The sequence below is a fragment of the Leucopleurus acutus genome (assembly GCF_964270905.1).
Source record: "Leucopleurus acutus genome assembly, chromosome: X".
NCBI lineage: Eukaryota > Metazoa > Chordata > Mammalia > Artiodactyla > Delphinidae > Leucopleurus > Leucopleurus acutus.
This window is the reverse complement of record NC_139148.1, coordinates 34,662,741-34,806,328: the sequence shown is the minus strand read 5'-3', so window position 1 is coordinate 34,806,328 and position 143,588 is coordinate 34,662,741.

Genomic DNA, 143,588 nt, shown 5'->3' with positions numbered 1-143,588 from the left:
GAAAAAGATGGGTGATGTCACAAGGCGAGGGTGCGGAGAAAGCGGGACCCTCGTAGGTTGCTGGTGGGAGCGTAGAATGGCGCAGCCGCTCTGGGAAACAGCTTCTGATGAAGTTCAACACACACCTACCTGTGACAAGCAATTCCACTCCTGGGCATTACCCTGGAGAAAGGACAGCCTCTATCCACACAAAGTTCCCTACATTAATGTTCACAGCACTTTGTACATAATAGCCCCAAAGTGGGAACAGCCTAGATGCTTATGAACAGACAAATGGATAAACAAAGTGTGATACCGCCGTGCAATGGAATACTACTCAGCCATACAAAGGAATGTCTTACCGATACTTGAAACGACCTGGACGAGTCTCCCAGACATTATGTTGAGTAAAAGAATCAGCATGCAGCCTTCTGCCAAGTGAGAGAAGACTGCCACTGGAAGGGGCCCTCACCCCACCAGGCTGGCACCCTGATCTCTGACTTCCAGCCTCCAGAACTGTGAACAACAAATTTCTGCTGCTTATTAAAAAAAAAAAAAAGCTGCACAGTGTACTTAGAATATGATTACATTTACTTGAAGTTTAAGAACAGGCAAAACTAATTTAGGACATGGTTTGTCGACCAGGAGTCGATCTCCACCCTACCAACCCCCCACCCCCCAATGGGGGACATCTGGCTATGTCTGGAGACGTTTTTGGTTGTCACGACTGGGGATGAGCGCTACTGGCACCTCGTGGGTCAAGGTCAGGGATCTGCTAAACATTCTACAGGGCACAGCTCGGCCCCAAATGTCCATCCGAAGTGGAGCAGCCCTGGTCTTGGGCGACGCAAGTCAGAAAAGTGGTTACCTCTTGGGGAGTGCTGACTGGAAAAAGCGCAAGGGAACTTCCTGGGCTGATGGGAATGTTCTCTATCTGTGCTGATATAGTAGCCGCTAGCCACATGTGGCTACGGACATTAAAATGAAATACAATTACAAATCTGTGTCCTTAGTCACACCAGCCATATTTCAAGCACTCAATGGCCGCATGTAACAGATACAGAACATTTTCAACTTTGCACAACACTGTACTGGACAGCGCTGCTCTATTTCTTGAACTGGGCCGTGTAGAGAGTCACTGAGGTGTCGGGACACAAAATTTGCACATTTCATTGCATGTAAATTATACCTCAATACTTATAACGGGGTGGGTTGAAAGAAAAGTCTTTCCTGCAGGTGAGGAGTGGGGATGCTGGGGAAGTCACAGCCCCCAAGAGTCTGGCTTCTGTCCTCCAGCCTCCCCCCTCCCCCCATCCGGGGCCAGGCAGGGGTAGACTGTGAAGGGGGAGGGGCTCCTGAGTTACTTTACAGGGGCCTCCCCAGGGGCAGAAAGCGCAAGGCCACTTACCCTCCAGGGAATTCAAGGGCTGCCCTGGCTCCCAGTGGGTTTACGCGCAGGTCAAGTGGACCGGAGCAAAGAAAGGGCTCTGTTTCCCCCTACCCAGACCCCTTTTGCTAGGTAGCCTCCCACACCGGGTCGGCAGGCTCTCCCGGCAGAAATTGCTCGATTCCCCTTCACTGCCGCCTCCCTCGCTCTTCTGGTGTGAGGTTTTTACAATAACAGCATTGTAACCACTTTGAGAAAACCAATAAAAAGGCGGTAACAAAAGAATAGTGAGCCGGCTGGAAATTGCACACAGCAGCCAGGGCCTGGGCCTCTTGCTGCTGTGTGTTTAATAGTGCTGGGCTGCAGGCTGCAGAGACGCACGTGTTTATTTGGGGGATGTGCTGTCGCTTCAATAATGAATCGCGAATAAGGATTCGGATGAATGCAGGGAGCTCTGACCCCCACTGCCACTCAAGACTTCTCACCCGACTGGGGCCACTAAACGGCAGAGCAAGCTTCCTTTAACGCCCTGGTCAGACCTGTAGAGCCTGCTGCCCTGTGATACGTAAGGAGGAGCAACACTCATTTATTCATTCATTCAGCGACGAAACGGGCTGACCCCCTACTGAGTGGTGAGCCCAGTGCTAGGCACTGAGCCATAAAGAACACTTTCCCAGCCAACTTCACTACGCGTTGCAGAAAATTCCAGAGGCAGCTTTTGGCTGAGGTCAGCACTAGTGCTGAGCCCTGTCTCGTTTCTTCTCTGCTGGGTCACGGCCACCCTCATGTTCACCAAGTCTGGCTCCAGCCCCCTCCTCCGCTCCCTCGTTCCTTGCATCTCCAAAGAGAAACCCAAAGTCCTTTCTATATTTATTAATCCTTAGCTTAAAAACAATTTCAGGCTCACAGAAAAATTGCAGAAATAGTGCAAAGAATTCTGATATACCCTTCACCCAGATTCTCCAAAGGTAAGCATTTTACCAATTTCCTTTATTCTCGCTCTCTCTCTCTCTAGACAGACATAGATGGGTAGATAGCTGTAGATGTACAGTAGATATTTGTGAACTGTTTGAGAATAAGCTGCAGACATGATGACCCTTCAACTATGATACTTTGGTATAGATTTCTTAAGAAACAAGGATATTCTCTTACATAACCACAATACAATGATCAAAATCAGGAAATTAACATCGCTATAATACTGTTATCTAATCTACAGACATTCATATTTCTCCAATTGTCCCACTACTGTTCTGTATAGCAAAAGAAAAAAAAAATCGCTGCTCCAACATCCGATTCAGAGTTGCACATTGCATTTCATTGTCATGTCCCTCTAGTCTCCTTTAATCTGGAACACTTCCACGGTCTTTAGTTGAGTTTCTTGACCTTGATCTCTTTCAAACACACAGGCTAGTTATTTTGCAAAACGTCCTTCGACTTGGGTTTGTCTGATGTTTCCTCATGATTCCATTCAGCTTCTGCACGTTGGACGAGAAGATGGCAGAAGCGATGCTGTGTCCTTCTCAGTGCTTCGTGTCGCAAGCCATGTGATAGGACGCTGGTTTGCTGACGTTGTCATTTTGTTAAGGGGTGTCCCTGGGACTCTGTCTCCACACTCCTACCCCCAACAACCTCTTTTCCTAACCCAGAGTTCAGAACATCCATCTGCAGAATAGCTGGGGTTCCAGGTCCTCCAGGTGACACCTTTCCCAAGGGAACCGAACTATTAGTTACCCCACCCTGAAATGATCCCCTTTAGGCATTTCCTTTCATTTCTATTTTCTTCTCTAATTCTCCTGGATCCCCAGCCGGCTGGTAGATCAGGTGTTAATATTACCATGTTACAGATGAGGAGCCGGACACCCGGCGAGATTAAACCACAGTAGACAGACCTCATTGAGGTTTCTGAATTTGTCTGTGATCCCAGCCCATCCAGAATCAGTATTTGCCTTTCTCTGAAGCCATCGAATATTGGGCGGCAGCGCCATAAACATTTGATTTCCAGAATGTCCAGCATTGTCACCTGAGCGTGTCTCATTGTTGATGACGTGGGAAGGATCACCTTGACATTTCTGGCTGTGATTTCAAGTATCCTCATGTGAGTTCTTGCTTTCATCCCCCAGAGCACACAGGCACTCAGAGAGGACCGTGAATGGAGACAGCCAACTTAGAAAACGGCTGGGCCCACTTTGCATGAGAGCAAAGCCAATAGCTTTTTCTTTTGGCCAAACTATATATCTTGGGTTACTAAATAAAAGATCCCAGTATCATACTATTTGTTGTAAAGAAAGCCCCCTGACCGTTTAAATGAGTGTTTTGGTAGCCACAGTCTGCGCATGGTCACAAGCACGTACGTGTGATACGGGTGCGTGTTGCGCGCACATGTGCGCGCGCGTGCCTGTGTGTGCACGTGTGCCTCCGTGTGTTCAGATGTGGAGAGAGATTTACATGCTCCGTGCTATGCAAAAATATATGAATTATATGGGAATCTATTTAAAATATTCTCGGTGAAATCAACACTGCACAATCATGTCACTGCACACACGAGCTCTATTTTGAAGCCAGAGAAGGGGAACAGAGACTCTTTCTCCTCCCGAAGTGCTGCTAGAATCCCAGAATCGGCAACTCGCTACAATAAGCCAGAACGCCCAGAAACTACACTTGAACTAATGCCTAAAACCTGACGGAGACATACTGCATAGTTAATCTGGTTACTGGGGGTTTATTTCACAGTCAGAAGTTCTTATGATGGAAGGGGCTCCCGCTGGCTTCTCCCAGACACATGACTGAATTAATGAATGAATGAATTCAACTTACCAGAGCAGATTGAAACTGCTTACTGCAACAAAATCTCGTCATTTTTCTTCCTTCCGTTTTCTTTTAAAAGATAAATACGAGTCTCATATGGTTGCTGTAAGAGTCATTAATCCTTGATAACCGACTGTTCTATCTTTTGATTAAAAAAGGCAGGCTGACTGACAGTGAGCTTGCAACGGCAGGCTCATTAACAAGCCGGGTTCAGATGTGGCCTGGCAAATAAACACCCCGCATTCCGTTAACCAGGCGGCACCCGGGAGCCAAGGCCTCCGTGCTCCTCTGGGCTTAAAATGCCAGGGACAGGTAAACCGGCTTTGTCTTGCTGAACCAGCAGAAAGCGCTCACGTTTTTTCAAAATGAGCGCTTTCTGCGCTACTATCTGGTCGTCACATTTTAATGGGCGCTTGTTAACAGGGACTCTGAAATATTGTGATGTACTTGACGGTCAGCAGCTTTCCGGGGCCGCAGTTGGGGCTGAGCGCGGTGTATTTTAATAGGCGCCTTCGCAACCCCCGGGCGAGGGCTGCTTAAGGTAGTCCTTGGAGGTCTCTAACGCTCGCGGGCCCCGGGTGGAAGGGCCTAGCCGCCGGGAGACTTGTGGCCTCCGGTGCCCGGGATTGAAGATTGCTGGGCTGCCGGAGGGCGTGGGAGCGAGGATGCCACAGGCTGCGTTTCCTTAATATGCTAAACCCCGACGGGGTTGGGGTGGGGGGGTTAGCCCGTCCTGCCCTCAGAGCTTCCTCCATTTAAAATGCACCTCCTTGGGCTTCCCTGGTGGCGCAGTGGTTGAGAGTCCGCCTGCCGATGCAGGGGACACGGGTTCGTGCCCTGGTCCGGGAACATCCCGCATGCCGCGCAGCGGCTGGCCCCATGAGCCATGGCCGCTGAGCCTGCGCGTCCGGAGCCTGTGCTCTGCAATGGGAGAGGCCACAACAGTGAGAGGCCCGCGTACCGCAAAAAAAAAAAAAAAAAAACAAAAACCCACCTCCTTTAAAGATGGATGGGGATGGGGTGGGGGATGGCTTTTCCCTCCCTTCCTCCCTTCTTCCTCTCCCTCCTCCCCTTCCTTTTCTCCCCTCTATTTCCTCTTCTTCTTCCCCTTCTTCCTCTGCGCTCTTCCTCTCTCCTTCCCCTCCCCCTCTCTTCCCCTCCTCTCCTTCGTCTTCCTTCTCCCCCTCTCCTCCCCCTCCCCTTCCTCTCTTCCTCTTCCCCTCCCCTCCCCTTCCCCTCCCCCTCCCCTCTCCTCCCCTCTTCCCATTCTCCTCTTGCCTTCCTCCCTTTCTCCTCCTCTTCCTTCTCCCGTCCTCCTTCTTTCTCTCCCTCCTTTCCCTCTCTTCCCTAACGCTTAGTGCAAGTCTCAGAGTATCCAAATGTCTTCTGTTCCGTTGCTAGTGAAATGCCACTGCTCCGTCAGACTCCAGCTTGCCTGCCGGCTTCTTCCTCAGCCCCCGCCCCGCCCCCAGCAAGCTAGGCTTGCTTGCCTGGTGGTCCTGTAAGGACAGGAGATGGCTTTCTTGGCACTTTGATCTGTGGCTGGGTCAGGACACTGGTGTCCGATGCTGCGCCATTCGCAGCAGGGATCTTCACCTGGTTAGCGAGAATCACTGTTTTCCAGGAAGGCCTCAAAATCAAATTCTGGGGAGAAGGCGAGTTTGCCTGGACCTGGCAGAGTGTGTGTGTGCATGTAGGGTGTGCACGTGGTATACGCGTGTGCACATGATGGTGGTGGCATGTTGGGTGTGTGCATGTGGTGTGGGTGTGTGCATTTGGTCGGTGGCATGTGTGTGCATGTGGTGTGTTTGTGCATGTGGTGTGTGTGCGCGTGTGCACGCGCGTGTGGGCACGCCATGCTCTCACGCCCCTGGAGAGAAGGAATGAACGCTTTGGCGGGGGAGGAAGGCGAGGCTCTGCCTAGAGCGGCCCAGAGCCTCCGGGCACCATCGTGTGCTCAGAAGAGGCAAGAGTGCTTTGCCAGTGGAAGGCTTATTTTGCCCAGCAGGACCAAAAATCCAATTAAAGAAAGAATGAGGGAAATGTGAAGTCTGGACTGAGCACTGGCACCTCCCTGGCCGACTTCCTTGGCAGGGATCTCCGCGGAGGGGAAGGCCAATGATGGCTATGGGGATGGCCGACCGGAGAGGCTCCCACGCGCCATAGCCAAACACAGGGGCAGCTGCCAGCGGCAGGTCCCGCCTGTCCGCTCCGCCCAGCGCCACGGCCTCCCGCGAGGACCCGCCGGTGGTCCCCGGCGGCGTGGAGAGCCGGGGCGCCGGGCAGCAGTGGGAGCCCACCCCAGCCCCGGCTCTCGGGCCATTTGAGCCACCCACCCGCCCGCGCCTATTGACATCGGGGAGAATCACACAGGCAGATTAAAGGCAGCATATGGCCCCCCAACTGGAAGCCAGCGGAGCTGAACCAACACTGGCAAATTGTGTTCAAACCGCATTGAGAATCCTGGCAGCTGCACCTGGCATGGGGAGCAGCCGGCGACCTGCATACAAAGGGAGTTTTATACACAGGGGGAGGCGGTGGCGGCGACGGCGGCAGCAGCGGCGGTGCGACACTGCCACCTCCTCCCTCCCACAGCCCGCTCTCTCCTCCCCCTCATCCGGATCTGGGCATCGGCCCTGGGAGGCGGAGAGTTATTTGTCCAGGTTTCTGAAACTGGAGAAAGGAGGCCGCGAGGGCAGCTCCGCTTTAGAGCTTCAAAGCCAGGACGGATTGATCAGGGTCCTCTGCTGACCCCCACTCCGTACCTATGTGCCCTCCCCAATTTAACAATGGCCAGATTCCCCTAGCCGAGGAGGCAAGGAGCCCACAGGGGACAGCAGGAGCCTGCAGCCTTCCCAGCCTGACCTGTAAGGAAAAGGGGGCAGTGCATCCTTCCCAGCCTCTGTGGGACAGCCCAGGGGAGGGAGCCTCCAAGGGTTCCCCAGTGCCAGGGGGACATCGCTTGTCTCCCTCCCTCCAACTCCAAGTAAGAATTGGGAGGCAGAGACGGTTTTTATCTCATGAAAGAGCAGGAAAACATTATGTTTTTTGATATATAGAAATCAATAAAGTCATTAAAATAAATAACGGAGTATGACGGAGCTGGGTAGGGGTGGGGAGACCAATGAACTTGCAATAAACCAACTGAACAGGTGGGGGCAGCGTTTTCGAGTCAACATGCAAACTGAGCCTGGGTTCCAGCACCTGGGTCATCTGTGGTGCACTGCTGGTCCGCTACAGACCACTGAACATGCTCAGTGGTGAAATCTGGTGAACCAAGGGGATGTGAAGTGGGGGGTTGTGTGTGTGTGTGGCAGTTTTGGGATAGGATGAGACAACACCATCTCTTAGCCTCAGATTCTTTCTCCAGCCGATGAGAATCCTAATTATTTTTTTTCCCCAAAGGATGCTCCATCCTGGAGGATGCTGCTACCACATGACGTCATTAAAAATGCCCTCTGGTCCCTCCCCCGGGGTTGGCATTTGGTGTGCTGGAGGGGAAGGTCTAGGGAAGGGAAAAATTTAAATTCTTTCAATAATGCAGCTTCTGCACCGTGGAGAGGTGGTGTGCGGGGCCATGGTTTGACCAGCTCTCTGGAACCTGCCGGGATGCACCCTGACAGCGGCCTGTGATCACCCCCCAACCACCGCCAGGGTGATACCTCCTTTGCTGTCAGGCGCCTCCCCTACCCCTGCCATAGTGAGTGAGAAGTAGGGTTTCCAGGGACTGTTGGGATATCCTTAGACTTTGGGATGGCTCCTGGGCAGAGGAGAGGGAGGCTATCTGGAATCATGCCATAATGGCCCTTTGGATGAAGGGAGGGCTATTAGATGGGCTGCCCAAACAAGGGTTTAAAAGCAACCTCTGTGCCCTGTTACCCTGGCCTAGGTTACAGAAGCTCTCTTGTCTTGTGGCTTGGGAGAGACAGCCATTTTGAAAGACCAGCCTTGATTGTTAAGTATCTTCTACGTGCTCCGAACTGTCTGTCGTATGCAAGGGTTAGGGCAGGGGTCCCCAACCTCCTGGCCGCGGACCGGTACCAGTCCGCAGCCTGTTAGGAACCGGGCCGCACAGCAGAAGGTGAGCAGCAGGCGAGCGAGTGAAGCTTCATCAGCTGCTTCCCACTGCTCCCCATCGCTCAGACTACCGCCTGAAGCATCCCTGCCCCCCTCCACCGTCCGTCCGTGGAAAAATCGTCTTCCACGAAACCGGTCCTTGGGGTCAGAAAGGTTGGGGACCGCTGGGTTAGGGCCTAGGATCCTCTGGATGGCCCTGCAGGAGGGCTTAATCTAGTCTTTTTTTTTTTTTTTTTTTTTTTGCGGTACGCGGGCCTCTCACTGTTGTGGCCTCTCCCGTTGCGGAGCACAGGCTCCGGACGCGCAGGCTCAGCGGCCATGGCTCACGGGCCCAGCTGCTCCGCGGCATGTGGGATCCTCCCGGACCGGGGCACGAACCCGCGTCCCCTGCATCGGCAGGCGGACTCTCAACCACTACGCCACCAGGGAAGCCCTATTCTAGTCTTTTACTTAGAGGAAGAAACTAATTGGATGAGGCTAAGTAACTTGCCCAGGGACACTCAGCAGTGGTCGGTGGCGCTGACCCAGGCCGTCCAGCCCCCTGTATAAACTTGTGCTGTCGCTGTGGGTGCTTCTCTTGCCATCCATTTAGCTGTGATGGCTGGCCTTCCACAGGTGACTGGGGCAGGACAAACCCCCCACCTTCCTCCCAGACAGACAGGGGGTCACCTGTGAAAGGGCACAGTCCGCTTTCCCGGGGCAGGGCAGAAAGGAGGACTGTGGAAAGAGTCATTTTCTGCCTCCTCACCACTTTCCAGCCCTGATTTTCAGCGTACCAGTGTTGTTGGGGACAGGGCCTGGGAATCACCGTTGGCCCGTAAGGGGTGGATGGGTCGGGAGAGGATAGCACTGCCACAAACCCGGCTGGGGGCACCCGGCTTGCTCCCCTAGACTTGCAGAAATGCCCAAGAGCTGAAGATGTGGGCTCTGTTCTGGACCTCCATGGGGAGACTTCATGCTAGAATGTTCCCTTTCTCTGGTCTGCATTATTAGAAACCACACTCCTGCCTGGAGGCATCTTGTGCCTTTAATGACTAAAGTAGCTGCTGGTTTGGGCAACCAGCTCTCTTTTCTGGTTTGAAAATGAAGGCACCTGTGCGGTCACACACGTACGTTGTCGTTGTGACAGTAATTCGTGGGCAAGACGTGTAGCGGTTGTGACCCTCCATTTGCTCACATCGCCTTGGATTCATCCCCTGGTGTCGTCTCCTCTCATACTGATTCTGGGCTTGGCAACGTGACTTGCTTTGGCCAAAGGGACGCTATCAGACATGACTAGCAGAGGTTTGCAAAGTGCTTGTGTACTGGGACTTACCCTCTGTTGGTGTTCTTGGGACCGTCCCCCACCCCCGTAACTACCAAGCTGTGAATACACCTCGGTTACGACAACACGTTCCTGGATTAGGCAGCTGAAGGTATGTGGCTCAGACTGCTGACAACCGCACCGACCACTAGACAGGAGTGAAGCCCTCCTCGGCCAACCATTGTCAGGCGACCTGCTGGCTGACCACGGCTTCTTGAGCGAGCCCTGGTGAGTCCAGCAGAACTGCCCAGCCTCACCCAGCCCAAGCTGTGGACTCATAGACTCACGAACTGATAAACGGTTGCTCTTTTAAGCCACTAAGTTTTTTTTTTAATGTATTTATTTAATCTATTTATTTTTGGCTGCGCTGGGTCTTCGTTGCTGGTCGCGGGCTTTCTCTAGTTGCCGTGAGCGGGGCTACTCTTCGCTGCGGTGCGCGGGCTACTCACTGAAGTGGCTTCTCTTGTTGCGGAGCACGGGCTCTAGGCGCGCGGTCTTCAGTAGTTGTGGCATGCGGGCTCAGTAGTTGTGGCTTGCGGGCTCTAGAGCGCAGGCTCAGTAGTTGTGGCGCACGGGCTTAGTTGCTCCGCGGCATGTGGGATCTTCCCGGACCAGGGATCAAACCCAGGTCCCCTGCATTGGCAGATGGATTCTTAACCACTGTGCCACCAGGGAAGTCCTGCCACTAAGTTTTTAGGATGTTTTTTATTGTGGTAAGATGTGTATTACATAAAATTGGCCATTTGAACTTTTTTTTTTGCCTCACTGCGTGGCATGCAGAAACTATTTCCCTGACCAGGGATCGAACCTGTGCCCCCTGCAGTGGGAGCAGAGAGTCTTAGCCACTAGACCACCAGGGAAGTCCCCACTTGAACCATTTTTAAGCGTATGGTTGAGTGGCATTAAGTACATTGCCATTGTTGTGCCACCGTCACCACCATCCATCTTCAGAACTTTTTCATCATTTGTGATGGTTCTTTACATAGCAAGGCTCACTGATTTATAAGCTGTGGGGGTTGCCCCCACCTCCCTGACTCTCTCGCAGTGGTGAGCCTGCCTCTGAGGGGAGCCGGGTGGGAGGCTCAGGCTAGGGCACAGAGCTCTGGAGCGTGACCCAGCCCGAGCTGAAAGAAAAGAGGCTCCCGGTGCTTCAGCTGTGGCCACCCCCCACCCCCATCCCCAGCCAGCTCAAGGCTTCTGACAACCCCACTGTGGAGCCTGCCTGCTTCACAGGAGACAATGGGGCTGTTCTTGACTGAGGTGGTAGGTGATTAGGAATGACACTGGCTTCTTGCCCTCAGGCACACTCGCTGAGGATCCTGAAGAAGCAGAAAGGAGAAAGACGTGGAGCATCTGCATAGTGGAAGGACCTTGAAGAACACAGGTGGGCCCTCTGAGGAACTCAGGGAGGGACACGCTTGGACCTGGTGTTTACAGTCACTGCCCCGGCCTGTGCTCGGGGGATGCGCTGTGTGACTTTGAGTGAGTCACTTACGTTTTCTGAGCCTCAGTTTTTTCATCTGTTAAATGCAGATAATAGCAGTGCTGGATCTCAGGGTGAGGATTAGATGAGCCAGTGCCGGACAAGCTAGCAGATGCTTAATTAATATATGTGGCGGGCCAGGTCCCCCACCCCCACCCAAACTTACCATCTTTCCTCATCCTTTGTGGAAAGGGGTCTTTAGAAAGAAGAGAAAAGGGACTATGTCAGCATCAGAAATTATGCCTTGAGAGGTGCCTTCAGTACTGGCTGGAGAAGCACTCATTTGTCTTGTGGGTGTTCAGCCTGAAGGTCTATAGTTTCTTCAGCCTTGGTGTTCAGGTGGTTGAGAGTATAGAAATAAATTTGGGGGGGTGGTAAGGGAGGAGGGCAAAGGAACTTTGGGATGTGGGGCAGACTGCTGTAATATTCATTTTCTTCATCTTCTTTGGTAATTGAATTCCTGATTTTTAGTTCAGTACATAGTCAGTCATCTAGAATAAAGACAATGTTTCCCACCCTCTCTTACTACTAGGTATGGCTACATGACTAAATATTAGCCAATAGGATGTGTCATGTCCTGAGACATCCTTCACGAACTTCCTTAATAGGGTCATGCCCTTTGCTTTTCTTCTTCATCACTCCCAACACCCTGCTGTCTCAGATGCAGATGTGACGGTTGGAGCTCTAGACACCATTTTGAACAATGAGGACAAGGCTATCCCTCCCGACCCACCCACCCAGGTATGGCCGAGCAATGAACTGGATGGAAACTGAGGGCCCGTTCCGGTCACTTTTGGTGTGTAACGCCTCAGACTTCATGGCTTAAAACAGCCATTTTACTGTGCTCATAGATTATGTGGGTCAGGAATTTGGGCAGGGCTTGGCTGGGCAATTCTTTCACCCTTGGTGGTGTTGATTAAGGTCACTCAGTGGTAGGCTGAAGGGCTGGTCTGGAGGATCCAACACAGCGTCACTTGCGTGGCTGGAGCCCGAATTGGATGACTAAAGAGATTAGGACTGCCAGCCAGAGCATCTACGCATGGCTTTTCCGTGTGGCTTGGCGTCCTCACAGCTCATGTCTTCCATGAGCCCCAAGCAGGAATATTCCAGTGAACAAGGAGGAAACTGACCCACTCTCAAAAACCTCTCAGCATCGGTTCTGCCAACTCTATTGGCCAAAAACAGCCACAAGTCTGTTCAGGGTCAAGGGGAGGGGAACTAGACTCCCCATCCTGATTGGAAGAGCGTCAAGGTCACATCGTCCAAGGGCATGAGGGATGAGATGTACTGTGGTGGTCAGTTCTGGAAAATACCACCTGCCACATTCCCTTAGAGTTCAGGGAGAGCGCTACCATACCAGCCTCAATCACCTAGCTTGGAAGTCGAGTGAGAAATATACTCTGACCCTCTTAAGGCACTCTTATCTTTGGCCTTCCTTACTCAGAGTGCAAGTCCTGTACTAATCATAGAGATCTGCTCTGTGTGGGATTTTAAGGGACTTTAAGTAGAGGACCGTTTAGCCATCTCCTGGACTTGGTGTGAATTAGTGTTTGACTCAAATAACTCTCCTTTTCTAATACAATAGTAAAGGACAGGACTTCCACCTTCCTGCCCTGTCCTTCAGGGGCTATAAACTAGAAAGGGTCTTCTCTTAAGTAAACCCAGGACACTGTGCTTGCCGTTCTCAGGCTACAGGCGCCTTCGTTGGAGAGTCCTGTGATGGGCCTCTGGGTTTGGAGATAAGGTCTTATCCTGGGCCCTTATCTCCAAACCCCCAGGCCCTGGCCCTGGAGGAGATGGGAAAAGTGGTGATTTTATTCTTTGCCTGAGGTTTCCAATTCCAGTGTGAGAGGGGGCGGGGCCCACCGGGAGGCCCATCCCCAGCACATCCAGGACCTCTGTCACGTGGCCAGGGGCACGCTCAGTGCCACAGGCTGCTTCTGGTGGCCCAGGGCTGAAGCTCAAGTGGCCCGGGCCTCTGCAGCAGGGGAGTGTCGTGGTGGTGAGAGTGGGCAGGAGTGCTCCAGGCTCTTTATCAGCCGGGGGCTGAGATGAAACACAGCTACCAGGTCATCACAGGTGAGGGATGTTCCCTTTGGGCTGGACTTGACCTGGGAGCCCAGAATCTACTGGCTGACGAGGTTCCCAGGGAGTCAGAAGAGAGTGAGGAGAGCCTTTCACCACCTGGTGGTTCACCTGGACGTTTCTGGAGCCGGCACCCCACTGCCCCAGAGTAGGTCACAGGTGCAAGCCAAAGTCAAGGGGTGGAGAAAAACGGCAAAATCTCATGTCAAGGGGTGTGGGCGTATCATTCTAATGCAGGGAGCAGAGAGGGATTGGGGAACGATGATCCATTGACCGCTCTATCCTGCAGCCTGTAAACCAGCCATTAATACCATCTGAAATCTACCAGAACCAACCCCCCAAGTTCCAATGTTAGTGCTTCCAAAATGTGTGTGGTGTGTGTGTGTGTGTGTGTGTGTGTGTGTGTGTGTGTGTGTGTGTGTGTGTGTGTGTGTGTGTGTGTGTGTGTGGTGGGGAGTGCGTGGGGAAGATAAGGGGCCCACTGTTCCTCCCCACACCCCACAAACCCCTGCCCTAACCCAAGTACCTTGTAACTTGCTGCTTTGGGCTCAATAAATATTTGTTGACTGACTGATAAATACAGGCTGACATTCACAGGGACAAAGTGAATCCCACCGGGGCTTGGATTGAATGTCAATGAGTCTGAAGACGACCTCCTTGCTGTGAGTACAGGCAAGACCCCACCTCAAGGTTCTATGGCAGGAATGGAGTTTCTGGTGCCCCTTCTTGTTTTTTTTTTTTTTTTTTTTTTCTGACTGCCTCAAACTGGCCCATCTGGTGGCTCTGGTATGTCTGGTCTGAGGCACACACTTTCTTCTCGATTCTCCCCACTCGGGTAGGATGTCTGGGGCTGGCGTGATGCTTCCACCCACCATAACCTTCCAAGCTGTCTGCACTGCCCAAGTGTTTCTAAGCTTCCGGTGTCGGTGTCGGTGTCGGGCAGCCAGTGGGTAGATGTGTTTTCGGAGGCGGGTTATCTATGTCAAAACGTCAGCTGCTGTGGGTGATGGCAGGATGTGTGCAAGGCACGGTCTGCGCTGGGAGGAGTGGGGATAATACACACGTGTCTGCCAGATGCTGGGGCAGTGAAACCAGGGGGGTGTGCGGGTGGGGGGGGGAGGTGGAAAGGATGGGGGTGTGGCTTGGCGTGGGGGAAGCAGCTGTGTCTCCGTAGTCACTTAGGACCTGCGAGGTCCAGTCAGATACTGATGGAGAGCTGCCAACTTATTTCTTCCCAGTGATCAAAGTAAATCATGCTCTATTGTGGAAAATTTGGAACTCACGGAGAAGTGTAACAAAGACACTGAACACCACCTATAATCCCTAGCTCGACGTCACGGCCGTGAACATTTAACCCGTCTCCTTCCAGCCTGTTATAAGTGTGTACACAGCGCGGTGGTGAAGAGTATGGGAGAGGAATCTTACTCTTTGGGTTCAAATCTGTGCCCTGTAACATCAGCTGTGTCATGTTTAGATAAGGTATTTAACTTCTCTGTGCCTCAGCTTTCTCGTCTTTAAAATGGGGATACGAAGAGTGCTTACCTTATAGGGATGTTGCAAGGATGGAATGAGATGATTCCTTAAGTGCCGGCACACAATGAGTGCTTAATAAATGCTAACTCCTACCAGCCTATTTCCATATATCACAATTTAGATCAAACCCTTAAAACATGTTGAATGCTACTTGTTTTCCCACCGAATGTTTTAGTATGAGCATTTTCCTGTATCATCAAAAACTCTTTCTAGAGCATCACTTAATTCTTCACTTTTATTTTTAATTTACTTTATTGGAGTATAGTTGATTTACAGTGTTGCATTAATTTCTGCTGTACAGCAAAGTGACTCAGTTATACATATATAGACATTCTTTTTCATATTCTTTTCCATTATGGTTTGTCACAGGATATTGAATATAGTTCCCTGTGCTGTACAGTAGGACCTTGTCGTTTATCCATCCTGTATATACTAGTTGGCATCTGCTAACCCCAAACTCCCAATCCAGCCCTCCCCCACCCACCCCCTTGGCAACCAGGAGTCTGTTTAGAACATCATTTTAAATAGCTTTCTTGTGCCCCGTGGATTCATCTTAATTTACTTAGCAATTTTCTTGTTGCTGGACATGGACGCTGTTCTCAAGTTTTTGTTAATATAAATAATACTGCAATGAACACCTTTGTCAGGGGTTCCTTGGATTTGTTTCTGACATTTGTTTCCTTGTTATGAAAGTACAATATACTTGGTATAGAAAACCATCGAAAAATACAGAAGAATGTAAAGAAGAAAATAAAAATTATCATTGAGAGAGAGAAAGAGAGAGATTGAGAGGAGAGATTCTCTCCCCAGGAAGAAGGTGTCTGGGCCACTCTGCACTCCGTCCTAGAGGCTCCACCCAGCGCCTGGCAGCATAAACACGACCAGAGTTAAATAACAACCCAGCACAATATGCAGGACGTCATAGGGCTTTAAGTGATTAATTGCCAAGTAAGCGCTACGAGTTTCCTAACCAGCAGTGTTTGCTCCTAGTGACCAGCTGGGACAGGGAGAGTCCTTAGCGTTTTTTAAAGAACGCGTTGTTCTGTTGTGTGACAGGTTTCCCAGAGCCTTTACCAGCCGGGAAGCTTTCTTTCCTAAGGGCCTTTAGGACAAGGAGGTCTCTAAATCATCCTCAATCAATCAAGAGGCCCCTCTCCCTCACCCCATCCTCCGGCCCTAGTCAATTTGGGGGCTGCCTCAGAGGTGAGAGCCCACTCTGGCCTCAGCCATCTCCCCAGATCTCCTCTGAAAGCCCTCAGTATTCTGCTCAGGTGGCTTCCTCCCAACCTGCTGAAGGAGGTTCTAGGGCAGGTCTGAAAGGGATGTACCCAACCCAGAGTGGGTCCACAGGGGGAGAGATGGCTTTGAAGAAAGAGCCTTGGGCCTCTCAGGAGCTTCTGAAGGGATGTGGGCTATGCAGCCTGGAGGAGCTGAGAGAGAGGGGCCACGATGGCAGACTCTACAAACGTAACCGCCACCAATTTCTCCCAGCCCTACGCGTGCGCGCCGCTACTCCCATCCAAAAGAAGGAACGGTGAGTCTATTTCCCCTCCCCTGGAATCTGGGCTGGCTTTGTGACCTGCTTGGGCCAACAGAATTCATCGGAAGTGTTGCCACGTAACTTCTGAGCTGGGGCATTAAGAGGTCCGGCTGCATCTGTTTTCGTTCCCTCAAACGGAAGCGCCACGTGAGAAGCCCAGGCCATCCCGCCGGAGAGGCCGAGTCGGGGAGAACAGAGCCCCCTCAGACAACAGCTGCCGCCAAGTGCAAAAGACGTGAGTGAGGCCGTCTGGGATGTCCCAGACCCAGCCAGACTCCCAGCTGAGTGCGGTTGCGTGAGCAACTCCAGCCGATGTGGAATAGAAGAACCACCCGCTGGGCCCAGCCAACCCATCAATCGTGCGAAAAAGTCAATTGTTGTTTTATGGCGCTGAGCTTTGGGTTGCTTCTCAGGCAGCAGTGGATAACCAAAACACTGCTGTTTCGAATACAGCTGACGCTCCCACAACATGGGTTTGAACTGCACGAGTCCACTTACACGCAGATTTTTTTTTCAGTAAATGCGTCTGCACGATCGTAATACACGATCTGCGGTTGGTTGAGTCTGCGGATGCGGAACCGTGGAAACGGCGGGCTGACAGTAAAGGTGTACGTGGATTTTTGACTGCGTGGGGTCCGGCGCCCCTAACTCCCGCGTCATTCAAGGGTCAACTGTATTTGAAGGGCTGTTGGTGGCAGAGGAGTGAGACTTGCCTTGCAAGCCCCTGGGAGCAGAGCAAGGGAGTAGCCCCTTTTGGCTCAGTAGAGGTGGGGACTCTGAGACATCGAAAGCCATTTAAATGAGACCATGTGTGACCTTGGTGCGCTCCCTGCGGGGCAGGAGGGGAAAGCCCAGGCTGCTTGTCTGCGTCTGGAAGGGGACCTGGGGGACCAGATGACTGGCACACCGTCCCACCCGAAGCTTCTTCGATTCTTTACTCTCCTCCACATTCACTCCATCTGTTTCCCACACAGGGAACTCTGCCGGCCCCGCCACTCCTGCTGAAGGGCAGAACCAGTCCTGCTGTCTGTCCCACCTCCACGCGCTTTTCTCAGCCTAGGCATTTTTGAAGTTCAAATGCCACCTCTTTCTGAAAGTTTTTACCAGCTACGGTACCTGGCTGGCAAGCTCTCTAAAGAAAGGGATCCTGTTTTATTTATTTCTCTGTTCGCCCAGTGCCTAGCACGGGGCTGATGGCTCGGGCTCGATCCAGGGGTTTGGACTTAGCAGGCAAACCACACACCTGGAGGCTCCCTTGCCACGTCGGGACCAGCTTGGAACAAGGAAGGTGAAGCCCGGGCAACCCGGGGAAGGATCTCCTGAATGCGGCAGCCACTGGCTGGTGTGTCACATCTGTTCTCCGTGTCTGTGGGCCCCACGAGTGTTCAGGAGGGTCTCTGTCAAGCTGGCTGTGGAGCTTGGAGAATCCTCCTCAGAGAAGCAGGATGTGTACACACACACACACACACACACACACACACACAGACTCAGCACTCAAGCACGGAGACTGCCTCAGGGGAGACACTGTCTGCAGGAACCAGACTCCACAGCCTCCCAAGGGACTCGTCATCACATCTCTCGTCAAAGTGTCACTTGTCAGGCGCGGTTCTAGCTCAGCGGAACTCACACTGAAGGAAGGGCCTCGGAGGGGAGTGGGCTCCGCGGAGTTTGCAAGCAGACACCGCGTGTCTTGTCCTTGGCCCGGCCCCAGAAAGCCTAATGAGCCGGTGGCGTGAAGAACAGACACCATGGGGGTCACCAGAGGTGCGGGGCTTCAGGAACCTGCCCCGTCCTCCGCCGCGTGCGGGCATCACTCAGTCAGATTCTCAGCAGTGCCCAGAGAGGAGCAGGTCTGAGAAGTACTGGTCCTCTCCTTTGTGCACAAAGAAGAAAAGAAAAAGGGATCTCGGGTCAGTCAGGCAGCAGCAGGGAGGGGATGGGACTCAGGGAAGACGGTCTGAGGGTGAGCGGGTCGGGCGGCGGCCTTTGGCTTCCTAATGGCCTCAGGCCTGGTCTGAGGGGTCTCTCTGTAGAAAGGGAGCCCTGTTGCCAGTTTTGATTCGGGAGCCTCTCGTCCAGCTCAGCTCTACCCTGAGCAATTCTCCCCGCCCAGCCCTGGGGTCTGAACTGCAGCCCCCGACTCTGACCGCAACAGCCCGCAGCAGCCAAGCCCGTGGCCCAGGTTTCCTTGAAAAGGCCTGGATCAAAGCTTGCACACGCTTCTCAACTACAGGTGGTGGCGAGCATCCGCTCGTGTAGGGCCTGAGTTCTGGAGGGTCACCAGAAAGAGACAGCAAACAGAGGAATGCATGCTGGGCCAGACCATCTGGCCACACCCCAGGCTGTGATCAGGCATCTGGGGCCATCTCCCCTCCCAGGACCTCAGCCCAGCTAATGGGCCTGGGCAGTCAAAGCCCCTAACCCCTGTCCCTTCTCGCCGATTCTTCCGCTCCCCGGCCCTGCCCTCTGTACTTAGGAGCCCCTGGCTGTACCCAGGGAGCCATGGCCCCTTTAGCCAAGGGACTGGACCCAGTGGTGTGCTGGAGCCGCCTGCAGCTCACAAGAGCCGAGTCCGGGGCTTCCCTGGGGGTGCAGGGGTTGAGAATCCGCCTGCCAATGCAGGGGACAGGGGTTCGAGCCCTGGTCCCAGAAGATCCTACATGCCGCGGAGCAGCTAAGCCCGTGCGCCACAACTGCTGAGCCTGCGCTCTAGAGCCCGCGAGCCACAACTACTGAGCCCGCGTGCCACAACTACTGAAGCCCGCGCGCCTAGAACCTGTGCTCTGCAACGGGAGAAGCCACCGCAATGAGAAGCCCACACACCACAACGAAGACCCGATGCAGCCAAAAATAAATAAAATAAATAAATTTCTAAAAAAAAGAAAAAAAGAGCCAAGTCCACTGTGCGTATCCCTTCCCACCTCTGTGTTCAGGGACAAGTAGGTAGCTTGGAACTGGCTAGGGTAGGAGGATTTCTTCTATGGAAAGTGGCAAATGCTAGAAATTGAGACTCCTCTACCCCAGAGCCGGCTGTTAAACCTTCACCAGCGCACCACTGGTTAGACCCCCAGAGCGGGCAGCCGAGTGGGTCACTGCCAACCCCTGCAGCCTCTCCTGGAGAAGCTCTTCGCTGTGAACGTGGGCAGGGCCAGGCTCCGGCTCAAGCAGGCCTGGGGTGGGCTCCTCTCTCTCCGTCCTGCACTCCCCACCCAGAAGCCTTCTCCCCAGGCAGCCTGGCCTGGCGGTTTGCCTAAGCCGTTCTCAGGTATTCTGCCCCCCTGGTTGCAAACATCATCTTTCAGACTTTTGAGCCGAGAGCACAGATCACCTTGAAAGCCAGGAGAAAAACCCCACCTTTGTCCATGGGCGTCTTGGGTGGGCAGTCCTGGGACAGGAAGTTAGCCTGAGGCACGGGGGGACACCAAACATCGAGGGCACCGGAAGCTCCCTTCTCTGACCCCTCACGCCAACACTCCATTTCTTTCTGCTCCTTGCCATTTCCCGTCTGGAATTTTGCTCAGGACATTCCTCTCCCTGGAATAATCACCCACCCTACCCACCCGGTAAATGCACTCTGTCCTTTCAGTTCTGCTGCAGATGTCACCTTCTTGTGAAATCTTTGCCAGCCCCCAGCTCTCCCCCCTCTCCCTGCCCCCAGAATGCTCCCACCCACCCGGTGGGTCCTCCACTGAAGCAGCTGTCACTCACTTGCAGAGCTATAGTCTCCCCCATTAGGCTGTGACTTTTGTCCCCCTCTTCCCAGGGTATTTCTTCCACAGATATGTCCTGAGTCCCCATTATGTGCTTGGTCCAGGCACGGGGGTGTGAAGACGAGTGAGGGAGTTTGGCCTCTGCCCTCGTGGGGCAACCAGTCTGCAGGGAAGATTACACAGACAGTAGCAACACAAGGTGACACGTGCAGTCCTGGGGAACTGGGAACCATGGCAGCACACAGCAGGGACCCCCAACCTATTCGGGGATGGGGGGGTCAGGTAAGTCTTCCTGGAAGATAAGCCTTTTCTTTCTTCCAGACTTTTCAGTGGAGACTTCCAAGAGAATCAGAGTTCCCAGTGTTGACAGCGTGTGCAAGACCTGGGGCATGGAGAGGGTGCAGGTGTGGGTGCTGGGTGTTCGTGGCTGCGAAAGACCAGGGAAAGATGAGGGTCATGCAGTGGAAGGGGATGAGAGAGAGAGAAGGACACGTTAATTGCTGATGGAGAGGGTGAGGCTGGGGACACGGGAGGACAGGGACTAATGTCTAGAGTTGCACTGTACAGTACGGTAGCTACTAGCCATGCTCAATTCTCTCCATTAATTAAAATAAACAAAATAAAACTATTCAGTTCTTTGGTCAGACCAGCCACATTTTAAGTGCTCGAGAGCCACACGTGGCTAGTGGCTAGGAAAGTGTAGAACAATTCCGTCATTGCAAAAAAGATCTACTGTAGATCTCTGCCCTAGAGTTTGAGCTCCTGGGACTCAAGAGTTCAGTGGGATTGGCCACGAGATGAGTGAGAGGATACTTCTCCCTTGGCACTGGAGGGCAGGCGGACAGGGTGGTGTGGACAGATGCTGGGGTGGGGGATGGGAGGGGGTTAATCGGTGACTCCCGTGGTCTCTGTGAAGTTGGAGCTGAGTGGAGAGTAAGAAGTAGGTGTGTGTCAGGTGGGAGAGAGCTGGCTAGGGGAACTGAGGACCCTCAGGAAAGTGCTGGGCTGAAAGGACGGAGCCCAGAGCTGAGCGCCTCAGAAGAGGGGTGGCTCTGTGTACCGTGGCAAGCAGGTCCATGGTGTGCTTGGAAGGAAGTAGGGGGCTGAAGAGAAGTCACTTGAGTGGGAGATCCAGCTATCTACTACTGGGTAGCAAACCATCCCCAAATTTAGTGACTTACAACATCCATATTTAGTTTGCTCATGAATGTGCTACTTGGGCAGTGCTTGGCAGGGACAGCCTGTCGGCTCCACTCAGTGTCAGCTGGGTAGCTTAAAGGGTGACGCCACTTGGCATTGACTAGGGTGGATCAAAGGGATCGTTTGAAGGCTCCCTCTTTCACCTATCTGGTGCTTGGTGCTGGCTGTCAGCTAGGACGTTAGTGGGAACATCAGGCTGTTGGCTGGGACACCTATCTTGGCCTCTCCATGTGGCCTGGGCTTCCTTACAACATGGTGGCTGGATTCCAAGGGTGACCATCCCGGGAGAGAAAGAGAGTCAGATGGATGCCCTATCACCTTCTGTGACCTAGACTAGGAAGTCTGCAGTATCACTTGGGCCACGTTCTATTCGTGGAGGTAGTCACAAAGGCCAGACGTGGCTCAAGTGGAGGGGAAACTCCTCCTCCTAAAGGGGGCTAGTGGCAAGGTTCTAGAAGAGCATGTGAGGGCTTCCCTGGTGGCGCAGTTGTTAAGAATCCGCCTGCCAGTGCAAGGGACACGGGTTCGTGCCCTGGTCCGGGAAGATCCCACATGCCGCGGAGCAACTAAGCCCGTGCGCCACAACTACTGAGCCTGCGTGCCACAACTACTGAAGCCTGTGCGCCTAGAGCTTGTGCTCCACCAGAGAAGCCACTGCAATGAGAAGCCCGCGCACCGCAACGTAGAGTAGCCCCCACTCGCCGCAACTAGAGAAAGCCCGCGTGCAGCAACGAACACCCAACAGAGCCTAAATAAATAAAGTACAGAAGAGCATGTGAGACCAGAAATACTGCTGTGGCCATTTCTGGAAAGTACGATGTGCCACAGAACCCAAGGAGTGAGAAGCCAAGGTCTTATCTGCTTCTGGGAGAGGAGATGAAGAAGTTGGGCCAAGTTCAAATTCCTTCAATTCCTTCATACAACTAATACTTACTGAGCACCTCCTATGTTCCAAGCTTAATTTCAGGTGCTGGAGATACAAGAGGGACAAAAATCTGTCCTTATGGAGATTACATGGTAGTGGGGAAGACTGCTAATAAACAGTGGGTGATGCCAAATGCTATAAGCATGACTGATGGTCAGTAACAGAAAGTGCAGAATGGAAGGAGGGTAGAAGAAGTTGGAGCCGCCAGGGCCTCCCAGAAGCCCGGATTTTCGGATTTTCTCCAGAGGGAGGAGGGTCTGCAAACTACAGGGACGATCTGGAGGGTTTGGCCATGCCTTTGAACGCTGTATCCCAGGCACCGAGCTGGTAGGGCTGGATAAACTTGGCAGGGTGTAACCGAAAGGGCTCCCAGGCGCTGAGTCTTTGCCCAAGGTCACCAGCTAGTTAGAAGCAGTGCAGGAACCGGGCTGGCGAAACAGGGAGCACGTTTGACCCGTCATCCCCGAGAACTCTTCCCCCTGTCCAGTTTCGGAGCCAAACAGACCGGGGGCTTCTTGGAGAACGGTACCCCGGAGGGGGGGGGGTGTCTAGCCGCCGTGGTTCTACTCGTGCAGAAAGCTGAAGGGGCCGAGGAGGAGCGAGTTTGAGTTGGAAAGGGCTCTGGGAGGAAAAAACGTGGGGATTTCATTGGACTCAGCGAACCCTTCCCGGACCAGACGGCGCAAACACTCAGAGGCGGCCGCCAGTGCCTGGCTCTGCTCCGGGCCTGGGGCACTCGGCGGAAGCGTGGTTGCGGAGGGGGGCGGGGCGCAATCCAGGATCCGTCCTCCCGCTACATCCTTGCGCCTCCCCGACAACCTGCCCTGGCTGGAAAGCCACCAGGACTGGGCTGCTGGCGTGGTGTGAGGACAGGAGGGGACGGAGAGTCCGTGAGGGGTGGGAGGGTGTCCGGGGAGGCGGGGGCCTCCCCGGGCTGGGCAGAGGCTGCGTGGGGGGCTCGGTGGTGGGGGAGATTGGGGGCCCCCGCGGCATCTCCGACACAAAGGGCGGGGGAGCTCGGCCCGGCGGTCTCTGCAAGCAGTATTGATCGAGGGGCGGGCGCAGCGAGCGCGCCGAGAGCGGTTCCATCCATTAGGGCCGCTGTTCGCCTCCAATTAGAAAAAAAATCATTACTCAGCAGCCAGCAGCGGCCTGCGCGCCGCCCGGGACCGCCTGCGAGCGAGCGAGCGAGCGAGCGAGGGAGGGAACGGCGGGCCTCCCCCGCGCCTCGTGCTCCCCACCCCCAGCCCCCGGCGCCCCGCCTCCCCCGGCCCTAATGACAACTATTAGAACTGCCTCCCCGCACCCACCGCCCGGCGAGCACAAAAGCGCGAGATTCATTTGGTAATCGGGGTAATTACAGCGGGGCGCGGGGGCGCACGCGGCGATGGCGGGCGCGCCGGCAGAATGCTAAGGGACCGGGCGCGCCGCCCGGTCCCACCCCGCCGCCCTCCCTGCCCGGCCCCTCGCCCGATTGGCGCCCGGGGCCACGTCTCCCCCGCCCCTGCCCTTCCCCCCACCGCCAGCCGTGGGAAGGGGGCTGCCGGGGGGGGGGGCTCCTGGGGGCGGGATCAAAAGTCCCCCCGCTCCCCTCGCCACCCCCCGGGCCCCGACCGGCTCGCCATCGGCCTCGGCAGCGTGGCCTGCGGCGCTCAGGACAAGATTTGCCACGTCCGGGAGCCGGAGAAACCCTCCGAGGCCCGGACGCATAATAAATACCGTGTGTAATGTATTTACTCTGCTGCCCCCAGTTAATTCACACACCCGCGCCGAGCCGTGCTCCCTCCCCCCCGCGCGCGCCCCGGCATGTCGTTCCTACTTACAGGCGCGAGGCGCTGTCCCTCGAGAGGGCCTTTTTTTTTTTTTCTGAGAGCTTTAGGATGGATGCAACGTGTCATTAAACCTGAAAAGGGCTGTTACTTATCTGTAATGGTGTTTTCCACAGGCCTTTCTACTTACCTGTGCGGGCCCAGGTACTACCTGGATGGTGAATGGGGGTTGGGGGGTGCTCCAAAGCCCGGGTAGGGTGGGTAAGCGGCATGTGAGCCCAGCAGGATACGGCTGAGGGATCGCTGGAACCCAGCCATGCCCCAAACCGACACCGAGGCCCCGTCTCCACAACCTGGAGGCAGCCCCTCTTTTGCCCCGTACCGTGCTGCACCCCGGGCAGGATTCTTCCTCCACAGCGGCCCGAAAGAGCATTGTGTTAGGGGGCCCCTCAGAAAGGCTTCCCCCACCTTAGCCTGCAAAAAGTGCAGCCTCGGGCTTGGCCGTTCTTGCAGCAGAAAGGCCCCGTGTGCCTCCGGCACTGGACGGCCCTTATCTGGGGCGATTTCCCATCTGCCTCTCGGGGAAGCAGGATTGTCTTCTGCACAGGACTTATCTTGTTGGGAAGCAGAGCTGTGAGCTAGAGGCAGGCTCGGCGAATGGAATGCTCACTCGGCCTTGTGTGTTCTTAATGACCCAGAACAGAGTCCTCAGAGGTGACAAACAAAACCCTACACCCCCTTAACCCTTCCATGCCCAACCCGGCTGAGAGATTTCCTCATCCTGCTGTGGTGGCATGCAGACTCCTCTCAGGACTGCATCCGGGGGCTGCCTCGTGGACCTCAGCCCCAGCAGGTCGGAACTTTAGCCTGGCCTGCTCCCACTAGGCGTTGGTGGGTGGGGTGTTCACCCTGGTTTTGGAGGGTTTGGAGGAGGGAATCGTCATGCACTGAAAGCTTGGGGAAAAATTTGAGTTGGTCAGCATTTTTGTGAGACGAGGGTTCTTAAAGGGATCTGAGATCGCCCCAAAGGTTAAGAACCACCTAGCAGCTGTTTCACCTTGCTCAGATCTTATCTCTGAGCCCAGCTTCATTATCAGGAAGAATGAGGCTACTCCAAAGCAGTTGTTGTGATCAAAACAATGAGATAATGCTTTAATATCTGTAAACTGTACAGAGTTCTACAAAGATAAATTATTAACGATGCCAAAGATGGCTCTGTATGTGTGCGCGTGCGTGTGTATGTGTGTTTTGTGCGCGCACGCGCATTCATTTGTGAATGGGCAGTGTGTGTGTGAGGGGGGCGTTGGGATTACATGCTCCATCTTAGGGAACTTCTGAACCCCTCATCTCTCTACCTCAGGGGTGGGGGATGGAGGGAGCGGACGGCAGGGTCTTCCTGCTCCAGCTGCTGTGGTACTCAGGAGACTCGTGGCCTCTCTTGGGCACAGAGCCTGTGCTTAGTACACCTTTGAGGAATAATCAAATCGATGGGTAGCTGAGTGGTCTTGGCCCACCGCACCTCCCTTCTGGACTTGCAAATACGACTCTGGACCCTTTCCAACTCGAATGTAATTATCTCTGGGGTAGAGGCCCCTCAGTCCCCAATCCTTTCTGATTTCCGTATCTACCTTCGAGGAGCTCAAAGATGAGAATAACCAGAATCCAAGGGTGTTCAGGATCCCATAGAGACGAGGACAGATGAGGTGACAGCTAATTCTCTTCATCCACACACCGAGACAAAAAGGGGGGAAAGTTTGTCTGCGGTCAGGAGACCAGGGTTAGAGCCAGTGCACCGCACCCTCCCATACAGCCTCTTGCTTTGGCACAAAAGCACTGTGGCAGCCATGGGGGGGCCCTGCCCAGGCTTCCCTTCGGTGGAGAAGGTTCTGGAAGGAGGTGCTCTTAACTGACAGCCCCCAGCTGCTGTACCTCCAGGAGCCACAGCAGCTGAGACCACAGGCTCCCCAGGCTGCCCCACCCAGTGACCGCAAGATGGGGACACCAGAGCTGGGCCGCTCTGCCGGACGCGGGACGTCTCTGATGGGCGGTCTTTGCTCCGGGGCTCCCCATCGGCCTGGTGCAGCCTTTCTCAGAGCTGCGCTGTGTCTGAGGCTCTTCGCACCCCATCCTCCTTCCTTTCCCCTCCTTTCTCAGGGATCAGACCTGAATCCTGAAGGCTCTCCCACCCACTCCTGCCCCCTCCCCCTTGATCCTTCACGCACTTTACCCCCAGTACATCTCCTGAACTTCTGATTCCATGTTGGTGTCTGCTACCTGGAGGACCCGGACTGCCACAGGGACCAACACTCAGACTCCTGTGCTCTCCATCATTTTAGGTAGAACGCTTGTGTGTGCAGGGTCATGCAGAGTCAAGGGTGAAGCTCGGAGCTCTCGGCTACTCCTTTGCCCCTGTTCCAGAAGGATGTAGGCACCAGACGCTCTCCCACGTGCCTCTAAGGCTAGGTGGCACGCTGCCACACTTGGGTGGTCGTGATGCTTGTGACTTGTATTTATTCTTCCAGTTGCTCCTGGGTACAGTCGGACTCATCTCTGCCCAGGGCCCCTGCTGCCAAAGAGGCTGGCTCTACCCACCAGCTTGCCCGGCTGCTCTTGGAAAGTCAGTCCTCAGGCCAGGCTGCACTCTGAGGCCCAGAGCTCCTTCCGAATGGCCACTCCGAGCATGAATCTGAGAGTTGAACGCCAACCCTGCAAATCTGTACATCGAATCAGAGGCTCCCCTGACCGCCTTCCACCTGATGCCAGGGTGAGCCAGTAAGCCTGGGCAGCCCTGCCCTTTAGAGACATGGACTAAAATCAGATTGAAAGGAAGGGAATCAAGGAGAAAAAACATCATTGGAAAACAAAAGAACTGCTAGACTCTCCGCCTGCTCCTGGAAAGGCAGTCACCAGCCTAAAGACAGATGAAGTGGAGGGCTGTTTTTTTTTTTTTTTTAAAAGGCGGGGGGCAGAGGTCATTAGCTCGGAGAATGTGTTATATTTGACATAAGGAGGGTGGTAATTTGAGGCTGGAAAGTGCACTCTGGTCCGGGAGATGCAGTCCGCAGATACTATTCGCTGGGGAGAACGGACAGGCCCTCGACTAGGAGAGTGGCGGAGAGGGAGGCGTTGCGGAGGTCTCCTGTTCTGCCAGCCATTCACGGCACCTCTGTCCATCCCCCCACCTTTCTGAAGAGGACCCATCTGTGAACTCTCACTTCTGCCATCCCTGGCGACTGTGAAGTCTCACGGGACTGAGACCAGCACCCAGTGACCTGGGTTGTAGAGCTTCCAAGACAGCCAGTGCCACCCCTGCGGGCTGCTTGTTTTGGTTTTTGTCCTCGGAGCCCGGCTTTACTTGGCGGTGCCAGGCTGCAGCCCCATGGCCAAGGGTTTTGGGGACAGTACTTTCCCTCGGTTCCTGGGAAACCAGCCTGAAGTGCACATGCCCTCTGAGGGGCTAGCGGGGTTATCTGCTGCCGGGGACCCCTGGGCACTGGGGTTCTTCCCAGTGAAGAGAGCCGGAGGCTACGGGGGAGAAACTCCTAGAGGACGTGCTCATTCCGCGGTCCTCATCCACTCCTGCCCGTCCCCCAGACATCGGTTACAGATGGAAGGATGCAAGGGGGCAGCCAGCCAAGCCTGCGGAGAGCTGGGCGAGCTGCCTCGGATTGCGGCGCGCTAGCTCCGAGCGCATCGTCGCCCGGGGCCCTCTGGATCAAAGGCCGGCTCCTCCAGCTGCACTCAAACTTCATCCACTTCTCCAGGCTTTTCCGGGCCTTCGCTTGGGCCCTGCCCTCAGCCTCAAACACTCTTATCTAGCTCCTACCCTTCCTTTCGCTTTCAGCTTAAGCTCCAGGAAGTACGGGTAACCTCCACTGCAAACAAAGGCAAACGTTTTCTTTATCCGGAGCCTTTACTATGCTAATGGACACCGTCAATCTTCGGGGGGCTGGGGGGAGCGCCAATCTTTTCCAGAGTGTTTGGCCACAAAAGGCCTCCGCCGACCCCCTCATATCTATTAACCCTCTCCCTGAGAAGGAAGAGATTGGGAAAGGGTCCTCTGAGTGAAGCTGGGGCCAGGGAGAGCCGTGTGTTTCTCTGCTAGATCCTACTTCTTAGGTAGCAGCCCAGAAACCCCTCTTTCCCCTCAGGACGCGGGGTGGTGGGAAAAGAGTCCCTGTCCCGTGGCCTGAACATTAAGCTTTATTAGCGTCAAGGTAAAATCCACACCTGTGCAGATGCTTAATTATAGGCATACGTGTAGCTAAGACACGTTCACACGTTAAGCGTGGGTCAAGTGCACGGTCTGGGACAGCTCTTCTTTGACTCTTTGGTGTAGCTGTGCCAGGCCACGGCCAGCCTGTCGTTTGTTCTGCCGGGCCAGGCCTCAAGCAGGGGAGTGGTCTCTGGCGCGTCCTTTTGGGGCCTGCTGCCCGGTGAGGGCAGCACCACATTGGTTGGGCAGATCCTTTTGCTGCCCCCCCCCCGCCCCCGCAGATCTGCTGTCTGTGGTTCCCAGAAGGCTGCTCGTCGTGGACCAGATCAGTTGGGTGGCCTTGGCCACTGACTCCCGGTTGGGTTAAGGTTTGGCCAGTGAGACGCCCCAACGGGCAACCTGGCTGGCAGGAAGAGTCAAGAGGTGGGAGTATTGATTTCCCTGGCTGGGCTGCAGTTTGGTGCAGGCTACATTTCTATGCCCACAGCAGCCTTCACCTGTAGCTCTCTCCTGTTCGGCTAACAGCCCTCAGCCCTCGCCTCTTCAGCCCGGGGCCTGGTAGTAGCTTCCCACTGTTGCTAGTCCCAGGGCACTTCCCTGCCCCTTGTGGTTTCTGTAATCTTCCCACACCTCTGTAAACAGCCCCTTTGCTAAACTCTTTCCAGTTCACCGTCTTGTTGAGTGCGCCATCCGTTCCCGCTGGGGCCCTGACTCAGGACAGCGAGAGCTGTGCTGTGGGCGGCCTCTAAGTCATCTCACCAATCACAGACAAGATAGCTTGAGCTCCCTATTGATCAATTTGAATATGCAAATGCTAGGCGTCAATTACTTGGGGTAAGCTTTCCGTAACAGTCTAGAGCCTGGCTGTGGACCCCCTGACTCACCCCTGTTGTGACATTTAGCGCTGAACTGGCTTATCTGTGCAGGGTCCCCACTCCTACTTGTCTAGATGAGGTTATGGGAGGAACATGAGCCCTTTCTCTCCCAACTCTCTGTTTTTTTGAGGTGGGGGAGGACATCGTCCTTTTCGGGGAATGTGATAAAACTGTCCAAAGTACATGAAAATTGGCCACCTAAATTATGAGCTTGAATTCTGGTTTCAGCAGTGTGCTGGTAAATGCTTAACAACTGGCGGCCCCACCCACTTCCTTTCCTGAGCTGTAGCATCTGTTGATTTCCATGATGGAAATACTCCAACCCCGGCCAGTCTCATGCTACTCAGGCGCTGGCTCTGACTGTGGAGCTGGGGAGCGACAATAGCACACCATTAAGTAGCATTTCCACCACACAGAAACACAGATTAGCTAATCTCAGAAACACAGATAATAGAAACGGCAGCAAAGTCATCAGGAAGGCGTGAGTTTTGAGTATTTATCACCGTTGTTTTTTAATATGGTTTATTCAATGTTCAGTTTTTAATTACTTTAATTGTAATTTAATTTTAGTGATTTTAATTTCATTTGTATTGGGGGTTGCGTTTAACAATTGGCTTACAAAACTCCTGAAAATTTAATGATCAGCTCTCACAAACTGGTCCTCTCCAGCTCCAGCACACCATGGAAGGCTTCTATTTGCTCTGTGGCAATGGAAAGAAAAATTAATTTTCATCAAGATAGACAACAAAAACAAAGAAAAGCGACGAGTATTTCAATTGCGCCACCTTGTGGCACAACCTAACACTACCACACCCCCTTGTCTGAACTCCCCCACTTCGGACATGTTGGATCTATATCTGGGGTGACCAAGGGTCCCGGTTTGCCTGGGACAAGTCCCGCCTTATACCTACAACCTTGGTTTCACTATTAATCGCACACCCTTTTGTTCTCAAAAGCGTCCTGGCTTGAACAATAAATGATGGAGTCACCCTCCCTGTGTCCCGCTAGACTGTAACTTCCCTGAGGGTAAGGGTTGTCTTGTTTGCCACTGCGTCCCTCTGGCCGAATAAGTCTTTGACTGGGATCTGTTGAATGTGCAGTGAAAGTCAGGGCTACAGAAAAGCTTGGTTCTTCGGTTCCGTTGACAGCGGCTGGGATTTGGACATCTTTTCGTTTTGCAGAGATTTTTATTGTAATGTGGTTGGCCCTGTAATCTCTGACCCTGCAGCCCTCCGCACATAAAAAGCCAGGCGGATAGACGTCAGAGCCTCGTCTCCCAGGGGCGTGTGGCAGCCAGAGGGTGTTGGTCTGGCCATCTGGTGCAGGAACAGTGGAGCCGTGTGGGAGCCCAGCTGGCATGGGAATCCTTGGCTGTCCCCGGCAAACAGCACGGGGAGGCGAGCTGTGGGATCAATAGTAATTTCCTTCAGAAGAACGGCGATGTAGCGCGCTTGGCAATGGTACTGGGCTTTCCCTGGCACGGAGGTCTCTAAATGCACTTGTGCACTTGGTCCTCTTAGCTAGGAAATGGACTTGCAGCAGAATGCTGGACAGGGAAGGAAACAAGGACAGGACTTTCTTGGCTTGAGCCCAAGAGAGATTGCCAGGTTGGCCGTGGAAGCAAGCGTTCTCTGTGCCTGCCTGTCATGGGCAGAAGCCACGTCGACACTTTGAGGCACTGACAGAGTAGAAATCGTGGAAGCTGGAACATTCCCATGGACCTGCTGGTACCTCCCATGCAATGTCCATCTACTCAGCACTTAGGGAGAGATTTCTGTGTGGCAAGAACAGTGCTCCAGGCTCAGGGGGTCCCTGGGAAGTAAAGGTGATCCCTGCTTCTCACTGTGTAGACACGGAGAGTAAGGAGTTGTCTGACTTTTCTGAAGCCCAGGGATCAGTACTGAAATAGTGGCGCGTCCCAGGCACCTAGGGGGTGGCTGGAGTCTGGCAAGGATGGGGCAGGCTGGAGCTGTTAATGGAAAGCTGAGCAGGAACTTTGTACAGATGGGGTACTCGATGCGGTGGTATACCACCTAGATCCCCCCTTCAGGGGTTAGTGGGGGACTGCTGTCCACTTAGAATTGCCCTTAGCTGAGGGGTGCTGAGCTGCCTTACCCAACGTAATGCCCCCCTACCCCGGGGGGGCCAACTTGTACTCAATGACTGGTCTTGGCGGGGGGTACTAGGGCACACCCCTTTGCCTCAATTTGAGACACCTCTGAAGGGCCAGCCCAGCTCCAGAACTTTTGGTCGGCTGAGGTCTTTGTTGTAGCTGCACGGTAGTTCGACTTATCTGCCCCATCCTGTGGCCCTCACTCCCTCTCGGGCGTTGTTCCCGAGAGCACCCTCCAGCCAACCTGCCAAATACTGGTCTCCATCTGGGGGCTCATCTCCCAGGCAACCTGACACAAGACTGGGAGGGAGGGAGGAAGGGAAGGAGGGAGGGGAGGAGGGAGGGATGGACAGTCCTTCTGAGGGAGAGAAACAGTGTGCAGAGGGGCACGGAGCATGGAGAGCAGGCGTTACCTGGGGCAATGCAGGAGAGTCCGGATTTCCTCCTGCGCATGGGGACCGGGTCTGTGATGGGCTGGTGACAGAGACGGACAGTAAGTCCTAGGAAGGTCAGAGGAGGGAGGGAATGTTAGGATGGGCGTAAGGAAGATTGGGAAGGGGCTGTGGGCACAGAAGGTATCAGGAAAGTCTGCAGTGCACACAGTCAGAAGGAAAAAAAGATAATCCTGGGAAGCAGGTTCTTGATCCCTAATTTCTAGTGGTCAATGAGGATTCATGGCCCAAAGGTCTTGCATTCCTGTGCTTCTGACCGAGGTGTAGCCCGTAAGCGTTACTTTTAGCTGCCTAGTTGGACTTTGGGCTCTTCTGAACATAATTTATGTGTTCCCGCAATGAGCCACGTGTCCCCTGGCCTCTTACTTTCTTAGGTGGGCGCTGTGCCCCCGTTTGATCTGGAAAAGCGAGGCTTGAAAGCAGCTGGGGGTGGGTCCAGATCCCTGCCGCTACAACATAGTAGCCGTTGTGGAACTAGGGGCAAATGCCTTGACCCTTTAGAGTGTTTCCTGCAAAATGGAGATAGTGCCTCCAAACGCTTAGCGCGAGGCCTGGCACATGGTAAACACTCGATAGTCACCTTCATTTTCGGTCCTGCCATTTCGGGTTCATTTGCTCTACCTTGTACCCCTTTATCAGAACTGTTTGGTGTATGGGTCGGGGGAGTCATTGCGGGGGCGTGGTGTTGGTAGGAGTGGGAGAGGCAGAATACGCAGACACACCTCCCCCTAAATAAGTCCTTTAGAGATCCGGCCCCCTCCCAAAGCCATCCGGCGTGCGGGGCAACCTGACAGTGGAAGCGGGCTTGCCTTTATCACCTCCATTTTCCAGAGGGGAAGATGGAGGTCTGGAGGAAAACTGACTTGGGCAGGTTTCAAAGGACCTGGGGGGGCCCCAGCCGTTTGCCCATCAGGTCTTGTGACACCATGTGCAGGTTTCTGTAATTCCCAGAGGCTTACCCTTGCTGTTTCTGCAGCTGGTTCTCCCGGTCTCCCCAAAAGCTGTGAAAGAAGCTGCAGCTTTGGGGCATGGGCGGGGCTCCCCGTGGAGTCAGGCCCCGGGCCAGGAACTGCTCTTGTTTGTTCCTGAGCTCGCCAGAAGGACACCTCCTTCCTCCCCACTGATGTCAGCCGATGACGTCTGGGCGCATTCAGGCCGTGCTGTCATTTGTCCCATGCTCATTCAGCTGATTAAAAGTCATCAATTGTTTTTTAAGCCGGCAGCAGGCGAGCCACCAGGCGCCATTTGTTATTGCTCGGCCATGCTGTGAGATGCTGTTTAAACTCATGGAGCAAAGCTTTCACCAACCAGAGGCCAAAAGTGTTTTGGGGAGGAAAGAAAATAGGAGAGAAATGAGTGGGCCCACATCTCCGCCAGAAGGAACAATCGGGCCAGCCAGCTGAGGGGCTGGTCCCCCTTTTAGCAACTCCCACGCGGTTCTTTTCAGGACCTTTCTTTTGGGGCCAGAGCTCCCCTTCATCTCTCTCCCCGGCAACATCATCACCGCTGTGGCTGACAAATGGTTCATTTGGGGACTTTTTCGCTTGTCGCCCCACCTCGGAGTTACTCCCTTGCTTTTTGGCCAGGTTAATGTTCCCCAAACACAGCTCAATGCCACCCCTGCTCCAGCACCTTCGGTGGCTCCCCACTGCTTATGAATGAGGAGTAAAGCTGGCGCCTGGGACAAAGGCCTTGCCTTCTCCACGGGGTCCCCCAGGTCCCCCTCCGACCTTCCCAGCCACTGCGCTTCAGCCGGGTTGCACCTCTCAGCCTCCCGCAGACAGGACCCTTGCTTGGCTGTCATTATTCGTGTAGCACCATCTATGTGAAATGATGACCTCTTCCCCACCCCCCCTCAATCAACATACTGGATTCCAGAGGAACTTTCGAGGACTATTTCGGGAACCCATCTCTGTCCTGGTGTCTTTACTGAGGTCACAAGTCCGTGTCCTCTTCTCCCCCCCGCCCCCGTTTCAACCACATGTGCAGCGGATGTTACGCGTGCCTCACCCCCATCCCCTCGTGCTCACATTACTTTCTTTCTTTTTTTATTTTTGGCCGCACCGAGGTATGTGGGATCTTAGTTTTCCGACCAGGGATCGAACCCGCGCCCCCCGGCCTTGGAAGCGTAGAGTCTTAACCAGTGGGCTGCCAGAGCTCACCATTTCTGTTCTCAGCTGCCAGCACCTGTGTCTAGCCACCCAGGAGCCAGGAAGTACCGGGGATTAATGCTGCCTGGGAGCAGCCCTCAACCAATGGCTTCTGGGAGCTGGTGGATAAACACCCCAGCTCCCTCACCCCGTGGTGGAACATTCTGGAGTGATTGTCCTGTGCTGGCTTTCAGAGGTCCCCAGTGGGACTGAGCCTCGATTGTCCACAGGGTAACCTGCTGACTGGCTGCTTTCACTTCCTGGCCTCCTACCAGATAAACCACTTGTCTTTGTCTCAGTGACGGCTACCGGGGGACCCAAGTTCAGATGACATGTCCCTTTGTTGCGATCCTTTGTCCTCGCTTGTTCGGTCCTGGTCTTGCTGAACCAGCCTCAGATCCCCTGCCTGACCCACAACAGGTACCCTGTAGTGGGTGCCTGGTAAATGCTGAGTGGCTCCAATCTGTATCAGAAAACCCTCTAAATGAAGTAAGCAAACGCTGTTTTTCTACGGGTCGTTCTCTCTGCTCGCACAGGCCAGGGGCATTCCCACCCCTGCCTGGCCCTCCCCTCTCAAGTGGGCCCACCCCAAAAGCTCTTGAATTGCTATTGAATTTAAATAGAGCCATTCAGCTTTGCCCTTGCCCCTTATTTGTCACGCGTGTTAATTTTCTCTCTCCTCTGGGCTCTCCCATTCCCAAGGGTGAAGGCCCATAATCCCAAGGGTTTCCTGTTCGTCACTTCTTCTGCACCCGTGAGGAATCAGAAGGTCTGACTCCACGTGAGTCAGAGAAGCTCAGTGTCATCGGCAGAAACATCTGTTTCGCCAGCCATAGCTCAGGCCTTTCCGGAGTAGGAAACCTACAAGCCGAGGCAAGGCCAAGGCCGATTTTGGTGTCCACGGGGGCAGGGGAGGTGGGATGCCGAGAGACGGGAAGGAAGAAAGTGTAGAACGGCTGCTGGCTATGACCTGCCTTGGCCCCGTGAGCTTTATCACCCTGTTCTTGGACTTCAGTGAGAAGTCATGAGTCCCACAGGGGGCGTCTATCACCCGGCTTAACGCACCCCCCTTCAGCTGTCGGGCCAGAGCTGGGCTGGATTAGGCAGCGCAGAGAGCTGACAATCACAGGGGAGAAAGCCTTACATGGACAGCGGTTCCCAATGCTCGCCTGCGGGCCTCCCTCTTCATTTCCAGGTTTCCTTATCAGATGGGGGAAATGTATCTTGTTCAGGCAAGAAGGACACTGATGCTTTATCTTTGCACCGAGGTCAAAGGGGCACAGTCAAGCTCTCTGGGCCTGGAGTCACTCAGGCACCTGGAAAGAGCATTCCTTCCCCTTCGAGACACAGTTTTCATTTCCACCTTGCTCCAAACAAAAACCAGGCAGCTGGCCTCCAGCTCCACAGTGGAAAAACAAACTCCAAGCAGGAGTCCCTCTCACATCTCTGCTGGCTTTTCCAGACCGCAAATGGGGACGTGCTGATGAACAGGAATGGGTGGATTTATGGCAAGACAACAGGAAGAGGTATGGGAGGCAGGAGGTATGGCCTTAAGTGCACCGGGGCTGGTGGTGTGTCCTCACCGTGGGTGCTGGCTCGTTGGGCCAGGACCAGGGGGAGTGTCCCTCAGGCTCCAGGCCTGTGTCTCTCCCCAGTGGCCTGGACTCTGAGAGACGTGCAGGACAGGAAAGGCCTCGCTTCCTTAGTGTGGAGCTGCTGTTACCCTGGAAACGGCCCTTCTGGCCTACAGGGCCTAATAACATTCCTCAAAGTTTTTAGGAGTTGTGAGTTTTGGAATGATTACATAAACGTGGCTTTGTGGGCGCAGAGCTCTGCACGGGTAATACCCTTGGAGTTGCGAAGAAAAACACAGCAAAACAAAGGAGAAAATGCAGCCTTGTGGTTTCGAAAGACTGGGGTTGCAGAATCGTAGCTGCCGGATGGGAAACTTCCGTACGTTTTTCTGCGTCTGAGATGGTAACTCTTTGAGGTGCCTTAGAGCAGTCGGAACTGGGATATAGATGCGGGTATTTTATTTTATTTTTTGTTTTCGGCCACGCCACGTGGCATGCAGGATCTTAGTTCCACCCGTGCTCCCTGCAGTGGAAGCACAGAGTCCTAACGACTGGACCTCCAGGGAGGTCCCCAGATGCGGGTATTTTAGAATGGCCTTGGCCACGTGCAGGGGTTCCTCTTTCTCCAAGCATTTGCCCTCTGGGTCGCTGCAGCTGTGTGATTGGGCAGGAAAGCAGAAGTTGCCGTATTAGATAAACAGTCAGTAATGAACTGACCACGTGAAATCGGTCCCTACTCGAGCATCCCTCCCTGCTTAGCAGCCAAGTCCCTCCCGAGTCCCTGAACCTCCAGGATGCGGGCTACAGCCCAATACAGTGCAGTGCAATTGCGAAGTGAAGTCAATAACTGCTAGATTTCTTGAAGTCAATGAAAACGATGCCAGAGAGTTGCTCCCATCACACAAGAAGCCTCTAATTGGGGTCTGGTTGAGTTGGCCAGATTCTCAACTGGAGAGACTGTTCACAAACAGGGAGCATGATGGGAGTTTCCAAAAGAAGACCCTTTGAAGAACAAAGACTCAAGAGAGACTTGGGCTAACTCATGGAGGCCTTGAACCATTTTGCCAAATGACCCTCTTTATGATGGCATGTGAAATTTAAGGGTGAATTAGAGGTCGTTGTGCCACTAGATGCTTTGGTGGGGCGGGGGGAGGGAAAAGCTTTGAACTCCCAACCAGACTTCTTAGTACTTTGCTACTGTTAAGAATTAGTGCACAACTGCACTTAGAAGCTCTCTTTTGTTAAAGATGAAATAACTTATTTTTATGATTCAAGTGTCATTTTTGAGATCGAGTCCCAGTTAAAAAAATTTCCCCCTGTGTACTTGGGAATGTTGATCTCTATTTGAGTGGTTTCAAGGTAAGTGGGCTTTCCCCATGTTGGCTGACTTCAGGTGACAAAGGTCTCCAGTATTTCCAGGAGCTGATGAGCCTGGGGGCTTTGTTGTTCTTTGGTGGGGGGAGAGGGCAAAGACTCAGGAGGATGGAGGGATGTAGGCTGCCTATGCCCCAGCCCAGGGAACACAGCAGGCTGTTCCTGCCTCAGGGCCTTTGCACTTCCCCATTTTAGGGTCCAAAGCTCAGAAACAGGGCATGGAAGCCCAGTCATCTACCAACTTCCTTGACATCACCAATGGGATGTCAGAAAGGCCCCTCCAGCGTGGCCTGGTACCCCCCTCCCCAGCGCCTCTGATCTCCAATCTCCTTCCATCTCAGTAAACAGCTACCCACTTCGTCCTGCATCAAAGGCCCAAACCCTTCGAGTCCCCCTTGCCTCTCTTTCTTTACTACTCCACATCTGCTTGGTTAGTAAATCCCACTGGCCTCACTTTCAAAACACCCCCAGACTGTTTTCATGGGTGCCTGCCACCAGCCTGGGTCGAGCCCTGATTTTTCCTCTGCTGTGACTCCCCGCTTGCCTCTCAGCTTCACCCCTGCCCCCTGCAGTCCGAGTTTCAATGAAGAAGAAGCGGGCCCCTGTCGGGTCATATCATTCCTCTGTTCAGAGCCGTCCAAAGTTTCCCAGCTCACTCAGAGGGAGAGCCTCGCTGATGGCAATTCTATTGTCTCTTGGTGGTGTCTTATAAGGGCTGCACCACCCAGGCTGCCACCTGTCTGACCTCATCTTCTAGTCTCTCTTCCTTGTGTCTCTGCTCTGGCCACACTGCCTAGAACACAGAAGGCTGCTCCTGCCTCAGGACCTTTGCACTTCCTCTGCCCTCTGCCCGGAATCTTCTGCCCCCTGACACTAGCTGATCCCTTCCTCCCTTCAGGTCTTTATGCAGATGTCAGCTTATCAGGGAGGATTTCCTTGGCTGTCGACTCCCGCACACCCTGTCCCCCCTCCCTGTTTCTTGTACCTCTCGGCATTTATTACCATCTGAACCACAATATGGTTTATTCGGGTATTTATTTATTTTTGATGTGGACCATTTTTTTTAAACATCTTTATTGGAGTATAATTGCTTTACAATGGTGTGTTAGTTTCTGCTTTATAACAAAGTGAATCAGTTATACATATACATATATCCTCATATCCCCTCCCTCTTGCATCTCCCTCCCACCCTCCCTATCCCACCCCTCTAGGTGGTCGCAAAGCACCGAGCTGATCTCCCTGTGCTATGCGGCTGCTTCCCACTAGCTATCTATTTTACATTTGAGAGTCCATGCCACTCTCTCACTCCGTCCCAGCTTACCCTTCCCCCTCCCCGTGTCCTCAACTCCATTCTCTACGTCTGCTTCTTTATTCCTGGATGTGGACCATTTTTAAAGTCTTTATTGAATTTGTTACAATCTTGCTTCTGTGTTATGTTTGGGGTTTTTGGCCGCGAGGCATGTGGGATCTTAGCTCCCCGAGGAAGGATTGAACCCGCACCCCCTGCATTGGAAGGCAATGTCTTAACCACTGGACCTCCAGGGAAGTCCCTACTCGGTTATTTTGTTTACTTGGTTATCTTATCTCTGGCCTTTTACCAGAATGGCAGCCTCCATGCCGACAAGGGTTTTTGTTTTTTTAAATAAAAAGAGCTGTTTTGTGGTTTCTTGCTGTATTTTCAGCATCTAGTTCAGTGCCTGGCACAGAGTAGGTTCTCAATATTTGTTGAATATGTGAACGAGTGGGGCTGGGGGCAAATACTGGACTCGTGCGTTGGTAATAAAGTGGGGCTGGAGTGTGAGAAAGAACTACTCTGTCCCCACACCCAGCCCCTCAACGCCCTCACCCCCAACTCCCATGTCTTTGACCGAGGCCTTGCCTGGCCACCCTGATGGCCCCGGGAGTCCTGTATGCAGTGCTGTCAGGAAGGCCTCCCCGCTTCCCACCATGGCTGGAGGGCCCCTGAGCAGAGCAGACAGCTCAATGCTGGGCACCTGGGAGGCCCTCTGGGGGTTTCAGGAAATACCCAGGGGAACATTGGCTAGCGCTCAGCTGAGGGGTGGGGTGGAGGGATGACTCGGGGGCATCTCGCTGTTGCTGCCAAGGCTGTTTTCTTTATGCACACTGGTAGGTAAGGCTAGACATAGGCAGACCCTTTTCTATCTACCGCAACCCCTAGACCAGCTGCTTGGGCTCTTGCAGATGTTTTAGCTCTGTTTTTGTTGAGTGAAAGGGAAAAAGACAGAACAGCAGGTGTCTACACTGGCCGATCCCGTGAAAGCAGGACGGGCGGTCTTACTTCAGAGAGTTCCTAGAATCCGCGCCTCATCTCTCTAGCCCGCCGCTGGCCCGCCTGCGGGTTTCTTCTATCGGAGAGCCTTCCTGCCCTGGCAGTGCCCCGCCCATGCCCGCAGCTGGAAGAGGAAAATTGTTTCCCCAGTCTGCCGCTGTGGGGTATCGCTGCCAGCTAGGGTCCTCAGTCCTGGTCCTGTTTTCCAATCATCGGGGGAGAAAACAAACAAAAAAATCCCTATGCCTGGACCTGACCTCACTCAAACCAGAAAAATCACCCCAGGTGATCCTGCGGCGCTGCCAGGTCTGAGGCCCCTGGGGGGACCAGTGTAACCGGTGGAGAGATGTACCCTCGTGCCCTGGATCCGGGCCTGCTGATCTTTGCCATTGGGCCCCCTCGCCTTGGCCAGTTTACATCTTGCCGGCTCTCAAGGCCCATCTCTGGCCCTCGCGTTTGCAAAAGGCTTCTGGACACAGGGTCTGATCCCACCGAGGGCTCCCTCTCGCCACGTGCTTGCATTTTTTTTTTTTTTTTTTTGAGGTACACGGGCCTCTCACTGTTGTGGCCTCTCCCGTTGCGGAGCGCAGGCTCAGTGGCCATGGCTCATGGGCCCAGCCGCTCCGCGGCATGCGGGATCTTCCCGGACCGGGGCACGAACCCGTGTCCCCTGCATCGGCAGGCGGACTCTCAACCACCGCGCCACCAGGGAAGCCCACGTGCTTGCTTTTGGATGTGGGTGCTGGGTAATTAATCACTCCTTCCTGGGCCTGATCTGACCCTTGTGTTATTATTTATCTTCCCCAGTGTTTACTACTTTGACTCGAAGCCGGGTTATGTACTCTCTCCTCTCACTTAACCCCACTTCCGCTGGGTGCAGAATCAATGCGACAAAGAATTTGGAGCCGCAAATGCTCCCATTTGGGAATGAAGGGCGTTGAGAGATGAGAAGGACAGTCCTGGTCCTCTCAGGTCGGCTGGGGAGGGCGAGAGCCGCCCGTAGATCATTCGATTGCAAGGCAGACGGCAATAAGGGCTTTTGGAGTCGCACCAAACTCCTGGAGGGGAGCTGGCTGGGAAGAAAGTCTACATTTGGGGCTTTACGCTAGCTTTCAGGTTCGGGAGGGGAGGCCCGATTACATTTGGGAAGCAGAGGGGCGCCCCTCAGGGGTTGCCAGCCTTTTAGCACAGGGTGAGCCCACATTAAACATGTATCGATGGGTTGAAGACAGCTCCAGAGGCAGCCGTGGAGCTTCTGGGGACAAGCACACAGCCAGAGGCTGCAGAGAGTGCCTAAGTGCGACCTCCTTTCTTCCTCAGAGTGGACCAGAGCCAGAGGGAGGAAGTAAGCTCTGGAAGGCCACCCAGTGAGCTCCTGATACAGCCAGGCCCCAAATCCAGCCCAGCTGCCCCTTCTCCTTCTAGGGCCTCCGGCTGCTTCCTGGAAGGCAGGATTATTAAACTGATAGACGCCAGAAGGTCCGTGAACTTGGATGAGAAGAAAATTTACATCTTTCTTTTCACTAACCGCTAAGCGAAATCTAGCGTTGCCTTTAATGGACGTAGGAAAGAAACCACAGTGAGATTGGCAGTCGCTGTAACTTTGTCACCAACAGAAATCACAGATATTTTCGTATCACATTACCGTTATTGCAGATAGTTGCAAATATCATTTACACTCATCATTATTTTGAAATTCTAGCAGTTAATTTGCCTCTCTATTTAATGCATTAAATAAGCACCTATATGGCTAGATCACAAGATATTCGGATGCCTCTTTCAGTATAATTGGCTTGCTTGGCAATCCATGGTGTTTTATTGTACGCGTTTAAAGCATTATCCTGAGAAGGGGTGCATAGCCTTTGCCAGTCTGTGGATGCCACAGGGATCCGTGGTGTAAGAGAGTCCCACCCCTTCTTAAGGACCACCGTCCATAAAACACACAGGACACCTTTTGTGGTAGACTCAGTTTGATGGGAGGGTTAGCACTCAGCCTTGGTGACAAGAGGGCTGGGTTCCGTTGTTAGCCGCCACTCAAGCTCTCTGAACCTCAGCTTCCTTGTCCATGAAATAGGATAATAATTGTCCCCATATTTCCGGGCTGTTACGAGGTGAGGGCACACATGCAGTGTTGGTAGAGGCTTGGTCCAGCGTAAGCGTTCAATACATACTATGGTAGTTGCCAAACCCCAGTGTGCTGGCCCGTGGGGTCTTGGGTTGGCGAGAATCATTTCTTATCTTGGCTGATTCAAGAAGAAGAAGAAGGAGAAGGAAAAGAAGAAAATCTTTGCTGATTTGTCCAACTTTTTCAAACCTCAGTTCCCAGGTATCAAAAACTATCGTCTGAGGTCACATGGACTAAAATACATTTTTTGGACTGAAACTGTAACTTATATATCAGAAAGTGCACTTATCTTAAGTGTACAACTCAATACATTTTTACATATGTCTAGATTCGTGTCCTCACTACCCAGTTCAAGATACAGAATATTTCCAGCATTCCAGAAGGTTCCCTCTTGCCCCTTCTCAGTCAATGCTACTCCACCTTTTCTTTTTTATTTATTTTTAACACAAACCTCTTTTTAAAATTATTTATTTATTTATTTACTTGGCTGTGTCGGGTGTTCGTTGCGGGCACGCGGGATCTTTCGTTGTGACACGTGGACTCTTCGTTGTGGCGTGCAGCCTCTCTAGTTGTGGTGCACGAGCTCCAGAGAGCTTGGGCTCAGTAGTTGTGGCGCTCGGGCTTAGTTGCCCTGCGGCATGTGGGATCTCAGTTCCCCGATCAGGGGTTGAACCCATGTCCCCTGCATTGGAAAGCAGATTCTTAACAAGTGGACCACCAGGGAAGTCCCAACACAAACTTACTATTTTATATTTATTTACTTACTTGTGGCTGCGCCATGTGGCTTACAGGATCTTAGCTCCCTGACCAGGGACTGAACCTGGGCCACGGCAGGGAAAGTGTCGAGTCCTAACCACTGGACTGCCGGGGAACTCCCCCTACTCCACTTTTTAAACCACCAGCCCGAGTTCTACCACCATTGATTAATTTTGCCTGGTCTGGAACTTCACGTAAATTGAATCAGAATGTAGGTACTCTTTCATGCCTGGCTCTGTTCAGTCCGAACGTCTGTGAGGGTCAACTCTGTTGTTACATGTGTCGCTAGCTCTTTCTCCTGCATTGCTAGGTGGTATTCCATTGTATGAATACACTACAATTTTTTTATCCATTCTCCTGTTGACGGCAATTTGGGTTGTTTCCATTTTTTTGGCTCTTATGAAGAAAGTTGCCACAAATGTTCGTATCCGTGACTTTGTGAGGGTGTGTGTACTCCTTTCTCTTGGGTGTTCCTAGGAGTGGAATTCCTGGGTCAGAATATTTTCGTGTGTTTCTGTTTAGTTCCAGTTACCTTTAAAAAGATGGATTCTATCAAGAACGAGGCTTAGATAGTGCGTTAGGTGGGACAGCGGCTCATGAACCAGGGGTTTCCCTATACCTGCCTCCCCAGTCTCACCTGGTGATTTTTCCAGACACAAGGCAACAGGAATTCCAGTCCTGAAGTGTTTTTAAAAGTTGATATTATTGTCATTAATAACCAGCCTTTGTTTGCCAAGCATGACTCCCTATTTTAGTCCAAGAAAGGGGCTGCAGTGCAGAAGCAGGTGAGGGTGAATTCGAGATAGACACGCGGGAAAGAACTTCCAAAGGGAGTTGAGAAGCCAGGCCCAGGGGCCTGACATACCTTGGAGGGGATTAGAGCAAGCCGGAGCTGCCAGCTTGTGTATTCATACAATGGAATACCACCTAGCAATGCAGGAGAAAGAGCTAGCGACGCATGTAACAACAGAGTTGACCCTCACAGACGTTTGGACTGAACAGAGCCAGGCATGAAAGAGTACCTACATTCTGATTCAATTTACGTGAAGTTCCAGACCAGGCAAAATTAATCAATGGTGGTAGAACTCGGGCTGGTGGTTTAAAAAGTGGGGTAGTGGGAGTTCCCTGGCAGTCCAGTGGTTAGGACTCTCCAGAGGGAGACAGCCCAGCTTCCCCTCTCTCTTCTTCTTCCTCTACTTCCCCGCCCACCCGGCAGCAAATCCCTCAAGGTGACCAACTAGGGCTGACCAACCTGACCTCTGTCTCCGGGTATGCATTTTTAATTAAGCAGGTGGCATGTCACAGCTCAGTCGCCTTTCCCTAGCAGTCTCCTGCCTCTTCCTCTCAACAAATAGCTTCCTCATGGGAGGGAGGCTTTCCGTAAACCCCAACTCCAGGGCTTCCAATTAAGTAACAGCTTTATACCTTGCACCTTCTTTTTTTTTTTTTTTTTTTTTTTTTTTGTGGTACGCGGGCCTCTCACTGTTGTGGCCTCTCCCATTGCGGAGCACAGGCTCCGGATGCGCAGGCTCAGCGGCCATGGCTCACGGGCCCAGCCGCTCCGTGGCACGTGGGACCTTCCTGGACCGGGGCACGAACCCGCGTCCCCTGCATCGGCAGGCGGACTCTCAATCACTGCGCCACCAGGGAAGCCCACCTTGCACCTTCTTAATCAGGGTGAACCCCAGGTGGTTGACGCCAGGCAGGTTTTTCGAAAACGCTGGATCTCAAAGTGTGGTCGCTGGACTGACAGCCTCAGCATCGACTGGGAACTGGTTAGAAATGCCAATTCCTGGGCCCTACCCCAGGCCTCAGGATCAGAAGGTCGAGGCCCAGGGCCCAGGAATGGGTGTTTTGACAAGCACTCCAGGGGATTCTGATGCACACTAAGGTTTGAGAACCACTGATCCATTGAGGTTTACAACCTTGGCCTCACATTGGAATCACTTGGGGATTTAAAAATACTGCAGCCTGGTCCACCCCCAGGGATGCTGATGTAATTGGTCTGGGATGCGTAGTCTGGGTCTCCGCATTTTTAAAGCTCCCTGGGTGATTCCACTGTGCAGCCAAATGGAAAACCTTGCATCTAGGAGAAAGCTCTTTTGTTCTATTATCTCCCTGGGCTTCCTGGGGACCTGGCTTAATGCCTCGAGGATGCAGAGGCCAAGTGGCATTGCACAGGCAGCGCTCACCTGCACACACAGCAGATAGAGGGCATCTCTTCTTGAAATTGCCTGTGGTGGGAGTGTTTACATCACCGAAATGGGCACATGCTACAAATCAGGGCTGTCATCCCTGGAGAACTTTTGTTAATCGTCAGCGGGTCACCACTGGGCCGGTACCCTGATTGGAGAACCCAGGCATGGCTGCAGACGGGGAGGGTCAGGACCCAGGCCAGAGGGCCCATTACGGATTGAAATCAGTGAGGGGCCATCTAGAATGTGTGTCAGCACTCAGGATCAAAATATGGGTAAAACATGGGGACAGGACGAGCTACATAATTTGGGGACCTGGAACAAAATGAAAATTCAAGGTTCCTTATTCAAAAAGGAGGAAAGAAGCTGCCATGAAAGGTACTAACATATGAAACTTTTCCCTTTCTTCTGCAGTCTCTCTTTCAACCGATCATGTTTTTAATTTGCTACTTCATGTCGTGTCCCCTTGGGTACAGGGATACTTCTGGGGCAAGTGTACACCGTCACAGGGGCTTGGGGGTCCCGCCTTACCGTTCTGAACCCTTGGCCCACCAGCTGCCAGGTTCCCCCTTTTTTCAGCCAGACCTATGTGGTCTTCCGGCAGGGGAATTCATTGTCGTCTTTACACAGGAATACCCTAAGCTGCCTCCCTGCTGAGATGTGCTTGGTACCAGATGTGGGTGGTGCTACCAGCCTGGGGTAGGCGTGGCCTCCACCGTGCCCCTCCCTACTGTCCTGGGAGAGCCCATCCCACCTCAGCCCTCCTACCAGGGATGGAGAGCCTGGTTGGTTGCTGGGTGGATGGGCAAGGAATGGGGGAGACTGTCATGAGCTGAGCCTCCAAGTCCCCTTTATCATCCTATTAGACTTCACTTACCAAACAACAGTCCAAAGATAAAATTGTTCAGCATTTCAAGATGGCCACCGCAGAGCATTAAACCCCCAGCCCAGGACCCTTCTGAGCCCAGTGCCCCGTGTGATCAGCCATGGAGCCGGCCCAGCCTGATGATACGACGAATGCTCAAAAGGCTTAGCTTGACAAGACTTGCCACTAGAGGGGTTGCCTATATGTCCTCAGTATTTGACCTCTAAGTCAGAGTACAACCCGGCCAGCTGGACACCCACCCTGGGCGGCGGGAGTCCAAGAGAGTAGATTCAGCGCACGCCTGGACCAAAGTAGGACATGATGTAGCCATTATTGATTTTCCTATAGAGAGTGAACTTTTCATTAAAACAATCACATAAGTTATTTAATGCACCCCCGCATAGCAGTCTCCGGTAGTATATATAACCAAGAGGGACGAGCTCAGGCAGGGCCTTGAATAGACTCCAGAGCATGTGGTCCATGACTTGAGGGGGTTGGGGTCATGACTTAATGAAACTGTTGTGTTTTTTTTCTCTAGAGCATTGGGATCACACATGGTCCTATCCCTCCCATCTCTGGTAACTTGGGTATCAGGAGCCACTCTTCTTGAAATGAGACCAGCTTCAACTCCATCTTACCCTTATCACCCCTGTTTTAAAAGAGCAAAGTGCTCCTAGGCGCTTTGTCAGTTGTGGGCCATTCCCCACTCTCTTTTTTCTGCCTTGGTCAGAAGAGCAGGGAGGCTGGGACCGGTGAAGCACAATAGATAAAATGCCACTCTTTTCCAAAATGTTGCATAAACCCTCCAGAAAGCGACCTTCCAGGGAGCAGAAGGATTGCCTTGGAAACTCTGTTCTTAACTTCTTTCAGTAACTCATTCCCCACTGTTGTGCCAGCCTGGATAGAAAAGCGATTTTTGCATCGAATAGCTAATTATGATCGTTAAGTACCCAACAGCTTCAAACCTGCTTTGGGCCTTTCGGATTTTTAAAGGGATTTTTACCATTTGGCCTCTGAACATTTCGAATTACAGTACATTTGAAGGAAGCAATTTTTTATTTTTAGACAGTAGGTTATAGGGTAATTCCTTTGCTTGTGTGCTTACTTTTTTGGAGCTCCTGGTGTGAAAAGAAAAGCCATTCACTTCTGCCCAGGCGGAGGAGGGTGGAGCCCTGCTTGTTGACTGAATGGCCCCCATCTCTGCCTTTTGTCTCTAGCTGTCTTGGGTGGAGGGCTACTGCACATGGGGTTAATTGCCCGGTCGTAACTCTGGTCGTTAAAATTCAAGAGGTGTGCGCTGTAAGACACTTGAGGTAGATGAACTGTCCCGTAACTTTTTATATACGGCACTCCCCCCATTTGTGTTCCCACACTACTGTTGGTCTAAGCCAATTAGGACTCAGTGAGCAGGCCCCCGCCAGTCCAGGAGGCCTCAGCCAGGTCCCTTCTTGTGTTAACTCTTGTTTCCAGCCACAAAGGGTTTGTGTCTTCAATTACAAAACACACCACCTCCTCCTTTCCCTCTAGTCACAGTTCCAACTTAAATTAAGATCTAATTTTTTTATTATCGTTTTTTTTCTCTTTCCCAGTGCCTCTCATGCGCCTTTTGGAAGGTTCCTTTTGAAATTTATCTTCTTTGGGTCAATACTTCACAGCGGTCGAACTGGAAGATTTTTCACCAATGCAATATAACAAAAGCCACCCCCTCCCAAAAAAGAAAAAGATCCCCGATGATTGACCCTTCTGGTTAAGATTCTTCAAACTGGCCAGCAGCAAACGGCTTCCTCATTGGCTCCGTCGCTTGGAATCCTCCACTTCCTTGTGGTACCATCTTGGGAACATTCGAGAACAAAATGGAGAATGAGGAAACTTCATCTGCTTGGGCCATGGAGACAGTCTGCCCTCTGTGGGGAAGCTCTAATTTCACGGGCTGGGTTCCTTCCCTCATGCAGGACTGCAAGCCTCACAGATCAGCCTTGTAGGAGCCTTCCAGCGATGTGGTTAGCACCTCATTCTCTGTATCTTCTATCCCCTGCTGCGAACTCTGTCATCTCCCTGCCTCTGGATTCTGCCCCTGCCACCCCTCCCCTCCCTCCTGCCCTGTGAGAACGTTCTGCCTCCGTTTCTCACATACCCACAGACTCCCTTCTCACTTGTAGACATCCTATCTCTCCTTTCCAACCCTTTCCAACTCCTTTTCGGCACAGAAACAAATCATCTTCCTTAATAGATTGTAAATTTCTTGAGGGCAAAGACCGGTGATATGAGCCTTTCTCACAGCGTAACACACCAGAGGAAGCTCTAGAAAGGACCAGCGACAGCGAGCCAGGCCAAGCACACTGCTTTTCTTCTGCATGATTACCCTCGGGTCAGCCTGACTGACCCCTGAAGGAACTGGAAAAGTTAGGGGAGCAGGCTTCTGGCATCTACAGGAGACCCGCTTCTCTCTGAGAGTTGTTTCATTCTCTCCCTACTTTGAGAGAGAGAATTCTTCCTCCGTTGGATTGCTGGTAGCCAAGCATGGGTTCAGGGGCCTGTTTTTATAAATGAGGGACTTATCTGGAGCTTGTTTGACACAGTTTACCAGCAGCTAGAAACACTCCAGCTGAGCGAGTGACATCACCTCCTGCATCAACGAAGAAGGTTTCAATAGAAATTGATGAGAAAAAGCTACCCAGACTTCTTGGGCTCCCATGAGTAAAAAGTCAACAGGGAGGGTGGGGTTTCAGAGCAGGCAGATTCAGGGCTGGGATGCCACCACCGCCCCAGCTCTTGGCTTTGCTCCCTCAGGCGGGCTCCATCTCTAGATCTCTGTGGCTGCCCTTGCTGGCTTCCAGCCCACCCCTGGTGGTTTTCTGATGGTGGTACCTCCGGACCTCTCCCCAGGTAGCACCCAATCCTGTAAAAGAGAAAAAATTCTTTCCCCAAATCCTGGACAAACATTTCCTTCCATTTCACTGGCTCTGGGCTGCAGCTGGACATCAGAAACATTCATTGGCCTAAGACCCTCAGGGCTGGGGATGTTGTGAGTTGAGTTTCTAGGAATGGCCCTTTTAGATCCCACGTCCCCTCACAAGCTGTACATTTAATGAGATTTCACTCCTATGATTGTGTTATGTTATGTGGCCCAGCTGACCTTTAAAAAGGGAGATGATGGGCCTAATCGAATCCCACGATCCTTTAAAAGCAGAGAACTTTCTCCGGCTGGTGGCAGAAGCCGAAGAAGAAGGAAAAATCCTAGAGATTCAAAACAGGAGAACAACTTGACTGGCTTGAAGATGGAGGGGGCCGGGTGGAAAATGTGAGGAGGAACTAGGTTCGGCCAACAACCTGAAAGAGCTTCGAGTGGATCCTTTCCCAGGGTTTCCAGAAAGGAACGCAGTCCCGCCGACACCTTGATTTTAGCCTTGTGAGCTTCTAAGCAGAGAATCGGGCTGAATGACTCTATGCCGGGGTTTCTGACCCGTGGAAACTGTGAGCTAATAAATGGATGGTGTTTTAAGCTGCTAAGTTTATAATAATTTGTGATGCAGCACAAGAAAACTAATACGGGGTTAAAGCCAACTCCATGCCAGACACGTAGTTGAGAATGGAGGCAGAGTGGTCTCCGGGGTAAGGTTGCCAGATAAATAAAAATACAAGACTCTCAGTTAAATTTGAACATCAGATAAATTTACAATGTTGCATTAGTTTCAGGTATACAGCAAAGTGATTCAGTTATGCTGAATATATATGTATATATATATACTGAATATATACACATATATAATATATACATTCTTTTAAAAATTCTTTTCCATTATAGGTTATTACGAGATTACTAATATATTTTTAAGTATAAGTATGTCTCCATTTTGAATTTCAGATAAACAATGATTTTTGTTTTAGCGTAAGTACATCCTGTGCAATATTTGGGATATACTTATACTAAAAACTGATTCATTAAACAATTGAAAAATTAAACAATTAATTGAAAAAAAAAACAATTGAGATTCAGATTTCACAGCCCAAGTCCGCATATAGGCGCTCTGGTCGACAGCTGACCTCCTAGATGACAGCCAGCATCTACCGCCAGGCCTGTGCGTGTACCATCTTGCATGTGCAGCCCAGTTGACCCTCCGGAGGACTCCACCTCCAGGGAGCACCTGATTGCAATCATAAATGGTTGGTTTGTGTCACCACATTGTGGGGTGGTTTGTTATACAATAATAGATCATTGAAACAGGGAGAATGTTCTCTTCATGGATATGACAATTATTTTCAGGGGGCTAAGCAGGACTTTCTTCCCCTTACCACCGCTCCCTCCCCACCTTGAAACTCATTCCTTAACCATTCCATACCACTGCTGGTGAGCTGAGCTTTTCACATTCACAAATGTGGCAGCATAGCCGCTGAGGGCAAAGGCAGATCAGTCAGACAAATCTTGGCTTCTATCTGACTTTCTGCAAATTACTTCACCTCTTTCAGCCTTGGATCACCCATCTGTAAAATGGGCATGATGGGCTGCTCCCCCCAATTATAGCACGGTTGTGAGGATCCCATGAGAACATAGAGTGCCTGGCATATAATAAATGATTAATAAATGTTAGCTATTGTTATTATGACTAATGACCTGCAGCAATGATTTTCATAAAAACTTCTATCTAATTATTGGCAGGAAGAACCCTAGTTTAATTGTCATGTATCCAAAGCCATTGTTGGCGGCAGCGATCTCCCAGCTTATACCTGGTGCTTGGTTTGTAACCCCCGACATGCATCACCTGGGTCACCTTGGAGCACATTTGGCACTAGTTGAGCTTGGAGGATTCATTAGGAAGTCACACTATCAAAGATGAATGACTTTCTTTTTTTAATGATTTAGGTGGGTGTTTAGTTATAATTGTCTTAAATTAGAAAAAAAATTCTCCTGGTAGAGATTACCGTAGCCCAGCTTGATGGCCTGGAACCATGGTGGCACCTTGGCCACTCTGTTATCTCAAAGTTACCCTGTCCCTGAGGGATCCCTGAGCAAGTCTCTGAGCAGGGGAGGATCCCTTCTATCCCCAGTTCTATTCAATGTTAAAGCTACACTTCCACCCCTCACCAGCAACCAGAGAGGTTACACGCCAGGAGTCCGGGAGAAGTAGCGTCGATGGAGAAGGTTTTCTTCGATTGAAGTATAGTTGTTTTATAATGATGTTTCTGGTGTACAGCAAAGTGATTCCATTATACATATATACATATGTATATATATTCTTTTCCCATATAGGTTATTACAAGATATTGAATATAGTTCCCTGTGCTACACAATAGGACCTTGTTGTTTATTTTATATATACTAGTTTGTATCTGCTAATCCCAGACTCCTAATTTATCCCCCCCTTTGCCCTTTGATAACTATAAGTTTGTTTTCTGTCTGTGGGTCTGTTTTTGTTTTGTAAGTTCATTTGTATCATATTTTAGATTCCACATATGAGGGATATCACATATTTGTCTTTCTCTGCCTGACTTACTTCACTTAGTATGATAATCGCTAGTTCCATCCGTGTTGCTGCAAATGGCATTATTTTGTTCTTTTTCATGGCTGAGTAATATTCCATCATATATGTGCGCCACATCTTCTTTATCCACTTACGTGTCGATGGACACTTAGGTTGCTTCTATGTCTCAGCTATTGTAAATAGTGCTGCAGTGAACACTGGGGTGCATGTACCTTTCCGAATTATAGTTTTGTCCGGATATATGCTCAGGAGTGGGATTGCTGTGCCAACTACAAATTGGCACGTGCCGTCTACTCTGCAAGGATTAAATCATGAGCCGCTGCAGCTGCTGACCTTCAACACCCCCTGAAAGGATTTCAGGGTGGAGATCAGGAATGAGGCGCTCTGTGCTCTGGGAAGAACTGGCAGAACAGGTCTTTAGATAGTTAGATATTTTCAGGAGAAGATTTTATGAGCCAAATTCTTGCATCTCTTTGTATCTAGAAAAGCATTAAAATCATTAATGGTGACATCTGCTCCTCGTGACTAGCAGCCAGCCTCTGCCAATATGTGTGCTTTGCTGCACGTCCCCCTTCGCTAAAGTCACATAGAACACTGACCTTCCGCCTGCCTCTCTGGAGCACTTCCTCGGAGCTCTCTGAAATGCCGTCTCCTGGGTTATTGTCCTCATTTTGCCCCCAATAAGACTTAACTCACAACTCTCATGTTGTGCATTTTTTTCATTCGACAGCTGGATCATATGGTAGTTCTACTTTTAGTTTTTTAAAGAACCTCCATGCTGTTCTCCATAGTGGCTGCACCAATTTACATTCCCTCCAACAGTGTAGGAGGGTAACCTTTTTTCCACACCCTCGACAGAAGTTTTGAAACCTGTGCTGCCTCTTTTTGGGGGCGTTCTTCACTTTCTTTGGATTCACTGACACCTTTGCGAATCTAATGAAAGCTATGGACCCATTCCCTGGAAGCAATGCACACAGGCATGCACTTTTGCTGATAATGCCAGGGAATCCTGAACCCCCTGAATTCTGGTGCATGGCTGGCTTCTAGGCTACACATCTTTGCTTTGGGTATTCTGAAGTCTGTCCCATGGGAAGCCACCCCAGCGCGGAGACCGCTTTTCGTCCCCACAGAGTGATTTTCCTTGAACGGCATCTAGAGGTTCTCCATCAGCCTATTTCGAAAGAAGTTGAGAAAGTCTCTATGGTTGTGCAGAGGTGTACCTTGCTCGCCCTCATTGCCATATAGCAGTGTGCGTGTGGGTAGAAAGCCTTGTGTTCTGTTGGTTGTGTGTAACGTGAGAATATTGTTCATGATATTATATTTATGCTAATCCACGGTGGAAACTTGCCTCCTTGATCTGCACGTTAAGAACACTTGTGCTTCTCCTGATTGTTGGCTTTGCTTTTACATCACCAGCTCTGTAAATCACAGTGTGACCCAGCTTCCTTTTTCGCATGGGTTGCTAGGGAACTCAGCCTCAAACTTGTGTTCTGCTTCCAGTATTCTTGTATAGTCTCCTCACTCTTAGCTCCATCTTACTTTCCTTTCCTTGTTTTCCCTTTATCTCCTTTGTTCTTATTTGTCTCTTATTTACTTGTAATTTATTTTATGCTGTTCTAGTGTATGCATCTTTGCAAACCTTAAATACATCTTTGGAACAAGGCAGATATAAATCAATAAAAATGCAGAGTGGCTAATGGAAGCTCTGGACAGCTTTCTCTTTGTGAAAACAATTGTCCCTGAATATAGAGGTCTGTTTCACGGGGATGTGGAGGGCAGTTGAGGAGGGAGGTGAGAGAAGAAATGAGGAGAGCCTTGAGGAGTCTTTAAGCAGAGAAGTGCACATGGCTAGGAAATCTACCCTTACTGGACTAGAGAGAAGTTCAGGTCATTGAATTTGGACTTTTTCCCCCTATCTTCCATTAAAAACAATAATCACAACCCTCCCCCACCCCATGCCGGAAGATATGCATTTTAAAAATAAGGTGATTTTAAAAAGGTATTTTATCATGGAGAATTTCAAATATACCTGGAAGTAGATTAAACAGAATAGTGAGCCCCCGTGTACCGCTCACCCGGCCTCAATAACCATCAATCTATGGCCAGTCTTGCCTTATTCATGTGCTTCTCCTGTGTGATTATGATTTTTAATTTTTAAATGAAATATATGTATATATATATATATACATATACATATACATATATATATATATATATATATATATATATATATATGTACATCCTGTAAGTAGACACTGAGTTTTCTATCAAGTAAGGAGTGTGGCTCTGAAGGCTGGAGTGTTGGTCCCAGCCCTTCACCCCCGCATCCCGGCTTCCGCTGTCTTCACCTGACAAAGCACTCCGCTCCATAAATTGTCTCAGGCCACACCGTGATTGTCAAAGACTCTTTCAAACAGGGGAAAGGAAGGCACCGCTCTCCCTGCCCGTCTGTCTGATAATCACTGGGCTAGAAGACAGCCGCAGAAACAGCTTGGAGAAAATACTTTATTCAGTAGCAATTATTCTTCAAACACTGAGTTTTACTTTCTTCAAAAACTTTTAATTATGGAAATTTTCAAACATAGTCAAGAGCAGAGAGAAGAGTGTAACGAACCTCCATCATGAATCCATGACCCAGCTTCAATAACTCCACCAAAAAAAATTTTTTTTTCTGGCCGCCTCACGCGGCAGGTGGGATCCTAGCTCCCTGAACAAGGATTGAACCCTTGGCCTCCGCAGTGGAAGCACGGAGCCCTAACCACTGAACCACCTCCAGCATTTATGAAGAAACGAGCTTGCGTTTCAAGATTGCTGATTTATCATTTGTCCTTCCTCTTCGAACTCCATCAAAATGGTCAAAAAGTAAAAATAAAAAAAATAAATATGTTGGGGGGTCCTGAGGGGCAGTGTGACTACAGATGTACCAGTTTTGTAGTCATTAAAGCTGGGTGATGGGTCCATGGGGGATTCCTTACAATATTAAAAATATTTAATTGTAGTAAGATACACAAAACATAAAATTTACCATTTTTAAGTGTCCGGTTCAGCAGCGGTAAGTACAGTCACATTGTTGTGCAACCAATCTCCAGAACTTTTTTCATCTTGCAACTCTATTCCCATTAAACACCAAGCCTTGCACCCCCTACCTCCCGTCCCATTCTCCCCACCGCCCAGCCCCTGGCAACCACCTTCTTTCCACTTTCTGACTCTATGATTTTGATTACTAGGCACCACACGTAAGTGGAAGCTTACAGTATTTGTCTGTTTGTAACTGGCTTATTTCACTTAGCGTAATGTTCACTATACATTTTATCTACTTTTGTACATACATGAAGTTTTTCATACTGATGGGGGTTGTCACCCAGGAAACCAGCCCCTCCCCCAGTGGCTGGAGAAAAGGGCACGCATGGCCCAAGTTGGTGGACAGTAGGCAAGGCAGTCCCTACGCTCAGAGAACATGCTAGCAAATGTCAGCAAGGAAAGGTGGCTTGATCCAAGTCCTTCGTCACCGAAACGGTCCTGAGAGTCCGGGCTTCCATAACCAGAACTGGCTTTCCCTGTCTTGAGAGCGGGCATTTTTCACTGGAGCTTAGAAAATGCCCACCAGCCTCCACTGTAGATAAGCCTAGAGCTTCGTCTATAATAGGAACAGACAGTACAGAATTATCAAACGTATTCGAGGAAAACCAACATTGTGAAAGAGAGGCACCAAACTAAACAAACAAGAGAACTAATCCCCACAGAATTCTCCCAGGATATGGAGAGAGATTTCAATTAAGTAAAAGTGCTATCCATAAATAAAGAGCTGATTGCTGTCAAAAGAATATATCAGAGTTCTGGGAATGAAAAAAAAACTGCTAACATCAGAAGCTCATTGGATGCGGTAGCTGATCGGCCATGGGCAGAGACTGAACCGATGCCTAGGCTGAAAGATTCTCTCAACAGGTACAAAAAGACAGGGAGATTTAAAAAAAAGTATCAGAGAAAAATTAAGAGACATGGATCAGGACCTGAAATTCACATATCGATCTAATAGGAATTTTCAGAAGTAAAGAACAGAGAGCTTGTGGGAGAGGAAATTATCAAAGTAATACTAGAATAAACAGCTTCCCTGAGCTGGAGAAAAACTTCAATCTTTAAATTTAGAGAGCAGACCAAGTGCCCGACAGGAAGATTTATAAAAGACCTGTGCCTAAAGGCATGGCGATTTTGAACTCCGAGGGTAATTACAAAAGAAATCCACATTTTCCAGAAAGATAAAAAATAGTAACCTAGCGTGAAACACCTCAGCTGGAAAGCTAGAAGACAATGTTGCATTTTCTTCAAAGTTCTGAGGGAAGATTATTTTGAGATTTGAATCCCATACTTACATCAGCCAGGGTATAACCAGGGAAAGAGGGACCAGGGACTGCATCTCTCTGGAGGCGGGAACGTCAAGTTTCTCCCTTTCTCCTGCCTTCTCACCTCCCGCCAATGCCTCCTATTGGCAGAACCTACGAGAAAGGCACCTGGGAAATGTCGTTTGCTATCTCCCAGCCCCAGCAGCACACAGCTGAGTTTAAAAGGGCGGGTATAGCGCTCAGACAAGTAAGTGTATTCAAGTGTGGGATCGTATGAAGGATGTTTTCGGATACAGAAGGACTTGGGAAGTTTAACACTTTCGGAATGAATTATTCGAGGTGTTCTCCATCAGACCAATCCAGTGAACCAATGGAAGAAAGAAGACAGAACTGTCGGACACAGCAAAGACCAAGACAAATGTCCTGTGTCTGTGGCGTCCCCTGTGAGCGAACCAGTGTGGTGCAGAACATCCCAATTCAGCTGCCTGTTCACTTTCTGTGGAGAAGCTTGACGGGCGAGGGAGCGAGAGCGGGTGAGCGAATGTGCGGGAAGGTGGTCTCTGAATGTTGTTTCATCGGAGGTTGAGATGCGGTGGAGGTATCGGGTCTTCCCTGGGAAAATACTTGATCCTGATCCCATCGCCTTTCCCCTTTTAGCAAAGAAGGATGAGCCCAGCAGTGTTCAGGGACCCCTCTGCTGGTAGCATCCCCACCTGGGCCTCCTGTGCTCTCGTTCTGGCCTCTGGTTCTTTGGTGCCCGCTGCCCAGCCAGCCTCTCCGGCCCCGCCCTGTGCTCTCCCCAACACAACCTGCTCTGGGCTGACCAGAGCTACATCGTTTGCCATTTAATTTGCACTTTCATAGGAAATAATAGATTAACCGAAGGCTTGAAGCACCGACTTTAGACTTTCAGGCTATTTATGGCCAGTGGAAGGGAGGGAGGGCTATTTCGGGACTTTGCAAATTGTTCCAGAGAGGCCACGGTTTTATATAAGCATTTCCAGGGAGGAGAGTCATGCAAAGACGAGCGAGAAATGGAGGTTGGTGGAGAGCTGGTGAGGGAAGGGTGGGGACGGTGCAGGTCCTCTGGATGCCACCTGATGAAAACCACCTTAAAAAAGGATCTTAAGGGCTTTCCTGGTGGCGCAGTGGTTGAGAGTCCGCCTGCCGATGCAGGGGACACGGGTTCGTGCCCCGGTCCCGGAAGATCCCACATGCCGCGGAGCGGCTGGGTCCGTGAGCCATGGCCGCTGAGCCTGCGCATCCGGAGCCTGTGCTCCGCAACGGGAGAGGCCACAACAGTGAGAGGCCCGCGTACCGCAAAAAAAAAAAAAAAAAAAAAAAAAAAAAAAAAAAAAAGGATCTTAAAAAGCTCAGGTAATAAAGACATGGATTTCCCAAATGTGCCAGGTACTGGTAATTGCCTACCCCTGACCATTCTTCTCTTTTCCTCACTTCTTGTCTTGGTCTACTCAGGCTGCCATAACAGAGTGCCACACGCCAGGTGGCTTAAACAGCAGCAGTCTATTTTCTTACAGTTTGCCAAGTCCAAGATCAAGATGGCGGCACCTTGGCAGGGCTGGTTTCATCTTGAGATCTCGCTCCATGGCTTGTAGATGGTCACCTTCTCTCTGTGTCTTCACATGGTCTTCCTTCTGTATGTTGTCCGTGTCCTAATGGCGTCTTCTTCTCAAGACACCAGTCAGATTGCATTAGGGCCAGTTCTAATGACCCCATTTAACTTAATCACTTCTTTAAAGACCCTATCTCCAAATACGGTCATACTCCGAAGCACCGGGAGTTAGGACTTTAACATATGAATTGTAGGAATACACAAGAAGCCCATGACATTCATAGAGCTCCGATTTTATGGATGACGGCAAGGTGCCAGGCTCGACTGTAGCTACTGGTCAATAAAATGTTAAGCTGGAGTTCTTGGGTGGGATTTCTGGAAAGCTCTTTAGAAGGGAGGCCGAATCAGCTTGGGAGCCCCCTTCTGCCCTTTCTCTTTACCCTGCCTGAAATTCTGATGTGATGGCTGGAGGTCCAGTGGCCATCTTAAGAGCCTGGGGTGATGGTAACCCCCTCAGAACGAAAAAGAAAAGGGCTGGGTCCTTGGTGGCTTTATGGAGCAACCGTACCAGCCCTGGATGGCCCACCTCTGGACTGATATTACAGGAGAGAAAAAGAAATCCCTCTCTTTTTTAAGCCACCAGTTTTCAGGCCTGTGTTACTGCAGTTGAACATAATATCTAATTGTCAGGGCAATAAGTACTTTCATTCTCCAGTCCTAGAAACGTGTTCCCTGCAGCTTGACAGGGCAATCTGTAAGGTGGGGCCGGGCTGGAGAAGCAGCAGGTTGGGGAAACCGTGTCTCCGCCACTGATGGAAAAGAGACAGAGAGTGACGCCCCGCGCGGATGACTCCGTAGCTGAGAAATTGGCAGGCGGCGTTAGCCCCTCTGAGGATCTCGAAACAGACGGCGTTTGAAGTGGGGTGGGGATGCCATCCTGCGTCTTCTGAGAAGCACCTGAGGATAAAAGCTCTGGAAGCTGAGGTGTCTGTAAAAGTGACATGCCGAGAATCACTGAATGGCTGTGAAGGCTCCTCGGGCCCTCTACGTTCCCTCTGCGGAGAGCAGGAGGCCCCTCCGCTTACGCAGACGTTGTCCTACTCTCGAGGGGTCAGTGTGAGTGGCGTTCGTCTGGTGGGGTGTCACCGGTGGGGAGGGAGGGCTGTCGCTGCACGGAGCACGTGGGCAAGGCTTTCAGTGGCATCTTCTCCCTGGGCATGCACTCAACATACGAAATGAACCTGAAGCTGGGATTCGTACATGACAGCAGGGAGATAAGCAGGGAAGAAAAGGCACATGAGGGGGATGATGAATATTCTATTTGTGACATTTCTCCTGTATTCAGTCAAATAGAAGAAAGTGTTCAAATAACGAGCAGTCACTTTGGTGGCTAGTGTTGCAGTTCCTTGGTAACGCGGCACTTAACTCGCTCCCTTCTGAGGAGGGGCGGCCTTTCGTGGGGTGCTGGGGGCAGGTGGGGCAGGGGCGTGGGAACAAGGTAGAGACTCTGGGAGAACGTTCCAGGCCCAAGTCTGCCCCTGACTTTTGCTGGAGGGGGGCCCTGAGCCTCTTTCTCTCTGCTCTTCCCCCCATGGAAAGAATGGAAAGGAAGATGTTCTGTGGTGGGTGGGAGGAACCAAATAGGGCCCTGGTGTGTGAGGGAGATATGAGTCCTAGGGATGGATACAGGGGTGCCCAGTCCTGGGCCTGACCCCTGGCCCTGAGCCCTGGTCTGTTCCTGCTTTGCCACAAAGGCACACATGCCAGCTGTGAGCTGTTCTGAGGGGGCGTCTGTCTTAGCTTGGATGAAGGAGTTGATTCGTGATGGAGGTAGGTACGAGAGAGAAGGAAAGGAAGTCGACACGGAATGTGGTACGATGCGCAGATGAGCGCTGGGGGCCATCGGGGCTCAGTCCCACTGAGGACCTCTAAGAGACAACGCAAAGCTTGCTTACAGGATCAGGGGCACGAGCCACCCATTCTGTCCAGCAGCAGGAGCGCCAACCCTGCAGCCCTTCAATTTCCCCGGCACGCAGCCCAAGCGTGCTCCCGTGCACAGGAAAAGCCCTCGGGCAGAGCTGCAGACGTCTTCAGTAAAACACTGGTGGTGTGGGATCAGTCAGTGCCCAGGGGTACGGATGCGGCGTTGGGAGGGACTGCTTCTGTGCTCGGGCAGTGTGTTGCCTGCGTGTACGTACAGGTCTGGGCCAAGTAAATGCTATCACATACACCAGTTTGTTTCCAGATCCATCCCTGCCTTTTCTAGCCTGTTCTGTCTCAGGGGGACCTGCATTTCCCTGCCCCCTTGCTTTCTGACTTCCTGGTATGTTTGGCCAACAGGAGACACTGATGGAAGCCCCAGGGCAGGAAGAGGGAAGTCACCAGGGTATCTCTCCCCACATCCCTGCAGCAGCTGGGTCTCCTCCACAGCTTCAGTTTCTTTCATAGACTGTGGCTGCAACTTTTGCCAAGTGGCCCCAGCTTCTAAAGCTGTATTTCTACCACCCCCTCCTTTTGACTTTCTAGCTGGAAATGTGGTTGCATGGCTGGTCTCGCCCTTTTGCATCTCTGTCATTGCCATGAGAAAGTATTCCCCCCCGTAGCTGCCCCTCGTCCTGGGACCCAGAGTCAGACTTGAGCCCAATCTGTGATGAGGAACCACACCCGGGCAAACTAGCAGCTGGAAGCAGAGCTTCCCAGTCGAGCCCAGCTGAGATTAGCTGACCTAAAGATGTAAAAGCAAGCATAAATGAGTGTGGTTTTAAACTACCAAGCTTGAGGTGATTTGTTATGCAGCAGACGCTGACTGATACACACCACCCATCCTCAGCTTCCTTTATAACAAGCACTACTGTATCGTCAGGGAAAGCTGAAGTGTGAGAGAAGCATCCAGGGTAGTTAGAGAGTTCAGGGAACACGGGATAACACTTTCCTGAGGGGCCATTATGTGCCAGGCACTGTGCAAGAGACTTTGTGTGTGTTTACGTGTTCTTCAATTCTCGTGAAAGCTTTGTGAGCTGTATACAGTTTGCACCGCTTTACAGCGAGGAGGATGAGGTTGAGCACCATTGATTCTCATCACCTCTCATCGGCTTGTTGCACAGATGCCCATCCGTCCTTTGGTCCAGGTCTCTGGCCACGCCCATTTTTCGTGGCCATGCCCCAGAACCACGTGCCATCCCTCACCCTCTGTGGGTGGATAGCAAACGTGGCTCGGTTAAGTCTCTCCCTGAGAGCTGCCAGTTCAAAACTGCTTCCCAGGGATTCAGCCATTTCTGGGAAACTTTGACTGAATTTATTTCACCAGGATCTGTTCATCATCTCTCTTTTAGGACATTTCCTACAAGGAGGAGATTAGGTCCGTTGAATGCTAAAGACATCCAGTGATGTCTGCATGACATCAACACTGTGGCTTTGTTCGACGCGTCACATTTATTGGTAACTCAAATTAATTCACTTGGCAAATAATTACTGCTCTCCTACTTGGAGACAGGCACCATGTGAGAAGCTGGGAAGGCAAAGATGCATAAGTTACAATCTCACTGAAATTAGAATTTTAAGGACCTCATTTTCCACCTGGTATGGCTACCTAAAATATGCGTATGGTTTTTAGTTCCCTCTGAAGAAGTAAAACCAAGTGGCATTTTGGGGCCACCCGTGTCTCTTTGGGGAATGACAACCCAAAGGAAAAGTCTGCTGCAGACGGAAGATGGGCATTTTCTCTCTCTCTGCTCGCATGCATATGGTCCTCTGAGTAATCAGTAATGGTTGGATGCCTTTCCTGAAAATTCTGCTTAACCTGTAATAAGAATAGTTTCTTGTTCGTTTTCTCTGTTGGTTTTCAAATAGAAGATGAGGAAAGTTCTGTGATGGGCAAGTCTATCTTTATTCCAGGTAACCTTCCCAGGCCATCAGCAAGTTCTGTAATTCGGGGCTGGGGAGGGGGTTATGGGAATCTCCTGACTCTGAAATCAACAGCCCGTTGCCACTGTGGATTAATACCCTCTGAAGCAGCGTCCTGCAAATTGCAGTCCACCAAAAGCCTCCTCCGAATCATGAGGGGAGGGCTTGGAAAAGTACAGATGCCTTGGCCATACCCCAGATTTACCGAATCCAAATCTGGGGGGCTGGAGTCAGAAGAGCTGCATTTTTAATGTGTCCCCAATCCCCCTGCTCCCGCCCCAGTGAATCTGAAGCACACTAAACTTTGAGGTCATACTCTCCTGCTTCATTGCAGCTTGAATCTCACCCTAATATTGTCCACTTAGTGTTCTGATTCTTGGGGGGAGAAATCTAGAATTTTCTCTTTAAGGTCTAAAAGCACACGTTACGAAAGGGAACGGATACTGTTGTAGTTATCTGTTGCTGCCGAACAAACCATCCCAAAGCTTAGTGGAATTAAACAACAGTTTATTATTATCGCTCATGATTCTGTGGTGGTTTTTGCCTGGGGTCTCTCACAAGGTTGCATTTAGAATGCAGCTGGGGCTGGAGTCATCTGAAGGCTCGACTGCACTGGATCTTCAAGGTGGCTTCCGCACTCACGCGTCCGGTGCCCCAGTACTCTCGCACATGACGTCTCTCTCTAGCAGAGTAGCCTGGACTTCTTTCCCGGTGGCTCAGGGCTCTAAGAGGCAGGAAGTGGAAACCTCCAGTTCTGTTAAAAGTAAAGTGTACAACCAACAAAGCTCACGTCTATGGAACTCTACTGGTCAAAGCAGTCACAGGTCACCTAGATTCAGGAGGTGAAGGAATAGACTCAACCCCTCACTGGGGAACGGAATGGATATGGCTGGCTCCACTCCACAATTTGTGGAGTTGAGCGCAAAATAAAAATGTAGGGGGCTTCCCTGGTGGCGCAGTGGTTGGGAGTCCGCCTGCCGATGCAGAGGGCGTGGGTTCGTGCCCCGGTCCGGGAGGATCCTGCGTGCCGCGGAGCGGCTGGGCCCGTGGGCCATGGCCGCTGGGCCTGCGCGCCTGGAGCCTGTGCTCCGCAACGGGGGAGGCCGCAGCGGTGAGAGGCCCGCGTACCGCAAAAAAAAAAAAAAAAAAAAATGTAGGGCCCCTTGTTCGAAAAACCAGGAAAAAGTGCTGTTACAGATACTTAAATATAAAGCTTTTCTCCTTTCTCTCAGGGTCTTTCCCTTGACCTGTCATGGTGTTTTAAAATTTTCTATTTAATGTAGTTCTAAGTAAAGAAAAATTTAAATTATTAACATGAATTTACCATTTATCTATATCTTGTGCAATGTCAGTTTTACGTGCAAATGTAAGAGCATTGAACTCACGCAGAATCGGTGAAATTACACAATTTGTGTTTCGAAGCTTGTACACCCGTATGTATTTCGTTCTTAGCAGAACAGAGGAAACGCTGCACAAAACGAACTCGACTGTTTTACTTGATATGCGCGCATTCTGCCAGCACTCTATCTTCTGCTCACTGATAAACAAGGAAGGGGAAGGAGTGAAAGAAAAGGAACTCCGAGGTGCCTTGTCTTTCCCTTTTCTTCTACGTACATCACCATTTTCAGTGTGAGTGGTTGGCTGACACGGAAGTGACGCAAGAAGGAATATGATAGGGCTCCTTGGTCGTTTGTGTTTCTTCAAACGCCAGTACTTTCTTTCTGCATCTGGAGCAAATACTGTTTCAAATGGAAAGCATGGCCTCTTAGGGCTGTCAGCTCCCCCACTTACTCAGCTGTAGACATCACATACTCACTTTGCATTTGCCTTGAGTCCCACTGAACTCCCATGCCTTGTGGGTTCCCCAGAATTCTGTGCTCATGGGGCACCGTGAACCCCAAGGCTAACGGGGCAATAAGAAATGGCGGACACACATCTTGTATGTATTTCCTCTCGTCACGTGATGTTCTATCGGCCCATCAGACTTCACTGACAAAACACAATTTCAAACATAAAATTATTAAGATTGCTCGTCCATGAAGTTGGCCGTGGGCGTATATATACACAGTGGTATACTGGTAAATGTTGAATAACCAGATATCTGGGGACGGAAAAGCCCTGATTGATACTATTTACCACCATGGCTGATTTCAAGCTATCAACATGATGTCACTTAACACAGAGTTGGGAGGAAATGCCCACTATCAGCTCCGGAGAGCTGGTATGAGCTGCTTCCGGAACAGACGGGAAGGCATTGATGACGGCAGCCATCTTTGGAAACAAGCTAGCGCATATACAGTTACCCTAAAAAAATAGAAGTAGACAGATACATATGTGTATACCTGTGTGTATAGATACCTGTGTGTATAGAATGAAAAAAGACTGAAAGGATATAGACTAAAATGTTAACAGTGATTATTTTTTGGTCATAGGATTAGAGGTGATAATAATTATTTTTGCTTATCTGTAGTATCCACATTTTCTAAGATAGATAGGCATTACCTTTGTAATAAAAACGTCCACAAAATGTCTCCAAAAAGTTAGTACAATCTTTAAAACATAGCTTTAAAGGAGTGCAACTCTGTGAGAGTTGCTACACGCCATGAATAATTTACAAATTAAATTGATTTTAAAGCACAGCTAAAATAAATTTGATGTTCTTTCTTATCATTCACATTTGTACGTTTTATAGTCAACGAGGAGTGACAGCCATTATTTAGAATTCCAGCAAAGAGTAACCATAACTCTTTGTCACCTACTCAGCATCTAAACAATAGCTTGACTGCTCACCTGCCTGGCCTGGGCCGGAGGGAAGGGAACCGGAGTCCACGCTAAATAACCAAGTTTATGACCGCTGAGCCAGAAAGGAGGAGAGGATGGTCTCTTTGCAAAACTGATGAGAACAGTAAGGAGGGTTGAAATATGTCAGCGAGACCCAAGAGGAGGGGAGAATGGAGGGGGATATCAGCGTGTATCAAAATCTTGCACCGAGGCCGTGACATGGAGTTTCATAAAGATGAGGAGATAAGGAAACATTTCAGGCCAGGAGCTGGGGAAGGAGAAACAAAGCAACCGGGGTGGAGGAAAAGGACTCAAATGACAAATCCCAGAGAGCCCCTGGGGAGTAACCAGCCTGTAATGAGCCTGCGTCCTACGTCCATGTGAATGTTGAATGAGCACAGGACCGGCCAGAGATATTCCTAATTATCTTGGGGGTGAATGGGGAGCTGCAGCATTGTAGTAAAATGAACTGTGGTCACAAGGAACCTAGCTGGATCCTGCTACGAGGTTCCTTTCTGCAAAGGAGAGTCCTGGGAGGAAGCCCGCCAGCGAGGGAGGGGCACGCCTCTGGTTTGTTGGAAGGGAGGAGAATTGTGCATCTGTTTGGCGCATTCAGTGCAACATCGGGGACTCTACCCGCTTCTCAAACTCTAGTGTGCCCATGAATCACCCTGGGAGCTGGTTAAAATGCAGCTTCCGATTCAGCAGGGCTGGGGTGGGCCCGGAGAATTTGTATTTCTAAAAGGTTCGCAGGTGATGCTGACGCAGCTGCCAGTGCGTGGACCACAGTTAGCAGCTGGGTCACAATGGCTAGATGGGACAGTCCCCTCCTCTGTGCTCAGGTTCTGATGAACTGGCGGAGCATCCTGCCCAGTGCTGTTGGCTTTTGCAGCCTGCCTGGCCGGGCATCGGTCGGGAGGAAGGAGCCAAGACAATTTCCCCACATCCCTTCTTCCTGTTTGGGTATTCAGTATCTCTCCCGCCTCCCTCGGTCTTTCTTTCTCTGCACAGCCTTCCTCTTTGCAACAGCCTCGTCATTACTGCAGGAGATTTATTTTTAGAGTCAAGGCCACAGAGTTGCAGATTCGGCAAGGCCTAAAACAAATCGACAAACGGAAAGTGTTTGTCTTTGAAGCGGTGTGAATGAGGGGCCCGCTAGCCCAGCCTGTCGAGAAGCTCTTATCTCTGCTGTTTCCCCAGTCACCCACGTGGGCTGCCTCTTCCCCCCTCCCAGATCAGAAAGGAAGTGGAAACACAAGAAGCAACTGAAATCTCCTAATCGTTCCCCTTGAGATCTTGCCCAATCCCCCTTTTAGCCAGCCACCCCGACAGAGGTGGCGGCTTCCAGAAAAGGGGCAGCACGAAATAAGACAGAGTTCGGCCATGTCTGAGCCCCAAATCCCGAGTGAAGGGATCAGGGTCAGAAAATAACGCTCATAAAAATAAGTAAATACGAGGTGGAAATGACGGAGGTCGTGAGAATTTTCTTTCATTTTCCTCGAGCTCCTAAGTGGGGACTCAGTGAAGGACATGGAAAAAACAGCCTCGCTGCGTGACAACTGTCTCAGAGCCTTTCCAAGTCCCGCCCTTAGGGACAGAACAGCGACTCGACTGACTCTTGTTCATCCTCCCAGAGGCCTCACCAGTAAATTTCCTCTTGATTCCCTCCTCTGGGTTCCGGGGGCCGTGTCCCCCCAGCTCCATTGCTGTGCTCACCTTAGGTGGTAATTACTTGACAGTCAGTTCTTAGAAACCCGCTCAAGACCACCTTTCCCAGGTCCTCCAGTGTACCAGGCACTGCGTCACATGCATCCTGATAATAGAAGAAAAGAGTCCTAAGCTAGCATTTATTGAAGGCTATCATGCATCGTGTACAGTGCTGAGTGTTTTTATGTGAATTTAATTAGCTCCCTTAGTTCTCACAGCAGTGCACTCAGGTAAGTATTACGCCCATTTTACAGAGGAGGAAACAGAGGCCCAGGTGGGGTTAGAATGGATTCCTTCTAATTTTTGGCACTCCTGATCGTGTGAGCTTTGGACTCGGGGTACAGAGGTATTCCCCTCACCCACACACACAGTTTCCCAGCTCAAGATTCTGAGTTCCTCATTTTCAGATCGCCTCATTTTTGGGGGGCCTGGCCTGAGAATCCCAGAGGTCAGTGACTGCTTAGGTCAGAGGTTTATGGGGAGTTGGCAAGGTACGTGGGAGGGGGTGGGAAGCAGTTTTAAAGGCTTTACTTTTTAGAGTAAAATGTAAATACACTAACTATCTATTTTACATTTGGTAGTGTATATATGTCCATGCCACTCTCTCACTTCGTCCCAGCTTCCCCTTCCCCTTCCCCGTGTCCTCAAGTCCATTCTCTATGTCTGCTTCTTTATTCCTGGAGGTGGACCATTTTTAAAGTCTTTATTGAATTCTTTCCAATATTGCTTCTGTTTTATGTTTGGGGTTTTTGGCCGCAAGGCATGTGGGACCTTAGCTCCCTGAGGAAAGATCGAACCCACACCCTCTGCATTGGAAGGTAATGTCTTAACCACTGGAACTCAAGTCCATTCTCTACATCTGCGTCTTTATTCCTGTCCTGCCCCTAGGTTTTTCAGAACGTTGGACCAACCCCCCACCCCGCCCCCCACCCCACGTCCAATTTCCTCTGCTTTGTATGAAGAGGTAACTACTCCTAAAATTAGATCATGAAGGAGGTGGAGGTGCCCAGGTCTGTTCATTTAACCAGTATTTCCTGAGTGCCTGCTATGTGCTCAGGAAAGCACATTCCTGTCCTCAGGATTCGTCCACTGAATGGGAAGCCCGGCAACAAACAAGTAAATGAATGAATGTCTCATGCAACTTACACGGAAAGGAGTCACACTGGGTAAGGAGAGGGTGGTGGGGGGCTATTGTAAACAGGCTGGTCAGGGAAGGGATTTGGAGTAGAGACCAAGACAAGGTGAGGCAGACGGGGAGCAGTGGGGAGCAGTTGGCTGGTGGGAAAAACAAGTGTCTAGAGGCAGGACCAGGCTTGTAGGGTTCAGGAAACAGGCCAGCACAGCCTAAACAGGGGCTGCCGGGTGTCGGGGCAGGGAGAGCTGGGGCTTGATTCGTAGGCAGGACAGATCAGGAGGGTCTTGCGGGCCATGGTGAGGAGTTGGGATGCTTTTCTTTCTTGCTTTTTTTTTTTTTTTGCGGTACGTGGGCCTCTCACCGTTGCGGCCTCTCCCATTGCGGAGCACAGGCTCCGGACGCGCAGGCCCAGCGGCCATGGCTCACGGGCCCAGCCGCTCCGTGGCATGTGGGATCTTCCCGAACCGGGGCACGAACCCGCGTCCCCTGCATCGGCAGGCGGACTCTCAACCACTGCGCCACCAGGGAAGCCCGGGATGCTTTTCTTGAGTAGTAGGTCAAGATGGCCTTTGGTGGCCATCACTTAGCTAGAGAGTGGATAAAAAGTGTCCATTCCAGCCCCTCCTCAGGTACTCAAGCTGAAGGTCTGCACGGCTGGGGGAAAGCATAACGAGTCACTGGTGGTTCCCAAGTGGAGGGTCCTGGACCACACTTTGAGAAGCTTGGCTCTGAGCTCTGATCCCTGGTGGAGCAGTAACTGCTAGTGCCCTGCCCATTGCTTCCCAAGTCTTTCCTCTTGAGGGCTGTGATTGGGTGCCTGCAGTGGGAGTTAATCCCCTCAACCAATGGCCATCAAGGAGTTGATGGATGGGTACTTTGCTTCCTTGCCCCTTGGTGGGCCAATTCAGAGGTGTGTTCCACATGGTCCCCAGTGATTTTGAGTCCCAGTTGCCCACAGTGGGAACCAGCTCATAAACTCTCCCTGTATTGCCTTTCCTCCTCTCTCCATCTCACTTCCTCATTTCCCTGCTGATACTCCCTGGGCTCACCTCCCAAATAAACCACTGACATCCAAATCTTTGTCTCCAGGTCTGCTTTGGGGGGAACCCAAATTAAGACATCTGGTCGGGACTTCCCTGGTGGCGCAGTGGTTAGGAATCCGCCTGCCAGTGCAGGGGACACAGGTTTGAGCCCTGGTCCAGGAAGATCCCACATGCCGCAGAGCAACTAAGCCTGTGCACCATGACTACTGAGCCTGCGCTCTAGAGCCCACGAGCCACAGCTACTGAGCCCGTGTGCCACAACTACTGAAGCCCACGCGCCTAGAGCCTGTGCTCCGCAACAAGAGAAGCTACCGCAATGAGAAGCCCGTGCACTGCCACAAAGAGTAGACCCTGCTCACTGCAACTAGAGAAAGCCCGCGCACAGCAATGAAGACCCAACGCAGCCGAAAACAAATAAATAAATATATAAACAAAACAAAACAAAAACTTATTAAAAAAAAGAACATAGGCAGAACACTCTATGACATAAATCATAGCAAAATCCTTTTTGACCCACCTCCTAGAGAAATGAAAATAAGAACAAAAATAAACAAATGGGACCTAATGAAGCTTAAAAGCTTTTGCAAAGCAAAGGAAACCATAAATAAGACAAGAAGACAACCTTCAGAATGGGAGAAAATATTTGCAAATGAAGCAACTGACAAAGGATTAATCTCCAAAATTTACAAGCAGCACATGCAGCTCAATATCAAAAAAACAAACAACCCAATCCAAAAATGAGCAGAAGACCTAACTAGACATTTCTCCAAAGAAGATATACAGATTGCCAACAAACACGTGAAAGGATGCTCAACATCACTAATCATTAGAGAAATGCAAATCAAAACTACAGTGAGGTATCACCCCACACCTGTCAGAATGGCCATCATCAAAAAAATCTACAAACAATAAATGCTGACGAGGGTGTGGAGAAAAGGGAACCCTCTTGCACTGTTGGTGGGAATGTAAATGGATACAGCCACTATGGAGAACAGTACGGAGGTTCCTTAAGAAACTAAAAATAGGGCTACCATATGACCCAGCAATCCCACTACTGGGCATATACCCTGAGAAAGCCATAGTTCAAAAAGAGGCATGTACCAAAATGTTCATTGCAGCTCTATTTACAATAGCCAGGTCATGGAAGCAACCTAAGTGTCCATCAACAGACAAATGGATAAAGAAGATGTGGCACATATACACAGTGGAATATTACTCAGCCATAAAAAGAAACGAAATTGAGTTATTTGTAGTGAGGTGGATGGACCTAGAGTCTGTCATACAGAGTGAAGTAAGTCAGAAAGAGAAAAACAAATACTGTATGTTAACACATATATATTGAATCAAAAAATGGTTCTGAAGAACCTAGGGGCAGGATAGGAATAAAGACACAGACGTAGAGAATGGAGTTGAGGACATGGGGAGGGGCAAGGGTAAGCTGGGACGAAGTGAGAGAGTGGCATGGACTTATATACACTACCAAATGTAAAATAGACGGCTAGTGGGAAGCAGCCGCATAGCACAGGGAGGTCAACTCGGTGCTTTGTGACCATCTAGAGGGATGGGATAGGGAGGGTGGGAGGGAAACCCAAGAGGGAGGAGATATGGGGCTATATGTATATGTATAGCTGATTCACTTTGTTATAAAGCAGAAACTAACACACCATTGTAAAGCAATTATACTCCAATAAAGATGTTAAAAAAAAAGACATCTGGTCTATGTGATAAGCAGGAAGTCCCCATTTAATAGTATCTCTCTCACAAGTGATGGCACAAAACAGTTGTCCAGATATCTTGTAGGTGGAAGGTGGGGGCCATTAGCTGGGGAAAAGGACAGAAATAGCAGTTGGGAGGGCCACAGGCCAGCACTATCACACCCCATACAAGGACCACAGTGGACCTCAGGAACATGGGCACAAAGAAGAGAGAAAACAGTTTGCATAGAAAATTGAACATAACGTCAGCTCCATGAGAGCTGGGATGTGGTCTGTTTGCTTCACTGTAATAAAGCCTGGTCTGGCATCTAGTAGGTGCTCAATAATATTTGTTGAATGAATAGATGAAGCAAAGAAAAAGTACAAAACCACGGCGTCCCATAGAATGGGAAGCTATTGATGATCGTTACTGTCTCGTCCAGCCCCTCCTGAATCTCCTCGATCAACTTTCTTTCGGACTCTGTGAGGCATCCAGCATCCTTTTGGTCATCACCAGCCAATATTTTCCTGCCCCACTTGAGCTAGTGTCATGTGCAACCCAAAGTACTTTACTAGGACAGTAGTATAACATTAATGACCATGGCCATGCCAACACTGTTCCCATCGTATCCATTTCTTCATCTTCCTGAGTCCACAGCTAGACTACATTTCCCAGGCTTCCTTGCAGTTAGGTTGGGGCCACGTGACTGAGTTCTAGCCTATGGAAAGTAGGCAGAAGTAGTATATCTGAACCGTAAAAATCTGTCACTCAGGAGCCTCCATTTTCTCCTCTTGTTCGACCTTGACCTCGGAAGCCACCTATTGAAGTTCGTAGTGCTGTTTTCCACAAGATGAAGGGATCCTGGATCCCTGAATCACCCTGTGCAAGGCCGTCCCTGGAACGCCTGATTGGAATGTGATGTGAACGAGAAATAAGCCTTTCACACATTCTGTTAAGCGACAGAGATTTGGGGGATGTTCGTCACAGCTCCTTGCCTGTCTCCACTAACTGAAAGACCTTGTAGCTCAGGAGTGACTGTTGACCTGAAAGGCAGTGGGGAAGATTCCTTGGGCAAAGGAGCAGCTCCACACCAGAAGCATCCTGAAAGCATTGTCTGTGATGCTGATGGAAAAGGAGGGATCCACCCTTTACCCCACACTTCTAGAACTCCTCAAGGGGTCTTTGAAAATAAAAACAAACAAGAATTCTGCACAGAACCTTCGGTCGTGCCAGGTACAGAGAATCTACTGGGAACAGAGCCCCCTGGAGCAGCAGTAGCCCCAATTCCCCTGACTTAATCAAATGGTGACTTTGTATAGGGATGAATTTGCAATTTGTTTCCCTGACCTGAGACAGATGGTTACGATGTCAAAATCTTACATTATTTATGAGGCTGTACAACGTTGGGGAAAGGACTGGCCGGGTGGTTCCAGGTCTGTGTCACAAGGGCAGGTCATGCTGCCTCTCCCAGCCTGTGTCCTGCTTTGTAAAGCGAAGGGTGGGGCGGGGACGGGCGGGATGTGCGGAACAGACAATTTTTGGAGGTGTCTTCCAGGACAAATAGCTGAGAATTCAACATCTGCACGCCCAAAGGAAGGAGAATAGATGCATTTTGAAAATGAAAGGAAAACAGCAAGGTGAGCCTGAGGACCGGGGATGTAGCCTGTGCTCCGTGATTGAAATCTCCAGGCTGTCTTTCTCCCCCATGCTGCGGCTGAGAAACAGGCAACCAGACGCAGCAGTAAGATATCCACGAAGCCGGCCTTTCAGGCTCCTGGGGGACAGCGCGGCAGAAGGGCAGGGTTGCTATAGGAGAAAGAAGGCTGGAGTCAAACACGGAGCTGCTGTGTCTGTGACCCAGACTGGCCATCGCTGTGGAGGACCAAACCGGGGAAGCCTGGCACAGGGCCAGAGCTGTCACCGTCTGGGCATCTGAGCCCAGGGAGCCCCCGAGGTCAGCTGTCTCCCCAGAGTGGAGAGCGGCCAATTTGCACTATCTCAGCTGCCAGTTGCCGCCAAGTCACAGCAAAGCATTCAAGGTACCAAAGACAGCCCATGTTGCCCACATCCGCTCCTGTGACTGAAGCCGAGGCTGGGAGGCGCCCTGGCGCACACAGAACTTGCAGGCAGCCAACTTTGGCAGGGGGTTTTTTAACCTTTCGTGGACCACGCAACCCTTTGGCATCTGGTGAGTCTATGCGCTTCGTCTCAGAATAATGGATTTAAATGCGTCATATAGGATCACCGAGGAAACCAATTCTATTGAAACGCAGTTCTCCAAATATTTAAAAACAAATTTGTGAGGGAGTCATACGTGTGCTTCTTTATTAATGCATTCAACAACAAGATTTAGCGGCAGATCTAATAACTACTCTCATTTCACCCTAGTGAGGAGTGTAAGCGATCTTTAAAGATATCCGCAACAGCTGTGATGTGCTGTAAAGCTAGCTGTGGTTTCTACTGGTGACAGTCACAGGGACTGCTGATGCTACTATGGTTTCTTGTGTATGTTCATGATGGAAGGAAGTGCTCAATTTCAGTTAGAGGTGAGTAAAACTGAAGATGTAATTTTTTTCCCATCCGAGTTCACGGACCCTTAAATGTTACGCACAGACCCCTTTGCCTGGTGTGGAACGGCTGCTAGGGGATGGAAGTGCTCTGGGGACACAGACAGGGCTCTGGAGCAGTTCTTTTCTCATCTGTAGGCAGGGCAGGTAGGACTAGATCGGGGTTGGCTAATCGGTGCCAAGGGCTGTCTCCCCGCTCCCCTGCCCGTGGTAAGCCTCGCTAATTGATCGAGGCTCGGCTCCCCACAGAGCCCCGAGATGGGCAGCCCGCTTCTCAGCCCAGCGCTTCAGGCAGCCATCGCTAAACGATTGGAGCTGGCACTGAAATGAAACCGATTTGCCATTCCAGGGCTGGAAGCTCTCTAAGGCCCATTTCTGCCCTGACATGATATGATTACCCATGATTAAAATATGGTCCCTGCCCTCAAGGAACTTCGGAACCAGTGAGCATCTTAAAGGTCGGTGGGGAGTGAGGAAGGGGGACATCCCTACACAGTTCCTCACCAGGCATTCAGTCATTTCACAGTCAGGGCATCGATTTTACTTTTCGACTTGTAATTTCCACCTCCTGGATTCCATTATCACTCGCTCAATATCCGACGACTCGCCATTTCTCTGGCCACCACTCTGAGACTCATGCATTGCTGAGCATAGCAGAAGACATTGCCTAAAACACATTACTACCTGGAAGTAATGATTGGGTTTTACACAGCCAAGACCTTGATGCTTCCGTACATAAGCAATCATTCCACCTTCCTCTTTCCCAGTCACGTGGACTCCCCGGAGGGAACCCAGGATTAACCCCCTGTGCTCAAGCCCCAGACCCGGGACACCCCAGCCTCTCTCATCCACGCTCCTTCCCTTCCTGTATGAAATACCCCGCAGCTGGAAGCTACCGCTCCTGCCTTATGTTTTAGATATGCTGCCATTAACAGATTTTTTGGAAAACACCCAAATCTGTCCAGCCATAGCTGCTGGAAGCATTTCTTTATTAACCCGATGGGGAGGTATAACGTAGTGGCAAAAGTTTTAAGCCAGTGGTTCTCCAAGTGTGGACCCCAGCTCTGAAGCGTCAGCATCGGCTGGAAGCTTGTTAGAAAAGTGAGTTCCCTTCAGGATACTGATTTCATTCCCTTTGGATGACTGTGACGATTATTTCACAATGTATACATAACCTGTGCTCTAGAGCCCACAAGCCACAACTACTGAGCCCGTGCGCCACAACTACTGAAGCCCGCGCACCTAGAGCCCGTGCTCCGCAGCAAGAGAAGCCACCACAATGAGAAGCCCACGCACCGCAACCAAGAGTAGCCCCTGCTCGACGCAACTAGAAAAAGCCCGAGTGCAGCAACGAAGACCCAATGCAGCCAAAAATAAATAGAAAACGAAACAAAACATCAAGTGTGACTCCTGAAATATGCACTTTTTAATTTGACAGTTATACCTCAAATAAAGATGGGCGTGGGGAGAAGAAAGAAGCAAAGCTAATTCTCGTCCACAGGAGAGACCCACTACTCAGAAACTCTGGGGGTGGGGCCAGCCCCTGAGGCCCCCAGGGAATTCTAATGCGCTAAAGATGGAGAACCCTTGGATTGAGGTCCATTGCCATCACCTTTTTCGGCCTCAGTTGACCCCTCTGTAAAATGGGAGCAACGACACTCACCTCCCTCACCTCATGAGAGGATGACTCGAACAGTGAGTGTGAGAACCGTTTGCAAAGCCAAGGCAAGGCCAGTTACTATTATTATTAAGCACTTTGTTGCAGGATTTTGGGGGTGATGGGGGAGAGTTAGGGGAGATTTCACTTTAAGCTGAGAGACTTGAACTCCATCCTGGTTGGAGGAATGCGGGGATCGTTGTTTTCCACAGCTGGGATACTCTGAGGCCATGTCACTACTCCCCACTGACTGGCTTTCTGGGGACTTGACTTCCCCACCTGAAAGTCACAGGCATTTGAATCCCCCTCAGATCTTTCTCCAGTGACTCTGGTTCACAAAGTTTCTAATTCAGGTCAATTAAAATTCCTGGGTCTGAGCCGCCTGGTGGGGAGGGAGATGACAGGGCAGCAGCTTTGGCAGTGGAGGCCAAGGGACAAAACAAGCTGGGCTTGTTTGCATCCGTGGGCCACCCCCTTAAGGTGAAGAAACACAGACAAATGACAGGCTCTGGGCAGGTAAGCCGGCAGATGGGATGAGCTTACTGCCCCAGTTTAGCGGGCCAGGTGGTCTGTCAACCTCAGATCAAACCAAACAGAAGGCAGGAGAAAGAAGAGCTGGCAGAGAAGCCCTGTGGGCCCAGCGGGCTGTCCTCCCTGGCTCCCTGCTGAACTTGGCTGGGACCTGTCGGTGGCCTGCTCTTTGGGCACGACCAGAAGGAATACCAGTCTCATCCTTCTACTTTACTTGCCATGGGAGATCTGAGGCCCTGGAGATCCAAAACTTTACTTAGATATACTTAGGGTGCCATTTAATTTTCTCAACGACCCTATGAAGGGGGAGTTACCATTATTATCCCCATTTTACAGATGAAGAAGTTGAGGCACAGAGAATTAAGTACCTGGCCCACTTGACAGAGCTAGGATTCAAACCCAGCAGCCTGGCTCCACAGCCCAAGCTCTAAACTGTGAAGCTAAACAATCCCCCCTCCCCAGAAGGACCTTGCAGACAGGAAGAGACCAATGTCATCTAACCTGTCAGAGGGATTTTGCAATTTCTTAGGCGCTGGAACATTTTCCTCTGAAGGAGCTCATCTTGAAACCATGTTCTGCCCCCAGGGAAGGACTTTTTAAGTTTGGATGTGACAGAAGGAATCAGAAAATAGAAAGTAAAAGTTAACTGCACAGATAATCAAAGATGCTTAACAGAAAGATAAAAAACTCAAACCACATTCCAATCAGCTTATGAAGAGAAAGCAGACTGAGGACAAAAAATATGGTTGATATCGTTATTTTAGGAAAGAGCTCATCCGAATTGATGTGGAAGTATTAAGAAATGAGCAAAATACCAGATAACTTTTTAGTCATCTGTGTATAAGTGTTGGTATAGCAATACTTAAGAGGTCAGAAGGATAAAACTGCATACATATGTAGCTTGTGGTGGTTTAAAAAGGGGCAGCGACAAGAACTTCTATTCTCTTTGTCCAAGTGATCTGATTCCTGGGAATTTATTCAAAAGAAGGAAAAAAATTACAGTAAGTCCCCTTCATATGAACAAGTTCCGTTCCGAGAGCAGGTTCGTAAGTCCAATCTGTTCCTAAGCCCAACAAAGGTAGCCTAGGTACCCAACTAACACAGTCCACTATATAGTACTGTACTGTAATAGGTTTATAATACTTTTCACGCAGATAATACGTATATAAAAAACAAACACAAAGAATAAAGAAAACATTTTAAATCTTACAGTATAGTATCTTGAAAAGTACAGTAGTACCAGTACAACAGCTGGCATACAGGGGCTGGCACACACGTTCGCATCTTTGAAAGTTTGCAACTTGAAGGTTCATATGTAGGGGACTTACTGTAGATAAATTAGCTGACATATGTCCCTCCTCTTCTGTCTCTGGGCTGCCAACGGAAGCCACTCCTCCTACCCACTGCACTGTCCCCACATTCTAGGTCCTGGAAGTCATCTAATGACTCTGATGTCTGACCAAGGGATGGAGGCCCAGGGCATTCTGGAGTCCCCAGTCCTATTGGCCTCAGCCCACTTTTGTGTTTTGGTTTAATTCCAAGGTAATTATTACTGGGAATGTTTGACATCTTAAAAAAATATATGGGCCAATGAGCACCTGAAAAGATGCTCAACATCATTAGTCATTAGAGAAATGCAAATCAAAACCACTTCATATCCATAGGATGGCTATAATATATATATATATTTTTTACGGTACGCGGGCCTCTCACTGTTGTGGCCTCTCCCGTTGCAGAGCACAGGCTCCGGATGCACAGGCTCAGTGGCCATGGCTCACGGGCCCAGCCGCTCCGCGGCATGTGGGATCTTCCCAGACCGGGGCACGAACCCGCGTCCCCTGCATCGGCAGGCGGACTCTCAACCACTGCGCCACCAGGGAAGCCCCTAATATTTTTTTTTTAAATGGAAAATAACAAGCGTTGACGAGGATGTGGAGAAATGGGAGCACTCCTACGTTGCTGGTGGTAATGTGAAAGGTACAGCCACCGCAGAAGAGAGTTTAGCAGCTCCTTAAAAAGTTAAACACAGAGTTACCATACGACCAGCAATTTCACTCTTAGGCATACACCCAAAGGAGTTCAAAATGTAGGTCCACACAAAAAACTGTACACGAATGTTCTTAGCAACACTATTCATAATAGCCAAAAAGTGGAAACAGCCCAACGCCCATCAACTGATGAATGGATAAACAAAATGTGGTCTCTCCACATAGTGAAATAGCTTTCCACCATAAAAAGGAAGAAAGGACTGACACATGCTACCACATGGATGAACCCTGAGGACATTGTGCTAAGTGAAATAAACCGGTCACAGAAGGCCATATAGTGTATGATTTCGTTTATACGAAATGCCTAGAATAGGCAAATCTACAGAGACAGAAAGGAGATTAGAGGAGGAGAGAATAGGGAAAGGCTGCTGAATGGGTACAGAATTTCTTTTGGGTGATAAAATATTCTAGAATTAGATAGTGGTGATGGTTGCATACCATTGTAAATATACTTAAAGCCACTGAAATGCACACTTTACAATGGTGAATTTTTATGGTACGTGAATTTGACCTCAGTAAGAAAAAATATGACGTACCACCTCTTTTGTGGACCAGGTCCTGTGGTAGGAAGACCACCGTGTTACTTCTAACTCCTAGACCAAGCCTTTGGGCATTGAGGCAGGTATTAATATCCTCATTTTATAGACACCGAGGCGTCCAACAACGTGTCCTGGGTCCAAGGTCACACGGTGGTGAATTTGCGAATTGGATCCACTTTGGGAATCTGCTCCCAAAGTGTGGGACCCTTCTGAGAGGGTCCTCACCTACTTAGTCTGTGCGGCATCAGGGATGCTCAGGGTTGCCCCCATTCTGAAGCTGGCCCAGAAGCCCAACCCCATTCTAGTGGCACACACTGATACATGCGTGTGTACCTGTGCGTACGTGTGCATGGGCTGGCTGTTTCTACCCCATCTCCCGGCATCCCCTCCGCTCCAACTCCCGACAGGTTGACTTCCTCACGGAGCAGCTGGAGGGCCTTGAATATTCTGGCCTCAGGTGCCAAGAGGGGCAGCTAGTGCAGGGAACCCAGTAAGACCCTGGATTCACAGAGAACTGTGGTCAACTTCCGCAGCAGACGCTCCTGGTGCCAGGCCCAAAGTCCCTTGGCATTCATCAGTCTAGAACATTCTCAAAGGGCATGAGATCCCCACCTGAGGGCTTTGAGGCAATGCCCCTGGGAGCATCTCCCAGGCACTGATACATGGGAATGAGAGGACGAAGACTCCAGCTTTGCCATCGCCCAACGCTGAGGCATTGCCATACGCTGAGGCGTCTTATACAGGGTCTCTCAGAGAAGCCCAGTGGGTTGACGCCCAACGTCTCACTCTGGGAACCGGCTTGACAACACCTTCCTTACTGCCCACTTCCCTTCTCTGCCTCACTTCCCCGCTCCCAAATCAATCACTTGGCCCCAGACCCTTGTCTCGGGTCCGGAAGAGCCCAGCCTAAGACATTTTCCCTTGGTTACTCTTGCTGTATGTCCTTGGGCAAGTCTCTCAGTTTCCTAGAGCTTTTTAGGGGTGAAGAGGCCGACCCAGGGGACGAGCTCCATCACGACTAGATTATTCATCTGACCAGGGAAGACCTAGAGGGAGGATTAACTATGATCAATTTGACTCCTATACCTCTGAGGGGTTCGAGATAAACCAGATCACAACAGCAGGGGGGAATTTTCCGGCCTAAATCTGACCACTCAGGGGCTGTCATCTAGAAAATGTAGACAGTGACTTTGGGCTGGCCTTGCTTAGACTACCCCTGGCCTGCCCAGAATGTTCCAGAACAAGGCTGACAGGTCTGGGGGCTTCAGCTGGACCGCCAGTGTGACAGATGGCCTCCCTTGGCTGGACTGGGACTAGGCTGGCCTTGGGGCCGGGGCGCCTCTCGTCCCCCTCCCCCTGCCCCCCTTCTTTGTCCCCAGGCCCACTGCAGGCCTGGCTGTAAGCATGTTCGCTTTCGGTCCTATGTGTTTGCCCCTCGTCTATACAGCTGACTGACCTTCTCAGAGGGTGTGTGTGTGTGTGTGTGTGTGTGTGTGTGTGTGTGTGTGTGGTGGGTAGTGGGGGGGGGGTGGGCTTGTCTGTAAATGAGAAAACAGCCAATGAAATACCTCGGGAGGGTGGGTCCCTGTTCCGTGCATTTAGGCCGCCAGCCTGGCACCTGGAAGAGCAGGGCTGCCTGGGGAGGGGAGGGGGAAGGGTGTCTCTGAGTCTGTGACCTTGGCCTCTAGGCCTTTGGGTGACTCTCCTGGGTGTCTGGCTGGTCTTGGCCGGCTCTGTAGTTGTTGAGGCTGCCTGGGCTGCCCGAGGCCGCCTTCTGCCTCTGCCACATTCTTTTTCGCAGACAAACAGATTCCTTTGCTCCCTGGAACGGCCGAACGGGGGGGAGCAGCTGTGAAAATAAACACACGGCAGCTGATTGGAGGGCTGCGGGCTGTTTTCTGGGGTCTGCCTGGGTCCAGAGCTCCCCAGCCCCAGTGGGTGCCCTGGCTTGAACCCAGGGAGGGGAGGGTGGGCCTGTCCCCTTGCTGCCTGGGAGTCAGCCAGCCCTTCTCCCTGGGTTTTCCTCACAGAGACAGTCGTCAGGAGGCTCTTGGCAGGCCTGGTCCTCTCTCCAAGCCCCCTGACCGGCTGTGACGGTCTCCAGCCAAACCCAGAGAGAAAATATTTAGAGAAGGGCCTTTCCTAAGCAGAGTCGGCCCTTGGGTCATTGGAAGTAGTCCCGGGCCTCTGTCCTGAGACACCCTGGGGTGCCTTGAGTGGGCAAAGCAGGCCACATGGATACTCCCTGAGTTTGTGGGCTGGGAGGACAGCTAGTTATAGCTCTGGTTCTATTCCACAGTGAGTGACGAGCCACATGCATATTGGAACCGGGAAACCTTTCCTCAGAGGTAAGGAAACAGATGCAGACAGTGGTGGTGGCCCAGAGCTGGTCAGAACATTCTCTCTTCTCCCCTTCATGGTGTGGAGCATACACGGTATGGGGCTGCCAGCCACAGTGTCAGGGCCGCAGCTAACAGCTCTTCGCTTTGCAATCAGCGTGCACCTTCGCTTCCCGTGCGGCCCTCCCAGACCCCGGCCGTGTGGTAAGCGGGGGGCTTGCCCAGCCTGGAGCCCGGGCACACCAGCTGCAGATGGTCAGCCAGGAGTCCCTCAGTAGTGCCTGGGCCTCCCCATATGGAACAAAACCCTCCAGGGCTAGGTTTGGAATTGTCTATACATTTAATCAACCAGTGTTATTAGTCTGCTCTGCTCAGGCTGCCATAACAAGGACCACAGACGGGGTGGCTTAAACCACAGAAATGTACTGCCTCCCAGTTCTGGAGGCTGGAAGTCCAAGAACAAAGTCCCAGCAGGGTTGGTTTCTTCTGAGGCCTCTCTCCGTGGCTTGCAGACGGCCGTCTCCTCCCTGTGTCTTCAAGTGGTCTTCCCTGTATGTGTGTCTGTGTCAAGAGACTCCAGTCAGATTGTATTGGGGCCCACCCATGTGACCTCATTTTACCTGAGTGACCTCAGTAAAGTCCTTATCTCAAATACAGTCACATTCTGAAGTCCTGGGAGGTGGGGGGCAGGACATCAATGTATGATTTTTTCTTTTGCAGGGGGAACAATTCAGCCCTTAACAACCAGACTACCACTGACCTCTCTGAAAAAGAGAGGGGCCACCTCCCCTGTTAAATTCCGCCCTGTTTGCTCAGCTGTCTAAGCCACATGCACGAGGCCCAGGGCCACAAATTCAGCCTAACACGAGGCCGGAATGTCAGAGCCAGAAGGCCTCAAAGGCCACCTGAGCCACAGGTGCACATTCCTTATCTGGCAGGTGAGGGGTCGGGCCTGGAGAGAGGATCTGTTCAGTGGCCCCCAGCCCAGCCCGGATGGGAGGGAACTTGTGTCTCCCAATGGCCAGGCCAGGGTCCACTCCCTGCACTGCACCACTTCTCCCCACTCTGGCCTGTGGGTCTGTTTCCCACCCTGATTCCTGCCTCTCCTGCAGTTTCTCCAGTCAGGCTCCCCCAGCCTCCCACCTAGCAGGTGCTATTCCCACTGCTTTTTCTCTGAGGAAAAGTGGGGGGAGCAGAGGCCTGTCTTCCTGGAGGGGTGGCTTCCCCTTCCACGGCAGTGGTAGTGGTACCGAAAACTTGGTCTCTGTGCACCAGTGCTGAATCCAATCTCGGAGACAGAGTTTTGGGTGAAGTAGAAAAGAATAGCTTTATTGCTTTGCCAGGCAAAGGGGACCACAGCGGTCTCGTGCCTCTCATAACTGTGTCCCAACCTGGGGGGATTTGGTGAGGAGTTTTACAGCAGTGGTTCAAGGGCAGGGCTGCTGATAAGATCAGGGTGTGTGTAGGGCCTGCACTCCTTTAATCTGGCCTCAGGGGGTCTCCCGATGAGCTCCTTGAGGTTATCTGGAATGAAGAATGCTAACATCTTCCAGTTGTTGGGGGTTTTAGTTCTGCAAAGAGCTCAAAGATATTGTTATATATATGCCTAGACTGGGAACCAGGACCCTGCCCCAAGGCTGCACTATTGTTTCTTTCTTTCTTTTTTTTTTTTTTTTAATTTATTTATTTTTGTCTGCGTTGGGTCTTCTTGCTGCGCGCGAGGGCTTTTCTCTAGTTGCGGAGGGCGGGGGCCACTCCTCACCGCGGTGCACAGGCTTCTCACTGCGGTGGCCTCTCCCGCTGCGGAGCACAGGCTCCAGGTGCGCGGGCTCAGTAGCTGTGTCTCGCGGGCTCTAGAGCGCAGGCTCAGTAGCCATGGTGCACGGGCCCAGTTGCTCCACAGCATGTGGGATCTTCCCGGACCAGGGCTCGAACCCGTGTCCCCTGCCTCGGCAGGCGGATTCTCAACCACTGCGCCACCAGGGAAGCCCCTGCACTATTATTTCTTGACTGCTTCTCCCTTGTCTCTGCATCCCGTCCCTTCCCTGATTAGCACCTGTTAGGATCTGCCCTTTGGAACTCAGGGAAGGTCATGGAGGCTGGAGTCTATTCCCTACAAACAAGAAATGGCAGGGTTGGGGGGACACAGAAAAGCTTCTGTGTCCAGGAGCCCCACAGGGTCCTGCTCGGTTTCAGAAGGGGCAGGATGGAGGCCAGGCCCAGCCTTGTGACCCCAATCTTTCCCAGCACGGGCCCAGGGACAGCTACGTCTTGCTCTCCCATCTCCCAGGCCTAGAGGGTGATGAGGGTTGGGTTCTCTGAGAAACCGACTCTGAGATGGAGTTCAGCATGCAAGGTGTTTACTAAGGAAGGCCCTTGGGATCCACGCCTGAGGAAGGGAGAGGAAGGAAGCAGGAGTGGGTGAGGGCAGAGGGAAGAGCTGAGCTTAGATCTGGACCAACAACAGCTTGGCCGAACCCATAGAGCGCTCTGGAGATCGATGGCCCATCAGGGTGGTCCCCAGGTGATACCCTGCAGCGATCCGTCAGTGGGTGTGGGCTGCCCCAGGAGGCCGCTACCTCAACATGGCAGCTCTCAGCAGCTGGGGCAGACCCTGCCCAGAAGGGGCTGGAGCTGAGGGCCGGGAGCTGTGGCAGAACGCCCACCACAGGGGATGATGGTGATGTCGTCACCCTAAGCTTGTGAGCGCTTTGAAAGCAGGACCTCGATGACCTGTCTCCCCAGTCCCCCCCTCCCCCCACCAACTGCCCAAGTTACCTGGCACGCAGGAGGTGCTCACTAATTCCCTGCGGGGTGGTGGAGGCATCTGACTCCCCAGCCGCAGGCCTCCCTAGGAAGTGTGCTCCACTTCCAAGTTGCCAAGAGACCGGTCATTTTGTAGATTCTTGGGTCTAGTGGGACGGATGCCTCCATTTCCCATGAAGCAGCAGCATTTTCATGCGGATTTTCAGCGAGTCTCAGGTTTCCGGAGCATCAGGGGATAGCTGTGACTGCTCGCCCAGGAAGCTACTGCTCAGTTTTGGTCAAATTAGACTGTGTCTGAATCCACAGGGAAGAAATTGGGTGTAAGTCAGGCATTGTCCAGAGAGACTGTTCCTGTAGTTCCTGCTTTGTGTCAAGAGGGAAGTTACGACCAGACGGCAAGAGGAATGCACAGAGGCTGATCCCTCTGCTTTGGGAGGATGGTGGGAAGATGGGGGCTGGAGCTGGGGTACCAATCTGGGGGAGTTCTAGTCACCCACTCTGGGATCTGGCCAGAGAGAGGTACATTTGAGAAGTGAGGGGGCATGTTTTCCCCTGGTTGGATTGGGGGCTCTGGGAGGACAGTTTAGAGGTTGCACCCCACACTCATCTGGTGGACTCCACGTGAAAGAAAACTCAGAGAGTGGCACGGTGCGGTGAGCCGAGCTGCCCTTGGTTCCTGGGGGCCGGCAGTGGCACCCGGCAGTTGTCTCAGTGGAAGGTAGCTGTGTTGAGGGCCAGCGGCCCTAGCCAGGGTCCAGGTGGGGGACATCACAGAGTTTTCAAGGTTTCATGGTACCAGTGAGAGTTGAGGGAAGGCGGAGCTGGCTGGAGTGATGGGGCTGTGACTTCACCCAGGGAATCGGACTTGGGGTTCTCCAGGCTCAGACTTCAGTCAGAGAGGCAGGGCCGTCCATGCCTCAGCGATCGCCATTCCAGGAGCAGCCTAGAGCAGCCCCTCCACTGCAGAGACCTGGAAGCTTTGTTGGGGTGGGGCAGGGAACGCAGGAGGGAATGTCCTAGGACCTGGTTCCTCCCCCTGCGTGAGCCTCCTAAGTCCTTCAGAAGCTCTTCAAAGTGTGGTCTCAGGACCAGTAGCCTCCGCATCACCTGGGAGCTTGGTAGGAATGCCGAGTCTCAGGTCCCAGCCCAGACCTGCTGAATCAGCATCTGCCTTTTAACAATCTCCCCGGGGCATTTGTGTGAGAAGTGCAGGGTAGAAACCTGAGAGAGCCCCGGCATTTGCTTGAAAGGACCGTTTACACAACTGCACTGCACTCCGTCTCCTGGCTCCAGCTGAAATCTCGTCGCCCCATCCTGTCCAGTGATGCCGAGGGGTTGGATGGGATATGGACAAAGAAAAAAAACTGGCATCTTTCTTCACTCATCTGACCATAGTGTGAGTTGATTTGTGGGTCTGCTCTGTGTAAGTGAAGGCGGCGGCTCAGAAGGGGAAGCCATGCAGTCAGTTAATGACGGAGATGGCAAGAGAACCCACACGCTGTGACCTTGACTTTTCACCGCCGACCCTCAAAGTGGGCCACTACCACAGCCCAGTGCCCATCCACACACTGGCGCCTGTCCACCGTGAGCTGAGTACAGAAACTGGGGGTGAGTGTTTAGAAAGTTTGATAGCAGCTTGACGGAGTATGTTTTTGTCTGTTAAAGCGAACGATAAAAGCTGGGGCTTGGATTTTATAACTTGTATTTCCTTTTCATTTCATTTTTTTCTGGCAAATCATTTTGATTGTACTTTACAAATGTATCCATCCATGGTGGATTGAAATTAATTAACAAGCAAACAAACCCGAACAAGACGGGTCCTACATTCGTAGATAGTTTGAGAAACCCTGCTTGATGCCATGCCGTTTCAGGTCAAAGGGAGAGATTCTGGAAAACAGAAAATCATCATAAGCTTGCCCCAGCCTGGGCAAAACTTGTGAGCGCTGCAGCCTGAGGGGCAGGCTAACTTGGAAGGTGACAGTCATTATAGCTCCATGTCCCCAAGTTTCCCAGAGGCCTGGCTACCATAGGAAAGTGGAGGTGTCGGGGGCAGGTATTGGTGGGAGCCTTAGGTTAAGTCATTCCATCTCCCTGCGTCCCAGTTTCCTCACCTGCTACTGGTCCCCTGCAAGGGGACCAGTGGAGCCGTCCTCCCGCGATGCTGTTGCCACCTGCCCTGGAGAAGCAGCAGGTGTTCGCCAGCCTCCCGATCTGATGGATGACACTGCCTTGGGCAGAAATGTCCCGGCATCAGCAGCATTCTTCTGTTTCCGCCGACCCTGGCGCGTTCTTGTCTGGCAGAGGGACAAGCGCTTCCTTTTTACGAACCTGCAAACCTCCAGCCTCCCAGCTGGCACGGCGCCAGGGGCTGGGCCTGACACACAGGCCAGCATTACCATCCAGACCCACGGCCCTGCTACTCCCAGTTCTGGAGTGTCTGAGTCACCCCGCCTCGGCCGTGTCCATGAAAGACTTTGCAAGGATAAAGGAACGGGCTCTCCCAGGGCCCTGCTGATTACAATCTATCACCGCGTCTACACTTGGGCCTCCTTTCCCTGCGGGCCATGGATGCCGCTAAACCAGCAAAGAGGGTTATGGGTGTCAAAATGTGAACTGCTAAACCGGGGAAGGAGGCCCAGCAACTGTGGGATGTGTAAGCCTCTCTCGTCCTTCCTGACAGTGCTGTTTGTTTCCGTGCACGATAAAGGAGGGAGGCAGGCACCGGCACATTTGTCCGGAATCATCAGACCACCCGGCCTCCAGAGCCCTCAGGGCCGAGGCGCACCCGTCCACCTGCGGGAAGCCGGCGTCTGGAGGCGGCCCTGTCAGATGCGCCCCGCGGCTGGCTTCTGTTTAATGAGTGTGGTTCCTGATGTGCCGAGAACCCCCTGCTTGTTTAGACAGCCTCACTGGCCACGACACGCGTCCCCTGCACCAGACCAGGAGGGGCAGGCCCCTGAGGAAGCCTGATCCTTTATTCTTCCAGAACCTGCCCTGGCTTGGGTCAAAAGGATCTTGACCAAGGGGTGCTGGGGCCCAGAGAGCCTTATTTCCCGAGATGCTGAGGCCAGTCAAGGGGGTGACAGGCAGTGCGGGATGCTCGGGTTCGCAGGGGATGCTCAGGGTTACAGGGGATGCTAGGGTTGTAGGTGATGCTTGGGGTTACAGGTGATGCAGCAGCAGCGGCTGCGTCCAGTCCCTCCTTCCCCTGACAGGCCTCCTGGAGCCGAGTGCCGCCCACGTTGCTCCGGCCTCTCTGGGCTTTCACCTTTGATTGCCTTTCAGTGTTGGCGGCAAAGGAAAATTGCACGAGCTGTTTGGTGGGCACAGGCTGGGCCCCTTGTTAGCAGACCGATGGGGCACCGGCTGGCTTTCCCTAGGTCCTGATTTCTGAATCAGGTCTGAAAGCCTTGGTCCTTTTGCTCCCTCCTAGGTCGGGGGAAGGGGCTTTCAACCTTGGCCCTGCTTCCCCTCCTGCTGCCCCTGCCCCCGAAGTTTGTACTCCACCCAGCAGCCAGAGTGAACTTTTAAATTTTTATTTTATAAACTTTCCATTTTGAAATAATTTCAGATTTGAAAAGTTGCAAAAATAGCGCCAAAAGTTTCTGCCTCCCCTTCACCTAGATTCCCTGAATCTACCAATTTTCGAGCTCTTGCTCTCAACACACACACACACACACACACACACACACACACACACACACACACACTTTTTTCCCCTGAAACTTTTTTTTTTTTTTTGCGGTACGCGGGCCTCTCACTGTCGCGGCCTCTCCCGTTGCGGAGCACAGGCTCCGGACGCGCAGGCTCAGCGGCCATGGCTCACGGGCCCAGCCGCTCCGCGGCACGTGGGATCCTCCCGGACCGGGGCACGAACCCGCGTCCCCTGCATCGGCAGGCGGACTCTCAACCACTGTGCCACCAGGGAAGCCTTCTCCTGAAACTTTTAAGATTAATTTACAGACGTGATGCTCCTTTGCCTCTGTATATTTCAGGTTGTATTCCGTAAAAAAAGCAAAAACAGAGCAAGGACATTCTCTTAAAAGACCACAGTATCATTTATCAAAATCAGGAGATGAGCACTGATATAATACTATTTCTTGATTGACAGATCTTATTCAAATCTCATTAGTTGTCCCACTCCTGTTCTTTATAACAAAAGAAATAAATGTTTTTTCTTGCCCAGGAGCCGATCTAGAATCATTCATTGTATTCAGTTGTCATGTCTCTTTAATCTCCTTTAATCTGGCACGGTCCCTTAGTCTGTCTTTGTCTTTCGAGACATGAATGCTTCTGAAGAGCACAGACTGGTGACTTTGTAGACGGTCCCTTAGTTTGGTTCTGATGTTTCCTGACTAGACTCAGGTTCTGCATGTTTGGCAGGAACCCCACTGAGGTGACGTGTGTCTTTCACGTGATGTCCATTTGATCCCTGACTGGCGATATTCACTTTGATCATTTGGTAAGGTGCTGTCTGCCAGGTTTCTCCACTTCGTTACTAGTTTTCCCTTCATAATTAATAAGTATCTTATGGGCAGAGCAACCTTTTAAAAACTAGAAATCTGATTACATCACCTCCCTCCTCTAACCTCAGTTGAAATCCCAATTCTTTACCTTGGTGTCCCCAGCCCTAGGTCTTGGCCCCTGCTGAGATCTGTGCTATCATCTCCTATCACCTTTCTGGGAATTGCAGGCACACTGGCCTTCCTGCTCTTGCTAGAACACATCAAGCTCATTTCCACCTCAGGGTCTTCGTACTAGCGGTTCCCTCTTCCTGGAATGCTCTTCCATCCAGTCATTACATGCCTGGCTTCTCCTTCTTCTTTTTTTTAAGGATTAAAAAAAATATATATTCTTCATGCCTGACTTCTTTGTGTCTTTCAGATCTCGGCTTACAGATCCCCTGAGGGAGGCCTTACCTGCCCACCCACCTAAAGGAGCTCCCAGTCGCTCTACCACAGCACCTGGTTTGGATTCTTAGCATAGGATTTACTACCATCTGCCACTTTCTCATCTGTTTGCCATCTGTCTCCCCCATAAGAAGAAAGCAGGGACCCCGTGTACCTTGCCCCGTGCACCTAGCACAGGGCCTGGCCCATGGCTGTGGGAGGAATATTGATTGAGAATTTGCTGAATGAACTCCTGATGAAGGATTGCTTAGTAACGATTGCAAGCTGGGGTCTTAACCCGGAAGTCTTGGAGTTCTGCCAGATCATCTATGTTGGCCACAGTGCAGCTCTGCTGGGCCTGTGCGCAAATAGGGCAGATGGCAGTCCCGTGGCTTAGGGGTCCCTGCACAGTGTCCTTAAGGGGGAACTAGAGGAAACAACGAGAAGGCATAATGAGGTGGGGTAGGGGGATGGAGGGATCTTTCAGCCCTGTAGTACAGATCCACCCTTCCTCCCTTCCTTCCTTCCTTCCTTCCCTGTAAAGTGTTGAGAGTGGGGGGTAAAGGCTGGGGAATCAGTCATAAATACACTTACATTTAAAGCACAAAGGCAGCCTAGAGGGAAGGCTTACAGAGCAGCAGGAATGGCCAGGCCAGCCGGACCCCTAGAACAGAGGTGGGTTGGCTCGTTCTGAGCGGAGGAGAGGTTGCCAGGTTATCAGCTTCAGGGAAGTCAGGCAGTTGTCTTCAGATGTCATCTCCCCTGTGTTCTGGCCAGAGGGTTCACCCAGCCACCCCTAGCTCCTGCCGCCTGGCAGATAAACATGCACACAGGGAGGGCGTGGCGCCCCTCTGGGAGAGTTTGTGTCTGACCACAAGACTGTGAAGAGAGAGTAATACTTAACACAAGGGGCAATTTCAGAGGAGAGATGTAAGGATGGAGCTTTCCCAGCAAACATCCCCCCAGTCACGCTGCCTGCCGGGGATCCCTGCATGGGACTGTGCTGCCGAAGATGTGCCAGGACAAAGCCCTTCCCTGTGCCACCAACAGCCAAGCTACAGGGACCTTGGATAGCGTCTCTCTCACACTCCTTCCCTCTTTGCTTCTCTCAGAGAGTGTCTTAGTCAGCTTGGGCTGCCATAACAAAATGCCACACACGGGGTGGCTTCACCAACAGACATTTATTTTCTCATAGTTCTGAAGGCTGGAAATCCCAAATCAAGTAGGGTTGGTTTCTCCTGAGGCCTTACTCCTTGACTTGTAGATGGCCACCAAGAATGCTGTGTCTTCACATGGTCTTTCCTTTGTGCACACGCAGAAAGAGCAAGCTCTCTGGCATCTCTTCTTGCAAGGACACTAATCCTATTGGATTAGGGCCCCAGCCTCATGACCTCATTTAACCTTAATTACCTCTCTGAAGGCCCTAGTTCCAACTATAGTCACACGGGGGTTAGAGCTTCAGTATATGAATTTGGGGGCGGCGGGGAGACAAAACTCAGTCCATAGTGGGGAGGGACCTTTGACTCTCAGCAGAGAGTTGTGGAGATTTTCCCACCAGATAGGTGTCTCAGGAGGTATCTCATCCCTCTCTTAATGCTGTTAGGGCTCAGGGATTAATTTTGAGAAATCCTCCCAGAAATGTCAGGGTCCACCTAGGTAATGCAGCTGACCTTAATGAAATGAAACCCAGACCCTCTCAGCTAGCCCTAGAAGGAGAAGCTTCGAGTGGCAAGATGAGGGGTGAGGAGTGCTGCATGTGGGCCCCGGGGCTGGGATTCCTGCCTGAGGTTCATCTTCTCCCATGTCTCTGTATGTGTAAGTGCACTTCTGTGCACATAGAAGCATGCGTTCTTAGATTAGAGCTGCCAGGCAGGGAGGGGCTGCTGGTTCCCTCTACCCTGATCTCCCTCACTTTGGACACTTGACACCACCAAGCTGTGCTCCCTTTAGCCCTCTAGCCTAGGTGTGGCCCAGGACCCCGGCTTTTTTTCTCAGGAGCCTACTAAAATAAAATTGAAACTTTCCAGAAACCTCTGTGGTTGCAGGGGACTCACATATGCTGGCATGCAGCCTTGTGGGGCAGAGCAGGGGTCTGCTGCAATGATCTCTTGCTATATAACAAAGCCTCCCCAAATGTACTGGCTTGAAATAATGACATTAATTTTGCTCATGAATACACAATTTGGACAGGTCTCAGCAGGGACAGCTCATCTCTGCTCCACTTGGTATCAGCTGGGGTGGCTTGAAGCTGGGGGTTGGATTATCTGAAGGCTTGCCCACTCATATGTTTGGTGTCAATGCCGGTTGCAGGCTGAGACATCAATTGGATTGTCCATCAGAATGCAGATATATGGCCTCTCCAAGTGGCTCTTGGCTTCCTCACAACATGGCGGCTGGGTTCCAAGGGCCAGTGCCCCAAAAGAGAGCCATGTGGAAGCCATTACACCTTTTACAACTCAGCCTTGGAAGTCACGCAGCGTCACTTCCACCAGATTATATCTGTTAGAAGCCATCACTAAAGTTGGCCCACATTCAAGGAGAAGGGACTGGACTCTACCTCTTGATGGGAGGAAGGTTAAAGAATTTGCAGCCATGCTGGAAAACCACCACAGTGGTTGACAGCTTCCTTCCCATTCACACAAGACTTGGGATCTTGCCCTTCCCAATGCCCGGTCTCTCTTCACAGGGTCACCATCATACCACCTACCACCCAGCAGTGCCTTCATGGAAGCCAGTCCGAGAGACAGCATGCTCCCTCTGATCAAGGCCACACCAAGACTCAACAGCACTCTGCATGGGGGAAGAATGTTGTGCCCCTTCGCACTGGGAAGAAATGGATTTCCTATCAGAACAGCGTGGGCTACGAGGCCCAGAGAGATGTAAAATGAGGCAGAGGTGTCTTCCTCTCTCACTAGTGGTCCACGCCTGGTATGGAAGTTCTGCCTTGTGATGTCCTTAGGAACCCACACTTCTCTATCTTGCTGCTCTGCCATGCATGGCCTCCAGTGCTCAGGTCACCTCGTGGTCCAAGATGATTGCTGCAGCTGCATTCGGATCTGAAAAGATCAAGAAGAAACAGCAGAGTGTTCCCAGAGCTGTCACATGATATTCCTGATCGTATCTCATTGGCCAGAACTTATCCACGTGGTCACTCCTCGCCGTTGAGCTGGGAAATAGAGTCTATTCGGGGTGGCTGTGTGCCCAGCTGATATTCTTAGCACAGAGAAAGGATACTGTGGGCTGAGAAGCAGAATCTGCCAACCTTATTAATTAAAACATTTTATGCAGACAGATTTACTCACTAATTTACCTCCCCTGGCTGTAGAAAAAATTAATGGTCTAAAAATATGGCAAAAATCTCTTACACTTTTTGTATTTCTTTGACTCACATCAGTTTTCTTTGGCCATTCCTCAAGGCAGACAATTTGGTGGCGGAAGCATATTGAAGGGTTTACAAATTACATGATAAAATGAATTATTGTTTGTGGTAAGTAAGAAAGTTACGCCATGCTTTACTTGGTTTCAGAATTTCAGTGATTGCAGCTATATGTGTGGATTACAAAAATACCCAAAGAGAGGGGTCAGCGCCGGCTAGGGGTGTTTTTAAATTTTCCGTATAAGGCTGCTGTTTACTTTGGTAGGAACTTGTGGAAACTTACGTCAACAGGCCTAGGTATTTCTATTTATTCCAGGGATATTTTGGACCCTCTAACAGACTGGTGTTCTGGACGGCTGCCTAGCTGGCCTGCCCGGCTAGCCTGGTGTCTGAGGACACTAGGAGGCACTTAGCAATTTAGAGAAGACCTGGGCTCTGTCTGAAAGGTATGGCCTTGGCCTCATGGTCCTCAACAGGTGAACTCTGCCTCTGGATACCACCCCAACCCTGATATTCATCTAAGAGACTGGTCTAATTTCCTCAGGCTTTTGTAAGAAATCACGACAAACTGGGTGGCTTAAACAACAGAAACGCGTCGTCTCACAGTTCTGGAGGCTAGGAGTCCGAGATCAAGGTGTCGGCAAGGCCACATCCCCTCTGAAGGCACTAGGGAAGGATCTGTTTCAGGTCTCTCTCAGGTTCTGGTAGTTCCTTTGCTTGTGGCAGCATAATCCCAACCTTCACATGGCATTTTCCCTGTGTACTTGTTCGTGTCCAAATTTCCCCTTTTTACTGGGACACCAGTCATATTGGATTAGGGTCCACCCTGCTCCAGTATCACCTCATGTTAACTAATTACATTTACAATGACTCTATTTCCAAATGCAGTCTCATTATGAGGTACTGGGGATTAGGACTTCAATATATGAATTTTGGGAGGGACACAAGCCAATCCACATCAAAGACATCCACATATGAGGTGAGTGTGTGTGTGTGTGTATGTGTGTGTGTATCGTCTTTGTAAAGCCTGGCCTAAAGTGTCCTGATTTTTTGGTGGGGAGGGTGGTTTCCACCAATGATAGCAAGATGGCAGTTGGGAAAGTGGTTCACAGGGAAGCCTTTGGTTCTTTCCCAACAAAGCAAAGGCTACTGGAGTCTAGGGGGAGTCTGAAGTTGGCCAACCACATATAATATCTAGAGCAGGGCCATTACCATCTATTGGAACGGGCATGTTTCTGGAGGGAGTTTGAGTTTGAGTTGGTTATAATACAATGGAGCAGGATGTTTGCAGCTATATTCAATTCAGTTCTAATTACAAAAAGCTCACTCAGAATGGCAGAGACAAGAGGGAGATTATCATCTCCTGTGACCCAGAAGGCCAGAGGCAGGACATTTGGGGGGTTGGTTAATTCACTGCTCACTGAGGACATCGAAGACCCAGGTCCCTCCCACCTTTCTGCTGTTGGTCCTCTGTGTTGCCTCCTGGTGCTCACAAGAGGACGTCACTGGTTCCAAGTGTCACATTCTAACACAAGTCCAGAGGCTTGACGAGAGAATGTCCCTTCTTCCAAAAGAGTCCTGGCAGACTTCCTCTCACACCCACTGGTGGGAGTTGTGTCACTGGGACAGGAAATGCAATTGCCACAACCGGCTTTAATTTATCAAGCTTCACCCTCTAGAGTTGGGAGGGGGCCAGTCGCCCTTGACTCCTATTGACGGCCCTTTTCCTGAACAAAATCTGGGCTAGGTGGGTGGGGAAAAGGGGGTAGGTCCCTGGGGAAGGCAACTTGCAGGGTCTGCCGCCCTGGCCCTGAATCAAGCAGAGGGGCAGGAGGCTTTCTCCCTCTGACCAAGGTTGGGGGGTGGGTGGGACGGCGGGGATGGGAGAGCGAGGGAACGTCACGTAGAGTGGCCAGTCGATACCTTCTTAGAATAACAGCTCTCATCAGGCACTGGGTCTGACTTTCAGCTGACAAATGATTTTCCTTCACAATAAAAGTACAAACAGAATCCTAATTAATGAATTTGCCAATAGCTGTTGCCTATTTTATGGGCCTCAGCCCAGATTCAGCCTGTGGACAGGATGAGTGAGTGTGTGAATGTGGATGTGGACATAAATCACCCGGGGCCCAAGACAAGGGCAGTCTGGTTGGGATCTTCCTAAGCAGCCCTTCCTCAGGGAGCTGAGATCGCCCCGACAGCCATGAAAGCCACAGCTGCCATGTCAGCCACCGGAGCTAGGACAGCCACAGCACCCACCAGAGGCCCGTGTCAGCAAACGCTGGTCCCAGTTCGCGGCTGCTGTTGCTTCTTGTGACTGAGAAGACTACCCTTTTCCTTAAGAGGTCATTTGTCCCATGTCCTTCCGCCCCTGGGGGGGGTATTTCACCTTTGACCCTTTCCACCTAAGGAGAGGCCATGGTGCCTTCAGTAATCTACCTGCTTTTGAGGAAACTGCTGGAAGTGGTCATTCTGGTGGGGTTGACGATGTGCCTGTGTCATTCACTCAGCCATCTAGTGTCTGACTATGCTCTGGGCACTGTGCGGGAGGGACAGTGATGCATGAGGCCATCTAGGTCTTGTTCTGGGTCCTCCATGATCATGCTGGTCAGAGGGACCGTGGGGAGGGAAGAACTTCCTGGCAGCCCTGTGTTTTTCATGGGAGCCAGCAGAAGGGGGAGGTGTGGTGAAGCCCACTCTCAGGACATGGAAAGGGCCGTTTTGACAAGACTATAGGCCAACTGATGTCAGATAGCAAAGTGATCAGGAGCTAGACATCCTGAGAGATTCGCTCAAGTTAGACGTAGCATAGGTCACCTGTATTTTGATTCTGATGGAATCGCCTTTCCCTCTTTTACCCAGCCCTACCTCCCACACTGCCTCAGTGAACATCACCAGATTACAAGAAAAGAACTAGTCACCTCTCACACACTTAAAGGCGGTTGAGCATCTCCTCTTTCCGGGGCCTTCTCAACCCCATTCCCTTTCATCTGCCCGCACAAGCCTGTTTTCCAACCATTGTTAATGATTAATCATTTGTTTAGCATTAACTGAGCTTTCTAGGGTTTCTGGTTCATATTTTCCCAGCCATTTGCTCCAATTCTTCAAAACCAATTCTTTGCCTTTGCACGGCATCAATAAATTAATTTCCTTTATTTTTGTCCTTGATGTGGCTGAGAAAGCCCAGTGTTCTGTTGGCAATACCTGGCCCTTCGACATTTCCCTTGTCTTCCCAGGAACGATATAAACTCTGCAGGCTGGCACCTAGTGGGACAGCCCCTAGATGGACCCTCCAAAGTGAACTTACTAGGGTGTACTGTTGAATAAGTTTCTCATCTCTGTTTACATCAGTGCCATTTAAATACTTCATTTCCTTCAGAATCTTAGAGTGACAGTCACTCAGTCCTACTGACTCATAAGAGTAGGGTTTCCACTGTCTTTACTAACTTTGTCTTCCGTGACACATTATTACCCAGGAAGTTAAACGTGGCTGCCATTACTGTGGTTCTCGCGAGAGTTCTTTATGTCTGCCTTCATTTCCTCTGGCTACTGGGGGCTCTTGGGGCTGGAAGGTTCTGAGTCCTGCCAACGCCCTGCAAACACCGTGGTCCCACGTCTTCTTGGCTGATCTCCCTGTCTAAGTGAGTCTCAGTGACCCACCGCTTAGAGCTGTTAGTTACTACTCTGGGACTCTGTTTCCTCATGTTTCAAAAGGTTCTTGGGAGGATGGAACCGATAATACCTGCAAGTATCTAGAGGTGCCTCTGGCACTAAAAACATACAATTTCCGTTCCATTTCCACGCATGGCTACCCGCTTCCGATCATCAGAACCCATATCTCCTTGCTTGAGGGCTTTCTTCGTCTACCTGAGTGCTCTCTGCCTGTGTGCACAGGACCCGGAAGTGCCAAGGAATACGTGGTCCCTAGAACAGCCCGCAAGCAAGGTCTGATAGGAATCAGTCCCACTCTCTACCCTCAGGTGGGAGCGCTCTGAGGTGTGTGCTCGATACTGACCCCCAGGGGTCCCCTGCAGCACTGAGCTTCAATTGCCTGCAGTGCTAACTTGCCCGAAAACTTGCCCTTAGTTACTTCCTTCCTTCCCCATTTCACATCTCTATTCCCCTCTCAGTGTTTCCAGAAATCACCTGCCTATAAACCACCAGCACACAAATCCTGTCTTAGAGTCTGCTTCTGGGGAGACCCGAACTAGGGTATTTTTTTCTAGCTGTTCCCCTCCATTTCTGGTACTGATCCCCAAATTACGTCTGGACAACCTGTGATCGCATCACAATACTTACTCTCTTCTCCATCAAACTAGCCCATTCTCCTGTCTTCCCCACATCACAGTCACACCATTTCCCCCAGTCATTCAAGACAGAGACATGGACTTACCCAACATATCCAGAGGTTATCATCACCAAATATTTATTGAGCTCCTTTGGTGGGAGAGCTGCTCTATGCTGACCCCCAGGCCATGACTGTCTTTGCTTAGTGATATCCCTTCTCTCACCCTTCATGCCCTCCTCACCTCATACCAGTCTACTGGCCTCCCTGTTGTCATCGTCCAGAAGAGACTTCTATTGACTCTTTATCACTCCTTGTCTTTGCTCAAAGCCCATCCACCGCTCCCCATTGGCCGTTGCATAAAGTTGGAGCTCCACAACTGGGTAGGGAAGGGCCCTAAACCTCCCTGTCTCGGTATGAACCCCCTCGACCTAGCCCAACTGCTGCACCCTTCACTGCACCCTAGAGTCATTGGAGCTTCCCATGGCCATATTTGTGCTCATATTAAATCCAACCTGTACCTTAGGGTTCAGATTAAATCCCACTTCCTTCATTGCAGCCCATCCCCACTGGGAAGGAGGCCCTCCTTTGATTCCTGCAGCAGGATTGGAAACAGCCATGTTTATTCAATAAAGCACTGTGTCCCAGGCACCTTGTTCGTTACCCGTGGGGATATATTGATGAAAATAAGCATGATTCCTGCCCTCATGAAGCTCACAGGACAGTGGGGGAGGAAACGGAAATAAAATAATCACAGAGATGTAAAATTCTCAATCGAGTTAAGGACTATGAGCAGTTGACAAGGTGTTATCAGAAAGCCAAACAAGGTAGAAGCTGATTTAGGTGGGAGGCACTGGATGTTCAGATGAGATCCTCTCAACATGAAGTATGACGAGGAATTAGCTAGAAGAAGGGTAGAAAATAGTCCAGATAGAATGACTATCTCATGAGAAGACTATAAACCTTTGAGGTACTAAAAAAGGTCAGTGGGGCTAGAATTTGGTAAACAAAAGGTCAGTATAAAGGGAAATGGGGCTGGAAGGATTGTCAAGAGCCAGAATTCTCAGGGTCTTAAAGACTGTAGTAGTCAGCTTTCTGCTGCATGAAAGCTGCATAACAAACGGCCCCCCAAATCTCCGTGGCTTACAACATCAAGCGTTTATTTCCCGCTCATAGGTCTTTTGATTGCCTGTAGTTCAGCGGGGCTTAGCTGTGGTTCGGCAGGTCCTGGCTTTGGGTTGGGTTCAGGACAGCTCCACGTTCCTCTCATTCTGGGACCAAGAATAGAGGAGAAGCAGCTATGTGGAGCGGGTTCTTCTCATGGCTGAGGGTAAACTCAAGGGGATAACTGGAAACAATGCTTTTTAAGGCCAAGGTTTGGAACTGATATACTGTGACTTCTGTCCACACTCCACTGGTCAAAGCCAGTCATAAGGCCTAAGTCAGTGGACAAGGAGACACCCTGGATCTCGTCCACCAGAGTTATTGGAGCTGCCCATGGCCATGGTTTTGCTCATATTAAATCCAACCTGTACCTTAGGGTTCAGAACTTCCTTCATTGCAGGCCAGGTAGAATAACACACCCACGCCCTTTACACACAGTCAGGTGGCAAAGGGCATGGGTGTGTAATTCTACCTCAGGTAGAGGGAAAAACTGCACACAATAATCCTATCTACCACATGGGCCAGGTTAAGAATTGTGCTTTTTATTCTAATACCAACTGGAAACCTTTGTATCTTTCTTTCTTCCTTCTCTCCCACTTTCCCTCTCTTTCTCATTTTTTTCTTTCTATTTTTAGTTACCCAACTAACACAAGAGTCCATTTCCATTGTAAATTATTCAAGCTGTATGGATAGAGCCAGAGTCCCCTTTGTTATTCCTGGTGGCCCCCAATCCAAGGCCCTTTCCCAGAGATCACCACTGTTATCTTGGATGTTTTTTTTCTCTAAGATTAAAAGAAAATGCATTTCCATACACATACATGTACATAGCAACCTAGGATTTTTTGAACGTCTTTTTTTTTCTTTTTTTTTTTGCGTTACGCGGGCCTCTCACTGTCGCGGCCTCTCCCGTTGCGGAGCACAGGCTCCGGACGCGCAGGCTCAGCGGCCATGGCTCACGGGCCCAGCCGCTCCGCGGCATGTGGGATCCTCCCGGACTGGGGCACGAACCCGCGTCCCCTGCATCGGCAAAGCGGACTCTCAACCCCTGCGCCACCAGGGAAGCCCCTTTTGAACGGGTTTTAATCTGAACAATATCATATTGAATGTATTGTTTTGTATCTGCCTTGAATTTTAATGTTTTAACAAATAACTTTTGAGCTCCAAGCTGGCATCTGAGAAGGTCACACCATAACATCTTCAATGCTCAGCGTCTCCAAAGGTCTTACTTTGACCTTGGTTAGAAGGTGTGCGGTCTCCCAAACAATAAGCCCCGGAGAACCACATTAATATCTCCAGTATGGCATGCTCTTCCAGAACCTTGACATACACGTCCCTCTCAAGAGACAAGTCTATGTCCTCTTCCCTCGCACCCGGGTGGGTCTTTGTGGCTGTCTTGGCTGAAAGAGAAGTAGCAGTATATGACTCCTGTGAGGAAGCCCAGGCTACGTGCAGAGGCTCTAGTGCACAGGGACCACGGCCCCCGGTCCTCAGCTTTGGCTGAGCTCCAAGCTCACTACCAGTCCTAGCTTGTCAGCTGTGTGAGCCAGTCACGTGGAAGGTGACTCCCCTCCAGTCCTCAGGTGAACCGTTCCAGATGACGCCATGTGGTCCAGAGATGAGTCTTCCCCACTGAGACCTGCCCAAAGTGCAGATTCAGGAACAAAAAGAATGATTGCCATGTTTTAAGCCTCTAAGTATAGGGATGGGTTATCATGTAGCAAAAAACCAATGCTTACTGGAACTGGGTTCCAGGTAGGTGGGGAAGCTCTGGCAAGGCTGAATCCTCAGGCTATGAATTCAGGAGCCCTTAGTTTCCCCCGAGAAGGAGGTTCATGTTCCCCATAGCCTAGGGCTGGGCTGAGCCTCAGGGTGGGGCTGCAGTGACCCCAGCTGTGAACATCGGGGGTCCTCTGGCTTAGTAGGGCACAAGGGACGTGAGAGGTAGTCCCTGGGGAGAGTGATGGGTTCGGCTGTAAACATGAGAAGTGGGAGAAAGTTCGGGGCTGGGGGTGGGCACAGCCAGTGGAAAGAGCACCAAATGAGGAGTCCAGGGCCTTGGGCCCAGATCCTTGACTTTGACAAACCACCACTGCGACTTAATATGTTCCTATACTTCCTCAGGCCCCACTGGTAGGGGTGCTAGATAAAATAGAGGCCATCCAGTAAAAGTTGAATTTCAGATAAACGAATGAATAATTTTACTATCAGTATGTCCCAAATGTTACATGGGACATCCTTCTCCTACAAAAGTATGCATTATTTCTCTGAAATTCACCTTTAACTGGGCAGCCTGTATTTTCATTTGCTAAATCCGGCATCCCTCCGCAATGGCCACATTTGTAAAATGGGGCTTAGACAGTATGGCCTCCGAGGCAGTGAAGTCTCGAGGCGAAGCAGCCTTTGTGGGTAAGGCTACGCGTGTGTGCGCGCGTGCGCAAGCAACACAGGCGCCTGACGCCCGGCCAGCAGTTGTGGCTGCCCATAGCCGTAGACGTCCCAAACCCACTGTGTTCAACTCCCACGGTTAATAAGATTACAAAAGCAGGGCTGTGGATGCATCCTCCCTTCCTCGGCATCTTTGTGGGCAGGTTTTTAATTTTAAGCAGGAGAAAACCCATCAGGCATTTGAGGCTTCTGGGGGGCAGCTAATTCTTCCTGTCAAATGCTCACCCTGGGGTACTTTGTTACCCTGACACCTCCCGAACTAGGAGTCAGCGGCAAATTGCAGGACAAAATTCTTAGGCTGCAAGTTTATTGCATATTCATAGAATTTAGGCCATTAGGCAACATTAGCTTTTTTTTTTTTTAAACTTTTTATTGAAGTATAACCTACATTCAGAGAAGTGCACATATCCTAAGTGTACTCTTGGTAAATTCTTACAAGCTGAAACTTCTCATATGGGAGCATCCAGGTCAGGAAAGAGAACATCGCCAGCCCCCATGGAAGCCCCTCTCAAGCCCTCTCCCAGTCATTGCCTCTTCCAAGGGAGGCCTCCTGACTTTATACCGAGAGCAGTTTGCCTATCTTTGAACCTTATGTAAATGGAATCATATAGTGTGTCATCTTTTGCGTCTGATGTCTTTTACTCAACATCGTGATGCTGAGATGTGTCCACTTTGCTGAGTGTAGTTTGCTTGTTTCTGTTGCCGTGTAGCGTTCCCTTGTGTGACCATTACGCCATTTATTTATCCATCTGGCTTTGGATGGGCTTTGGGGTGGGTTAGCCTTGCTGTGGACATTCTAGTACATACCTTTTTGTGGGTACCTCTACTTCCCACTGTGGGTGGTTACCTAGGAGTAGAACTAAGGGGGTATGTATGTCCAGCTTTAGTCGAGAAAGCCAAACCATTCTCTAGAACATCAGCTTTTCATTCCTGAACATAGTAAAGAAAGGAAAAAATACAGTTAAAAAATTTTTGGATACGTTTTACATTCTAATAAATTGTGGAAGAAATTAACAAAGTAAACATGGCAATGAGAAAGGGAAATTCTGATTTTAACCCTGTGCAGTGACAAGCTTTGGAAGTGCTTTTTAAAAGTGATCTGTTCCGGGCTTCCCTGGTGGCGCAGTGGTTGGGAGTCCGCCTGCTGATGCAGGGGACGCGAGTTCGTGCCCCGGTCCGGGAGGATCCCACGTGTCGCGGAGCGGCTGGGCCCGTGAGCCATGGCCGCTGAGCCTGCGCGTCCGAAGCCTGTGCTCTGCAACTTTACTAGCTGTGTGGCCTTGGGAAGGATTCTTGACCTTCCTGAGCCTCAGTTTCCTCATCTGTGAAATGGAGTCATAGTTCCCCCCACCCCACCCTGCACTCACCGCAGGGGTGTTGTCGGAAATACCAGCTCGGTGCCTGGCACGCACTGGGTCACTGATAAATGCTGGTCATCATTCTTCCCGATGCCATCACAACCAAGTTTTTAGGCAGGCGAGACGAATTTAGATAATTATGCAAGTATATGTGCATGCAAAAAGGTAGAGTTCATATCAAGGAGCTCACAGTCCAGTAATGCAGGCCAAAGACACATTCTTCCAATAAATATAATTGCCACAAGTGACATCTATGTGTGTGTGTGTGTGTGTGTGTGTGTGTGTGTGTGTGTGTGTGAAGATATTGTAGGGAGACAGAGGAGGGGGCAAGAACCTCTCTCTGGAGGGTATCAGAGGTCTTACGGTGGAATGGAAAATGGGCTTTGAAGGGTAAGGAGGAGCTTGCCAGGCAGATAAGGCTGAGGGCAGGCGGGAGGCAGAGGGGTGGGGGTGGGAAGGGACAGTCATTCTGTTACGGAGAATCGCATGTGCAAAGGCACTGGGGCACAAGAATGGCCTGATTGATCATCAACTGCCGAGTGCACGAGGCAGAGAGTAGATGGGGGCCTTCACTCAGAGGACCTTGACGGCTGTACCAAGGAGCTCTGATCCACACCCCAGCAAAAGTATAAAAAATGGTATGGGCCCCTGGTCATCCTTTCTGGGCTGGTTTTTCCTCCTTCAAGGAAACCCTGCCCCTCTTCTAGCTTTGGTGTGCTTAACAGGTCGGCGTTCTTCCTTGCCCCTGACAAAGAGTGCTGTTAAGAAATGATCTGAGATGTACCCCTATGACTCTGCCAGGGGGTCCTGCCTTCCGATCAGGGACCCCAAGACTGAATTCAGAATTGGGGGCTCAGACTGGGTGTAGCGGCCTGGTGGCCCACGCCACTTCCTGGGGGTCCCAGGGTGGGCTCGGGCTGGTCCCACACCTTAGCCCCCTTTGCTGCCTCACCCCCCCGAGCGGGACAAGTTGCCCATTGAGACACCCCAGGCCTGAGTTCAGAACGTGACTCTCAGTTGCCCCACGGGTCACCTCCTCCACCAAGGAGTGTGCTGGCACAAGGCAGGACGCCGAGGAGACTACTGGGCTTAGCTCCTGCAGGCAGGCCTTGGGCCAAGGTGTTGTGTCCAGCCAGCCCTTGCCGGAGGACAAAGTGTGCCACGCAAGGCCTGGTGGCCGCCGGGAAGACGGATCAGCAAGGCCTCGGAACCCTGAGCCAGCTTCCCTGGTTTGTCCTTGATGTCTCCCAGGCCAGGGGACACTTGGTTAGGGGGCGGGGAGCTGGGGATCCTCTACTCTGGGGCTTTCTACATTCTTGAGTTTGAAGTAGCAGAACCTTCTGCTAAACAAAATCATATCTGTCTGTAACCCCAGGCCTCAATCGGCTCATGGTGGGCCCGCTCTGGGAGAAGCAAGGTGAGGTCCCGTACCCACCCTTGGGGTCCCTGACACAGCTTTCCACACCAGACCTCAGCTCAACCCCTCACTCTTCAGTTGAGGAAATGGATACCTAGAAAGGGCAGGGGAGGTCAGAGAGAGGCAGAGATGGCACGAACCTGGGTCCACTGTCTCTTGGGGCCAGCCTCAGGGATTGCCAAGCTCCTGGGTCCAGCGCTCTGTGGAGAAGGTTCCTTGAGCCCGAGGAGGCCCCCCGTCCTGAAGGCAGGGACATCAGAGCCAGAGACTGGCTGGACACTGCTGGGAGGCAGGGCCACGGCCAAGGGTATGCTGGGCAGTTGGCCCTGGGCTGGGGGTGGGATTTCTCCTCCCCAAACTCACGCTGGCTCCGTGCCTCTCCTTGCTGAGCACAGAGACCCCTGCACCTCCGGGGAGCTCCTGACTGACAGGCCCCCTTCCTTCCAGAGTCCCCTCCTTCGGCACCCCTCCCCTCCCCTCCCCCTTCCTTAGCCATTAGACTGGAAGCTGCTATATTAATGTCCCTTCTTCATTCTGAGCAGGCCAGTGGTATCACTGCTAGGTTTTTTTTTCCCTCCTAATGATTTGTCCTGGCAGCAGAAATATTACAGTGATGATTTCATGTAGAATTTCATTTGCTGGGTTTTTTTTTTTTTAATCCCTTGAAGAAGAGGCTGAGCGATTAATGGGTCTTTGAGAGATCAAAGCTCTATGTGGCACAGAGCGAATAATAATCATAGCTAACGTTGACTGGGGACTTTGCACGTGCCAGGCGCTGTCTCACGGTCGCAACAACTCTTTGAGCTAGGCACCGTTATCACTCCCATTACTGAGATACAGAGGGGCCATGCTGGGGTCCGTGGCACCAGGATCGGAATTCACGGTGGCGTGTCTCCAGTGTTCTCCGTCATCTGTTACGCCGTCTTGTGAAGATGTGGGGAGAGCACTGGATTGGGAGTCCAGAATACTGGACAAAATTAGCCCTCAGGCTCCACCCACCCTGTAAGCTGCAGCCAATCAGAGGTCAGGCTGAATCCTAATCACGGGAGCATGAAGGGTGGCTGAGTGGGGACCAGGCATGGTGAACGATGTCTCTAGTGGTGTTTTGGCATGGCTCATGGGCCACACAGAAGCCTGGAGCCCATCATTCTTTCACTGGCCGAGTAGGTCATTTCGTGCCTCAGTTTCCCCATCTCCTTTCACAAGAGATAATAACAGCTACCATTTGTTAAGCACCTACTGTGAGCTGGGAGCTTTACAGAAAACATGTCTACTGTTCATGGCAACCCTGAAAGGTACATATTATAACGCCTTTTTGTAGATGAGACAGGCTTGGAATCTACTACCTTGGCTCAAGGCTGCACTGTCAGTGGTCGAGAGGTTCTAGCCCAGACCTGTTTAGATACCAACGCCCAGGCTATTTTCCACCACCTCTAGCTCACTTCCTTGAACAGAAAATATCTACCACATGCCACGTACTTCTTGGGAATGATCTCTTTTCTCACAACATCCCTGAGAGGTCATGATCACGATCCCATTTTACAGATGATGAAATAGGTTCAGAGAGGTTTTGTAGGTTGTGCAAGGTCACACAGCTCAGGGGTGCTGGGTCTGGTTTTCAAGCTTGGGTCTGTCTGCCTCCAAGCCCTCCCTCTTTCCCTGATGTCATATGTGTGGAATGGCAGTTAAATACGTGTGACCATTTCCTTTTTTTTTTTTTTAATTTTTATTGGAGTAGAGTTGCTTTACAATGTTGTGTTGGTTTCTACTGTGCAGCAAAGTGAATCAGTTATACGTATACATATATCCCCTCTTTTTTGGATTTCCTTCCCATTTAGGTCACCACAGAGCACTGAGTAGAGTTCCCTGTGCTATACAGTAGGTTCTCATTAGTTATCTATTTTATACATACCATTCGTCTGTTCATGGGCATTTAGGTTGTTTCCATAACCTAGCTATTGTAAATAGTGCCGCAATGAACATTGGGGTGCATGTGTCTTTTTGCATTACGGTTTTCTCTGGGTATATGGCCAGTAGGACCATTTCTTACCGGAGGTCACCTGGCTCTTTGTTGTCTCCCAAGGAACAGAGAAAAGGGAGTGGCTTAAAGCCATAGTTGGGACAAAGTAGGCAAGACACTTGCCAAAACCTCCTGATTGTAACAGGTGAAAGGCTCCAGAGCTAGAAGCCAGCCTGTGCTGGGGAACTCTGCTCATCCGTCTGTCTAACTGTCCATCAACCATCCGTCCATCCACCCATCCATCCATCCATCCATCCCTGGTCTTTGAGGAACAACCAAGGGCACTGGGGTGTTCTGCTGGCCTGCCTGCTTGGCAAGCCTGTGTCACCTGTCCTGGGTGTGACCTCAGCAAAGGGAGGCGTCTCTGAGGAAAAAGAGTAAGTACGCAGGGGAGCCTCTGGCCCCTCAATGAAGGAGGTTCTCCTCGTGGTGCTCTCCCCTTTGTGGGGCAAAACGTAGGTCTTACAGAACACTCTAGGGGTTGGGATGTCCGTCACTTTCAGCTCAGGGAGAGACCTGAGGCTGGAGAACATGGAGTAGGGAGAGGGGTTGGCAATCTTCTGGGGTGACTCTGAGATCCCCTCACCCTTCTGGGTCTAGGATTTACACTGGAGGGAGCCCCCATTTCATCTTGCCCTGCCACACCGATGTCTATGTGGCGGAGGGGAATTTAGGGTGTGGTCAGGACAAGGGAGAGAAGCAGGAAGATGGTTCATTCAGGAACCCCACTTGGCATTTGTGGCCGCTGATTCCACCTCATTGATTGGATTTTCCCCAAATCACCACCAGCCTTAGACGATCGATCTGAAAGACTACTCAGGGCATTTTGGGGATTGGTCCTGCAGAATCCGCCCAAGAACTTCTGCACCCATGTGATTCTGGTCCCAACCTACATGGCACTCTGGACCTTGCAGCGTGAGCTTTTTACGCTGGGTTCTGCCCCTTTCCTACCCTCTCTTCACAGCACAGGCCCTCAGTTCACTTTGAAAATCTTCTGCAGCCCTCACAGCTTTATCTGCTATCTTCTCCAACACAAATATTTCCTGCGCCCAACTCGTGCCAGACATCACATGAGGCCCGGGAGGCAAAAGTGACTTGGGTCTGAAGCCAGACTCTCCTGTTACTTGTAGAGCAACTCCGGCCCAGGGAACTTCTGCTCCGCTGTGGGGGCCGCCCTGTGCGTCCCTTTGAGGTGTGCTTGCTCCATGAGCCCTTACAAGACCTCATTTACGTCCAGTTAACGTCCATTTCACAGATGACAAAACTGAGGCTTTGAGAGTTTCCCATTTACCCTAGTTCACCCAGCTAGTGTGGCAGAGTTGAGATTTGCACTCATATGGATTTGAGTTCAAAATCTCTATTTCTCTCTATAACATTTCATTGACTCACTCAGGCCAGTTTTCCAGAGCCTTAGTTTTCCCAGATGTGAAATGGGGACAATTTTATTAGCAAGCTTAAACCAGTGCTGTGAGAATCAGATGGGGGCTCTGGAAAATGCTACCCAGTGTTGCTTTCTTATTATGATTATGAACTGGGGCCTCTAGAGGTCCTGGGAAGCTGCTCTGCGCTATGGAATGATAACTGATCATATGACATCATCGCAACCTCAGGAAAGACTTTGCTGAGTAGGTGTTTGTATCTTTGCACTGAGCAGTGCCGGCTGGTCCCCACTCCCCCCACCAGCATCCTATCGTGAGCCTGGGACCCTATAACTAGACATTACTTCCACGCTTTGATTCCTTAGAGTTCCATGCAGGTTTCCTGGGGAAGAGGAGAGTCAACTATATCACAGAATGTTCCAGGAGGTCCTTCAAGATGATCTGATGAAAATCCAACCCCATCAGGGAGTGGAAGCTGAGGCCCAGAGAGGGGTAGGGACTTGCCCAAGGTCACACAGCTGGTTAGTGGTAGAGCTGGGGTGACCAGGCAGCTGCTGTCGGGGGGGGGGTGGCTATCAGGATTTGTTAATCAAGTTCACATCTCAGCTGCTCCAGCATGAAAGATTGAGGCCCCGGGGAAGGATCCGGGAAAGCCCCTCCCCCCCACCCCAAGGTGCCTGCAGGAGGGGAAAGGGAGGAGCAGAGTTGGCAGGACTTGGTGGGGGACTCAAGCGCTGCCTTCTGAAAACCATTGAATACTGGAGCTGATATAACCCGGGCGATCCCCAAACTGGCCAGGCGCCCCAGGACGCCCACCTGTAGCGAGCCAGGAGTCTGGCCCTGGCATCTGTTTATAAATGAGCTCCTGGGTTCCGGAAGCGCTTATGGCGGCCCGAACCCTCCCTCTGATGGAGGAGCAGGACCCCCTGTTCCAAGCAATGGGATCGGTCCCAGTCCCTCACCCCCCCCCCCACCCCCCGCCTCCACGTCTCCGGTTGACCAGAGTCCTCTTTGCCCACAGCCGCCTTGGACCCCATAACAAACACACCGAGCCGAGGCCTGGAAGATCTATTAGTGCCACTCCTGTCACCGCCCGCAGAGCGGGAGGAGAGGCAGCCAAATGCTGTGCTAATTATTCTAGCTTCCAGCAGGGTCTCGGAGGTCCCAGCCATGGTAAATCTTAACTTTCATGCTATGGTGCACCGGGATGCAATTTACTTCAAAGACAGCATAAATCCCCACTGCGGCGTGTATCAGAGGAGTGTTACATAAAAGTGGCCCATGTGCTTCCCACCCTGGCTGCCTTCGCTCTCTCCCCTCCCCTCCCTCCCTCCCTCTCTCCTTGTAAGTTAGAAAAAGCCAGCCCGCGGTTGGCTACACATCTCGCACGCAAAAACATTTACACACACGTCTGCTCCCAGCCTTATAAATCACCAGGCTTGGCGACTTGGCAGTGGGAACACAGGCGAGCTCTATTTTTACCAGCACAGTCCGCAGACAGCCCCCGGGGCCCCTCCTTCCTTATAGTGACACCTACTGGTGCCAGCTTGGGCCAAAGGCAGCCTTTCCGCTTCAGACCCATTTCTCAGGCTTTGAAAGATGGTAACTGACCCAGGCCTGCTCCTGGCCTCCACTCCTCCTTTCTCAGCCCCCTCCGCCCCTGGGGAATTCCTCCAGCACCAAATCCCCACCCCCCTCCCCCAGCCCCGCCCCACCGGCAGCGGGCCTCACAGCCAGGCTGGCCAGAGGGGCAGGCGGCCATCGCTGACATAACGATTATCTTCCACAGAGGCCAGCACAGCTCATTAGGATGTCAAAGGATCATGGGAACTGGGGAGGGGGCTGCCTGCCAGGTCACCCCCCCTCCCCCAAAGCAAGGCTCCCTCCGTCTAATGCAACCTCCTGGGGGCTTGTCCAGTTGTGTTTCAGACAATTATTTCCCCGTGAAAGACGTCTGTTATCTTCGCTGACACACACGAGACTGGCGGCCGACGTGGTTTCTGCGAGGGGCTCGTGAATCCTGGCATTGTCATCTCGGCCCGGCTGCGAACGCAGGGGGTGGGGTGAGACAGAGGCGCGTCTGTCTCCCGGCCCCTGGCCCCCCGCCCCGGCCTCCTCCCAGCGACCTCTCCGGAGGCAGCCGTGCCAGGTCTAATGCTCCTAATGTCATCTTTGCAGATGCATTTGCGATTCCTTGATGCTGTAATCACCGAGGCTTCGCTTCCCTTGCAGCCGCTGCCATTAGCCGGGCAGGCCGCAGGCTGCGGTGGCGGTGACGGTGACGTGGCCCTGGCAGCCGGAGGGGCCTCTGCGGGTGGCTGGGAGTGGGCAGGAGCCGCCCGGCAGGCCCAGAGCTGCCCAGACGCCCAGGGGGGCTGCTGGGCCTGGCTAAACGCTGGATATCAGGGGCTTTCTCCTGAGTGTAAGCCCTGGCGGTCAGTACGCTGTGAAAATTCCCCTCTGGGTGGAGGGCAGGCTGACCACACTCGGCCACTGACACACTGGTGACCCTGGGCAAGTCACGGCCCCTCTGAGCCTCGGTTCCCTAGGCTGTTAAAAGGATGGGGGTGGGGTCCCTGGGCCAGAAGCTCCCTTCCAAGCCCCGATTTGGGATGCCTCTTCTGTTACCTATCTCAAACACCTGGAAGGGTCTGTACAAACGTGGAGTGCGGTTTTAGAGGCTCAGGCAAGCCACCAGGTGCATCCCTGGGGCTGGAGTGGAAAACAAACACCCCAGAACTCTGCCTTGCCAAGAACTCTGGCCGTAATCTCACTCTATCGCTTTCTATAGTCACACTTTCCTTCTGGGGACAGAAGCCCTGGGAGGGAGTCACAGGCCAAGCCAGCCTGGAGTCTGGCTTTGAGGGTCAGAAGAGAGGAAGGAAGTGAAATGGCTTTGTACCTCCAGCTTGGCCAGGGCCCCTCCCGTCTAGATCTCTCCAAACCCCGGGCCACCGAGAAAGCTGCTTTCTCCAGGCAGCCCTCCTGCCTTTCTCTCCCCATGAGGACGAGTCACGTGGCTCATCCTTTTTCATCTACTTTGGAAGCAAATGGCAAGGGGGAGGGTCTGGGGGGGACTCTATACCCCCTGAGAAATGAGGGAAAATAATTAGACATTCAGAAAGGACAAACCAAAGTCTTGCACTCCATCCTCCACTTCCCCATTCCCTTCCTCATCTTAAGTGTTGCCCTAATGCCACTGATCCTGATGGAAAAACGTTGCCCTAGGGTTCAAGTGACGTTGAACACTTGGCTGAAGGTGAAAGTGGGCCCTGTACGGAAGTCAGCCTCATGGTGGTTTTGAAACATGGCCGCAAAGTCTTTGACACTCTTCCAATCGACAGGTGGGTTCTATGACGCTGCCCCTTGAATCTGGGTGGGCTTGTGACTGCTTCAACGAAAAAAACCCTACGAGAGCGATGCTATGTGACTCGCCTATGTGACCAGGTCATAAAAGGCCATGCAACTTCTGCCGCCTTAGCTGGAACACTCAGACTTGGAGCTCCAAGCTGTGAGAAGTCTGGCTATGCTGGCTGCCATGCTGTGAGGAAGCCCAATCCACATGAAGGGACTACCTGTGGGTGGGCCCATCAACAGTCCCAGCTGAGCCCAGCTTTTGAGTCCTTTTAGCCCAATTGCCAGACATGTGAGTGAACGAGGCTCCAGATGATTCCAGCCCCCAGCCATTGAGTCACCCCTCAGCCATTCAGGTCTTCTCAGCTGAGGCCCCAGACATCATGGAGCAGAGTCAAGCCACCACAGTTGTGCCCTGTCTGAATCTCTGACCTGTCGAATCCAGGAGCATACTTTAGACCACTAAGGTTGGGTGATTTATTAAATAGCAAGAGATAACAGAAACAACCCCTCAGCCCAGGCTCCTGCCTGATATCCAGCCTAATGCATGAAGACACGGACACCTGTTTTCCATAAAGGAAGCAGGAAGTTTTCTAGAAGGCTGAGAATGGCACTGGGCCAACGATCTGCTGTGTGGGCTGCAGACTTAGCCCCCTGGCTGCAGAATTCTGCCCAGTTCCAGAGGGAGGCTGAATTCTGGGCAGGACTGTGGTCGCTACATCAGTGTTTGAGTGAGACTCGGCAGTCGGTGGCCTTCTTGGGGCTGTTCACGTCTCCTTTCATTTCCCGTGTGCCTAGAAGCCTTCTAGCTGAGGTTGGGAGGAGAGACGTTCTGAGCCTGTTATTCTCCCGCAGTTTGTAACTCGGGCGCAAGGGAGATGGCTTTCAGGGGTAGGGGGGATTGAGCGAGAGCAAAAACAAGCCCACATCTTTTTGTGGTTTATTTGTCAAAGGACAAATTCCCACCCGGGCACCAAGAATGTCATCTGGCATTGTGACGTTCAAGGCCCTGGCTGCCACTTTATGGTTTCATGAATGAGCAGGGGTACAGGCACGTTTGGCTGCTTGTAACCAGAATCAGCTTGCTGGTCTCTGACTCCTACAATTTACAAGGAAATCAGACCTGCTCTCTCCATCCTCTGGAACCATCAGAAGACCGACCGTGTGTTCAATATTTAAGTGCATCATGGAACTACCCCACAATGCATTGAAATATTTCCTGGAATTTGTAATCATGGAGTGAGCCAATTATGGCTCGATTCTACATATAAAATTCAACCAGTGACAAATTCCTATTTGCTACCTGGAATTTGATGATGCCGTATTAGAGTGCTCTGTTCTTTGGTTCCAAAAGCGTTTGGGAGCCTAGATTGATTCATTGTTTCCTACAGAGTCAAAGAAAGCAATCCTGACATGAAAATACAAATCTTCTCAAGCTTGCTTTCACTTGCCATCCAATGGAACTTAGGCATTCTCATCTTTGAAGGGAGGCATTTTGGCCAAGTGGTAAACTTGACTGTGAGTAAGACCTGATAAGCCACTAAAGTTTGATTCGTTGGGATAAAGATTTAGAAATGAGGCTCCGGAGACGAGGAGAGGAACAATTCGACTTCTCAAAAGAAGGTGCTGCAAGGACTAGGGGAAGAAGATGGGCACCAAAAGTGGGGGATGGGGGCGGGGTCTGGGCCTGTAATTAACTGATGTCCTTCCGGTGCCCGTCCTCCTCTTTCACATCCTAGGAAGCAGCCACCTGTCTTCCAGCTGTCCGGGACTGTCTGTTGGAGCAAGTGACATCACAGTGACCAGAAACCACCTCCCCTTTGTCTGGAGCAGTTATGATGTCATTCCCTCTGGCAGAGAAGCAGGATGTCGGCAGCTGGGATTCCTTCGGGTCCTCCTGAAGTGATAATTGCCTTAGATTTTGTTATAAAGTGCAGCTGCTAATTATCTTGTTAAATCACAGCCATATACTTTTTGGATTTTTTTTTTCTTTGCAATCCACTTAAACAGTCTGGGAGATTAAATAAAACCACATACCCTAAACAAAAACAAAAATGCAACCCAGACGCACACACAAAAATTGCTGCTTCTTTCAAACACCGTAAGAATAATTTTTAAAAAAATGAAAAGGGCGCAGATATGGCATAATTAGATTGCTTCCATTAAAAAGTCATCATTTCAACATCCTCATATAAATATCTGCATCCCGTTGCATATTTTAAGCAATTGCATAATAAGCTCCCGAGTGAAAAACAGAGCAAAACTCATTTCCTGACCACAAAAGGAGAAAGGAATCCCTATGTGCTCTGAGTTCCTAGCAGAACTGGATTACATTCCTCCCACACAGATGCAGGGAGATGGAGTTCATTGCTCCAGGGGAGAGAATTATGACAACGCTTAACCGCCATGACCCACGCTGCTCCACGCCCCTCCACGCTGCTGAGGTCAGAGGGAGGAAGTGGACGACCCGGCCCCGTCCTTTTGAGAAACCTGCCCTGGGTTTCAGCATCAACAGGTGAACGAACATCAGGCTTGGTCCAAGCATCCCTTTCTCTTGATTGGCCATCTTCAGGCTTCTGATTTTTGCGGTCCTGCTGGAAGTTTGCCAAGCAGGGGCAGACGGGGGAGCCGGGTGTGGGCCGGCGGTGGTGACCAGGGAGGCCGAGTGGTACAGCCTCGCCCGGTACTCCCAGCTGGGGCTCATGTCCTCACCTGCAAAAAGGGAATCAGGGGCTTCCCTGGTGGCGCAGTGGTTGAGAGTCCGCCTGCCGATGCAGGGGACACGGGTTCGTGCCCCGGTCCGGGAAGAGCCCACATGCCGCGGAGCGGCTGGGCCCGTGAGCCATGGCCGCTGAGCCTGCGCGTCCGGAGCCTGTGCTCCGCAACGGGAGAGGCCACAACAGTGAGAGGCCCGCGTCCCGCAAAAAAAAAAAGGGAATCAGGTGACTTCCTACGTCATAGAACGGTTGTAAGATTTAAATGGGCTCGTATTGGAAAAGCACCTATGGAACGTTGGCACTCAACCAGCATCAAAGCCAAACCCCTATCGTAAAAATGTTGCAAGGGGGCGCACCAATTATGAAGGCCACTCTCGGGGCAGGTCTTGTTTCCCAGGAAGGCCAAGGTCGGGACTGTGTTGGGCTTCTGCCCTCCCACTGCCACCCAGGGCTGTGATCACCTTTGGCCAGCAGAGCCCCCCCTTTGCCCCTGCCCTGCACTTCTCCTCCTACCAAAACCCACCCTGCTCAGCCAATCCCTCCTGCCCACTTCCTTGGGGGGCAGGCCTACCACCCAGACCTGCACCTGGTCTGCTGGCCTGGAAGGAAGGGTCAGGTCAGAGGCAGGTCAAGATCCCCTGTGTGGAGATGTACTGCTCTGTTAGCTGGGATTCCCTCGTACCTTCTCCCTCAGGTGCTGGAGGTGCCTCACAGAACAAATGGCTCTGAGACAGCTGGCAGGAAGCTCTGTGGAGCCCAGCGAGTTACCCTTCCCAGGCCTCCCTGCAGCCCGGCCCGGCCTGCCCTGGCCTTTTGGTGGAGGTGGGGCCGAAGTGGGAGGGGGAGGAGGGGGTGGCGGAGGCAGGTCTCCTCCAGGGTCAAACTGCTCCCCCTTCACCAGAAAATGCACACCTAGGAGCCCAAACCCTAGTACAGAATGCGTCCATTTGTGTGCAAAGAGCATGTGCGGGGAAGGGCAGAGACTGGTTTGCAGATTGGCTTGTATATTTTGGCTTGTACATTGGCTTGTATATATTGGCTTGTATACGCAGTGTCTCTGTGGAGAAAGATAAGACCCCAGTGCTACTGGCTGCCCCAGAAAGGTGACCCGGTGTCTGCGAGAAGGATGGGAAGGAGACTTCATTGTCTACTCATTTGCACTTTGTGAATTGTGAAACATGTGAACTGGTTAGCTGTGTAAAAATAACTAAATAGAAATAGGTACATACAAAGTCATACACAAATATATATAAATACACATATAAAGACATATAGATATATACGTACACGTACACATATACATGTGCATGTATACATAGACATAGTAGTAGATATCTGTTGTTTGTGTCTACACAGCACCCTGCTTTCCTTTGGGGGTAACTTCTACCCGCATTCTCAGTTCCTGTGGCTTGGATGGTATTGACTTTAACACCCTCCCCTTACATACACTCTGAGGGCGGGCGTATGACGTGGGCCTACTGATCAGAGCTCAGGGTACCCCTGGCTGCCATGATCGGTTCGGGCTCCGACATATGACACAGTAAAGACCATGAAAGCCCTTCCTGCAACTTTTGTTATCGTGACGAGAGAAGAGACACGTGCTGATGTCCGGTACTGCTGAGTGAGCAGAATATCAGTGTGGTCCAGCCAGCAACTATCTTTGGTGGGAGAGAGGAGAGATGCTACCTTGGAATGAAGCCAGCACTGAGGAAAACAGAGGGAGATGGAGAGAGAGAGAGAGAAGAAGAGAGGAACAGCCACACAGGCGGAGAAACAGGCTGTCTGTCCTTTGACATTGCTTGAAACTCTGGATCCAGCCGTGCCTGAAGTAGGCTATATTCCGTGAACTGGCCAATTATATGAGCAGCTAAACCCCACCCTGGTGTTTTTTTCCTTCAGTCCATTTGAGTTGGATTTCTGTCCTTTACAACTGAAGAAGTCCCAATTGCGCACCTATTTGCATGAGGCTGAGTTAGGATGAAAGGAAATAATTGGAGCAACGTAGAGTGGGAAAAAGGGTGTCAAAGAAAACCCCCTAAGAGGTTCTCTGTAAGTCCCACCTTTCCCCCTCGAGGATATGGGAATTGTATACACTCAAGCCTTGGAGACTTTTGCTCCTTTGCTTAGCAGTGGCTACCAGCCCCTCTGAACCACTGCCCAGCTGTCTGGTCTGGTCAGAGCAGGGTCCCCATCCATTTGACCAAGTCCAGTTGCTGGCCTTCTTTCTCCCTTCATCCCTTTGGCCACCATCTTGGTTATGTGGCACAACGCTTCACTTTGGGCCATTGAGACATACTGATTCCTTGCATTATAAGAATGAGGCAGAGAGAAGAGCCTGGACCGGAAAAGAGAAGACCTGGGCCCACGCCTCTCTTTGTCCTGTGACCTTGGGTGAGTCCTTCAGTGCCTTCATTTGACCTTCATTTTTCTCCTCTTAAAAAGAGGCTCTACCATACACGCTCTGCAGCTCCTGAGGACCTTGTTGGTCTGCTTCCCCCTCTCCTTCCTTCCTTCCCTTCCTCTCTTTCTTCTCATCTTTCTGTCCTTTGGCCTTGAATTAATCGAACACCACAGATCATGTCACACTGCCATCCTCGTTGATCCAGGCATAGATCCCTCTTGTTTTACTTATTTTCTGATTTCTCCCCTACATCCCTCATCCCCACTCCATTCTTCTCTCCCCATCCTACCTCCAGGTCTGGCACCTACTCGAATGTATATTCTTTGAAAGGTATATGGTGTGTTTTGTGCTTTATATGATGCGCGGCATACACGTACTTTTAAATTATAAGAACAGTAATTTAATATAAAGCCATAGATCTTGTTCCTTTTTCACTCAACACTATGTCTTAAAGATCTGTCCATGTGTTGTATGTAAATCTGGTCCATTGCTTCTGTGTGCTACAAGGAATTCCATCATATGTACCCACCACCATCGTATGTGTCCACGGGTATACGTCTACCCCATCTTGCTTCTTCTTCCGCCTTGTGAGGGATGCCTCGGTTGTCCCCCACTCTCTGGCACTGCAAATGCAGCTATGATGGACAGTCTCAATCATGCCCCCGCGTGACCCCGTACAACAGTTTCTCTGAGGTGAAGAGGTAGGGGATTTCTAGGTCATAGGGTTGGCACTGACTTCATTTCCCCAAGCACCACCAGATAATCCTTCAGAATGACAGTGTCACTTTGCAGTCCCACCAGCAGTGCATGGGGTTCCCACTTGCCCACATCTTCTACAGCATTCGGTTTTACTCCACTCCTTAAGTTTTGCCGATGTCTTAGGTGTACAGGGATGCCGTTTTAATTTGCACATCTCTCATCACTTATGGGGGTTATCTCTTCATCTTCTTGTTAGTCATTAAAGGCTTCCTATCTAGGAATTGCTTACCTGTATCGCTTGACCTTTCCCCCACTGTTTCCCCCTGTTTTCCTTATCTACTTGGATAAGAGTGAACACAGACAAATACCTAATGAAGACCACATACAGAGGCAACTTATGACAGTCTGTAACTTGAAGATTGCTTATTGTTTCCCTTTAAAGTCTGGGTCACTTCTTACTTTTTAAAATAAAAACTCAAGCAGAATGGTTTCGAAGCAAATAAGCACACGTCGCTGCCCGCCCACAAAAGAGTGTACTTTCAGTGTTTTCAGTTCCTTGTCTAGTTTTGTCAGATACGGAAGGAGAGGAAAAAAAGAGATTGAAGGGTGAAAAGACAGGTTGAAAGAATGGAAAGGAAGAAACCAAAAGAATCTAAAAGAGGAATGCAGAAAGGGAAAGAGATCGGGGAAGGATGTGTTTCAAACCTCGCAAATGATCTGAGCAGAGGAGAGTGCAGTCCCTGTGGAAGGAACGTTTGTTCTGGAGTTATGTCACAGCCACCTGTGCCAAGCGAAATACAGCAGTTTTATTCTTTTGATAAGATGTGCACAGGATGTCTGTTGGGAGGATCCCGAGGCTTTGCGGAAACTCAGCCAAAGATGGAAGCCACGGAAAAGGGCAAGATGCTTCCCTGGTGTTGTTTGAATGACAAGGGAGGAGAACTTGTGTTTTTCCCAAACCGTGGGATTACGCTTCACAACTGTGCATTCTAGAAACCGAGTGGAGGTGGTCGGGGGAGGGGGAACTCCACAGAGCTCACAGCGGAAGCCCCCACTGCTCCCTAAATCAAGTTCCTTCCTTATGTGGGTCCCACAATATATTGCAAACATCAGATCGGCCTCCTTAATGAGCATTAGATGGTGGCTGAGATACTTAACATTAGGTGACGCCACTTTTGGCGAGCCCTAATACGATGCTCTTTCCTGCTACTTCAGAACTGAATGAAATGCAAGGCGTTTGGGGCTTGGTTCTCGTTGCCTCGTGGAGCAAAGCCAGGGCGGCAAGGCAACAACAGCTCGGAAAGCCTGTGGTCTGTAGCGATCAGGACAGTATTCTTTACTTCTTAATTGAACTGCACTAGGCTCCACACCCTCATTTTGAATCTAGGAGCTTTTCATAGTTCAATTCTTCTCCCCCTTTGCCCTGCGATAGTAATCGGTTCAGGGATGTGTGGGTGGGGTAAACTGGGCCAATGGGCAGCTTCCCTGAGATTTGTTACGTCAGTGCTGTCGGAGACTCTCACTGCCTCTGGGATCTCAAACTGTAAAGATCAAAACATCCTCAGGCCGGCAAGTCCAACTTCCCATGACACAGAAAATTAGGACAGAAAAATGGAGAGAGAGCGACAGAACGCTGACAACATCATCTGAGCCTTTGGAAACAGTTGAACTGGAATTCAATAAAACCCCGGACTTCCTAGTTATGCAGCCAAAGGGAATTTGAATTGAGTTTCTGTCTCTCATCTAATAAAGTTGGTAGCCACACCCTGTTTTGTGGGGTGACTCTTAGTGTTTGTATAACCTGCGTTATTCTTCTTTCGGGGCCTGGCCTGCGGTACTCACGGTAGATTGCATTCTTACTCCCAACTCTTTACTCCATCCTGATAATAGGATTTCACAACCACACCAGTGTGACATTGCAGGTCCTCCTGTTAGAGTAAGGCAGGGTGGACTGCCCTGTGCTCTTCATGTTGCTTGGCTCTGTGACTTGTTTGAGCCAATGGGAAGTCAGAAGAAGTGACGTGAATAGAGGCTTTAAGTATGCTTGTGTGTTTCACGGTGGCCTCTGGCTCTCCTACTAGCTGCTGTGAGGAGAACATGAGCTGGTAGCTGCTGGTCTCAGAAGGCAGAGTTAGGTAGAGCAGCTCTGAAACCCACCTGCTGCCCGGAGCCAAGCTCAGCTGAAGGAAAATGAAAGATTGTTACTGTAAGCCATCAGGACTTGGGAATTGTTTGTTATTTGCCAGGATTGGCAGAAACCTGACTGATACAAGGCATGAGCCTGGGGAGCCAACAATACTAACTAGACTCCCTGCTTCCTCCTTTTCCTCACACCTCTATTTTCCCATAACACTTGGCACAGGGATCTTTTCTGGCACTCATGGTGTATGGGGCTAGTTGTGTCTCTGTCCCGCTCTCTAGATAGCTCATGAGACCCTCAAGGGCCTGGCACAGTGCAGTATCTTAGTAGTAGTAGTATTATATCTTATTGTTAGTATTATTCCTAGTTTGTCGAGGAGAAAACCGAGGCACAGAGAGGCTGTAACTTGACCAAAGTTACACAGCGGTAAGTAGCAGAGTTGGGATTTGGACCCAGGCAGAGTCTGGCTTTAGTCTTGGCTCTCAAACAGATTAAAAGTACCTCACATAGCAGTAATAGATTGATCAGAAACAAGACCCACATGCTGGCCACTAAAGGCTATTTTCAAATATCCCAATGTAATATCACAAAGGTTTAATCAAGTCATATCTGTGTGATGAAAAACATGGGTTTGAAAAATGGTGCCTGTGATGTATCCGGCTGTCGTAATGATGGAGCTGAATCTCCTGCACAGCCGATCTGATTGTCTCGAGAAATCATCACTCATTAAGGCCTCGGGAGAAAAATGAATCGACCCCAGAGGCCACATGGAGAGGCAGCTCCTGGGCGAGCTGCTCTAGGACAGAGCAGAACTAGGCCCCAGGCAGCCAGGGAAGCCAAAGAGAATTATATTTAACATGAAACATAAACACCATCTAAAAAGGTGGATGGTGCAGAAAAAATAGAAATGTGATCGTTGGTGAGTCAGAAATCCAGTGGCCTTGGAACCCACATCCACACCTCCTAACTCCACAGCATCTCAGATGATGAAATAGTTCTTCATGAAAGACCGCTGCAAGAACGGTGAAATGTTCCTGGTGATATTTCTGAGATGGGACAAGCAGAGGACAGAGGGCGGTAACGTCAGAGCGGGGAGCCTCGGGTGTTCGTTTCTGTGAACATGGCCGCGTGGCCAGCTCTGGGTCCTCAGAACATGGCCACAAACACACCACCAGTCACTCTGCTGTGGGTGTCTGCGTGTCCACCTAAGCCACAAATGATACAGCCCCGGCTGTATCATTTGTGTAACCCCGGCAGGTACTTGTAATTTCCCTTCTTCCAAGGGCTCCTGAGTTTTCCAGAAACCGAATATTTCTCTGTGGATTAGGCAGGAAGACAGCACAGCCCTCCTCATTTTAACAGTTGCAGAAATGTCCGTACTGAGAGAAGTCAAACTCTCCCCAAGGTCACGTGGCCACAGCAGGAGCTGGCCAATGGGGCGTTCAGTTCGGTAACTGGTCCAAATTTCCAGGGGCAGCAGATCCCCGCTGCCTAGCCAATCCTAGAGGGATGCTTTTTGAAAGTGCAGGCTCTGGTCCAGCTTGCCAGTACCTCTGGGACGGTACTTTGCCAGTGTTTTACAAAGGAGACGCGTTCGTCTCAGTCTCCTGAGGGCGGTCACACATACAGGTCATCGAGTGCCTTCCTCACTGTGTTTCCTGAACAATCCAGGGCCGTGCAGGGAAAACGGCCATCTCACCCCTCTCATCCTCACCTAAAGACAGCTTCCAGACCCCCGCGTGAGAGCGCGAGAGTGACTTGGGAGCACACGAGGCACAGTTCAGCATATGCCATGAATTAGTTACCATCGCGCACAATGTTCCCCAGATCTCCTTCCATACATTTTTTACCGTCTGTTTTTGCATCTCCCCACCCCTGCAGTGTGCTTTTCTCCAGCCAGCACTGGAGGTTCCTTTGCGGAGCATCGCCCCCAGGCGACTGGAGCTTCTTTGCCTGCCGGGCATCACCCCTGCTCTCCCAGCCCCCAGGCGTATGTTGGTTAACGATGACTGGCAGCGAGGGAGTGTGAAAGCCCAACTCCCTTGCCGTTGGTCAGGAAGGCTCTGAGGTCTGACGCACACTCCCGAGCCCCCGAAGGAGCAGGCTGAGGTACCCTCTTCCAGGACCTTGCCGGAAGTCGCATGTTGCTCGGGACCACCCCCTTCCCTGTCTTACTTCCCTACCTCCTTATCTCAGGATCCGCTTCTGGGGATCTCAGTTGAAAGCCATCACTGTTCTGGACAAGAAAGATGTGGCTGGGCATATTTACAGTCTAGACTATGGACTCCAAAGTGGGTGTGACGGCAAGGTTGAGATATGAGACGAGCCGTAGGTCTACTTCAAGTTGTGTTGATCTCGCCCTTTGACCTTTTCTATTTTTGTGCCTGTTTCATCGTGAAGATAATATGAGGAGAATGATAAAAAGTAAATAATTTTAACCATATTATGGAGTGAATGCTCGATAGGTTTTTAGTAATAGGGAACTGAGAGCAAAAATTTGAACACAAGAGGTGGCCGTCCTGGTGGTAGAGGGGAAGCACGTCCCCAGTAGAACAGGGTCCCCACGCTGCCATTTTCCAGCACAGGAATATGTTGAAGACTGTCATTAAGGCCCCCTCAAGGTCTTTTCCATTCAAAACCAGCCCCACCTCTCTAGCTTTTCCTGCCAGCGTTATCTTCCTGTCCCTACATCATTTCTGTTGCTTTTCTTTGGGCTTTCTCCAAGTTCTACAGGCCTGGCATTCATTGTCAGGCCCAATATTCCTATAATTGCAGGGTAAGTATTTTTGTGCAGATCACAGGCCTGACCTCCTTTGTTATTTAGTTTGAGCTGGATTCTCCGTGGACAGAGGGAGAGGCACGAAATGAGTAAATATTTAATTCAACAGACGCCTGCGGCTTCAAAACGTTCTCCCATTTGCTGGGCGCTGGCCCACGTATTGAAGTTGCTTCAGTGGAGGTCTGGGTTGTGCCTGGCGATCAAGGATGGGGCTGCCCCAGGAACTTGAGTTTTGCCTCTCAGCAGCACCTTGAAGACGGCTCTGAGCGTGTGGGCGAATGGGAGCCCAGGAAATGACTGCACGGCAAGTGGAAATCAATGAACAGAAATAAATGCCTCGACATTTGCAGGTATTCTTCACAGCTACATCAGCGATGCTGCCATCAGCAACTCCTGAAAATTCCATTCGCTGCCAGTGGGAGGTCCTGGGCCAGGGAGGGGACCCTCCTGGGGTGGGGCAGGTGCTGAGGTTAAGGACTGAGGTGGAAGAGGAGGGAAGAGGAGGCGAGGTGGCCGACAGGAGAATCATCAGGCAGATGTGGGAGTCCGCAGCTTGGAGGCAGGACCAGGTGGTGGTGAGGGAAGCACGGGCATCGGAAAGGTAAGGAGTGGGGCAGAAAGAGGAGATATCCAGAGACAACTGGTGTTTGGAAAAACATACTCTGTCCCTGATCTGTGATGCTGTGGGTAGTCACCTTCACCAGGCTGTGCTCAATGAATGAGTTTTCCAGCTGCCATGTCCTCTTCGTGACCAGTGGCTCCAATCTGAGAATGAGCTGACTGAGGCCCCAGCATGCTCTGTCGTCCCGGGGCAGGGAAGCTGTTTTCCGGAACCATCTGGTTCACCAGGCTCTCAGCTACAACACATCTGTACTCATCGACACCTTAGCATTTAGACTACAAAAAATAGAAATTAATGAGACAGAAATGACATATAACCAAAGGTATGAATACTGTTGCAATTTAAAGACTGCATTAACATTCCATTACACAGTAAGGTCCTAGATGTCAGAGAACTTGCTTTAAATGAGTTCTGTTAGTTACTAGACAGTGGAGAAAGCTCCCAAATGTTATTAAATGATAGCAATGATGTTAAAGATATTTGAGCACTTACAATACACAAAGTGATTTAAAGAACTTTAGATGAAGTCTTGTTTTTTTTTTTTTTTGCGGTACGCGGGCCTCTCACTGTTGTGGCCTCTCCCGTTGCGGAGCACAGGCTCCGGACGCGCAGGCTCAGCGGCCATGGCTCACGGGCCCAGCCGCTCCGCGGCATGTGGGATCTTCCCGGACCGGGGCACGAACCCGTGTCCCCCGCATCGGCAGGCGGACCCTCAACCACTGCGCCACCAGGGAAGCCCCTAGATGAAGTCTTTAATAGGATTATCTCCAAGCAAAACTTCTTTTATTCTCTATAGGGTTACACTTCCACAAATTCCAACAAGTGAGTGTTTATCCATCCATCCACCCATCCATCCATCCGTCCATCCAGCCACCCATGCATTCAACCAACCAACCATCCATCCATCCATTCATCCATTCACCCATCCATCCATCCATCCGACCATCTATCCATTCATCCATCTATCCATCCATGCATGTAATATGGACCAGGCACTGTGCAAGGCACAAAAGATGCACAGAAGAGTAAGACATTCTTGCATTCAAGTCAAGTTAGAAGTACAATGGGCTGCTAAGTTACGTGACAAAGGGTGTGGCTGCAGGCAAAGGGGAAGAATTGCGTCCAATAATTCATTTCCCACAAGGGGAAATAGAAAATTTCTAAAGTGAATACGTAGTATAGAGATTTTTCTAATCCTCTCAGCAACTCCAAGTACAGGTGATTAAGATGTCCTTTTCACTTTGTTTTATTATTTTATTTTTCATGTCCATTGAACTATAATTGACAACTCAGATTGTAAGATATTGAAAGTGTACCATGTGATGATTTGCTAGACATACATATTGTAAAAGGGTTCTCCCCATCAAGTTAATTAACTAGTGCAGCGAATTTTCCAAAGCAACCATTGAGTATAAAGTAGCTAAATGACTTGGTCAAAGTCCCCCAGCCCATCCGCATGGTTGTCTTTCCTGGGCACAGCATCACGGTCCAGGAATAAGTCCCCTGTCCATTGAATCTCCCTTCTGAACAGACCCAGGCCCCTGCTTTCCCTTTTCACATGGCCTCACCCCCACGGGCATTTCCTGTTTTCAGCCTGGGAGTGGGCTGGCTCTGATCTCATTTGCATAGCTGAGCTGATTTAGGTCTGCTGACCCCAGTGAAAGCTCAGCCATTCAGGCCTTAGATGCTCTGCTCTATTCTCTCCTGTAGAATTTTGTGTAGCTCCCCCAAGAGGAATGGTTTGCAAAGCTCCGACATTATTATCCATAATGTATAAAGCCCTCAAACATATATTGATTGACACTAATACAACATGTAGTAAAGTAGAGGGTCATTCTCTCACATGGGTGGGAACGTTCTGGGTATAAGTTACCTTTATAACTATCAGGCAAACGCCTGTTAACGTTATGGTGGCCTTTCATCAGTCTCCAGGCTACGTAGTTTGGAGTCCTCACTTCTATTTGAGGCCTTTCATTTTATCTACACGTATTTGTATAAAATGTTGCCTTTTAAGTTTATTTTTACCTGTATATTTGTGAGGGAGAAACACAGCTTTTAGCATTGGCTTTGGATGGTCAATGAGAGATTGTACAGTTGCGGGAGGAGTAGTACACTTTTCTTTCAAAACACTGGTTTCTGTTTTTGTCATACTGTACATACATATATTTTAAACAGTGAAAAGCGTTCTACAGGCTTTTTAGGAGCAAACAGAAGTCTCCGGCAAACCTGTCCCCGTTCCCCTTCATCTCCTTTGACTATCTCTTTGGGTATTTACCTCTCCATCTCTAAGCAGCACCCTTATACTGCCATGTCATGATGTTTCAGTTTAAGGTGTTATATCTTTTAATTCCTATTGACTTCCTAGGATGGAAAATGAGTATTTCGCTCTCTTTCACCACCACCACTTATACTTATTCTTCCCTGTTGCACTTCCTCTCAAAATACTCGTATTCTAATTTAGGTTAGATCAATAGTCAGCATTCACATCGTTATGACTGTATAAACAATATTCGCAGCTGAGCCACATAGCATACTGTGGCATTTCCTCACTTCTTACTGGGGTAGATTACTTGTAAAGATGGCTGCAATAATTCCTCCCTGGACGCACACCCCGTTGCAATGTGATCTTGCCACCTCTCTACCTCTTGGTTGGTTTCTCCACTTGCATCTGGGCTCAGCCACGTAATCTGAAGGAAGGAAGGATGGGAGGGAGGCAGGGAGGGAGGGAGGGAGGAAGAAAAGAAAGAGAGGGAAGGAAGGAACACTGTAAGATCCTGACGTGGGAAAAACTCTTCCAGATAAATAAGACAAACGGTGGTCATTTGATGAATTAGTGGGGCCTCAAGCAGTGCGCTGATGCCTTATTTTTCACAACTCTGAGTGGCTGCCACATTAGGAGAGTCAGATATTCCACCAAATCCCACTTTTACGTCTTCGATTTCTGATGGTTTGCTGGGAAGCAAATTTCTCCAAAGCCTAGCTTCCTATGGCTACATTAATGTGAAATGTAATAATACATAACTGTAAACTAGTTTATGTGATTCCCAAATGAATGAGTAGGGGGAAAGTAATTTATTATCAATTTGCATCAAATTTCAGTTAATGTAAAAAATGCAAAGCTTATTTTAATATACTTACTTTTGGCCAAGGCTTTCCATGAAATAGAGTGTCAAGTGGGGGTAACGATTTGCCTGGGGAAGAGTCTTTATGGTTTTGATGTCTGGGTTCCCTGGGAGAAACCACAGGCTTTTGGAAGGTTTTTTGGTCAGGCCCCAGGTTCCGTGCACAGCGGAGAGTTGAGTTTTTCTACTTCCCTGCTGGCTGGTTAAAACATCATGATGGATGACGACAACAGGTCCAGTGGTCTCTTCTTGGCTGACGCAAGGACCAGGACAAGTACTAATGGGAGGAGTCAGGCTTGGGAGGAAGTAGGATGTACGGCCTTGATCTACGGCAGGGGTCAGCAGACTATGGCCTGATGGTCAGACCCTGCTCAGCACCTGTTTTTACAAATTAAGTTTTATTGGAACCCGGCCACACCCATTCCATTGTCCATGGCTGCTTTCATGCTACGGTGGGAGAGCTGAGTAGTTGCGACCAGGACCACATGTCCTGCAAAGGCCCAAAGACTTAAAGTGACAGAGTGTTCCCGTCACCTACTGATGTACAATAAAGCCACCCCAAACTTCGTGGCTTAAAATAACAATAATCATTTATTTGTCTCATAAATCTGCAATCTGAGAAGAGCTTGGTGGAGAAGGCTTGTCCTGTTTCATGTGGCATCAACGGGGACTGCCCAGCTTGGGACTGGACGATCCACGTTTAAGATGGCTCACTCAATAGCTAGCAAGCTGGTGTCGGCTGTCAGCTGGGAGCTCAGCCAGGCTGGGGACCAGGGCCCTCATCTCCTCTCCATGTGGGAGTTTCCACAGGCTCCTCAGATTTCCTCATGTCTTCAAATCTGGTTTCTGAGGGCAAGTGTCCCAGGAAATAGGACGGAGGCGATGGCTTGTTTTTTAATGCCTGGGCCTGGGTATTGGCACAGACTTCCAGCATCTTCTATTGATCAAGTAGCCGTAGAGCCCAGATTCAAGAGGAGGAGACATAGACCCTGCCTCTTGATGGAGGAGATATCAAAAAATCAGGGGTGAGGCATGTTTCAAAACTGCCACATAGAATAACAAACAGTGGCCTAAGCAACACAGACTTATTTCATTTCCCATGCCAAGTAGTCCGGAGCTAGGTGTTTACAAGGTTGGTCAAGATGTCCAGTGATTTTTATCAAGGGCTACTCTTCTTTATCCTTGTGCTCTGCAATCTTTAGTATGTTTCTTTCAACACTTAAATCTGTCACCCCGTGGTCACAAGGTGGCAGTTATAGTGCCATGCTTTATGTCCCCACATAATAGTGTCCCAAGCAGGAAAGAAGAGTGTGAGTTTAAAAGAAACCTTCCTGAAACACTTTCTCTCATATCAGGAAGTGCCCAGCAGAGTTCCAATGCGGACTCCTTATTCAGAATTGGGTCATAAGATCATTTCTTCCCCAGTCGCTAGCAGAAAGAATTGGGATTTCCGTGGCTGGATTAGAGCAGTTGTCTTCTGAGGTTTCCTGCTCAGTTGCTGAGCAAACACCAGGCTTCTGTTAGCAAGGAAAAAGGGAGGAGAGGCTGTTGACCGGTCAACCGATAGCATCTGCCATGTTGGGTACTGTTCTGTTAGTGGAGGTCTTGGAGCGGTGGGGCATCAGGGCTGAGGCCAAGGCTCTGGGAAATGTGGTGAAGTGGGAGCTGGGAGGCAGGGGCCTTTCCTGGCGTGGTGGACTCTCAGCTCTGGGACCAACCTTCAGCTAGAGACCATCCCAGTGGAAGCCACTTGGAGGGCACGTTATGCTCTCTTGGCAAAACCCTTTCTTTAGCACAGCCCTCCTGAGAGCTTTGGAATCCAGATATCTCAGCTGGTTGAAACATCCCACAGGGCTCTGAAAGCTAAGTGGTTTAGGACAGTATTTTTCTAAATCCTGCTCCACAGATAGGGGCTCGAATGTCTGGAGATGTTTGTTCAGAACACAGATTCCCAGACCCTACCCTCAGAGACTCTGACTCAAGAGGCCTGGGATGAAGTCACTCAGGGCAGAGATGGGGGCAGCCTTGGGCTCCTTTAGCAAGTGCTCCCAAGTAATTCTGAGGCCCAAACAGGTTTGGAAACCACTGTTTTATGATTCTAGATATGATTAAAGCCATCTGAAGATGATGAGAAACAGCTGGGGTAGAGTTTTTCGTTAACTCAGTAAATCCCTGCGAGGGAACTGTTTGCTAATTCCTGCGGTGTTTAGCTCCCGGGTGGATGCAGGGGCTGGGAATCCTCTTAGGCCTGACATTTCCTGGGGCCCACTGCTGTCTATCTCCCAAGAAGTGGGGACCCTCTGCAGTTTTTTCTGGAAATCTCTCAACGGGGCCATTGTGAGCTTACTCTATTCCCCACAGCACTCACGGGAGACCTGCATAGCCTGCCGACTTGGGAGCTTCCTGGGGACCTTGGTGTGTCATGCTTTGTGCATTATATTTGGTGTGTTATACTCGGTGTGTTGTATGGTAACAAGCTACCGTAAAGGTAAGGTCTCAACACAAATTTATTACCTTACAGTTCTGGAGATTAAAGTCTGAAATGGGTCTCACTGGACTAAAATCAAGGGGTCAGTAGGGCTGTGCTCCCCTCTGGAGGCCTAGGGAAGAATCTATTTCTTTGCCTTTTCCACTTTCTAGAGGCTGCCCACATTCCTTGGCTTGTGACCCCTTTTCTCCATCTTTAAAGCCAGCAATGGCAGGCTCCTGACCTCCTCTCCTGCTTCCCTCTTCTAGTTATAAGGACGCTTGCGGTTACATTGAACCTACAGGATAATCTCCCCATCTCAAGTTCCTTAACTTAATCCCACCTGCAAAGCCCCTTTTGCCATAAAAGGTAACCTATTCATAGGTTCTGCGTATTAGGATGTGGACATCTTTGGGGGCCATTATTCTGCCTACCACACTTGGCGATACAGCACTGCTAAGAGTCATAAAAGAAAGGATGTGAACTTTTATGGTTCAAGAGCCATCCCCTTAGCTGAATTGGCTTTTCTTCCTTGGGAAAAAGGAACATTCTGCTGAGAGCACCATTGCTTTGGGAGGCAGACCAGTTCTAGGAAGGGTTCTCATTCAAGGCAATTCCTCTTTCCTGTACCTGGGCAAAGGTGGGTTTGTTGTCCCAGGACATGGTGTGAGAGTGGGGAATTCCCTGATGGAAGGTCATTTATTACACGCTTTTTTCTTTCTCAAACCTGGAGATAGTTCTTTTAAGCACAGGACATTTTTTTTGTTGTTGCTGCTTTCGCGTAATAAAAGATTGGAAAGCGTTGCCCTTGTGGTCTGTGAAATTGTCTTCTTCTCTTTTAAATTTCGCCCTGTCACAGCAAACACACTGAGAATCTTTCTTTCCATTTTTATTTCTATTTCTTCTGTTAGTAGTGTCTACTGCTTCTGTCTTCCCTGGGGCATCCCAAGGGACCTCAGCACCCCCATGACACCAGGGAAGGGGGTCACCTTGATCTAGTTTAAAGTGAGAAGTCTTTTAAGGGTAGAGACAGTGCTGTCTGTCCTGTTGTCTTGAGATTTCTAGTTACCATGACCTCACTCTTTTGTTACCCAGACCTCTGCAGAATGTAGATTGGTGTAGCCTCTGTGGAAAACAGTATGGAGGCGTCTCAAAAAACTCAAAATAGAACTACCGTATGATCCATCAATTCCACTCCTGGCTATATATCAGGAAAAAACCCCCCACTAATTTGAAAAGATATGTGCACCCCAATGTTCATAGCAGCATTATTTACAACTGCCAAGATCTGGAAGCAACCTAAGGGGTGTCCACCAAAAGATGAATGGATAAAGAAGAGGTGGTGTGTGTGTGTGTGTGTGTGTGTGTGTGTGTGTGTATACATATATAGATGTATATATAGATATATATATATGCAGTGGAATACTACTCAGCCATAAAAAAGAATGAAAATTTTGCCATTTGCAGCAACATGGATGGACTTAGAGGGCATTATGCTAAGTAAAATAAGTCAGACAGAGAAAGACAAATACTGTATGATATCACTTACATGTGGAATCTAAAAAATACAAGAAACTAGTGAATATAACAAAAAAGAAGCAGGGGCTTCCCTGGTGGCGCAGTGGTTAAGAATCCGCCTGCCAATGCAGGGGACATGGGTTCGAGCCCTGGCCTGGGAAGATCCCACATGCCGTGGAGCAACTAAGCCCGTGCGCTACAACTACTGAGCCTGCGCTCTAGAACTCGTGAGCCACAACTACTGAAGCCCGCGCGCCTAGAGCCCGTGCTCCGCAACAAGAGAAGCCACCGCAACGAGAAGCCCATGCACCGCAACCAAGTGTAGCCCCTGCTCGCCGCAACTAGAGAAAGCCTGTGCGCAGCAATGAAGACCCAACGCAGCCAAAAAGAAAATTAAAAAAGAAAAAAGCAGACTCACAAGTATAGAGAACAAACTAGTGGTTACCAGTGGGAAGGGGGGAGGGGCAATACAAGGGTGGGAGAATGGGAGGTACAAACTATTGGGTGTAAGATAGACTCCAAGGATGTATTGTACAGCACAGGGAATATAGGCAATATTTTGTAATAACTGTAAATGGAGTGTAACCTTTACAAATAGTATAATTAATAAATAAATAAAGTTACCCAGATGTCTGCAATATATGATAAAGCTTCCATTTCCTCATCTGTACCATGAGGTTAATATCACGTAGCAGGCACAGCTGGCACCTTGCCCACATTCCCCACACCCTTGCCCTTCAAGGCACGCAGGTCTGTCTTCCAGCTGCTGACACCTGCACCTCTTGGCTTCCTCTGGCACCAGAGACCCCCTCCCCTCTGAATGCAGCAGGCCAGGGGCCCAGCCCTCAGCTAATGACCCATGACAGCAGGTGATCCCCCAGTCTTCTTGCCCCTCGGAGAGGGTAATCGAGGTGCACGTTCTACAGCTGCCAGAGAAAAGGCTAGAAGGGGGGAAAGAATGGAAGAAGGGAGACTTTCACGGAGGCATGCAAAGACGTGGCAAACTCACCCCATTTGATGTCTCAGCTATTATGCGTTCCCAACTGGCTTGGACAAAACCCAGGGAGACTCCATCTGGTGAGTCTGTGCATGTGAGGCAGGAATGGACATCTCTCCGAGGTCTCCAGCAGGACTCACTCCTAGTTGCCCATGGTGGTAACTGGCTCCGTAATACACCCCTGAGTGGCTGCCTTCCCTTCCCTGTGTCACCTCCCCATTCACTTACTGGGGCCTTCTTGAATCCCCTCCTAAATAAGCACTCACATCCTTATCTCACAGTGTCCTTTTGGGAGAACACAAATGAAGGCAGTACTACTGAATAGAGCATGAGTAGGAGATTAGGCAAGAAAAACCAGGAAAGTTTCCATTAGCACCCCTAGCAATCACGAGAGCCCCGAGTGTTGGGGGTGGTTGAGAGCCGTGGTTCAGAGCTCAGGCTCCTGGCTTGTGCCCCGCCCTGACATTTACCGGCCTGAAAAGACTCTGGACTAGTTCTGTAGTCTCTCTGGGCTTCGCTTTCTTCATCTGTCCAGTGGAGATAATAATAGTGTCCCGTGGGTTGGGTGAGGGTTAAAGGAGATAATATACAGAGAGTTCTTAGCACAGTACAAGACTCCATAAAAATTCACTACTTTTGTTCTGTTCCTTTCCCACCTGTGGGCCAAGTGAGTATCCAGCCGCTTTTGCCTACAAAAAGGCGTAAAAAAAGAAAATCTCAATTCTGGACTCCTGTTGGGAAACACAGGGAAATGAGAATGGGAAAGCAAATTTAGTTTATTACAAATCTGGACATTTTAAAAATTTCAAAGAATTTTTGAAGTAGAAAGAGTGTCAGTGGTCAGCTTTGTCTCCAATAAGCTTGAGTACTTCCAGGAAAAGCCCCCCGAACCACAGAAGTAGCAGAGACGTCAGGCAGGGCGGGAAATGGTCTTTTGGAACCAGGCTAGGGTCTAATGTACAGATGATCACTGGGGGAAAAGGCAATCAGTAAAATCAGACTGTGTGCTATCGACAACACCTTCACTTGTTTCCTTAGTTCTCTGCCCCTTGTGTTAGCTAAAGGAACTTGGGGACAGCAGTGAGGACAGACTCTGAGCTGCTGATGTCTCCCCTGGGGAAAGGAATGGCACATGGAGGCTGACAGCTTCTCACTTAAATAGAACCCCACGACCCAGTTGAAGTCCAGTGTGACAGATGACAGAAGAAGGACAAGAGGGAACCAGGACAGCCGGTGGACCCAAATCAAAGCCTAATTGTCATGGCTTCTGCCATACACTGTGCAGTCTTCCCCATTCCTTGGCACTTGGCCTTGTCTGCTTGGTCCACATTGAAGGGGAACTGTCCAAGGAGACTTTGAATTTGACTCAGTGCTGTCACTTAAAATGGATAATATAGACCTTACAGAAAATCCAGCCCTAGAGATCTCCTTTGGACATTTGTGCTATAAAACTTCCATCACTTATTTCTTCATTCATTCAAAGATCATTTATTGAGCACCTATTATGTGGTCCAGAAGGAGAGACAAGGATTTGAAGGCAAGTAGTTTATTTGGGATGTGATGCCAGGAAACATCTTAGGGGAGCAGGCAAGTGAGACAGGGACGGGAAGGCAGGTAGGCAAGCAATGAAGATCGTGTTATCAAGCCCATTACCACTGTGGGCAATTGGAATTTAATACCACTGGTGAACTTTTGAAGCCAACGTTGAACACAGGTCTCAGTTTTCCCAACTGAGGGGGATGAGAGTGTGCCAACTCCCTCCAGGCATCATTTGAGGGATGTTGGGAAGGGCATGAATTCCCTGGCGCTTCCAGCCTGCCACAGGAGCAGCAAAGTGGGCCCCAGGGGCTTCCCTGGTGGCACAGTGGTTGAGAATCCGCCTGCCAATGCAGGAGACACGGATTCGAGCCCTGGTCCGGGAAGATCCCACATGCTGTGGAGCCACTAAGCCCATGCGCCACAACTACTGAGCCTGCGCTCTAGAGCCCACGAGCCACAACTACTGAGCCCACGTGCCACAACTACTGAAGCCCGTGTGCCTAGAGCCCATGCTCCACAGCAAGAGAAGACACCGCAATGAGAAGCCCGTGCACCGCGACCAAGAGTAGCCCCCGCTCACAGCAACGAAGACCCAACGCAGCCAAAAATAAATAAATTTTAAAAAAAAAGTGGGCCCCAGAAGCCAGAGAAAAAACTCAGGCAAAGATGCAGACGCTGCTCATTGGAACTGGAGAGGTCTTCATTGAGGTGGTCAGGGCTCAAGGGCACAGGTGGGCACCTGAAGCAGCTGCCAGACTGAGTCTCAGTGTTAAGTGCTAGGAATACAATGGGAGAAGGTACATACAAGCCCTGCCCTCGAGGGTCTTAGAGTTTGCAGAGGCCAACAGCGCAGCTGAGGGTTACAGTGCAGTGTGACAAGTGCCTTGACAGAAGCAAGCCCAGGATTCTATGGGGACAGGGTGTGTGATGCGTGGGAGTACAGAAGTGGGGCGAGGGCATGCTTCCTGGAAGAGATGAGCTGATTTGAATCTTGCTGGATGAGGAGACAGTATAAGGGAGAGAACTCAAGACAAAATTTTCCAGGTAGGGGAACTTGTGTGTGCAAATGTATGAAGGTACAAAAGGACATTTTGACAAATGTCCTTTATGTCTTGTTTTTCATAGCATGCATTTCTCTTTTCCTAAGAGAAGCCTTTCTTCAGCTCCACCACACTGTCCGCTGTGCCCATTATTGGATGTCTAATGCACTCAACAAATTCTATTATTTTATGCTGGATGTATGGGGCTATCCGTTAATATCTGACAGTTATTGCCCAGAAACTAAATGAACCTCGGAGTGAATATTTTCTTTTCTTTAAAAAAAATAAAATAAAATAAGGAGAAAAGGTGAAATGTCAGAAAAAAAGAAAAAAATATTTGAAGCCATGCATCTTCACAGATGCATGGCACGCTTTTAAAAAAACATGAAAAGATGTGAATTTGAGATGGGGCTAGGATGCATTCCCAAGACCAGCGTGGATGTCTCCCAGACGCCTGCAAATGGCTTATCAAAGGCTCCAGCCGCAGGCCGGACCCATTTGTCAAAGGCCTGACATCTGATGACGTCATAGCTCCAGAAGCTCTCCTGGGCCTGGCTTAGAAAAGGTGTTTTGGGAGAGCAGGGTGGGGTCGTGCCCCGGCTGGCCCACAGGATTCATTTTTATCTCCACTTGCTTCTTTTCTGTGTGTTGGTGGCTTGTTGGAATTGCTGTGGTTGATGGCGGCTGGGAGAGGGGAGGAGAGGAGGATGGGTTCTTAATTCCCTTAAACACCAGATTTTAAAATATGCTAAAAAAAAAATGCTAGAAGTCTGAACCATCCTTGGGCAAAATTGTGAAGCGGGTAAAGCCCGTGTTCCTGAGTCTATGCTCCCCCTGTTCCTGCATTTCTTTGCTGGTTAAGGATGTTCTACTGTCCTGGGAATCAGTGTGAAAAGGTCGACCAGATATTTTTTCTACGGGATGAGGGAATTGCGGTTACCACAACACAGATGGATTTGGGTTTTAAAAGAGAACCGTGGATGGGAGCAGTGCTTAACACAAAGGAAAGCCTCGATAATGGAGGAAATTTAGGCACAGTGGGAGCTGGATTTGCTGGTTCCTTTTAAATCACACCAGATAGATACCTATCTCATTTGCCATTGTGCAGGGGCGTTGGCTGCCACAAATGGGGCCAGATATTAATCTAGGGCGTTACATGTCTGGACAGTGTTGGAGAGTGGGTAGGAACTATAAGGGGGCAGGGACTTCTAGGGTGCTAGTCATGTCTGTTTCTTGATCTGGGTGCCGGTTACCTGGGTGTTTGCTTTGGTAAAACTCATCCAATATAGAATCTAATGACATGGAAAAAGTTTAAAAATTTTGCTTTGGAGTCTGGGGAAAGAACACTTGACTTTGGGAGTGTCTACTCTTTCCCTTGCATTGTCTCCAATGCTTATATGTTACCACCTTTAATCCGCACACTGGCCTTCTGAGCTGGGTCCAGTAATGACATCATTCTGTAGACACCAAGTCATAGGGAGGTTTGACCACTTGCCCAAGACCACACAGCCAGTGAGCAGCGGAGCAGGGATTCAACCCTGGGTCTTCCAGCTGGAAAGTCCGTGTCCTTTCAAACAGGTGGCGAACAGGGGTAGAGGCCAACTCCCCAGCTCAAACACCTCAGGCGGCTGTAGGGAAATCCCAGTTTGGTCAGGGGGCCCAGAAGGTTCTGTGTTTGTTTCAGATGAGATTACCGTCAGGAGGGAAAGGCCTGGACAAGGGGGCAGCTGGAGCTGGGGGGCCAAGACGGCAAGGATTAGGTTGGGACATTCCAGCGTGGTGACAGTGCTCAGAGCTTGGACATGAGCTGATGTGTATGGGCAGGGACCCGGACGAGCCACGTGGCCACTGGAATGGTGAGCTGGTGCAGGGCACGATGCAGGGCGGGCACAGCAGGGGGCATGCCAAGGGCCTGGTGTTGAGATGACTCAGTGCTGTGGTTTTGGCCTGAAATGGAAGGAGTCCTGGGACCCTTGAATCTTTAAGAACCAAAGAAGTGGAGGGGTGCTTTTGGCCTTGCTAGACCTATAGTTGAGAAACAAGTGGACAAGAAGGTGTATGCTACAAAGATGGCCACAACTATGGCTGTCATTCCCACGTGGTCTTCTCCAATGCGACCTGCCACCCATCCATCAAGTCTGTGTCTCCACCCCTTTGAATCTGGTGAGACCCTGTGATTCGTTTGAGCAACAGAATATGATGGAGGTGAATCTATACCCTTAACTGACCTGGTGGCTTCCCCTTCCTGCCTCTTGAGACTCTTGCTTTTGGGACACTCCCTCTCAGAACCTAGCCGCCATGCAGCGGGAAGCCCAAGCCACATGGAGGTGCTCCAGCGGACGATCCCAGCTGAGCTGCTGGCCCACAGGCAGCATCAGCGACCAGCCACGTGTATGCGCCATCTTGGAGTTCAGTCCAGTCCAGCCTGCAGGTGACCGCTGCTGCATCCACTTGAGAACCTCCAAGTGAGAACGATTCAGCTGAGTCCAGTCCGCTCAGAGAACCCAAGAGACAACAGTAACTGTTGCTTTAAGTTACTAAGTCTAAGGGTTGTTTGTTACACAAGAACAGATAATAGATAACAGAAAGACAAGGGTCTCCAAGGATTGGAGTGCTGGAGTGCTGACAGTGTCAACCTGGGGTGTAAGGAGGAGAAAACGAAAGGCACCTTTACAGGCTTGTATTCATAAGAACACCAGCAAGACCAGGAGCCTGGAAACTTGAGCTGCAGGCTTCGTCCTGCCACTCACTAGCCCCAGAGTCTTCAGCAAGTTATCACCACTCTGGGCCTCAGTCTCCTCATCTGTAAAATGGAGATGATTCATTCCACAAACACGGAATATTGTATCTGGATCCCAACTGGGGTGGGCAATGCAAAGCTCAATACAACCCAGCCCTTGAGATCTTGTGCCCATTCTAAGATGAAACCAGGCACTGTGAGAATGTCTGCATACAAATGCATGTAAGTACATGTTAATTACATGCAAATCTCTTAGAACAGTACCTAGCACATTCTAAGTGCTCAGTTAACTGCCAGGTGTCATTATTATGCTGTGTCTGCAACTTAATTCTCTGAATAGCCTTTGTACCCTAATTGCAGCTTTAAAAACCTAACCGGTACAACTACTTTGGAAATCTGTTTGGCAATAAAGTTAAACACACGCCTACCTTATGACCTAGCAATTCCACCCCTGGGTGTATCCCCAGCAGAAATGGGTCCTCATCTCCACCCAAAGGCATATATGAGAATGTTCACTACCACTTTATTCATGACAGCCCCGAGTTGGTGACAATCCAAATGTCCATCAACAGTCAAATGGATAAATAAATTGTGGTATGTTCATTCAACGGAATAACACTCAGTAATTAAAAAGAATGGACCACTGTTTCATGCAACAGCCTGGATGAATCTGGCAGTGAGTGAAAAAAGCCACAGACAAAAGAGCACATGCTGCATGATTTTGTTTATAAAAACAGGCAAAAGGAATCCATGGTGACGGAGGTCAGAATAGTTGGGGGATGTGGACTAAGAGGAGGCATGAGGGAACCTTCTGGGCTGCTGGAAATGTTCTATATCTTGACCTGGGTGGTGATTACGAAGGCAGATACATATGTAAAAATGAACCAAGCTGTGCACTTCAGCTGTGCTCTTCACTCTATGTACGTTGTATGTCAATAAAAACGTAAATAAAAAGGGGGAAAAGCTCCCTGTGGGTGGGCTGCTCCTAGGTGGCCACTGTCGGGGAGTTGGGGGCCGGAAGGGGAAAAGGTGGGGAGGGGTGGGATTCTAAGTGGGGAGTCTTTGGAAGCAAATGCCTTCTTTTTCCCTAGGAGGTAGCAGTCCTGGTGAAGTCTCCCAGTGGAGAACTCTCCCCCTAGGGCTGTCCTGAGCTGCTTGTGCTTCCCTAAGGCTGTGCTAGGACCAGTGTAGGGTTCCCAGGAGGACCCCCAAGTTTCCCAGGCCTGGGTCCTTCCTTCCACAAGCAGCGTCTCAGCCTCCAAGTCTGAGAAGCAATGTCTGAAAGGGCAGCCGTGAAGACTCCTGTTAACATGAAGCATCAGTGACTTGAAGACGACAGCAGCCGCCAGCGGGAGTGGGTGCAGGGGGGACTCAGTGGAGATTTGTGGAAGTTGAGTGTGGAGCCACAGGGCCAGTTTGCTGCGGAATCTGCTTCCCGACAGTTCGGGACTGGACCACAGGAAGGAGCCGGCTCCTGGAGCAGGGGCCTTGGGTCAGGGGTTGGCAGCGCTGCGGGCTTCCCGGAGGAGGAGGGCTAGCTGGAGAAAGGCTTCCCTTCGAAGTCCCCTGTTCCCGCGTCCCTCCCCCCACCTCATCGCCCCTCAGGCTTGGAGAGGGGGTTTCTCGGAGCCCACAGTACGTGATTCCCCCTCCGCTAGCGAGGGGCCAGGCGCCCCTTGGTTCAGACCATCCAAGACCGCCGTAGCCCCAGCCGCGGAGAGCGGCGGATTCGATATAATTAATTTAGAAACCAGGGTGGATTTTATCACCATCAACGCGGGGAGCAGGTTTCGCTTCTGCCTGCGGGCTTCCCTAGGTGAGCACTCTGGCATCAGACCCCGGGGGCACCCCCCCCCCAGTGCCCCTGCCCGAGGGCCGCCTGGGCCGCCGGGGTCCCCTGCAGCGCGGCGAAGCCCCCAGGGAGCCCGCTCCTCGGCCCTCCCGCCCGCGCGTTCAGTCCCTGGCACTCCTCCGGGGACGCGGGGGCGGCCCGCGGGCAGCCGGGGGCCTTGGCACGGCCGCAGGGTAATTGGAGAGCGCCGGGGACCGCCTGGGGGAGGGGGAGGGCACATCCCTCGGGGCGCCGGTCCCCGCCACAGCCCGGGAGGGGGCAGTGGGGACCCGGACGCCCATCCGGGGGGGCCGCGCGGCCACGGAACCCCCCTCCCCCGCTCCGCGCCCCGCCGCGCTCTCCCGGCGGCTCCGCCCGCTCATTAGCGGAGGCCAGGCCGGCCCGTTCGCCTCCTCCGGCCGCCAATTACCCGCCCTGCTGGCTCCGAGCGCGCCGCCGGGCCAGACAAAGGCGCGGGCGGCGGGTGGGCGCGGGAGGGGAAGGGAGGGAAGGAAGGAAGGGAGGGAGGGAGGGAGGGAGGGAGGGAGGGAGCCCGGGGCGCCCGCGCCTGCAGAGCCGCGGCGGCGACGGCGGCGGGGAGATAAGGGCGCCTGGGACGCGCCGCGCTCCACATGGAAATGAACCCGGCGAGCTGGGGAGGCGAGCGAGGCGACGTGCCGGCCCGGGCGCCCCCTTCGGACCTGCGTTTTGAATGCGACGGCCCCCACCCCCACCCCCCAGATGGAGGCGATGGGTCCCCGGTCGCCCCCGGAGCGCCAGCCGCTTGCCCCGCACCGCTGTGTGTTTGGAAAGTGCTGGAGCCCGGGTGCCACGTGCCTGGTGCGTCCCTCTCTGCAGCTCCCTAAACGGGCTGTAGGGCTGTGCTTGGCACCGTGCAGCTAACCAAGGCCTTCCCCGCTTTCCCCCTGAACAGCCCCCCAGGCCCAGCGGGTCCATAGCGTCCCAAGCAAAGCTGGGAACCTGGGTCGGGGGTCCGTTAAGAGTCAGCGTCGCGCTTTGGTAGCCGATCTTCCGGCCAGCGCCTTTGGTGATCAGGCGATTTGGTTTTTTAATATTTGGAAACGTGAGAAACGGGGAGATAAAATGATTTATTCATAGCTCCGCAGAGTAGTGGCTGCGTCTAGGGCGTAGTTCGTGGTCTTCCAACATTTTGAACATCCTGACTTTTTCAGGGAAAAAGCTCCCCACTACGATCTTGCGCTCTGATATTTTCAGATTCTGAAGCTCACTTTTTCCACGAGAGAGAAGACTGAGTCTGGGGACCTCCCTGACCAGCCACAGAGATTTGGAGGAGGTTTAGTTTTTATTAGTTTGCATCATGAAAACAATAAGTAAAATGTTTTCATCATCCAAAGCTAGGATTATTATGCTAAATATAAGTTTTGAACTTCGAGAATCACCCTCTGGCTGAGGAGGACCCAGAGTTTGGGGGCTGAGTCTGTGAGGTACCCACCCTGCCCTAGGTCTCCTCTCCTGCCCCGGGGCTGGGAGCTTTCTGGGGTGCTGCCCTGAGTTACTCTGTTACTCTTCCCTGACATCTGTCACCTTGGCCCTGAGGGGTTTTAAGATGCCACTTCCCCTTCAATCCAGCGCATGACCAGTGCGGGGACAGTGGAGGTAGGGGTCAGGGAGACTCGGGCCTCGGAGCACGCCTGTGGGCTGAGATGTAGGCTGCCTCAAATGAAGACAAATGTCCCTCAATAAAGCGCTGTTCCCAAGGGCCCCCCTTGCTGTCTGCTGTCAGCAGTGGCTTAGGGCTCCGGAGGTCAAGGTCTTCCTTCCCGCGCCCCACCCCTCCTCTGGGCCACTTAGCTTTTCACAGAGAATAGCCATGGGGGCCTTTCTGCTCACAAACACTGGCCTCAGAGATCAGGCGCTGCTCCATAGGCGGAGAGAGCCTGGGAGGTTTGGTGCAAATCACCGCTCCCTCCAGTTGGGGGGCAGGGTGGGGAGACATCTCTGAGCGCCAGCCCTACAGGCCACTGCATTTCCGCAGTGTGGATGGCACAGAGCTTCTGATCAGGAATTGACTCTTTCATGGGTGCTCCTTCCTGGGGACCTGGGAGAACCTGCCTTACAGAGCAGTCATCTTTCCCTGAGGCTTCCCACATCTGTCCCTGACGGCACCTGTTCAAATCCCTCTGTGCTCCCTGGTCAACAGCCCCAAACCCCAAATGCCCTGCTCCCAGGACCCTTCCCAATCCAGCAATGAAAAGGTTAAGAGCAGGTGCAGGGCGGGGGTAGGGGTGGGGGTGGGCTTCGGGACCCTGTTCCAGCCTGCTTCCCTTCCGATTGGTCAGTGGGGATGACAGCTGCCCCCAGACCCAGCTTTTACCAAAAATATTAGGTGGCCAGTTGGTGACCTATCGGTGAACTTGAGAGACTGAATTCGCCCTCAAATTTCCCTTCTGTGGAGGCTCCGAATATCTCTCCCATGATTTCATTGTTTTGTATTCAGCTGTGGCCTCCTCTGTGATCCTGTTTTCAAATGTTCTTTACATCTTCGTCTTTGCAAATCTTGTGCCCCGTGCATGGGGCAGCCGGTGGGAGGCAAGATGCAGGGGGATGACGTAACCGCCTGCCCAGCTGGAAGACACAGACGCTGCGGTCTGGGGGTGGGGGGGCCTTGGGGACACTGGGGCCCGAGGTTGGAGTCCCGAAGCAGGGCAGGGGAGGCCGCCTGGTCCTCGGCACCCTGGCCTGAGTGCTCTGGGAAATTCAGAGCAACAGGGTTTGGTCACAGCCCGCTGTGGGTGACTGTGTCGGAAGCGGCAACTGGCCCCTGTCCCCTTCCCACATACACTTATTCCAGAAGGAAAGCAGAAGGCCCCTCAGCTCCTCTCTGCTTAAGGTTTTCTGAATCAGACAATACAAAGCTGGTCCCACCCACCTTTCCAGTATTTCCCTTTGGAGCCAAGCAGAGCCTCAGTTCCAGCCTAGGACGTACCCTTTTCAGAAGCCAGCTCAGAATACCCCCCTTCCCCTCTTGGGCTCTTGGTGGAGATGGGTCCTCTGATGGGTTAGGGGGCTTAGCTCCTAAAGGCTGCTCCTTCCTAGGTTTGAAATCTAGAACCCCCGCTTCCTAGCTGTGTGCCCTTGGGCCAACTGCTGAACTTCTCAGAACCTCAGTTTTCTCATCTGTATAAAGAAGGTAATAAAGGTACCAACCTCATAAGATGGTTGTGAGGATTAAATGAGGTAACGCAAATATGTATTTAACAAGATAATCACTCTGTCAGTTGCCCCTCCCTTCCTCCCTCCCTTCCTTCCTTTCTTCCTTTTCAAAATGCTCATTGCTCTTACGAGCTCCATGCAATACATTTGGCTGTGGGAGAAATCACAGATAGTTTGAGTTAAATTAGGTGGAAGAACAGATAAGTGCGGATGGCTAGTGCAAAAACCATGCTAGGTCTTTCAACCGCAAGGATCTAATATAGGGCACTGGTTACACAGGTGATGGAATTGCTGAGAAGCCCTGGAGGTGAGGCAATCCAGAGATTCACAATTCAGGCTGGAGGGCTAAAGGGAGGATGTGGTGTTATTGGAACCCAGAGGCCAGGTCGGTATGGCATGTGGGGTTGTGAAGGGAGGAGCCTTGGAGCCACAAAAAGGAACCACGGCTGCTGCTGGGGAGGCCACAGGAAGCAGAGCGAGAGAGGAAGAAATACCCTGGCTTCTCCCTCCTGCCCTCTAATGTTCTGCCAGGGCAAGGGAGTTCCGGAACTGTGATTCCCTGCAGTGCGGGGCAGGCTAGGAAAATGGTGGGCAGGGAGCAAACCGGCATTTGACCAGTGCGAAGACCAGGCTTTCTGCAGCCCTGCCGCCATGGTGACACCGGGTGACAGAGACCTTTCCAAACCTCATCACGCTGAGTTCACCCCAGCAAAGGGTTACAGGTTTCTGTTGATCTCAGACTCCCTAAGAGTGGCTTCCAGCCTGTAGGAGTCCTGGATGGCCACCTCCACTCCCCTACACATGCCACCTTTGTCACCAAGGTGGCTGCAGTTGTGGCCCCAGGTCACAGTGTGCAGTGGCTTCGTTAATTGTCCCCTCAAGCCTCTGATTCTTGGGAACCTGAGGGGAAAAGTGGAGTCATCGCAAGGGGGAAGACGGGAGGGGAAGGAAGACTTAAGCCGACTTTCTGAGGCCCCACCTTGAAACATTCCAAGCGAGAGGAGCTGACTCTAAACACACGCGCAAATGGGGCTCTGCGCGGTTCTTCTATACTGGCATCTTACGTGTCTCAAGAACGTGAATCGAATTATACTTCTGTGAGGCTTGTGGGAAAATTCTAGATGGACAACAGGCCTGCTTCAGATCAGGCCTTACTTACTGGAAACCTTACTAATCGGAAAGGTTCTTGGGAAGTTGGGTTAATTTGGAAATTGGGGTTAATTTGTTTGGAACCAAAAGCAAAGCGATCGAACAGTGGTTCTTCCTGTGCTTTGAGCACATGCATTTTCTTTATTGGACATCTTGTTTTGGTGCTGTCGGTTTTCCTGGTTTATTGCTTGGGCTTGATGGGAAGGTCCAGGGGTTCCTGGAGGAAGGTCCTGAGTGACTGGTGGCACTTTGATGTGATGGTCATCTTGGGAACCTGTAGGACGCCTGGCTGGAGCAAACTTCTCCTTCTCCTCCAAGGTGGGAACACGGCAGGGCTGAGTTAGTGGGTTGATCGATCCTCTCTTGTCCCTGGTGGTCACCAATGTCTTCACCTTACCCAGACCTCATGCAGGATAGGCATTAATTGACAGAAGGGACAAGAGGCATTTGGAACAAAGAACAAGTGATTACATTTCAGAGCCACTCTGGCAGATCCCAGGCCCTAGCCTGCAGGACGCTTAGCTCCTGGGACCTCCAGAGGAAGGGCAAGGGCCACCGCAAGCTTTCCTCAAGTGTTCATTTTCGGGTTGAAGGAACCCACTAGGAGAGAGAAGTTCGCCAAGGAAACGACTACATAAACAACTTTCCAGGGGGCCTATTTAAAATGCTCAGGGGAATAAATTGTTTTAAAGCGTTTAAAAAACACCATTTACATACAATTAATATGTTGATTGCACAGCGTTCTTATTAATTCATTATAGCAAGGATATCCACATAGCAAAACAGCTTTTCAGTACTTAGCTTAGTGATATAGCATGAGCTAGGAAGTTAACCTACGTAATCGCTATATATAACCACTATATATAATCACACACACGCACACATATAAATGTCTAAATACGCGAAATTTGGAGTCTCTACTAATTCGAATCTCATTTCTCAGCATCCATACCCCACCTGACACAAACATGCCCTCCGCCACACAGGGTGGGATGCAGGAGATTGTCTTGTACGTCCTTACAAGCCTGGAGCCCCGTTTTGTTAACACAGTAAAGGGCCACGAGCGAGTGAAGTACTTGATAATCCAGATTCACTGTGCAGGAAATGTAGATGCTAGGGTTTAATAGAAACCCCCCTTTTACTGAGCAGGAGAGATGACTGTACCAGAGGGAGAAGGGTGGCAGTTAGTGGGGAGCTAGAGTAGATCAGTGGATGCTAATGACAGATGTCTGGGAACCTTTCATTAGGGATCACCAGGAAATGTGGTCTTGACCTTGAAGCCACTAGAGAATAATAGAATGTTTTGGTTTTTCATCGCAGCATAACTCACGACCCCAGAACTTGTTTGCTGGGAACCAAAATAATTGGATTATCTTCCACGATTCTCTGGGTTGACTAGGGCTCAGCTGGGTGGATCTTCTGCTGGTCTTGCTTGTGGTTAAAGTCAGTTGGTGGGTGGGACTGGAATGTCTGTGATGGCTTCATCCCCATGCCTGGCTCTTTGAGGGGGGATGGCCAGGAGGTTGAAGCCTCTCTGTCTCCACGTGACTTGGAGAGAGAAGAACTTGGGCTTCTTTGTGTGGTGGCTGGATTCCCAAGAGTTGAGTGTTCCAAGAGAACGTGCTTATCCAGCCTCTGCCTCCATCGCTCTTGCTAAGGTCCCATTGGCCAAAGCAAGTCACATGGCCAGGCGCAGAGCCAGAGTGCGAGGGGACTAGATGAGGGGGTGAACCCTCAGAAGTACATTTCACAGGGAGCCACCACGTGCCTGTCTATCACAAGGGGACTGCTGTTTCTGTCCTCTTAGAGGCTGCTATTCTGTATTCCCTATTCTCTCCTCCCTTCTTCCCAACAGCGCTCTGCTCTTCCCGTCAGAGGCAGATGTGGGGTGGGCGGAAGACAGCAGGGTGGTCAGTGGTGATGGCGGTGGTGTGACCATCCCCCTCACTTCCCCGATCCGCATCTCAGCGTCTTGGGCAAGATGTCCTTACTTCTGAACTTATTCCCTGCCCGCCCGCGCCCCGCCCCCGCCCCCCGAATATGAAGGGTTATACAATGTACAGACTGAGCAGGCAGGATGTTGTTTTTTTTGTTTGTTTGTTTTTTAAGATTCCAAGTCAGATGTTTTAATATTTCACTGAGCCACTGCAGAAAGCCCTTCATTATGGGATGGAAATGCTTGGAAAATGGCCTTCTAATTAATGTGAAATGAGAGAGTGCCCCTCAGAGCAAGGGAGACTTGGCAGCTGTGAGGGTGATGTCAGCAGGCCAGCACTTCCTGGGCGGGGTGATTGGATGGGGCCCCATCCCAGGATATATTTGCCTCATGGAGCTCATTCAGCATAAATCCTGCCACGGGGCCAGGCTGGAGACAGCAAATTGAGAACCTTCCACAGCTCGCTGAGTTACCACTTCCCAGAAATTGCTGAAGCCATCGATCTCGATCTTTTTAAATCATTAAACGATTTTGGCATTCAGGCACGCAGCGGGTCTGTGTTTGGTGACCTGCAGGAAGTGGTAGCAGGTTCAACAGCGGGTCCTGGGGCGCAGCTTTGGCCGGGCACAGGCTCAGTCGCTTGGTGGCATGACAGTGACCTTTACACCAGCCTGCAAGACTGCTTCTAAATAAGACACAAAATGGCTCACTCGGCCAGCCCTCCTTCTGTCATCTGAGAGTCTCAGTAGAGCAGTGCGTTTATGAGGAACCTTGAAAGCAGCTTGCATCCTGCCCTGGGAGCCCCCCACAACCCACACCACCGGCAGACGGTTACTGGGATACATACATCTCTCTTCTTGGGCGTCTCCCTCACTGGACGAAGCATATTGGCAGAGCCGTCATGGAGTAAAGGGAATTAAGAACCTTGCTTCAGGCTTGGACCATTGGGTGGAAGTAATAACAGCAAGAATATTATCTCATACTTATTGAGCACTTACTGTGTGCCAGCCCTATGCCGCCCCTCTTTTTTTGCTTTTGAACCTGACAACAACCCTATGAAATAGGTACTACTACGATTCCCCCCTTTATAGACTAAAGATGATAAGGAACGTGGGCCAGAGCTCCCTATTGTAAAAAGATTTGCTGCCCCCCCTGGCTGCATGGCTTACTTCTGCACATCTTACGATATTCGATTTAATCAATATTGATTGAGTGCTGGAGTAATGTCAGCGCTGGAGGAAGACGGGCCCTAAAGCACAGAGAAAGACTGTAAAGCTCGTGGGCTTTACAACCCAGGTGCGGCAGGAGAGCCAAGCCGTTTTCAGAGCGGTTCCGAATAGTTGGCCACACTGAAGGGAGCTTTCTCCGCACGTGACTACTGGAGGCGGTCGAGTCCAATGGAAGATCGCAGGTGCTGCTGTCCCCTCAGACCTGGGTTCAAATCTCAACTCTGCTGAGTGGTTTGGGGCAACTTAACCCTCTGAGGTTCAGTTTTCCTCTTCTGTAAAATGGGCATGGCAACACCTACTTAGAAGTACCAGAAACAGTCAAGAGTCTGGCATGAAGAAGGCTTCCGGTTATTTTCTTAGTAAGTGTGGTCATTAGGGGAAGAGCGTGAGACGTGGTGGGTATAGGCTCAGGTGGGTATAGAGAGTGGTGGCAGGCTCAGACCCTCTATTGGAACTGGTTGCCCACAAGAAAGAAAGATTCTGTTTCTAGAAGATGAGGGTGCTGGGCAGGCCAAAGCCACAGTTACCCGTTGAACTTTCTTAATGATTGGCGGAAACAGTGTTATTAAGGCAGCTAGCTCCAGGAGCTTCTTCCGAAAGCAAACTTGCCTTTCAGATTGCCCCGTGGAGGTGCCTGGGGCGGCCGCCGAGAGGGCCTGGCTCCCCCAGCCCCAGAGCTGCCCCAACTGTGTCCAGCTGCATGCATTTAGCCAGGCTATTTGGACCAGGAACAAGGGCTCTCCTTTCACTGTGGCATTCAGGACGGCCTCGTGCTCAGCTTCTCTTTGTCCAGATGTCCAGAGGGGCTGGTTTCATGTGTCTGACAAGGCCGCCTTTCTGGACAGGAGGATCTGAAGCAGGGAGATGTCTGCAGCCTGGGCACGGGGTGATAAATGCCCCCTTTGGAATGCAGGGATGAATTCTTAAAAAGGAAAAAAAAAAGGCTTTCATCGTTGTTGCAAAGACCCCATACAAGGGGGTTTTCTCATCCCAAACTGCAGGATGGGGGGCAGAGGAGGGGTGCGGGGGAAACAGGGAGTCGGGGGGAGGCTGACACATACACTTGACTGTGAAACCTCCGGGGATGGGCCCACCAGCAATAACTTCTTTTCCTCTGGAGCAGCCCCTGGGGCCGCGGGTTCCAGCCTGAGCCCTGCCTCCTGGCCACGTGTAGTTGAAGTCTGTTAACCATCCTGGGAGAATGGGGTTGTGTTTGCCTTGCCTGCTGCCCAACCCCCCCGCCCCCACCCCCGGGGGCTGCCCCAGCACAAATGGCTTTGTACAACCAGGGACAAAACGGCCGTTCATTCCCCAACCGTGCCTGGGGACAAAAAGCTGAGTGTGGTCCGGTTTGCTCTGGTTCAGGAAAGATGGGAGCTGGTGAGGACGGAGGGAGAAGGCTGGCAGCTCAGGGGCAAAGGCAGGGATGCAAATTGGATGTGACCACGTGAAGGGACTGCGTGACCCAGATCCACTCAGGAAGGAGGGCCATCCCTTTAGTGCCCCTTGACCTGGTGGCACAAGAACACGTCACCCATGGTGGGGACTGATGGCCACATATGGGGCAGTTTCCCTGTTAGGTCCACTCTCCTGGCTCTCCGGGGCCTCTGGCCTTTACACATCTTCAGAAGTTTTCCTTTACTCAGAGAGTATTTATGGAGTCAGAGCACTGTGGTAGTTAGGCATGGGCTTCAAGATCAGACAGACCTGGTTTCAAAATCCGTGTCACAGTCCTAGCTGAGTGACCTTTGGCTTGTCACTTGCCTTCTCTAAGCCTCAGTTTCCCCATCTGTAAAATGGAAAGAACTATAGCAACTATAGGATTGTTGGGAGGATCGAATGACATAATCCATGTAGAGTGCTGAGCGTAGAGCCCAGTACACAGGACGTGCTCAATAAGCATTGATAATTAATAAATAATACCAGTAGCTATGTACACAGTGTTAGACATTGGAGGGGGCCGAGGAATGAGAACTCGGAAAGTCCCACTTTATCAATAAATTGGGTCCCAAAGTTAACTTGTAAGTCTGTAATTTGGACCTCAAAATATGGTTCCCATAGAAACACTGCGAAGAAGAGTCGTGAGTCTCCCGGTTAACCCACAAAAGCCGATTCAACTGTCAATGTACCAGAAATAGCTGAGTGGTGACTTTAAAACATGGCAGAAAATTCTTTCATACTCTTCCCATTGAGAGATGGGGTCTCTGTCCCCTCCCCTTGAGTCCCTTGGGCTTGTGACTGCTTTAATCAAGAGTGTGGCAGAAGTAACGTAATGTGGCCCAGAGGCTGGGTGACAAAAGACCATGCAGCTTCTCCCTTGTTTGCTAGAACGCTAGTCCTTACAGCTGCCACGTAAGGTGCCTGGCTACCCTGAGGCCACCATGTTGGGGAGAGAGAGAGAGAGAGAGACGAGAGATGCCTGATGAGCCCACAGTCATTCGAGTCATTCTTAACCATTCGAGTCTTGCCAGCTGAGACCCCAGTCATCATGGAGAAGAGACAAGCCACCCCAGGGTGCCCTGTTTGAATTCCTGATGGATGACATCTGTGAGCTTAATACAATGGCTTTTGGGGGTTTTTTTTGCCACTATATTTTGGGGTAATTTGTTACACAGAAATAGTTGTTCAAAGCACTGCGCCTTTGTAATGAAGACTACGGGCCACTGCTAACTGGCTCCCAGTTCTTTAGGGCTTACTGTATGCCAGGCGCTGTGGATTAACTCATTTGTTCCTCTACTAGAAACTAGTAGAAAGTAATCTAAGTCATTAAGTACAAATACAACAAACAGTGACTTGAAACGGACAGTTTCTTACAGCTCAGTACTGGGGCTTGAAGCAAAACAGGCATGAATTAACTGGGTCTTAGGAAGCACATGGAGACATCGCAGTGAT